General features: G+C 37.0%; 1 long non-coding RNA gene across 3 annotated transcripts; it reads right to left on the bottom strand.

Moving 5' to 3' along the window:
• Positions 1-27164: 27164 nt before the first annotated feature.
• LOC148003869 (uncharacterized) lies at positions 27165-101640 on the bottom strand. Of its 3 annotated transcripts, XR_015629269.1 has the most exons (5): positions 101532-101638; positions 94282-94352; positions 84879-84977; positions 45543-45637; positions 27165-28378 (listed from the first exon to the last, which is right to left on the bottom strand). It is a non-coding gene; the product is annotated as an uncharacterized LOC148003869 (long non-coding RNA). The 3 variants fall into 3 exon arrangements; XR_015629270.1 differs by lacking the exons at positions 27165-28378; positions 45543-45637 and adding an exon at positions 83060-83141; XR_015629268.1 differs by lacking the exons at positions 27165-28378; positions 45543-45637 and having other exon boundaries at positions 84846-84977; positions 101532-101640.
• Positions 101641-144179: the final 42539 nt, after the last annotated feature.

Here is a 144179-nt window from a genome sequence, read left to right as displayed (position 1 = left end):
CTAATTTCAGTGAATTAAAACACACAGGTTTAAAACAGTCTTACACACCTACCACAGTACAGTTGCCACATACAGTGGGCTGCCAGCATGGCTTTCTATCTGTGATGGAGTATCACCTTCGCGCATGCGTGCTAGCATGGCTTCCCTACAGGTACAGACTGTATCTTCTCAGCACATCCCTGCTCCTCTGTCTTCCCCACTGTGGCATATTGTGTGTCCTCGGCACATTAGCCTAAAAATACATTTCCTTATCTGACTTGCTTATTTTAAGTATTGGCCACAGTGATGAGACAATAAACCTATTGGGGAAATGTGTGCTGTGTTGCTGAGGTCACAGCGATGATAAATCTGGCTGTGTTGCTCATATATTTGTTTGAATTTTCATTACAGGAATGTGGAAGGATTTCACAACATGGGATTGAGGATCTACAGAATGTTATAAACAGAAGGTCAAGGCTATTCTAGGGGCTTTCGGAAGTGAAGATTCCTAAAAAGAATGTGGACTATAGATTCAAGCTGTACGATGTAACTGAACTTGAACTTTATTGCAAATTATAATTGAGGTTTTCATATTATTCTTTGGCAAATAATCTACCTTTAGCCCACCTCCTAAAACCTTGAATGAAGCACAGTTTTAAATAATGAATGAATTTACGTGACAGACTAGATTTCAGGACAGAACAGCACTCAGGCGAGGGCATGATTATTACTCGTTGCTTTCAGCTGAATTCTCAGAGGGAAAGTACAGAATGGAGGGAAGCAAGGTGTAAAATTTGTACAGCTTGATGAAAAAGTGAATGGCGATTTTGAAATCTCAGATGATGTGGCCGTGTTAGTTTTGGTATTGCAGTGATAAGATACTCTGATATAAAAAGGAAAAAAATATCAGCATAGCAGAAAAAAGTTCAAATTGGCTCACTGTTCAAGGATACGATTTATTATGTTGGAAGAGTCCTCTTGGCATGATTGAGGCAGCTGCTCATGGTACATCCACAGTACGAAGCAGCACCCATGAAAGTTTGTGCTCAGCTCACTTTCCCAAGTTTATGTAACCAAGATCAATTCCAGGGAATGAAGCCACAAGCAAGGAATGTTTCTTTTTTTCAGGAATTAACGTCATTGTGGTAACTGCACCTCACATGGCTAGAGAGCCTCATCAATGAATCTAGATCTTATCAAGTAGACATTGAGATTAATAATCAAAATATTTCAGGGAAAAAAGCAAATCAATTCTAACCAAACCAAAACCCCCAAGATGACAAGAGAGTAATGAATTAAAATGAAGAATTTTAAACTGATAAGAACAGTTACTTCACTGTATTTTAATTTTCGGAGTGATTCCACATCAGCATAAATTATACCATATAAAATATCTAGGTATGGATTACGAGGATAATTACTAAACAGACACATTTGTTTTAAGATGCTTGTCAAACATGCTCACTTTTTAAAGTAAAAAAAAAAGAATCTTAATTCTGATCTGTGACACAAACAATATTTTGAGTGTAAGATTTGACCTGTCAAGGATCCAGAGAGGGAAAATGTAAATTGTTTTGAAAGGAGAATTAGGGAGAATTAGGTAACAGAGAGCTCTGTCACCTGCATTCCTTTCTCAAAACCTACATTCTCTGGAAATATTTTCCAAGGTTAGTTGGTCAAGCACTCACATGCTGCTGAAGTTGAGATAAATGGTGAACAGAGCTCAATTCAAGCTGATAACAGGATGTGATGTAGACTTCACTGTGGTGCAGGGGCTGCACTCATGCAAGAGCTACCATATGCTAAAGACTTGCATGTAAATTCCATGGATTCCTTCAGTGCAGACAGTGTGTAGCAGCGTTAGATTACTGACAAAGAGGCCCAGAGAGACCATTGCAAAAAGCTGCAAGGTTACAGCGATGACCCTGGGATTATGGAGGCGTCAGAAACAAGAGCTATTGGCTAATGAAAACTGGAGGTGTCAAGCGGAGCCAGCACAACAGAGAGGGCGCATGCTCCGGTGACAACTGAGCACAGAAGAGAGAGATTCCCAAAGGCAGATGACGCACTCGCCATCTCAGAGTTCAGAACATGGAACTCAGCAGTTTGATGAATTCCCTTATGGATTTGTATTGTTGCTTTGATCCAATATTTTCTTGATATCTCTATTACCTTGTTTTGTGGAGTAATTTGTTATTATGTTTCAAAAACATTACTTAAAAAGAATTAGGGGTGGGGGTTCATCGTGAAAGTTCCTCGTGAGCTGCTGGAGAGACTTTGACTTTTGAACGTTGTTGGAACTGATAGCCCCTGAAGGCTTTGGGAGGTGGAGTAATTGTATTGTGCGGGAGGCTGCAACGTGGAGGATGCAATGTAATATATGCTACAGTTTGAAAATACAACACCTTCAGCAGCTCATCTAATCAAACACACTCTCTCTCTGCTGGAGGAGCTGCTTGGCGTTTTGTCAGAATTTGGAGGCAGTGTCTACTGGGAGGCAAGGGGGCACAAGCAACAGAGCAACGGGCCTGCTCTGCCTCAGTTCAGCAGTCTTGTTCGGCATTGTGCTACTGGGAAAGACTCAGTCTGCCAGTGTTTAACCTTAAAAATATAGATTTTATTATTTTTTTCTTTTATTAAAATAGTTTTTTTCTCACATATCTAAATTATGATTTCTTTTTCCTTTAACCCCCTGCCCTGATCATCTACACCTCTCTTCCTACTTGAATCTACACCCTTTCTGTCTCTCCTGAGAAAACAAACAGGTTTCTAAGTGCTAATAAAAAAATAAAATAAACAGAATAAGATAAAATCAAATTGGAATTGGACAAAAAAAAAAAAAGAAAAGAAAAGAAAAGAAAAGAAAGAACCCAACAGAAGGTACAAGAAATAAAACCCCACTCATCCACAGGACTTCCATAAAAATTACTAAACTGGAAGTCATAATATGTACATAAAAGAACAAAAGAGCTATAGAGTAAAATCGGGGATGAAAGAAAGAACAGACGTAAATAAGTCAAAATGTAAAATAATAAAGATTTTAAAAGAAAGAAAAGAAGAAAGAGGAGAGAGAGAGAGAGAGAGAGAGAGAGAGAGAGAGAGAGAGAGAGAGAGAGAGAAAGAGAACTTCCTGACATGACATTGTGAGACAAGTAAACTATTTGTACCACTGAGTTGATTTTTTGTTGGTCATTTATAGCTGGGCATATAATCTACCCTTAAGGGTAGATTTTTGTCAGTAAGGCTACCTTGGAAGAAATTAACTTTTCATTTGTAAGGGATTATCAAATAGGAATTGCTTCCGGAGTTAGTGATGGGTTCATGTGTCTAATTTTCCTTTCAGTTCTAGGGAGCCATCTGGTAGACCCATGTAAGCCCTGTGCACAGATCCTGTTGGTTTAGAAGGCCTTGGTTCTTACGTCCTTCATCTTCTCTGGCTCCTACAGTCTTGTGCCTCCTCTTCCTTAGTGCTCTTTTAGACCAGAGTGGATGGGATTTCATGGAGGCATCTGATTTAAGGCTGAATGTTCTAAGGTCTCTCACTCTGTGTATAATATCAGCGTGTCTCTATATTTGTTTCCATCTGCTGCAGGAAGAAGCTGATTTGAATTTGACAGAATGCCAAATGTCATGAAGAGTATTTTCTTACCGCTCTTACTTGTTTTAAAATAAAGTAATATTTATTTCCCCTAGGTCCCTGGGTTATTTAGACTTAAGTTCTTAATCACCCAAGGTTCTATTCTCTGGATTGAGCCTTAAATCACAACACAAATTGGTTGGTTACAACCATGAGCTTTGCTCCACCATAGATCCAGCAAGCATATCTATGAAGTAGGACACCATAGTGGGTCAAAGGGTTGTGCTTAATTTTTTTTTTTCTGTTTTCATTAGTACCATGTAGAGTACTCGAAAAACAGTTTCTTTTTTTATTGGATTTTTTTAAAATTTACATTTCAAATGTTATTCCCTTTCCCAGTTCCCCAGCCATAAACCCCTATCCAATTCCCCTCCCCTTCTTCTATGAAGGTGTTCTCTCTCCCCATCCACCACACCCCTTCCCATCCCCCTGACCTTCCCCTGCACTGGGGAGTCCAGCTTTGGCAGACCAAGGGCTTCTCCTCCCATTGGTGCCCAACAAGGCCATCCTCTGCTACACATGCACTGGAGCCATGGGTCTGTCCATGTGTTTGGTTGGTGGTTTACTCCTTGGGAGATCTGCTTGGTTGGTATTGTTGTTCTTCGGTGGTTGAAAACCCCTTCAGCTCCTTCAATCCTTTCTCTAACTCTTCCAGTGGGGACCCCTTCAGTCTCTGCTCCAAACTTTGTATTTCTTCCCATGAATCACAATTTCTTAACCCAGAAACAAAATAAACCCTTTGCCTTTCAATTATTTGAAGATTGTCTTAGTTTGAATTTCTGTTCTTTGATAACATTCCAAAAACATTTTGGGAATGAAATGGCTTATTTTACTATCAGAGTAAAGTCTACCATTGAAGGGAGGAGTTTCATGAATTTAAGGCAAAAGGTAGACTACACTGTAGTAACTAGAGGCAGGAACTGAAGCAAAAACTGTGGCTTAATACTAGTCTTCCTTTTCCCATTCGGCTAGACAACCCAAGGGGGACATTTTCTCAGTTGAGATTCCTCCTTGGAGATAACTCTACCTCTTGTCAGGTTCACACAAACAAACAAACAAACAAACAAACACATAATATGAAACCACCAGGCTCTGAAATTATAAGTATCCGGGATCCACTTTCTGAATGACTGTCACTTCAGTCACCTATATTCAAAACTAGCTAGTTTTTTTTTTTAAATTAAGCTTCATGTTACATTGTACACCATCTGTAGAATTTTATGCAACCAAAAATATTTAAAGATTTATGCCTTAATGTCCTGACAACACTTATTCTTTGTCATTTCATACTTGCATAATATGGTAGAAGTTGTTCCCGGTATCAGTTCCTAGAACAACTACTTCTAAGTTTATTGTTGATGTTTATCAAATTCTGAAAACAACAGTTGCTAAGTGCTTTAGTATATGATAATTTAATAATTGAAGAAACATAATTGCGGAAAAATGTAAATAGAACTTCAATACATCATTTTCCTTGACAATCTAAAACACTCTACAGGATTTTTCTACTAATTTGAGTTTCACTTTGTTAATTTCCTATTCTTATGACATTTAGTTATATGAATAACACATTAAGATGGAATACTATCCCTATAGGGATTTATATAGATGCTTTATCTATGTCTTGAATTTGATGGAGTACTGCACTATGAATTGTGGGCTATTATTGTCTTAACACACAAATAACTCAATCCTAAGCAGACCCTTCCTTAGCTTTTAAGATTAGTCAAATTAATGCCTTCTTGAAGCAAGGTTATTGGTATTTTTAAGAAAATAAAATAACAATTTAACTTTTTATTTGAACTATACTAGTGATTCTGCAGAAATATCTTAGATTTGTTCAGCGTTTTTAGCAAAACAGCAGTGTATAGATCAAATTAGAAAAAAATAGTAGCTTTCAGATTATACTGATATGCTGAGGAGGAAATCAAGAAAACATATCCTGTCTTTCTCCACAGAAGGAAATACTTAGAAATAAGCTTAAGAAAGGTGACAAAAGAACTTTAACTAAAAAAAAAAAAGAAATTAAAGAACAAATTTCTTAGACTCGAAGACAGGAGGATGAATATTTTGAAAATGATTACATTACCAAAGTTATCTAGAGATTTGGATCAATGTCCATCAAAATCCCAGTGATATTATTAGAAAGAAAACCAACCAACCAAACAAACACAACTAGAAAAAGAAAATTTCAAAGTCAAATGGAAGCATAGACTACACTAAAAGGCCAAAGAAGTTCTAGGAAGTAAGCACAATGCAGGAGATATCAAAGTATTTAATTTCAAATCACAGTGCAGAAATATCGCAGGAAGAAACAGTTCTGGTAGAAACACAGGCATGTAGGCCAGTGGAGTAGGACAGAGGTCTAGGTATTAACTCCTGCTGCCATAGCAGGCCAAGCTTTAATAAAGCCTTCAATTCTGGAGCTTTTGAAATGACAGTCTCTTCAACAAAAGCTAAAGGGAAAACTGGAAGCGTACATTCAGAAGACTGATTAGCTAGCTCCCTGTCTCAACTTTGTATAAAAGTTCAAAGTACATTAAATACCTAATATAAATTCTGTAGCTTTAAGACCGCCCGATGACAATATTGAGAAATACTTCTAGATGTAAGCACATGAAATGCCCTACAGTGGAAAGAGGGAACTTGTAGATCCCACCTCCAACAGAAAGACAGGGCATCAAGTGAGGAATGGGGTTTCCACCCCACAGTCAAAAATTCTGACGCAGAATTCTTCCTGTCTGAAAGAATTACTGGGACAAAAATGGAGAAGGGCCTAAGGAAAAGGAGGTTCAGCAATAGGCCCAAATTGGGCTCCAGCTCAAGGGGAGGCCCCGAGGCCTGACCCTATTACTGAGGCTATGATGTGCTCACAAAAGAGGCCTATTGCATCTTGACCTTGGGTTGTAAGGATAGAAGTTATGTACTGTTTAATAGAATTCTCCATCAGGGAGATCAAATTCTAGTTAAACCTGAAATGGCCTGAAAAATCAAGAATACAAGATGGAGGGACCGTTGCACTGCCTTGCTCTGGCATATTCCCCATAAAAAAGGGGGTGGGGCTATTATGACTGCCCTCCAAAAGACCCGACAAGCAACTGAGTCAAATGCACATATTTATACCCAACCAATGGACAGAAAATGCTGACCCCTGTGGTTGAATTGGGGAAAAGCTGGAAGAAGCTGAGGAGGAGGGCCACCCTGCAGGAGGACCAGCAGTCTCAACTAACCTGGACCCTCGAGATCTCTCAGACACTGGGCCACAAACAAGGCAGCATCCACCAGCTGAGATGAGTTCCCCAACACATATACAGCAGAGGACTGCTGGGTCTGGAATCAGTCAGAGAAGATTCCCCAGCCCTTATGAGTCTTGGGGCCCCAAGGAGTGTAGATGTCCTTGTGGAGGCCGGGATGGAGTATGGGATATGCACCAGTCAGAGGGTAGACTGGGAGGAGGATAAAAACTGGACTGTAAAAAAAAAAGATTAAATAAAATTAAAAAAGAGCAGCGCAGGGAGAGAAAGGGGTGTGTGTGTGTATGTGTGTGAGTGTGTGTGTGTGAGTGTGTGTGCGTGTGTGAGTGTGTGTGAGTGTGTGTGCGTGTGTGAGTGTGTGAGTGTGTGTGCGTGTGTGTGCGTGTGAGTGTGTGTGTGTGTGAGTGTGAGTGTGTGTGAGTGTGTGTGTGAGTGTGTGCGTGTGTGAGTGTGTGTGTGAGTGTGTGTGTGAGTGTGTGTGAGTGTGTGCGTGTGTGAGTGTGAGTGTGTGTGAGTGTGTGTGTGAGTGTGTGCGTGTGTGAGTGTGAGGGTGTGTGTGTGAGTGTGTGTGTGTGCGTGTGTGAGTGTGTGTGTGTGTGTGTGTGTGTGTGTATGACATGCAAGCTTCAACTGGACAGTTTTACAGACAGTTTTACAAAGACATGTTGCACAGAAAACAAACTAGACAGAGGTAAAGACAGACAAGCCAAAAATGAGCTTGATATTAAAACATAACACCAGAGATAGTATGAGGCCATGCATAGCAATTCAGGGAGAAACAGAAATAAGCCTGATTGAATGAATTATCTTGGAAGATTAGATTGTACAGAGGCTAGAAGCTTCTAAGCCTACACCTAGGGATAGTTATAACTGGGAAAGAAATGCTCTGGGCTCAGTCCAACTTGTATATGCACACCACTTGGGTGTGGCTCTCATCTCATCCTATCATCTGAGAAAAGAAAGTGTCCAACCTTTACAGAAAAACAAAACAAATCAAAATCACCACCATCCCCTATAAAACTAATTCCATCAATAATCTGTTTTAAATGTTCATATCCATTTACAAACAACCTCAAACAGCCTGTTAATGGTCGCTCAGAATGTCATCAAGGCAGGGCTTTCTAAAGACACATTCAGGAGTGTGTTAAATGTCCAAGTAAAGGGGGAAAGGGCAGTATACAATTTAAGAACAGATCTTACATAGTCTTACCTTTCAATTTTTTTCTTTGAAAGATAATTCTGTACAGAGAGGTTAAATGCTTTATAGGAAAGAAAAATAATCCACTAGCACCAACTTATTCATCGTCTTCACCCTTTTCTCTTTCTTGCTCTTTTTAGCCTCTCCTTCCCCCAAACTGCTTTTGCTGAACTGTATTTTTCCTTTGCTCTGTAGGCAGCAAGATCTTTTGTGTATTTTTCCTTCCGTTTAGCAGCCTACTATTCATAGTGCTTCTTGTCATCTGCAGCTGCATCCGTGTTTTCTACATATCATCTTGTGTCTTCACATTACCAGTGGACTGACCATGATGGTATTCATACTCAGAACAGATCAAGAAGAAGGTCTAAGAAGGACTCTTGGGTGAATTGGGATCCTTGAACTTCTTGGTCTCCCTTTTTGGGAGGATGTAAGCTTTCATTGCCCTTTCTTAGCAAGCCTTGTCAGACTTTGCTAGGACTTCGAATTTCCCCTTTTCTTTACTAGGCATGGTCTTCCACCTCTCCGAGCTCTTCTTAGAGAAACTTGAGAAGCTAATAGAACTATCCCCATGCTTCTTCTTGTGTGCTCCTCCTAGGAAGTTTGTACAAAGATACCGATGAAGACATTTTGCCTCTTGTCTTCAAATCTCCTTTGCCCCTGTACAGATGATATTCTTCCACGTGACTCAGAGTTGCCAAGTGACCATCCAACTATCACTTGTTGTGACACTGGCTCTTTTCAGTTCAATGTACTGCAGATAATAGTAATTCTTAGGTGATGTGAATCTAACCAGTTTTGTTTACAAATTCATATCCACAGATGCTGGATGTAATAATTTATTTTTATATCTCCATATTCCCCAAATCTATTCTTTTATTATTTATACAATTTAAAACAGTAAAATAATCAGAAATATGATTCTGTCAATAAATAATTTTCAAATATCCATTCATTGTTCTACTATGCTGAAATAAATATGTATAAATCATCTTCCAAAAGTCACATCGGTAAGGTTGAGATCTCCCAATCTCTTCGCATTTACAGATATTGTGAGAATGACTCTTTTTTAACCTTATATTCTTTCCGTAGAGTAGCACCATCAGGGGTGCATTTTTAAATTATTATGGTAAAAAAATCTATTTCACCTTGATTTAAGAATTATTTAAAATTTTGCTTTCAGATTTTGCACTCTATGAACGTTTACAGCTAAAGTAATGCTAGCTAGTCAAATCCCTCAAACTACCTTTATTTCTGAATATGTCTTTGGGAACTTCTAGTCATCCAGCCTAGTAACAGTATTGTAATGATTAGTCACAGACATGGAGTGATTATAAGTTGAAATGTGCTTAAGGGGATTTACTTGTAAGCAGATTACTGAAGATACAGTTTAGACTACGGCAGGGTGTTTGCCTTGGCTCTTGGGTTACCATTGCTGTTGAACTTGTATTCTCACTTTCAGTCCAAAATAAGGAAATGCCGGCTGCATCTGCTGTTAATTTACAGTGGTTCAGGGAGTCATGCCTATGATCGAGTCTTTAGCTCTTACTTTGTGTAGAGTGTTCTAAAATGTGTGGTGTACTCCTCAGTGGGCAATTAGAACTGAACCTCAACATTTCCCAGATGGTATAAATTGCTTACCTCTTACTACTGAGAGCTATTTCCATGCTGGGACCTGTCTGTACTTTTATATTTAAATGAGAGAATTTTTAGAGATTTTTTTTTAACTTGGGGTACTGTAGGACCATAGTAAAGTAACTCCATTTTTTAAAATTGTTTTCTTAGAAATATTTCTTTACTTACATTTCAAATGTTATTCCCCTTCCCGGTTTCCTGTCCATAAGCCCCCATCCCCTCCCATATAAGGGTATTCCCTCATACATCCTCCTTACTGCCCCCCCCCATATTCCCCTGCACTGGGGATCCAACCTTGGCAGGACCAAGGGCTTCCCCTTCCACTGGTGCCCCAACAAGGCTATTCTCTGCTACATATGCAGTTGGAGCCCTGGGTCAGTCCATGTATAGTCTTTCATTAGTGGTTTAGTCCCTGGAAGCTCTGGTTGGTTGGCATTGTTCCATTTAACTCTTGTTGTAGATCTGAACATGTATATGGATTTCTTTTTTAATATTTCCTTTGCTTTTTGAGAATTACTTCATTTCCTCTTCCCTTTCCTGCCTCCAAGTCTTCCTATATGGGAAAGAGAAGTCCTTGTTTTTTTTTTTTTCAAGTCCATAGTCTCTTTTTTCATAAAATGTTTTTACATAGAGACACACACATTACACACACACACACACACACACACACACACACACACACACACACACATTCCTAAGTTCATGAATATAATCTGCTCGATCTATATACTATTACTTGTATATGTTTTAGGGCTGACCTTTTGATGTCGGACAACCAATTGGTGTGCTCTCTGGGGAAGACTATTTTTCCTGCTCTCAGCATTTCTTGGTTGTCTGAGGTACTGTGCTGTAGGGTTGATGCCTCTTGTTCCCTCCCATTCATTAGCATATTTATTGTACTTCTTCAACACAATCAGGTAAGTGGGACTTTGTGGACCTTGTTTCTGACATTCCTAGAACACACAATCTCATAGCAAATACTCTGTACCTCTACATCACAATCTTTCTACAATGATCCCTCTTTCTGCAATGATTCCTGAGCCTTAGGTGCAGCACTTGTTTGGGACTGGTAGTCACAACTCTGTATTTGATTGGCTGTGGGTTTCTATAATGGTCTCTAACTATTACAAAGAGAAGTTTCCTTGATGAAGGATAAGAACTACACATAACTTTTGGTATAAAAACAAATATTTAGAATGTAGTTAGGGATTATGGCAGTTTAGTAAAATGGTGGTTGTAGGTTCTTCTCCAAGATACCATGACTTCACTAACCCTGAGTAGTTGGCTGGGGTTCTAGTGTCAGACACAATTTTCCACCTGTTGAGTAGGGTTAAGTCCAATCAGAGAGCTATTGGTTACCATAATGTATATGTGTCTATACTCTTAGGGTTATTTGTGATGCTGGTCTTTGATGTGGTTGTGTGGGACTGTTGGTAGATTTCTATATGTTTGGTGTATATGCTCACTTTAGACAGCAGCCTTCCATGTGACCCTTTCAAAAGGATTATAGTGTTATTTATCCATCCCTGTAGTCCCTTTGTAACACTGCTGTCTCAATTCCATCCCTAATTCAAGCATTCTCATTCCATTACTCTCCTTTCATAAAGGGGAGATTGAACGCAGTGGTGAAATGGACTGAAACGAAAATGTATTAATTGAATTTCAATGTACTACAATGTTTTATATACTAAAACACTGCTTGGGGGTTGGAGATCTAGCTCAGTGGTAGCGTGCTTGCCTAGCAAGCACAAGGCCCTGGGTTTGGTCCTCAAGTCCAGATAAAAAAAAATAGACAAAACACTGTTTGATCAGTAGTTTGCTATCTTTCCCATTTGTTAAAAGCATGTCTAGTACAAAAGAATATACACATTAAGTTGCATTAATTGTTATTATTCTAATACCTCTGTTAGTTATCTAAAATTAATATTTTATATTTATTTATCATAGGATTCATCTTTTAAAATGTATGTAAGTCTACTTTTATTTATTAATTTATTCAGCTATATGCCACAAATTAAACATATAGATGATACTAAAATGTCTTCTTCTTTAATTTATAATTCCTGACACCAAAATTCCATATGTTCATTTTGCAGGCAGTTTTCGTTTTAAAATTCTGTCATCAGATTCTATTTTCCTATTGATTTTATAACTATCACATGGCATTCAATCTCCTGTCAATATGTCTGGCACACTGAAATACTTTAATTTATGCATACAACAAACATGTTTTGATGGGTTAGGAATGTCAGTTTGAGAGTATATAAAACCATGGAGAAGTTTATCCTATAGGCAAGGCTGTAGGAGAGTCTATAAATTAAGTTAGCCTCTGGAGTTGTCTCAGAGAGATTACTCAGTTCATGCTGAATTAGAAAGACTTATCTTAGTTACGAGTGGTCTTTGCCATGGGCTTGATTCCCAGCATGGATAAAGTGTAAGACACAAGCTGGGCATCAGCACACATCCCTCTTGGCTCAATGACTGCAGGTGTCAATGACCAGGCCTCAAGATTTGCCATGCCACCTGCCCCACAAAGATATACTGTACCTTTTAATGATGAGCCAGCATTGATCTTTCCTCACTTAAAGCTCCTTTTTTGGACACTTTATTATATCAATAAGACAACTAAGTAACATAGAAAATTAATACAGAGAATACTGACCATCAAGATAAATTTGAGCAGGTAGTACTTAGGGCTGTGAAACAGTGTGTAGTATGAGTTAGAATCTTTAGGCCAGAAAAGCCATGAGAAGCTGTAAGCGGTGTTTAATGGGAGATTCCCAAGGCAATTTGAGAGAGATTGCAATCGTTATAAAGATAAGGCCTATTAAAGGGAAACGTGATACAAGGTCCTACAAAAATAGGAAGTCTGGCCCTGAGGGCACAACCCCACTCACCAAAGATATCACCTTATAAAAAATGAGAATCTTTTGAAAAGACAAATACTGAATTGAGAATACAGTTCAAGGAGTTTTCTTCTCAAAAACAACTTCCAAGGGACTTAGTTTTGCAGACTTAGCCACTCACCCACAGAGAAGCCACCACAGCTGTGGTCTAAGGGAGCCTGTGGTAGCATCCCATAAGTGTTTTAGATAAAATGATGTTTCTGCACCACGCAAGAATCAAGATTAAAGGGGTCAGACATACTCCCTCTACTGAAGCAGAGAACTCCAGATGCCATACAATGTGAGAAGGCTTCCTTCATTGTCCCTGGAAGACCTGAAATACCTCTTGAAACTTTTAAAGTGAAACATAGGTTTAAAGGGACACCACAGGATGTTAGAGAAGTCCAATCCATTCGAAATCTGCTGAGGAAATTGATAAGTATAGAGTAGAACCACTCCAAGGGAGAGTCCACCTTTGGTGTTGGGAAAACTTTTATGTCAGGGATGCCTAACCTCTTAGAGCCCAAAAATTTTATCACAAGCTCTAGACACCAGACATGGGAAGGCAGAGTTCCTGCTGATATGGCTTTCTCACAGTAGATAGTTTGCTGAGATGCTTCATTAGACATATCCAATGATATTTAATTAATAGTGTCATAGTATTTAAATAGAATAAACTAATTATAAGTCAAACCTGATTTCTTAAACAACTCTAGTTACATTCATACATTTTGTATGATAATTATATATTCTCTGATAGGGAGTACAGTGTTTTGTCACAGTGATAACATAATCTTGCAAAATATCACATTCCTATGAAGCATAGAAATAAAATGAAAGTTACAATTAATGTATTAACAGCATGTTTAGGCAATCATTACATATTGTTTGATAGTGAGCAAAATTATTCTTTACATAAAAGCTGATTTATTTATTTATTTCAAAAGTAAACTAATGTGCTATTTAGAATTTTTAATTATTTTTCCATTGGGACCATAAAATAAATGATTTTTATGCCAGAAAATATTTTACATATTATTAATTAATTTGGTGCTTTTTATTTCAAGCATGAATGAGACTTTGAAAAATATTGCTTACATTATTGTTTAAATTATTGTTGCTTTATATTTTAGCTTTGGATGATATATTTTTCCATAGTTTATCCTAATATCATGAAAGAAAAAAATCATATCACAAACTTAAATGAAATACATAAAATTATATCATTCAAATTAAAAACATACTTTATAGAATATAACTTAGTATTTTGTCAATTTACTTTAATATACTGTAAATAAACACAAACCAAGATTAGTGTCTGCACGATCTAAGCACCATGGGTTATTCACATATCAACTGGGAAGAAGAGTCTCGCTGCAGGAGCTTCTGCTGTTCTCTGTTCTGCTCCAGATATGCACGGAGCCAGACTTATTCTTGCACTCAGTAAAAACACTGAGGATTATTTTATCATTTATTTAGTCTTTTATTTATTGATCATCCCATTCGTTTACATCTCAAATGATATCCCACTTTCCTGTTACCCCTCCACAAATCCCCTCATCTCACATTTGCCTTCTCTTCCCTCCCCTTTGCTTCTATGAGGGTGCTCCCTCTCCACCCTCTCTTACCACACTGCTCCAGCATTCCCCTACACTGGAACATCAAACCTCACAGGACCAAGGGCTTTTCCTTACCACTGATATCAGGCATGGCATTCTCTGCTACCTATGTATCTAAAGCTATTCTTCCCTCCCTGTTCACACCTTAGTTGGTGGTTAGTCCCTGGGAGCACTGGGTGGTTGGACAACTGTTGACACATGGTCCTATTTTCATCAATGTCTTCACTAAAACGAAAAGAAAGAACTAAGAAGATTATGACATGGAAATGTTCTATGTTATTATATTATTATTTCCATATTTTATAGAATATGCATGCAACAAAATCAACCAGTTCTATTGTCTTTAAGAGGTATTTATTGGCCACTTTAAAAAAATTTTAGAAATAAAGCATATTGGCCATTAGAAACATTCAAATTTATAGGGTTTTCATACAAAAATATATAGAAAATAATACAGAGAAACTTGTACTTGTCATATAAGTTATACCATATCTAATCTTTATATATCTGCCATCTATCATCTACCTATCAATATATCTATTATCTACTATCTATCTATCTATCTATCTATCTATCTATCCATCCATCCACCCACCCATCTCTCTCTCTCTTATCTATCATATACCTCTATCTATCTATCTATCTATCTATCTATCTATCTATCTATCTATCTATCTATGTATCTATCTATCTACCTATCTGTCTATCGATCTAGTGGATGTGCTGGAATTTTAGGTATATTGCTATCGCCCAAGATTTGTCACCAAGAAAATAAATAAACTATAAATGTTGAACAATCAATTCTAATTTTATTGCTCAGGTAATCTAAAAAGAATATGTTCAGCTTGAGATGCCTGTTTCCAAGATCAAACTTAATATTTAATGCACCAGATAATAAATACAATTTATAACTGATCTTTAGTGTCTATTTCCTAGATCAAGGTGGTGATAAAACAAGCTATGCGATCCAGTGAAATGAGTAACAATAACTTCCAACGTGACAATAAATACCATGGTTCTCCAATTGAAACTTCCACAGTTTACATGTCATTTCTTAGGTCACAAAGTTCAGTTATAGCTTCCCGCTTTTGTCTCTGTTGCACATATAAAGCACCTCTAATGAAGTTTACTTGATTGTAGGATTGTTGTGCCAGGAGGCATTTGTGAACCCCTCAAAAGAACTACCAAGGAGCTGATTCAGATGTAATCACATTAAGGCCTCTTTATTCAAGCTTGAGCTTGGCTCATGCCACTATCTCTGAAGCAAAAGAGTGGGAGGGAACCCCAAGCCAAGTTTCATGCAAGAATTTATAGAGGCAAGAAGGGGTTATCTAACCTCGTCCATATCTGTTTGTGGGGCTATAATGACCTTTAACATAATTGGCCGGTGCTGAACACGAAAACATAAACTTCTGCTTTCCTCCTGATAGGTGGTTGTTAGGAAGTGAAGTGGCAGGGGCAGGCTTGTACCCTGGAGGTGCACATTTGTTGGGGGATTAGCCTAGAAAGTGGTGCTAGGTCTTGTTGTGGGGTAACCTGGAATCTGGTGCCAGATCCTGGCCTATTAGTTAAGTGTTTAACCTTAGGTCAGGTCCCCGAAGATGGAGTCTGAACCCAAAAGTTTTGGTCTCTCGGAGACATATGTGAGCCTAAACTGATGGTATTTTATTTCAATTCTATATATCAGGACTTCTTTGCAAGGATCCTGGATAGCCACAGACTCTACGACATCTGTTCATATTCCAGAAATACGCAAGACTACAAACGAGTGGAGAGTCTGCAATGGTAGCGAAAGTGCTTGAGACAAATTTTCGCTACTGTAAATATAAATGAAATATATATGTGAAATTATTCTCCCACCCTGACTTCAATCACGCCTATCAGGAAACATTGGAAAAAGTTGTAACGCCCTTCCTAATATTTGTCATTACTTCTTTTGTTTGTTTCCTTTGTACAATTTCCTAAAAATGTACTTTCTTCGTATTGGTAATTACTATTACAAGAGAAAGGCTCCAAGAATACAGTATACAAATTAAAACAGAGGAATGGGAGACAAAATTACATTGAATATAAGTACTGTATTTTTCCACTTTTATCAGTGGTCTGCAATTCAGTACATAGCGTAAGATGGTCCTCTGCTTAATATTCCCTCACATTAGCCTCCAGAGTGTAGTATTTTTAGGTATATAACATTATCTTTGGCTTAAATTATCAGTAAAAATGGCCATCCTACCAAAAACAATCTACAGATTCAACACAATCCCCATCAAAATCTCAACAAAATTCTTCCAACATGTGGAAAAGGCAATTATTAAATTCATTTGGAAAAACAAAACAAAACAAACAACAACAAAAAAAACCCCAGAATAGCAAAAGCGATTCTTAGCAATAAAAGAACTTCTGGAGGAATCATCATCCCCAACCTCAAGCTATACTACAGAGCAATAATAATAAAAACTGCATGGTATTGGTAGAGAGACAGACTGTTCAACCAATAGAATAGACACTGTCACTGACACTGTTACTGATGCTATGGTGTGCTTGCAGACAAGAGCCTACCATGGCTGCCCTCCCAGAGGCCCAACGAGCGGCTGAAAGAGTCAGATGTGCATACTAGCACCAATGGGCGGGAACTGGAAACCCTTCTGGTTGAATTGGGGGAAAAGCTGGAAGAAGCTGAGGAAGATGGCAGTCCTATGAAAAGACCAGCATTCTCAACTGACCTGGACCCCTGAGCCCTCTCAGACCCTGAACTACCAACCAGGCAGCACACACCAGCTGATATGAGACCCCCAACACATGTACAGCAGGGGACTGCCTTGTCTGGCCTCAGTGAGAGAAGATGCTCCTACTCTTGATAGACGTGAGGCCCCAGGGAGTGGGGAGGTCTGGTGAGGTGGAGGAGGGGTTGGGACGTCCTCTTGGAGACAGTGGGGATGGCAGGAAGTATGGTATGGGAAGCTGTCTAAGAGGCAGACATTTAAAACTAGTATATTCACTAAAATCTTATAAAATCTCAGTGTTTACATTAGTATCTCAGTTATATCAGATTATTCAAATGTGTTTGAAACTAAATTTAAGACACATTATTTATGAATTTTTATTGGACTCTCGTTTGCATAAAATTCTGGAGAATCAGCTTGACCTTACAATGTCTCATGTGTTAGAAAATGAATAACAAATTTGTTATATCATTATCTTGTTCTTTAACTTAAATGTACCTTTGTTTTTAAGATTGCCATTTATATATAATATACTTTTGAAACATTCTACAATTTTCATCTAAATCAATCTGATAGCACTCCCCTAAAGTGTAGTATTTTAATTTTTATAGTACTACAGGATAATTGGGATTTCAATGAAAAGCATAAAAAATAGTGAGCTACTAGGACTGGAAATTTAGATCTTTGTGAAACAGACACAAACAAGTTGGCAGTAGGTTTCCTGTGTATTTCCTTTCCCTAGAATTGTATATGATTTACAATTCATAAAAAAGGTTTCAAGGAAAAATAAGAATGCCTAGGATGTGATCTCCATCTCTCTCGATGATGGTTACAGGAGTAAGTTGCATTTTATTTACTAGGGTTGTGCAGCAAAAGGGTACTTAGAAATCTCATCTCTCCTTGAAGTGAAGGAATAGTGTATGCACATAAAACAATATTTACTACAGATCTTGGAGGTATATAAATAATGCAGCAAGGATGCGTGATTAGGTTGTCTCTACACTTTTTGTGGCTTTATGTATTTGTCTTTTATTATTTTTCCCCTTCCTCTCTTCAGCTTTTGGCCACCACCACACAAATAACTCATTTTACCATTGCTCTTCAAAAAGGTTACCTTAGGGCTATGAATGTGTTAATAGGATTACATCTATGATTAAATTGCTTCCAGAAAATAACTTTTGCTTTGGAAAAACTAAACCCAACCTTGGTGATGTTAGAATCCAAGGTACAGATAAAGTTTTGAACTCTTGAAGAGTAATGAGCAATGCAATGTGACCTTGAGAAAAATGAACAAGATTTCCCAACTCCACGTTCCCTACACAGCATCCTATTACTCTGGTTCGAAATGACACTATTATAGAACTCATTCCCCATGAATGAAAGAATTATCCCCTATTAAAATGTAAATGCCCGGAAAAGACAGAACAGGAATCAATCTATCATTTATACCTTAATGAGAAGAAGTCACTCAAACCCTCCTAACATGATAGCTCTTTGAAATTGAACATTGATGGCATGTAGATGAGGCATAGTAACTTTGGGAACAAGGGTGGTGAGAAGCAGAAAGGAAAGGAATTTGAGAGTTCTGAGAATAAACAATAACAATGTAATGAGAATAATTAACAATGTTACAGGGAAATTCATTGATAGAGAACAACTATTGGATGCACTTGTAGGATCCCAGAGACTGGTGTGAAAAACAAAACCTCTAAAGGATTATACTTGCATATGTGAAAAATAGTTTATTCCTATTTTCTGTGTAATATTTACTAATGGGTATACCATTCATACTAAAAACTGCTAATGTATTTGCCATTGCATACAGAGAGATCTGAGGTTCTCATTCAGCTTGTGTTGGCTCTAACAATATTAAGGACAAACATAAGTACGTGTTTGGACTTGTTATCATAATTAACAAAAATTGTAATAAGCACCTTAATTTTAATTGTCTGGTTCATGGTCTAGAATGGGCTTTCTATAGGTAAATATAAAATGTTAAGTGTTTTGTAATGTTTTCAGTGTTTCAATGTTTTGTTTTGGAACAAAATCTCTTTGAAGGTCAAGCAAGCTTCAACATTTTCATTTATGTTGTTTTTATGTAACCTAAATGGCTAACGGGTAGGTGGGTTATTCAGTGGATAAGTCTGCTCATTGCTGAGAGAGAGGACTCATGTTCAGTTTATAAATGCCACATAGAAAGGCTACAAGTGCTTGTACCTCTAGGTCCTGAGGAACAAATGTCCCCTTCTGTATCTCAAGAGCAGTACCCCCATATACATATGCACAGGAAAAATTACAAACACACAGACATACACACATATGCACATATACACACATATATGTGTGGCACTGAACAAATAGCACTAATCAGAATGATTGGGTTTTAAAAATACATGAGCACACAAATTTTAGTGGGTGTGAAATTGGCAGTGTGAGACTTGAGAGCAGGTTCTGATGAGAGGCAGACGGGACAAATATGATCAAAATCAAGTGTAGGAAAATGTCAAATTAGTAGTGAAACCACACATTAAAATGGCTAATGGATTTAATTTGAGAATATTTAATTTTTTCTTTCAGACGCAATTATAATTTTTAAGTTTTATGACTAACATGACGAGTATTTGGCTTTATAGTTGATGGGTGCAGTAAATTCAAGTTGTGCCTCTTTGCTGTAGTATATTAAAGCACTCAAACACATTTTAATTGCGAGATGTTTGGCATCTCTCATTATTTGTCAGATATCCTTATGTGACTTGGTCCTGATCTGGCATTTACTAAAGTCCTAATAAAGTTCAACTTCTTTGCATCTCCATTGCCTGATCAATTTGTCGTATTTTTAATTGTAGGTTATAGGCCTTATTATAAAAGTATTATGTAAGATTGCTGGTTTCAAGAATAAATTAAGGTTTATCTTTTGGGAAAATTTCAATTGTAATGTTTTTGTTATTTTTGGTAAAATGTGTCAGTTAAAACCTTTAGTAGGTAATGAAATGCCAGATGAAATTTTTTTAACAAATAAATAGTGTGTTATTCTTTCTTAATATTTTTAATGTTCACATATTTGTTTATTCACTTGAGTCTTGGGCATGGAAGCAATATCAGAAACATTTCCTTCTATTAAGTTGATGTTTTATTCAACTCTAAATCTGAATATTCCACTCTTAAAAATTTCTTACCGTTTTAATTGATATAATTTTGATCTTTACTTTCTGTACGTATTGCATTTACTTCAGAAAAGAGTAAACATCAAGAGCTGACCTGAAAAAACAAATTACAACTAAACTAGTTTGTCAGAATGGTTCACTGTTTAACAGTTTGCATCCAAACCATATAATTAATTGCCTTTGGATACTTTGGTAACATGTGTCAGCCATCTTTCTTATCACTGAGCAAGCCACATTTGAACTGGACAGATCAGTATCGCACTGAGCTATGTGGGTGTTGATTGAACACAGGTGTAATGGTTGATATACTGTCACACAGTCTGACGTTAACCTAAGATCTTTGTTGAAATAGTTATTACTGATGGCACGGAATGTAATTGCTAATTTTCTGCCTGAGTGGTTACATATTTTCTCTAAATCTTAAGAGTTATTCATCCTTTTTCCACTGGCCATTTCTCAGAGTTTCAGGCAGATGTGTCAGTGGTCTATGGACCAGTAATTGAACCTGTCACTTGCAATCTACCAACTTCATTCTTCAGAAATGTGACTACTGCTTTACTGCCTCTCTTGCTTATTTCTCTGGGTATCAAATATCTTTGTTGAACCTAAGCTAAGCACTACTCATTGTTTACCTTGAAGGCATCTCCTGGTTGCAGAAGAAAGCAACTGGTTGTGATTCCAATTTGACGTTCTTAAATATTTACCAGAGATTTCCAGTTTTCAAGTGAATTGAGTTTTCTACAAATGTTCTTATAATAATTCATTCCACTATTCTGTCCTTGTAGGAAATCTTGTGACTTCAGTTAGGGAGCAGAAAAATCGCTCTTCTACATGAACGGCCACCTTAGAATGATTTAACATGACTCAGGTTGCTGCATTTCCTGAACCCCACTGAGAAACGCTGTGGCTGTTGCTTACTATCCAATGGCCTGGTAGTATTTCATCACTTTGACAAATATTACATTGTATTTTGTTACCATGCAGTAAATTCAGCTGCTCTATATCTGACACACTTGTCGTATCACTACTGAAACAAACAGTTCAGATAAGAATCGCCAGGCCAACATGAGCCGAATTCAGAAGATATCAAGAAAATTCTTGCAATTATTTAATTTGGTGACATTTTCAAAATTAAGTCATTATGTTAAAAAATACAGTTTTAAACTCCAACCCTACTAATTTCATTTTCAAGTGCTTGGAAAATTCCCCTTACAAATATATCTGATTAATTGAAAGAAATATAAAATTAAGACTGAGTTTTAAAAGGAACAAATCAATAATTATGAAACAGCATACACTTAAGTTATGACATTTTAAGTGAAAAATGATAATCTTTTATGAAAAAGAGTAGCTGAGATTTAAAACACTATTTCTACCCATACATTATCTATAAGACACTGCATTTCAGTGTCTTTACATTTAGATGAGTTGTAGCCATTCCCACTCTGCTGATGCCAGCATTAGGAACTGTCCAAGGCTCACCTTGGATGCCACTTGGTACATGCCACTCCAAGATGCATGGCCGTGATTTGAAATCCCAGTGATTCTAAGGCAGGTTTGTGATGATAGTTTAGCAACCATATCAGGTTCTAGCAACCATCCTAGTTAGAACTGCCCAAAGTGTAATAACTGATTCACAAAAGCATGCTACTGCAAAATGAACTTATGATTTGGTGTTATGACAATGTCTTAAGTTATTCTGCTTTTTTATCTTCTTTTATTGATTGATTTTTTTTTTACTTACTCACTTTATATCCTGTAGGTGCAGGGCCCTCTTGTTATCTCCCCACCCTAGTACTTCAAGTCCCTGCAAGGCTGGGTGCTTCCTCTCCCATTGAGGCCAGACAAGGCAGTACTGCTAGAAGAGCATGTCCCACATAGAGACAACTTTTGGGATAGCACCCACTCCAGTTGTTTGGGACCCGCATGAAGACCAAACTGCACATCTGCTCTATAGTATAGAAAGGCCTAGGTCCAGCCCATATACATTCTTTGGTTGGTGGATCAAATTCTGAGAGCCCTAAGGGTAGTTCACTCTGTGGGTCTTCCTGTGGCATTCCCATCTGCTTTGGACTGTCATCTTTCCTCCTATTCTTACATAATGGTTCCCGAGCTCTATCCACTGTTTGACTGTGGGTATCTGTATATGTCTGAGTCAGGTGCTGGGTGGAGCCTTTCCAAGGACAACATGCTCCTGTCTGCAAGCATGATAGATTATCATTAACACTGTCAGGTCACTGTTGATGCTTTCCCGTGGGTTGGGCCTCAGTTGGGCTGGTTATTGGTTGGCCATTCCCTCAGTCTCTGCCCCACCCTCCATTCCTGCATTTCTTAGAGACAGGATAAATTTTGGGTTGAAAGTTTTGTGGGTTGGTTGGTGTCTCTATTGCTCCACTGGGGTTCCTGCCTCACTATACGCGTAGTCTCTTCAGCTTCCATATTCCCAGGGGTAGTGAGTCACAACTAAGGTCACCCCAATTGTTTCTTGGGCACCTCCCTTATCCCATGTCTGTGTCTCATCCTGGAGATGCCTCCTACCTCTTTGTAGCACATTAGTTGCAGGTTTCCTCTACTATAATTCCCTTCTACCTTAGAGTACATCGTGAGAAAACACAGAATGTCAAAGAAGAGATAAAACAAGATATTCTTAAAATTTCCTAAATTTTAAGGGTATTAAACATTTCTTTCAATCAATGAGAATAACATGTATAGGACAAAGTTTGTCAATGGGTTGCTACAAACAACAGGTTATATGGCCACTGCTCTGAGTAGGGAAAAACAATGTGTTTATGGTAAAGTTGGCTACTCAGTGGAAAGATGCTTGTATACAAGATAGAAAAGCATGTGGAATGTGATTTCGATTTCACAGGAGATAGAAAAACAGAGTAAAAGTTAGATTTGTGTAAAAGGAGGGGAAACTGGGAAGGGGATACCATTTGAAATGTAAATAAATAAAATACCCATTAAACAAATAAACAAACAAAAAACCCTTCCTGGTATCCAAAATTAGGAAACAACAGAAACTGAGACATTTAAGAGACAGAAATAACATCAAAGTAGCAATAATAATAATAAAAAGAAAGATAGAAAACTCAGTTTTTGGTTCTGGCTTCATAGGCCAAATTCAATTTGATTTTTTTTCCAAGAGCTGAGAAGGAGGTCAATTTATCAGTGACTTCCAGACTGGGCTGGAACTTTAGTGGCAGGACAAGATAATTGTATGTCACTAGTGGCTTTGACAGATATAAATGACTTAGAGCAGCCTGTGAACCACATTTACAAGGTAGTATATGAAACTCAAGAAGAATGAAGACCAACGTGTGGATGCTTGAGTCCTTCTTAGAAGGGGGAACAAAATACTCACGGGAGGAAATATGGAGACAACCTGTGAAGCAGCAACTGAAGGAAAGGCCATCTTGAGACTGCCCCATCTGGGGATCCATCCCACATACAGTCACCAAACCCAGACACTATTGAGGATACCAAGAAGTACATGCTGACAGGATATAGCTGTCACCTGAGGGTCTCCGCTAGAGCATGACAAATACAGAGGTGAATACTTGCAGCCAACCATTGAACCAAGAACAGGGTCCCCATTGGAGGAGTTGGAGAAAGGATTGAAGAAGCTGAAGGGGCTTTCAACCCCATAAGAACAACAATGCCAACCAACCAGAGCTCCCAGGGACTAAACCACCATTCAAAGAGTACACAGAGGTTATGGCCTTGTTGGGCATCAATGGGAGAAGAGACCCTTGGTCCTGTGAAGGTTTGGTACTCCAGTGTAGGTGAATGCCAGGGCAGAGAGGCAGGGGGGAGTGGGTAGGTGGGTGGGTAGGGGAGCACCCTCATAGAAGCAGGGGGAGGGAGGATGGCACAGCCAGCTTCTGGAGGGGACACCAGGAAATGGGATACCATTTGAAATGTAAATAAAGAAAATATCCAATAAAAGAAAAGAAAAAAAAGGAAAAAAAATAAAATAAAACAACAACAACAACAAAAAGAAAAAGAGCTAGTACAACACATAACAAAGAGATTTTTAAAAGAGAATGCCAAAGAAATGGACCTCTTTTTGTTTGTTTGTTTCATTGGTTGGTTGGTTAGTTTAATTCACTTTAATCATGACTTTTGTGCTATTCTAGTTACCACAAATATTTTTTTATTTAAAATAGTTTTTCCTTTTTTAAAAATTATTTTTGTATTTTACAGTCCAGTCATTACCTCCTCCTGGTCCCCTCCCCCTCAGTTCCTCATCCCATCCCCCACCCCTCCATGAGAATGTCCCCTACCCACTCCCTACCCCTACCCCCATGCCTGGCCTCCCACTCCCTGGGGCCTCAAGTCTCTGGAGGTTTAGTGATGTTTTCTCATCTTCTGTCACTGAGGCTAGACCAGGCAGTCCTCTGCTGTATTTATGTCCAGGGCCTCAGAGCAGCTAGTGTATGTTGCCTGGTTGGTTGCTCAGTATCTGTAAAATCTCAGGGATCTGGGTTAGTTGAGACTGCTGGTCTTCCTATGGAGATTCTTTCCTTCTCAAACTTCTAGCCTTTCCCTAATTCAACTATATGGTCTCTGACTTCAGTCCAGTTTGTTGGGTGTTTGTATCTGCTTCTCTTTCAGTCACCTGCTTATTGGACCTCTCAGAGGACCTCTGCATGCAACTTGGAGATGAATGTGAGTAGATGTACAATCTACAATCCATAAAACAAAACCAGGGACTGAAGATCAAATGCAGTGTCAGGTCAAGCCTTTGGAAGGCATAGAAGCCTGTTTAGCAGTTCAATACAGTAGTAAGAAAAAAAAATAAAATATATAGAAACACTAGTTATTTCTACTCCACTGATACACTATGCTGTAGAAAAAGGAGATCTGGGGGAGAAATCCTCTCCAGGCATTTCCCTAACAAAATAGTTAAGATAACCAACAGATGCAAACCATGCATTGTACCTGAAAGCCCCCTATTAAGTTATAGTTTTATTGCTCATTTATTAATGTTTGACTCAGGCATGCATGGATGCTAGTTCCCAGTGGCCCTCAGGATTATCAGAAGCACTAAGAATAGATTAGTAATAATAAGAATAAAACAATACAGATTAAAGAGATTAAGTATGATCAAGTGATCTTCCTTCTGTGAATAAACTATGTTCATTGCTCTTTTGGATGTAAAGGTTATCCACCCATGTAAAACGAAAAGTCCAGAAATAGCCAAGGGCGTGGATGTAGACAAAGCCAAGGTGATGGCTGAGAATTCTGCTACCCATCCTTGGCTAGAGCAATCATCTAGAGCTGATTCAACAGGGTTGATAAATGAGTGACTGTTTCCTAAGAATGTCCCAGGATAAGACTGTCAGATAATTAATATAAACAGAATCTTTTCATGCCTTATTAAACTATGCTAATGTTTTGCTTTAGTTTTTTTTCCTTAGCTGTGAACTCCTGGGATCACATAATATTCTCTCTTAATGGTTAACAATGAGATTTGGAGTGTTTTTCCAAGGTTATATCCACAGTGCTGGTTTCATTGTGAGATAGAACTTTGTGACTTTAAATTGTGAGTTGCCAGTCTTAGGTAAAATATATTACATTATACATTGATAAGAAATACTAACCCTTAAGTGTTTTTAAGTTTTAAATCTATTTGGAAGACATCAAGTATACCCAGAAGAGTAAAGACAAAATCATGCCCCACAAAGAGTAAACGAATGTATCTTGGAAGATCAAAACCAGACAACTTCAAATCCATAGTGTTATAGAAAATAACAGGGCTAGGTTATCTCCCCAGGAATTGTTAGTCAGTGAGTACCTAGAGCCATCTAAAACAGTGAGAGTCATTGTCAATGCTGCTGGTGGCATCCCAGAACTGTTTGATAAGACCATGTTGCTGAAGAACCCAAATGTTTCAAGTATAGGGCTTGGAGATGCAATGCTGGGATTGAACTGGGAGTGTCTCTTCCCTATGGTCTACTCCTTGGTGCCAGGAAATGCTACTAAGTTTCTGGAGAACATTATGGCCTCAAGTTCTAGGGATATACAGATCTTATGTTTCAGGACGACAGTGGCTGTCAAGATTTGCAATAGCAATAACCATACAAGGAGCAGTGGATAGTACTGTCTATTTTATTGGGCTCACAGTCCAATCCACAGGAGGCTATTTGCCGCTGGGATTTGGAACATGCCCAGAACCTGTAGCTGTAGAGGGGGCTGTAGTCATAAGTTCAAGCAGGAAACAGCTGCTATTGCTTTGGTAAATAAATTCAACATACTGACTAAAGTACTTCCCAAGACTATGGAAGTCACTGTTTTTTTTTTTTAAAAATAGATTCCTGTTTCTCATTTTATACTTTGTAGTTTCTTGTTCATAGCAATTAGTATAAAAATAGCTCAAAGAAGTAGATAAACACTGCCACTAAAACTCATCATCTGCATGCTGTAGAAATGAATAAATAAAATCACACAGAAATTTGATAACCTACTAGATTTAGAGGGCCATGGTTAAATATCTATGTCATTCTCTATTGTGTTCTGAGACAACTGGGGGTCTTCCTTTTATAAGGAAATATAATATCAGAAGAGAGGAATGGGTTACTCTGTGGTAATTTTTTTTCTGTGATTAAAGGTAGCCGAAAATGGGGATGGAACATTCTATTATGAAGGTCACTCTAAAAACCAGCTGTCCAAATACTTCATCCTATCAGGAATCCCATTAAGGTAAGGAAGTAAGCAACTCAGTGGCTTCTGGAATTTTCTGAAACTGACCAGATATAGTAGGTTCATTTCAGCACCAAAATATAGAAGCAGTAAAACATGCTTGGAGTCATTCTCATAAGCTGTTAAAGGCAGGCTCAAAAAGAATGGGTCAAGTATAAGATGATTAAAGTAAGAGTGACTCACAATATTATCAATACTTCATATTGGGTACATGAATTAATAAAATAAGAATGGGTTTAAAATATATATCCTCAAAGCAACATTTCCCTATGAATACACACTACTCACTATTTCTGTTTCTTCAAATAAACAGCATTATTATAGATTATAAAAATTATAACAAAGACTATAAGAAACTAAGAGATGTAAAAGACAGAAGGGAAAGTCTTTTCATTATAAATTTCATTTTGAAAATTAATAACCCACATGTATGTAGCAATTGTGTAGCTTAGTCTTTTTGTTGGACTCCTGACAGTGGAAGCAGGAGTTGCCTTTGACTGTGGAGCACATTTGGGACCCTTGCTCCGACTGCATGTCCCGTCTAGCCTTACCAGGACAGAAGGTGACTAGTCTTACTGAAACCTGTTACTAGTCAGAGGAGGCTTGCCATTTTCTGAAGAAGAAAGAGGCAGAGTAGATGGGGGGGGGGTGTTGAGAGGTGAAGTGAATGAGGGTCTTGGAGGAGAGGAGGAGAGGGAGGAGCAACTACAGTTCAGTTGTGAAAGAAATTAATTAATTAATGGGAAAAAAATGCTACATACACAGTAACTTCTTGCCCAGGTCTGTTGAGAGAAATACAACTTCCTTGAAACTAAGAGGACAAGGTTTAAGTATAGAAAACTTGAACTTCATTGTCATGATGCGATTATGCATTTCAGGTAAGGAGCCAGAATGGGTGGTTAAATAATGAGTTAAACGTTGAGATAATAAAAATACCTTCAGATAGAGTCACTTAGACTTAGGGAGGAAATCCTATACTTCAGTCATAATGTTTCCTGTTCAGTTTTCTTTTCTTTCTTTCTTTCTTTTCCCTTTTTCTTTTTGAATTCCATAAGCACTGTGAGTCCTAGGACAGCAGCATCCATTAGTGCATCCATTTGGTTGGAACAAATTAGTACGCCGTGACTTGTTTAGTTTTGCTTACAAATTGCTGGGTACAGATTAAGAGCAAAATGGCAGGTGAGGATCCCTCCATTTCCATATCCTTATCATGAAACGAAGTTGAGCAGTTATTGGTGTCTTAGACTTCCTTCCCAAGGGATGTAAAAGACAGATGAAAAATTACAGTCTGTGGTTTTGATATAATACCTAAGCCAATGGAACAATAAGATGGGAATACGTAAATATTCGTCCATTTGACCCTTCTTGAAGTTTTATACAGCACACCAAGGACAGAGGTTACTTCTTTTAGAACATGGGAAGAAATTTTAGCAGTCCATTTTCAGTCCTGGCATGCTGTGATGCAGGGTGGAGCATGGAGTTTGGTAGACACTTGGTAAGTGTTTGTAGGCAGACAGCTGGTGGTCTGTATCTACCATTCCAAAGAATCCAGGCAGCATACTGAGTGGCAAGACTTCAGTGACTAGGAAAGAGATATATTAATTTAAAAAATGTGGGAGTGAGAATTCAACTGGGCCTATTGGGGGAGCACGGAGAGACCTACAAATAAAGCTGTCCTTCACAAAGGTTGCGGAACCTCATTGGACAAAGACTAGGTTTCATTGCACATAGCCACAAGTCAGTTAGGAAGTGATACTCCCACTAAGGTCTCCATCGGCTCATCTACCTGTGAGACTCCAGTGTTACTGAACATTGCTTACTTATGTGGGCATAAATAGATTGTATTTGACTCTTTCACAATATCAACTAACTGGACCACCAGAGCTCTCAGGGACTAAACCACCAATCAAAGAGTACATATGGACAGAGCAATGGCTCCAGCCACAGATGTAGCAGAGGAATGCCTTATCTCACATCAATGAGAGGGGAGGCCTTTGGTCCTGTGGATACCCAGCACAGGGGGATGCTAGGGCAGTGAGGTGGGAGAGGGGGTTGATGGGGGAGAGGGGAGCATCCTCATAGAGTCATGGGGAGGGGTAATGGGTTAGAGGGCTTGCAGAGCACAAACCAGGAAGGGGAACAACATTTGAAATGTAAACAACAACAACAAAATAACCAATAAATAAAGTAAAAGAAAAGGAAAGGAAAAATAAGAAACCAACATTGGACATATTAGTGCCTCAGTTCTGAGAAACTGCATGTAATCAGAATGGTCTATTAATCATATGCCAACAATTAATGTCATGAAAAATTAACACTATTAGAGAAAACAATTAATAAATAAATTATTTTGTTACAGGAAGGTAATATAGAAAGATATCCCAGAATAGAATATCAGAAAATTTAAATATTTCATACATGGTAGCACATGTCAAGAATTTTAGTTCTCTGGAGACTAAAGTGTAGTGATTCTGGGTTCAATGCCAGACTTAGCTCTTTATCAGCACATTATTTCAAAACAAAACTACAACAAAAAAATCAAAGAACAAAAAATAAAATTCACAATCTGGAGAGAAGTGGAATGAAATCAGAGTGACCTTTTAAAGAAACAGATTAATTTATTTGAATGATTAACAGTTGAATACACGGCCTTGTGCTTTATAGAAATCTACAGTGTGCTACATTCCAAGACCCAGTGTTGTTCTATTTGTTTGCTCATTTTGTTTTTTTCATATATTTATAACATCATTTTTCTTTTCCTGTATAGTGACTTTTAATAATAAAAAGTTATAATCTTTTAAAAATATAAACTACAAAGCAAATATGTGTCATATACCAACCTAACTTAATAAGCAGGAAAACTAATCATTAGAAAAACACACTTGATTATTAATGAGGATTGTAAGAAAAAAGAACATATTATAAGAATAAAAAAACAATTTAGAAATGTTTGTATTCTGTATCTTAAAATCTTAATAAAAACCTTGACTGTAAATGGATCAAAACCTCTGATATAAAGATCACCAAGAGTTTATTATTCCAACAATGATGAAAATATATTTAATTTTGTTACTTGGAACTTTATTTTAACAATTGGAATGGCAGGAAATGAAGGGACTTTAATTATAGTCTATTCAATTATCTTCCAAAGAAATCAATATTACACATACTCATGGGAAATAAAATATACTTTATTTTAAATAGTAACATGGAATAAGGACTGTCCTTTAATTATGAAGGAAATAGAAATTCTAGACATATATTTTAAACTTCACATAAATGCATTAAACACATATTACTTGACCCAAAGTAGAGGTAGATTTAATTAAAATAATACTTGAGGGTATTAGAAATTAACTTTGACTATGAACGGAATTTTGAAGAAGTGAATAAAAATATCAAAAAATTTAGACCTATTAGATATGAATATTTTCAGAACATCCAACAGAACGTTGCAGATTATATTTCTTTCTCAAATATATTTATGCTCATTATCTCAGGCAAATCTTAAAATATACCACAAATAATTCTCAAGAGTAATTAAAAACTGAATCATACCATGTGTATTTTTTAACTACAATGCTTTGAAACTATAATCCAATGAGACATCTTTTGACGGATGTAAAATTATGGAGTGATGACTAGGATCATAACTTAATTTCACAGGACTTACTTAATGCTCAGATTCACTCTCTAGTCCTACTAAGTAAATGAATAGATAGATACATGGATAGATGATAGATAGATAGATAGATAGATAGATAATAGATAGAGAGATAATTGATAGACAACAGTTAATACTGAAATTACTTATTTTTGCAATAGCATGTGATAGTTTGAGGATACAAAGGGGAAATTAAGAAACTTCTTGAAACAAGAGAAACCAGGATAGTAAATATTAAAATTTTCTATGGAATCTGGCAAAATTAGTATTAAGAACATTTTACAACAATCAATGACTATGTTTCCGAAGCAGGAATATATACTAATCTGTCACTGTACCTAAAAGAAAGAAAAAATAATAACTTAATAAAATGAAATTAATAATTAAGACATGGCAGAAACACATGGAGTATGAAAAGATAAAATATCAATAAGACAGAGTTGGTTCACTAATGAAGAAATTTTTTGTTAAATTCATTAGAGACAAGAAAGGAATAAAAAATTAAATATTTTTCTGAGCCTGTATGAGTTAGTTTTAACTAACAACTAAGAAATGCAAAGAATCACAACATACCATTACAATGATTCAACAAATTTGCCAACAACTAGACAATTGTCAAATTACTACATATTAATCTCTTACAAGGCCTGAATCATAGAATAGAAAACCTGAACCAGCAACTTATGACAAAAGATATTCAACCAGCAATGGAATCTCCTGTTATATGGAACCAGATGTCTTCACTGTTGAATTCTATCAGATGCCTATGAAATCAGTAGCACTGCTTCTTAGGTTACTATAATATTGAAGAAAAATTAATTACTCCAAACACATTTTAAGAAGCTAATATTTCTGGGACTTGACACCCAGCTGGTAATACAGTGAAAAAGAAAGATAAAACTCCATGTATTTGATTATTAAATTTTCATTAAGTAAACAATTGACCAACAAAATTCACTAGCAGCTTATAAAGATGATAAAGATTATGGTATAATTTGGTAATAGGTACACTTAGATGGTTAAAGACTAAAAGCAACACAATTATCTCATAAATGCTGCTTAATAATTTTTAACATCACTTTGTTTTAAGGTTTTGATCAAATTAAAGAAGGAACATACCACAATGTGATAATATTCATATTTATAATCAAAGAGAGAAGATTATTTTGAAAAAGCCAAAGGGTATCTTCCTTAGTTCTGGAATGACATGAAATCCCCAATTTTTTCACAGGTTAACAGCAAACTGAAGGCCCTAGAGAGGAACCAGTAAGAGATGGAGTAGAGGGTGTGCAAGTGGAAAATAAAGGACTCAGGAAGTTACTGTTGAGGATGGCTTTATTCTATATGGAGAAAACTTCATTACACAAAATAATACCAATAAATGAATTCACTGAAATTCCAGGATATGAATGAATTAAATATAAAAAGTAATACAATCATATAAGCCAATAACTAATTATCAGAAAATATTAGAGAGCACTGTCACTCCCAGTAGCAATAAAAAGTGAACCCAGGGAAAAAACTTAATCAAAAGATGACAGTTCTATGCAATGCAATGACATCAACAAATCCTCAGAAAGAAATGCAAAGACTTCCACAATATACACTTAAAAAGAGTTAATAGAAATATAATGTAATTAATGTTAAATTAGGGCACCACATATTGCTAAATCAGAAGGAACCATATTAAAAATAAACACACTGCTCCCAGCCCATGCTTAATCCAATGCAGTTCTAACAACCACCTAAATATAACGTTCCAGAAATAAACACATAAATGATAAGAAGCATTCACACAACAATACACACACACACACACACACACACACACACACACACACAGAGGCACACAGGCACACACCAGCGTGCTTACACACTGCCCAATAGAAACAGACATAATGAAGAAAAACAGAACAAAACAACAATGAAGGCAACATTACACCATTTGAATGAAAACACAACAAAAGCTAATAATGAAGATGGCTTGCGTTGACATTATCCTGGTTGGCATGAATTTAGAGAAATCAAGGACCACAAGAGAGTGTAAAGGAGGTCTGGTGGCGTAGGGACATCTTTGTGGAGACGGAGGTGGGGCGGGGTGGGGTGAGGTACTGGGATGTGGAAAAGTCAGAAGGTAGACTGGGAGGGGAATGAAATCTGGAGTGTAAAAATTAATCAATTAATTAATTAATTAATTACAATAAAAAAGAGAAACTTAAGACAATTCCACTAAAATCAGGGTCAAAGCAAGACTGTCCACTCCATAGTTCTTCAATGTAATATGTGAAATTCTATTTAAAGCCATAGGACAACTAAAAGAGATCATGACACATGCCATTTCTCCGAATGTGAAGGTTTTTATTCTTAACTTGTTATTTTTAAACTCAAATGAATAACAAAATACCTTAATGAAGTGATTTGATAAGATTCAATCAATGGTTATTTCAATGTTGTATCTTTTGAGGTCTGCTTTGCGATCATATAGTTAATTTTGAAGATGTTTCTGTGAGTTGCTGAAAGGAAAGTATATTCTTTTGTGTTCAGTTGAGATGTTCCGTAGATATCTATTAAGTCCATTTGAGGTTATCTCTGTTAGTTCTTATTATTTCTCTGTATAGTTTCTATTTTGGTGACTTGTCCATTAGTGATAGTGGATTGAAGAAGTCTCCCGCTATTATGTGTGAGGTTCAATATGCGATTTAATTTTTAGTAATGTTTCTTTAATGACTGTGAATTCTTTTGCATTTAGGGCATAGGTGTTCAGAATTAAGACATCATCTTGTTGAATTTTTCCCTTGATGAGTATAAGGTGTCCTTCTGCATCTCTTTTGATAGCTTTGAGTCAAAAGACTATTTTATTAGATATTTGAGTGTCTACTCCAGCTTGTTTCTTCTATCTCTTTGCTTGGACAACCTTTTTTTTTCTAGCCATTTACTGAGAGGTATTAGCAGAGGATACAACGTCCTTCTCAAACCCTGCAGTATTACCCTCTCCACCCCTGCCTGAAGCAATCATTCCTGGATTGATTTCAAACCTTCATCACCAAAAAAGATGAGTGACAGCTCAAACCTGGTGACCTTCAGCATTCCTTGCTTCTAAATCTGTAACCCGACTCAAAGCTAAATAGTCCACATAGTGAGATAGAAAGTGTGAGTCAAGAAGAGGTAGACAACATCACTGGAGAATATAATGAGCTTGAGGATTCATTGAGTCAGAAGTCTGGGAAATAGTTTTGGGAGAGAGAAATAAAGGTATGAATCAATGGTGGAAAGAAACCCTGGAGTTAATATAGAAGCTTACACAGTTTTTTTTTTAAAGATGCTTAGAGCTTGTTAAATTGGTGGTATGTACAATTAGTCAAAAGAGAGTAATTAATAAAAAGTAAGAGATACCTGATAGCACTTGGCTTTTTAATGATGAAGGAGGTGTTTAGGTCCAGAGAAACTGCAATGGTTGAACGGTTTCACTACTGTAAAACTGATCCTAGAAAACGCAAGGTCCCAGAAGACATGCCTTTACTAATGTCATAAGATGAAGACGGTTATATGCCTGTGCTTATATTATTAGTGTTTTCTAAGAACTTGTTCCTTGAAATAATGTGTGAATATTACTTGAAAGAACAAGGCAGTTGGTAATCAAACTTGAAGTATATTAAGATATAAAGTTCATCCTGGCTCCAGTATAAATTATAATTAGAATTTTGTCATAATAAATGATAACAGTCAACCAATTAATTAGCAACAGCAGGATGAAGTACAGATTTATAAGAGAAGTATTGAATGTGAGCTTCTTATGCATATCAGACTGATGATAGACCATAGCGCATTCAATACTTCAGGAGATGTTAGTAGAGGAAACACTGATGCGATGGAAAGTAGTGCAAAGTGTTACTCATAAGCAGCCTCATGATATTTACGAATATTAAAAATGAAAAGAATGTATTGAATAGCAAGGGGCTGAAGGACATTTAGACAATTGAATAGTCAATAAGATACATGAGGTCAAACAATCACAGAGGTAAGCTTTCCACAAATCACTAAATCAGTGTATAATGATGGCAGATGTAAGCTATCAAGGCAATCAAGAGAGTGGGCTCAGACAGTTACTTGCACTTTAACCTAAACTTAGGATTGTGAAAGAATCAAAACAGACATAGGTACACAAAGTCAGAAAGAAACATGTAAGCTGACAAATACGTGTAGAATAATTCTAGTTTACTTAATTCTCATCCATAACATTTCAATATACATCTATTACCAGTGTGTCATAAGCTTTCAAAAGATAAAACTATTACCTTGAAGTGAGCACTTCACAGAAGTGAATTCGTTCCCACCCATGATAGGTATTATCTTGTTTTTTTTCCCCCAAATCAACAAATCAATTACTGGTGAGGCTTTCATTGCTTACAGAAAATAACCCGTCCTTAGAACACCTAGATTCATGCACAATACAATTACACCATTAACTGTGATGACTTGAGGCACATGTCTGTGTATCTTCTGCAATTTCCCACTATTTCCCGATAGATCAGTGACTAAGAAGATGAAAAAATTAGAGCAGAGTCAAAAAAAGAATCACACCAAAATACTTTCTTACTTTATCTTTAGTGAAAACACATGGATCCATTTCAATAAAAAAGAACAAGAAATCTTTTGTCCATAGATCCTTGACAGTTTCTAAAACTTCTAGAGTCACCAGTAAAAAAAGTGTTACAGGATCACCTGGAAAATGGATTGTGAAGCACGATTTTCACACCCTCTTAAGAAAATGAAACTGTATGAATTAAGAATGTGAAGATTTGTCTTCACACAGCTGTGTCTTGAATATTGCTTTTTGGGAAATGTAAAAATGTCCTCCAAGATTGGTTCATCTTTACTTTATGATATGTACTTTGTAATTTCCTCAGAGCTTAAAGTCATTGTTATTATAATACTCCATATGTGATGAACTAGAAGGACATGAACTAGAGCAGCATGTCCTAGGCTGTGTACACCAACACCAGGACCATACAAATAAAAATAAATTAACTCTGACAGGAAACATGGTAAACAGGATAGCTAATGAAGGAAAGGCGTCTCATTTTTCTTAGTTTGCTTACTGAGGTGCTCATCAAGAACTTAATAATAACAACCTCAGTAGAAAAGGATCATTTCATCTTATAAGTATAGGTAATAGTTCATGATCGAGGAAAGGAGCTGAAGATAATAACCCAGAAACAGAACTAAGCCAGAGAGGAGGGAGGAATGCTTCTCACAGACTTGCTTTCCAGGGTCCTCCTAAGAGTTCCTACCTTGGGTTTCATAGACAATGACTATTTCCTGAAAGTTTAAGATGAAATAAATTCTTCCTTCCACAAGTTCATTTTGGTTTTATCACTATAACAGACAGCAAACTAGGATGTAAATTAGTTCCAAAGAGTGATTGTTGCTGTGATTCTCAAGACTATTTTATTTTGTAGGAGAAACGTGGATATTAGTGCCACCTAGAAATTTGAGTGCTAATAGCATAATGGTTGTCTGCTGGAGCATAGAAAATAAGAAAGATAAAAGAAATTCAGACAAAGGAGGCCAGACTTAGCAAGTTTCAAAGGAAAGCCAAGACTCTACTGGCTATTGCAATGATATTTTTAATTAAGAATCTGTGGAACTGAAACATTTTCTTCAGTGAAACCATAGAATAGATGCTGGTCTGATGAAACCAAGTAATCTGTTAGTTAATACATGGCGATCATTATTAAAGTAAGGTCTTCTGGGAAGTATTTCAACTGGTCATCACACAAAAGCTGCAGTCTAGAAGGAGAAAAGTCTAAATAAAAATCTAACAGCCAAATGTCCATAGAATGCTAGTTTTAAGGTATAAAGGGTCAGGAAGTGCAGCTGAAGCTTAGCCGTGTATGACAAGGTGGTAGTTTTTTAAGAAAGGCATAGCCTCAACTGTAGTGGAAACCTCAGTCTCCTTAATGGAGTAACAGACATCAGCTGAAGTGGTTTGGGGTTGGAGTCTCTATATAAGAGCTAGGAGACTATTATTTGAACTGTAGACTCAGTTTCAATGGAGACTCCAGTATAACAGAGAGACCTAGAGTACAGAGTGTTCACAATAGAATGGAGCTAGCCTGATCTTAGGAGACAAAGTATGTATGTGTTGTGGGGGTAGAGCTGAAGAAATAGAACTTCCTAAGCTACTTGTCTGAGAGAATCCCAGATTCCAGACGTTGTGCTACAAGATTAGGAGTTACCCTTTAGTTTTACTTAAGTGTGGTTGATTTCACGCATTGGCTTGTCACTTTGAAGAAAGTATTGAACGTGATTTAATTAATTAAATTTTTACAGGAACACACAGTTAAGAGACTAGGAGTGTTTTAAAGAGACATTCAATGATGCCACAGAGAAGACAATGCTAGTTTTTTGAGCAAAGCAAGATATTTAAGCCATGTAGAACTACTCTTCTTAAGTCAATGTGAAAGCCCGAAATGATAGTTTTTATAAGGAAGTAGCAATGACACTAACAAAGTAAATAAACTTGGTGGCAATAGGGAAGACTGGACTTTTAATTTTTTTTTCTGTTTTTATTGGATACTTTATGCATTTACATTTCAAATACTATCCCCTTTTCTCCCCTCTCCCACTCCCAGTCCCCTATTCCCAAACTTCTATGAAGATGCTTCTACTCCCAACCACCCACTCCTACCTCAACACACTGGCATTCCCCTATACTGAGGAAACAAGCCTTCACAAGACCAAGGGCTTCTCCTCCTATCAATATCAGACATTGCCATCCTCTGATACATATGCAGATGAAGCCATGGGTCCCTCCATGTGTACTCTTTGGTTGGTGGTTTAGTCCCTGGGATCTCTAGAGGGTGTGGTTGGTTGATATTGTTGTTCTTCCTATGGGGTTGCAAACCCCTTCAGCTCCTTCAGTCCTTTCAATAACTCCTCCATTGGGGTCCTTGTGCACAGTCCAATGGTTACCTGCAAGCACCCTCATCTGTATCAGTATGTCTCTGGTAAAGCCTTTCAGGAATTACCTATATGAGGGTTCTGTCAGCAAGCACTTCTTGACATCAGCAAGAGTGACTGGGTAAGATGGCTTCATATGGGTTGGATCCCAAAGTGTGGCAGTCTCTGGGTGGCCTGTCCTTCAGTCCCGGCTCCACACTTTGTCTCCTTATTTCCTCCTGTGAGTATTTTGTTCCCCCTTCTAAGGACTGAAGCATCCACACCTTGGTCTTTCTTCTTGAGCTTCATGTTGTCTGTAATTTGTATTTTGGGTATTTCGAGGCTTTGTGCTAATATCCACTTATGAGTGAGTGCATACTATGTGTGTTCTTTTGTGATTGGGTTACCTCACTCAGAATGATATTTTCCAGTTCCATCCATTTGCCTAAGAATGTCACGTAGTCATTGTTTTTAATAGCTGAGCAGTATTCCATTGTGTACCACATTTGCTGTATCCATTCCTCTGTTGAAGGACACCTGGGCTCTTTCCAGCTTCTGCCTGTTATAAAGAAAGCTGCTCTGAAGAGAGTGGAGCATGTGTCTTTGTTGTATGTTAGAGCATCTTTTGGGTATATGCCCAGGCGTGGTATAGCTGGGTCCTCAGGAATACCAATTTTCTGAGGAACTGATTTCCAGAGTGGTTGTACCAGCTTGCAATCCCACCAACAATGGAGGAGTGTTCTTATTTCTCCACATCCTCACCAGTATCTGTTGTTACCTGAGTTTTTGATCTTAGCCATTCTGAGTGGTGGGAGGTGGAATCTCAGAGTTGTTTTGATTTGCATTTCCCTGATGGCTAAGGATGTTGAACATTTCTTTAGGTGCCTTCAATATTCCTCAGATGAGAATTTTTTAACTCTACCCAATTTTTTAGTAGAGCTATTTCTTTCTCTGGCGTCTACCTTCTTGAGTTCTTTGTATATATTGCATGTTAGCCCTCCACTGCATGTGGAATTGGTAAAGATTTTTTTCCAGTATGTTGGTTGCAGTTTTGTTAATTGACAGTGTCCTTTGCCTTACAGAAGCTTTGTAATTTTATGAAATCCCACTTGTCAATACGTGATCTTAGAGTATAAACTATTGGTGTTCTGTTCGGGGAAAATCTCCCCAGTGCCTATGTATTCAAGGTTCTTCCTCACTTACACTTCTGTTAGAGTGTATTTGGATTTATATAGAGGTCTTTGATCTACTTGGACTTGTGTAATAATGGGTCAATCAGCATTCTTCTACATGCTGACCGCCAGTTTAACCAGCACCATTTGTTGAAAATGCTGTCTTTTTTTCCATTGGATGGTTTTAACTCCTTTGTTAAAGTGACCATAGGTGTATGGGTTCATTTCTGGTTCTTCAATTCTATTCCATTGATCTACCTTCCTCTCTCTGTACCAATGCCATTCAGTTATATCATGATTGCTCTGTAATACAGCTTGAGGTAAGGGATGGTGATTCTCCCAGAATTTCTTTTATTGTTGAGAATAATTTTCCCTATCCTGGGGTTTGTTATTCCAAATAAATTTGCAAATTGCTCTTCCTCACTCTATAAAGAATTTAGTTGGATTTTGATGGGGACTGCAGTGAATCTGTAGATTATTTTCAGAAAGATGGCCATTTTTACTATATTAATCTTGCCAATCCATGAGCATGGGAGGTCTTTCTATCTTCTGAGATCTTCGATTTCTTTGTTCAGAGACTTGAAGTTCTTGTCATACAGATCTTTCACTTGCGTGGTTAGAATCACACCATTATATTTTATATTATTTGTGACTATTTTGAAGGGTGTCATTTCCCTAATTTCTTTCTCAGCCTGTTTATCCTTTGAATAGAGGAAGGCTACTGATTGAGTAAATTTTATACCCAGCCACTTTGCTGAAGTTGTTTATCAGATTTAGGAGTTCTCTGGTAGAACTTCTGGGGTCATTGAGCACACTTTCATATCATCTGCAAATGGTGATATTTTGATTTCTTCCTTCTTAATTTGTATTTATTTGGCATCCTTTTGTTGTCTAATTGCTCTGGCTAGGATTTCAAATACTATATTGAATAGGTAGGGCGAGAGTGGGCAGCCTTGTTTAGTCCCTGATTTTAGTGAGATTGCTTCTTTTTCTCTCCATTTAGTTTGATGCTGGCTACTGGTTTGCTGTATGTTGCTTTTACTATGTTTAGGTATGGGCCTTGAACTCCTAATCTTTCTAAGACTCGTATCATGAAGGGGTGTTGAATTTTGACAAGTGCTTTCTCAGCAGAAGGAAAATTAAATAAGCAAAATAGAGTAAACCCCCTCTTTCTCTCTCTTACTTGTTCTTTAGGAATGTTGTACAATATGTTTGATCATATTCACCCTCCCACTCTTTGCTGGTCCTTCCTGATCCTTCATTGTCTTTTCTGCCCAGCATTATTTCTTTTTTTTCCTATTTTCCCTAATTGATGCCAATTTGTGTTGCCCAATATGGTCTTCCTTTGGTATATGATTGACTTATGAGGGGCTATAATTTGAAGACAAATTGACACTTCTTCTAGGAGCTCAGAAATGCTAACCGATTCCTGAATAATCATTCAAGACTCAGACTTGTTTTAGCAATGGCAGTTAAAGTTACACATTCATTAGAAAAGGAAGATAAAGAGCTGAAAAATGTGAGAGTTTTTGAACTCTTCAAGGCCTCACGGGAACCACATATGTCTGAGTGTAAAGGAGGAGTGACAGAGACACCCGCAATCTCCTATATTAGGCTAACACCGGATGAACTCGGAAAGACAGAAAATGTGGTTTGTGCAACATGTCTTGTCACTGACTGTGCCCAACTTTACTTTTAGTGCTGGGATTCAGGGTGACATAGGCTCGGACAGGCATACGAATGATGTTCATCTATGAGTTCCTGTGTGAAGCTTCCCTGCTCTAACCAGGACATAATGTGTCCGTCTACTCAGCTGCTTATCATAATCTAATATGAAGCTCGTGCTGCTTTGCGTCATATTCTTTGACTCAATTATGAGACATCTACAGCAGTAGCATCTTATTGTTAACTGCAGTCTGGAAAAAAATGTGCAATTATAGAGTAAACTCAATCTTGACTCTTTTGGTGTGTGGCTAAAGGCATTATTTAGGACACTTCTACAGTAGTAGGTTTCTACATGATTTTCACTCTCTCATTTTTCTACAGCTATACCAGAAGAATGCTGTCCAGAGTCAAGGTGAATCATTCCACACCAATTAAGGCAATCAGGACAATTCTTCAGCCGAGGCTTCCTGTTAAGAATGTTCTATTTTATGGCACATTGACTTTAAAAGCAACTCTAATTACGTTTATCCATAATATTTGGATAAAGAATATATACATAAAACCACTCTTAAATTACAAGTGGGTAAATTATACCTGAAAGTGAAGAGGTATTTTATATGTAAGAGGTCTATATATGATGAAAGAGAATTGAATCAACTTTGCATTGAGATTCAGTAAACACCACTAATCAAGAGAATAAGGTTTTCTTTAATGTAGTTTTAAAAAAATCAGAAGTTAATATGACATATTTAGTTTATGGATTGTGAATTTAAAAGACCTACCTTATAAGGTAAACACATGAGGAATAGTTGATACATTGTTGAGTTTATCAGGTCAAATATTGTCTTTGTTTCTTGAAGCACTATTCATAGTTTATAGGTGAAAATATAGCATAATGAATTATTATGCCTATTATAACCTCTGTTTTAGAAGACAGTACGAGTAAGTAAGTAAGTAAGTAATACATCATATTAGACTCATTGTTTTCTCATTCCACCCAAAGTATAGGCTAAAAACTCATACAAAATGTTTTCTTTTTTCAATTTTAAAATTTACTGAATTCTTTTTATTTCCATCAAAATTTTTACCAAAATTATAGTACTGAATAACTGTACAAACAAAAGATGCTCTACAAAACGTGCAATAGAGTATTATATTAACATCCATAAATTAATGTCACATAATATGAAAATACAGTTCTTTAAATCATGCCTGCCTCCTTCCTTAATACCAAGATAAAGTTTCTTTCTCTTTACAGCTTTTATTTCCCAACTAGTTTTTATCTAGCTTCAACTGATCAAAATATCAATCAATATTTTACCAAACTGAGTATTATTATTTCTCATATAAATGTTTTAATCTTAAGATCTTCAAGATTTTCTTTCTTTTTAATGACTAACATAATAATTAATCATAGTCACTTACATATCTTTTTTAAAATATGGTATATAAATATCTCATCTTGCTCAATATTTCCTTTATTATATGGTTTTGGGTTCAGCACACATTACTATATATTGCATAATTAAAATATTTATGACACTGTTGGGCAACAATGAAGGAAAAATAAACATATTTTTCCATTGGTTGTGAGATGTAATGATGAGCATATATTATTAAAATAAATAACAGAATACAACCTTTTAATCCATATATAGATTAAATTATATAATATATAATACACATATATGTGTATTTTTTTTTCGGAGCTGGGGACCAAACCCAGCGCCTTGTGCTTGCTAAGCAAGCGCTCTACCACTGAGCTAAATCCCCAAACCCACATGTTTTTGTATTAAATATGTATGTGTATGTATGTGTATATACTTGTGACCTGATTCATGCTCTCACATTCCATAACAGTTTACAGAATTGCCATTTGCACTTCCTGTGTACATTTATTTTACTGGTAAACTTTATCATATACATTTAACACACATGCCCAGGGCCTAGTGTTCCAACAAGTTTTAATAAGAAAATATAAATACTTGATGCTAACTAATAGAAAAAGAGGATTGAACAGTGCTCAGAAATAACCTTTTCCTCAACTAGCAATTTAATTTTAATGTTAAGACAATGGAAGAAAAAGATAAAAATAATTTTTGCTAAAAGGAGTATTAAGAAAAAATAGGGGTTGATTCTTTAAATCCAATGTAAAACAAATTTGCTGGTAGCCATTTGGTTATTAAGTGCAATGCTGGATAGATGGCCTCCCAGCTGGATAAAGGATTTATCATCATGCATATAAAGTAGACAATTTAGTTTAGAACTGAAGATTTAGTCATATATGAAAATAAAATAAGTAAAACTTGTAAGAGAGGCCAAGATAGCATGGCTGCTTTGGTAGGAGCAAAAAATATATTGAGTTTTTCCTAATTAATAATGTTAATAGAGGAAGGTGAGAATATACATAGGTATCATCTCAAAGGAAATGTGTACATGTTATAAATAAGGTATTAGCTTTGAATTATTATCTGTATTTATGGTTATGAAGACTAAAACGTCTATATATAAATCCATTTAGTACTGAGAAAAACCTGTCTTATGCTTGGATATGCTAAAATACTTTCTTCTGAAGCCTGTGTGGGATTGAATGGGTTAGGTTTTGTAAGGGTAAAAGTTGTAATATACTGACAGGACCTTAATCCCTCTAAGTTGTGTCAAAGCTTTCATGAGCTAAGACCAGTGTCTCACATAATTTCTAGGAGCTTGAAGTCAAGGTCTTCATTAATTTAATTGTAGGAAAGGTAAGGATAGTAATCAAAATGATGAGACAGTTACCAGGTAGAAGTTTGTGAATATCAAAAGTAACGACTTTTTATCAGATATATCCAAATAAATATCATTGACTTCTGGTAAATTCATTATATTGTTTTTAAATATTTATATAAATTTTCAAATTCTTATTCTTCAGTATTTCCTTTCTAACATAAATCAAACAAATTTCATTACTTATTGACCTATATTCAGCTTATAATCAAAAACTAATAATTTAGTAATTATTTAATACATAATTTGGTACATAAATTATTGGACTGAAAATATAATAATCTGTGAATTACACAAGTGGTCTTTTACATTATCGAAATACAATTACATTTTGTTCTTGTGCTTAAGTGGTAATTTTATAGCTTGATCTCTCATATAAGTATAAAAACTAAATTTGATTATTAAAACTCTATCCATTCTCTGCAAATTGTTTTGCTTATACAGTGTTAGAAAAGCACTATTCTTAGAGTTAGGTGGCCAAAGTTGTTAATGCCTTTTAATACTGCACACTGTTATGGACCTCAATTTCCATCTAGTATGTTGGGGCTCAATGTGTACTGAGATCGTGAATTTTGTTGCTTAGAAGTATGACTGGTCTACGTTTAATCTTTTTCATTCCTTTTCCACTCAAAGTACTGATCAATGGAAGTGTCCAAAGCAATTTGTAATTTTCCATGCCATTTTCAATGTATACATTGAAGGTGGGATAAAGCTAGGGAAGAAGAAACAAAGTAAGTAAACAGGGAATTTATGGAACCTGGAAAAATCAAGAATGGTAATACTATTCTTGTGATGCCACTGTAGGTGAACATAGAGGCTTTCGTGTAACAATGCATAATTAAAAATACTTCCTTTAGTTACCTTTAGATCATCATGGGATGGCTAAGGACAGTGCTGTGATCAGTAACATTGGAACTTGGAGAGAAAACATGTTCATCATTGATAAAAAATTCAAAAGAAATAGTTTGTTTACTTCTTTGTCAATTCCATGTGGTATATTTTGGACATGCTTGTCCTCCTCAACCCTGACATTGACCACTACTTAATCTCCCTAGTCCTTCAAATACAACGTTGAGGTTGCATTGTATTTTTCCTTTTCTCTCCGATTCCAGTTTGCGTTGCCCAGAGAGTCTTAGGATTGACAGTTATTGGCAGTTGATCTGATGTGCCCCCTCATAAAAAACAAATAAACAAAATGAAGATTACTCCACCTCTCCCCACATCTATCAAATCTTAACAGCACAGCTAGTGGTGGTGTTACTTAACCACACTTCAACCTCCACTGTGGGGTCACATCACAGCAAATCCTGTGCATGCTGGCACGATCAGTGTGAGTTCATTTCTACATTTACCCTGTGTCAAAAACAAACAAACAAAAACCAAAAACAAATAAACACAAAAAAACCTTCCTTGAAGACCTCTACCTTCTTTGGCTCTTAAAATCTTTGCAGCCCTTCATCTGTAACAATTCTTAATCCTTGGAGTGAGATATAAATTTACTTTTGATTTAAGGCTGAGCACAACATTATTGAAAAGAGACTGGGCATCAAAAATAGCACCTCATGCATATGAGTGAGGCCAAGGTTGCACTATGGGTGTACATCTCTTCACGGGACTTCCATGTATGTTAATTTTATTCATCAAAATATTTCACAAATGAAAATTCTTACCCTGATCCTTGACATATCTTGAAAGAATTTAATAAAATTTTCTGTGGTTTAACATTTAGACCTTAGATGAGCAATACACTATTAGCGTGCAATTCTTAAAGGGGTTAGTGTTTTAATGCGTTATCAAGCCACTTCTAGAATTTAAAAAAAAATAGAATTTAGTATGATGAATTGAATTCTGTGATTTAAAGCAAAAGCTGGATGAAATTTTATAAGAACTATAATTGTATTAGTAGTATTTACCGGCAAAACTATAAAACAGCAGCAAAGTGTTCAATGGTTCAACCTTCTACTAGCAATATATAACATTCTGGAATTCATTTGTGACATTTAGTAGACATTCTAATATTCTGTTATTGAATTGTGTTAATAGCATCACAGCCTGTGTGCTATTACTGACTTTCATGAACAGCATGAGACAATTGGGTTTGGGTAATGCAGTCGTATATCAAAAGGGTTTATCATACAAATGACTATCCATAGGAGTAGATAAGTCTGACGCAGTTTACTTCATTTATTTTTAGGAAATAAAAAGGTATCGCTGATTTCACAAAGCATAATTAAAATACTAATTGAAAACACAGAGCTGCCTGTGCTCTGACTTTCTCCACTTCCTAGAGTTCAGAGAGACTTTTCGACATACCTAGTCCGATACGCAAATGCTAGAAAATACATTTGTGACCCTCAGGTCCAGAGTTGCAATTGAGTATCTGGCAATTTCTCCCCTTGCCAGAAATAATTGATGATAAATTGATGTGCAATTCGTCTATCATAAAATCGATAAAGGCATTAGCAAATAATTGAGAAAGACATCAACGTACATAATTAAATATCTGCACATGAGTTTATAAGCAGAGTGAACTCTACCTGATAGTGAAGTTTCCTTTTGTATTCACAAAGTGGCATTCTTGCAGGAGTGATGTGAGTTCTTGAGTGTCTTGGCAAATGTGGCTTCACATAAGCTGAAGATGAACATAATGAAATAATCACTTTCCTAATATTCATCATTAAAATTTAAATTGCTTTCAGAAGTACAATAAACAATAAATATAAGTCTTGTTTATATTTAAGGAAATTGTAACCACTCATAATTAGTAAATGTTAAAACATAACAACATTTTAGCTAGCATGCTCCTGCAGTTCCCTTCTACAGCTACATTCAAAGAATGCCACTCTGCATTTCTACCTATTATAATAAAGCAGGATCGTAATTTTACATTGGTGTCATAAATCAAAGCGAAACGGTCCCCCATACAGCTCCACAAGAAGAAGAGATTTGTTGTGACAAGTTAAATCATCTCTTCAATTCGCTATCAACTAAATATGTGCTATTTTATTAGAAATGTCATCAAATTAATAGGAACAGAAAGTAACTACTCCAATAAAAAAAAAAGAAAGTGCTTTATCTTTATTTAAAATCACTGTGTTCCTCAGATGTTATACAAGGCACAATGCACACTCAATTTTCAAGTATAAGACGAAAAGGGGGCAACATTTGCATAGTACAATGGTTATCAAAGCAGACACTGCACAAAATGGGCCCTTGCTGTCATGTTTCCCACCAAGTTCTTAGTTACTTACTTCGTTTTGTTTTATAGAAAATTGCGATATTGATATGACTGTATTTACTAAGATTTATCTTTTAATCAATCCAACTTAAAATGTTTAATACTTTTTTAATTTACTCATCCCATAGTGGGATTATAGTGTTCAGTATAATTCTGTGAATATGAGTTTTCCTTGGTGCTTTTAATTAAAAATATAAACATATTATACAAGTGGAGAAATGTTCACATAACATTAATTACCTTATCTCGTATCCATATTTTACTAGTATGATATTCTGCTGCAATAGAGAGTGTAGCCACTAAACTTTATTCCTCATACATAAATTAATGTACTGATGTTTTTCCTAAAAGCGAATGTTAAATTTCACTAAAAGGAACTAAGCAATTGCTGTGATTGCCATACCAGAAGTACATGAGACTAGGTCAGTCAAAAGTCAGATACAGATCGGGCTTTCGAGGCCCAATTTCTTCCCACTGAACTATAAGCCACTAATAAGGGAGAAAGGAGAACCTTGTCTTCAACTAAAATAATCTAATTTTTTTCCTATGGAATGTAAGGGATGGTTTTATGATATTTTTTCAAAAAAATAGAACTTTTCTTACTCTGTTAATATGTGTTGGGCAACAGACAGAGCAATTATATATGTATCAGAATGTAGACTATGAACTAGAGATCAATATATTTTAAGTTTGCTTTCATTGTAGAAGGATATACTTTTATAATAAAAATGGAAGAGTGAAAGAGAAAGAATGATATAATAATAGAAATAACTTTAGCATTGTTCTAATTAAGAAAACTTTACTTCTACCAATATATTTAAGTGCCAGAGAGTTATCTCATAGTTTATATAATCTAAGAGGTGGAAAGATGTGAAAGCCCATGCTTGTATAAATGTATTTGGGCTCTGCATTTTGGTCCATTTATGTCATTTTAAAGCAAGGAGTTAAGGGGTAGAGGAAAAACAGAAAGAACACAAGGAATAAAAGGGGTGAGAAATGTTTGATGGGCAGGTAAGTGGATGGGCTTCATGTGTGGCTGTACATGAAGGAGTGGATAAACAAACATATGAGAACTATGGCACTTGTTACATGACTTGGGAGTTTCCCAAAGCATGACTTACAGTTAATCCAAAATAATAACGTTTCCATCATTCTGGAATCCATTCCATCATCAATCCTAAATAATACCCTTTCCATTTTGTCTAAATATCTATTTCTTGTTGAAAATCATTTAAAATATTTAAAGATCAAGTCTACAAGCCATTACCACACAGAATCTCTTATGAACTATTAAAACTTTGACCTGTCATATTTCAACAATTAGAATGTCTTATGAACTTGTTCCATCAGATCACATCTCGCTTGCAAGAGGATGTGTCTGTCATAAAGAAAAAGAAATTAATCTCTCTGAACAGTTTTGTTCTTCTTAAATTTGACATAACGATCATTACTGAAGCTAGAAGAACATTTCATTATCAACATTGTCAAGTATACTTGGGATGGGTGCACATGAGATTCTGAAGATGTTCATCAAAATGTTTTCAATGCTAAATGTGTGTGTGTGCAAGTACATGTGCATGTGCATGTGTGTGTATGCATGCACATGTGTGTATGCACATGTGTGCATATGTGTATGTGTGTATGCATGCATGTATGTGTGTATGTGTGTATGCGCACGTGTGTAAGTATGCATGCATGTATGTGTGTATGTGTGTGTATGCGCACATGTGTATGCATGCATGTATGTGTGTATGTGTGTGTATGCATGCATGTATGTGTGTATGTGTGTGTGTATGCGCACGTGTGTGTGTATGCATGCATGTATGTGTGTATGTGTGTGTGTATGTGTGTGTGTGTGTGTGTGTGTGTGTGTGTGTGTGCATTTTCTGCTGATAATAATTTTAAAATTTATTTGGGAGCTCAAAGAGCCGTAGTATCCTTTGACAGATTCATATGTTGTCCAATGCAAATGTAATACAAAAAAGGCCATGCTGATAAAATAAATTGACACAAGCTATTTGGCAGCATGTAGACCATGAAAGTTAATGACAGTAAGGGACAGAAATTTAGGTTTTGTTGGAAGAATTATCCACATGCTTCCTATCATTATAGCATCTGAAAAGATACTTAACATTTTCCATTATGATATGCAGGCAGACATGTTTTAATGAAAATAAAGCTATATACTTTAAGTATACAATTTAAAATGTATTACTCAAATTTCTTCTGATATATGAAAAGCGAGAGGCATTCTTGGTATCTTGACCGTGAGTCCATGTGATATACACAGATGCAATGTTTGTATAGAAGACTCATTTTGGCTTCAACACATTCTATGCCCCATTAATGATTGTCAAATTATGCCTCTATAGATCTGACTTTCATCCTGCTTTAGTGTAGACAATGGCCTCATAACACTTACATATTTTAAGTAAGGGTGGAGGTTAAAAGTCATGACATTACAAGCTTAAGCTGTCCACCATGTGCAGAAGGGTTGTTGTGAGTCTTGATTATATAGTGTTTATGTATAACATGTATCAAGTATATAATTTAGAGCAGATTATACTAAGGATTCATTAAGTCACAAATGTTTATAATTTTAATAAAAATTTGCCATATTTCCAAATATGTTCTTATATATGCTTCAGCCTTCATTCTTTGTGTCTAACTTGAACTCTAATATAAACTGTATATTACATTCTTCTTCCATAGTTATTATTTTTTACTCAGAGCATTATTTTCCTAGAGCCCTGTTTATTTAAATCCTAAAGGTGGTACATAATTTTTTGGGGATTACTGTTCTGATGGTATGTAAGATTGCTGATCTTTTTCCTTATGGTCTTATCTGTTATTGCATCTTATAATTTTAAATTTATATTGCAACAAATTTTGTCATATTCATTTTCATTTCCAGAAGTTCTCTTTAGGTTTTAAGTCATTGTCATAATTCTTTTTTTCCCTTTTTTGAATATTTTCTTTATCTACATTTCAAATGTTATCCTCTCTCCTGGTTTCCCCTCCTGCAACCCCTATCCCATCTCCCCTTTCCCTGCTTCTATGAGTGTGCTCCCCCATAATACTTAAGACTTTAGATTTTCTTCAGCAAACCACGTGGCTCTGTTTGCACCTTCTCTGTTTTCCTCAGCACTCACGCAAATTTTTCAGTCTCTTCACTGATTTTACGGAACCTTCGCTGCCTCCTTCTTCAAGCCTGCAGAATTTATCATTAGATTTTAAAGATGTAACCTGTTACAGACTTAGACCTTTAACAAAGGTTTAAAAACATTTTAAGTGTGTGAGTGTGTGTGTGTGTGTGTGTGTCTGTCTGTCTGTCTGTGTCTGTCTCTGTGTGTGTGTCTGTCTGTGTGTGTATGTGTGTCCGTGTGTGTGTGTGTGTGTGTGTGTGTGTGTTTGTGTCTGTGTGTGTGTGTGTGTGTGTGCGCGCGCGCGCGCTCGTGGGTATGCGCACGCGTGCCTGTGCAGGAATATAGTTGCCTTTAATTTTAGCACAAATTGAGCTGCACTGCTGAGCTGTATCCTGTCTTGTTTTAGTGATGTCCTCATTATTTGTGAGCATCTCTCTACTCTAGATAGTGAGAACAAGAATGATTTTCAGCTCTATGTGAGGTCTGGGAATTGTTATTCTTTCAGTCAGTGGGTAATTGTTTCCTATTCATTCAGAGTTTTCTACATTCTACTGTTGGCTAACTTTTCTCTGTGCTTGCTAAGAGACTTATTTTCAGCCAAAGAAATAATAGGACTCCTATATAGATTTCTAGAATGCTTGCTTTATATTGCTTTCGAAACCTGGCTGTTCTGTTGCATCAAATTTGCACATTTTTTAATCCTTGAGTTTCACTTTCTATATTGTTTATTAAGAGCAATAATAAAAATATAACATTTTATACTATTATAGTATTTTATAGTATTTTCCACTCTATTTCCAAAATGCCCATATAATAAAAATAGTTATATAACTTGTTTTAATTTTGTACGAATCCTAATAATCTTGTTGTCTACTGTCTATGTTGGTTCTGGCGTTGATACATTAAACAAGTAAGTAAACAAACAAACAACATCAATAACAAAATCTTGTTACTCTAGAGGTGTGAACTTTTGCATTGCACTGCAGTCAAGCTAATCCAGTGCCTTGAGATCACATAACACTATCATTTAAATTTATTTCTTACTTAGATTTATTCTTTAGTCACAAGAGCACACTGTTCATCCCTTTTCTTTATGCTCACTTCCACCATGTGAGGAGAGAGACTTCTGATTTGCCTGGTAAGAGACATGACCATCGACAGACATAGAAAGATTGATCTCACACTTTTCAATACCTAAGTGTTAGCACTAAATTAATGCCTGCTGGTAGTTGCTGTATCTAAAGCATTCATAAAACCAACTAAAACAGACTGAGAGAAAATTCAGTCCCTTAGCCTCTTTAGGGAAAAATATACAGTAAAACAAACACATATGTATTTAAATATTATTAAAATATATTTTAAATATTATTAAAAATTGCAAAGATTAATTTTCCAAGTGCTCACATTCTTTGATAGTTTCTTTTTTCTTTTTCTTTAAAATTTTTTTAAATTACTTAATTTACGTTTCAAATGTTATCCCCTTTCCCAGTTTCCCTTCCATAAACTCCCTATCCCATCCCCCTCCCCCTGCTTCAATGATGGTGTTCCCCCACCCAACCCTTTCCAGCTCCCCACTCTGACATTCCCCTACACTGGGGCATCAAGCCTTGGTAGGATCAAGGTCTTCTCCTCCCACTGATGTCCAATATGGAGCTGGAGCCATGGGTCGGTCCGTGTGTACTCTTTGGATGATGGTTTAGTTCCTAGGAGCTCTGTTTGGTTGGTATTGTTCTTATAAGGTTGCAAACCCTTTCAGCTCCTTCAGCCCTTTCTCTAACTTCTCATTGGGGACCATATGATCAGTCCAATGGTTGACTGCGATCATCTGACCATCCACCTCTGTATTTGCAGTCTCTGTATTTGTCATGCCCTGGCAGAGCCTCTTAGGAGACAACTATATCAGGCTCCTGTCAGCCTGCACTTAGCATCAGCAATGTTGTCTGGGTTTGGTGACTTTATGCAAACGTGCTGGATCCCCAGGTGGGGCAGTCTCTGGATGGCTTTCTTACAGTCTCTTCTCCAAACATTTTCTCCATATCTCCTACTATGAATACTTTTGTTCCTCCTTCTAAGAACAACTGAAGCATCCACACTTTGATTGTCCTTCTTCTTAAATTTCATGTGGTGTGTAATTTGTTTCTTGGGTAATCAGAGGTTTGGGGCTAGTATCAATTTATCAGTGAGTGCATACCATGTGTGGGTATTTTTGTGATTGGGTTACTTCACTCAGAATGATATTTTCTAGTTCCATCCATTTGCCTAAGAATTTCATAAAGTCATTGTTTTTAATAGCTGAGTAGTACTCCATTGCATAAATGTACCACATTTTCTGTATCCATGCCTCTGTAGAAGGGCATCTGGGTTCTTTCCAGTTTCTGGCTATTATACATAAGGCTGCTATGAACATAGTAGAGCATGTGTCTTTGCTGTATTTTGGAGCATCTTTTTGGTACATGTCCAGGAGTGGTATATCTGAAGCCTCAGGTAGTCCTTGGTCCAATTTTTGAGGAACCTCCAGACTGATTTCTGGAGTGGTTGTACCAGTTTGTGATTCCACCAAAAATGGACGAGTCTTCCTCTTTCTCCACATCCTTGCTAGCATCTGTTGTCACCTGGGTTTTTGATCTTTGTCATTCTGACTGGGGTGAAGTGTAATCTCAGGGTTGTTTTGATTTGCATTTCCGTGATATCTAAGGATGTTGAACATTTCTTTAGGTACTTCTCAGTCATTTGATATTCCAAAGTTGAAAACTCTTTGTTTAGCTTTGTACCTCATTTTTGATAGGGTTATTTAATACTCTGAAGTCTAACTTCTTAAGTTCATTGTATATATTTATATTAGCCCTCTATTGGATGTAGGATTAGTAAAGATCTTTTCTGAATTTTTTGGTTGCCGCCTTGTCCTAATGACAGTGCCTTTGCCTTACAGAAGCTTTGCAATTTTATGAAGTCCCATTTGTAGATTCTTGATCTTACAGCATACATAACCCATTGGTGTTCTTTTTAGGAAAATTTCCTGTGTGCCCATGTGTTCGAGACCCTTCCCTATTTTTTCTTTTATTAGTTTGAGTGTATCTGTTTTTATGTGGAGATCTTTGATCCACTTGGATTTGTGTAAGAATGGGCCGATTTGCATTCTTTTACATGGTGATCTCCAGTTTGTTGAAAACCAGCACCATTTGTTGAAAATGCTGTTTTTCCTCCATTGGATGGTTTTAGTTCCTTTGCCAATGATCAAGTGACCATAAGTGTGTGGGTTCATTTCTGGGTCTTCAATTCTATCCCTCCCTGTCTCTGTACCAATACTATAAAGTTTTTACCACTATTGCTCTGTATTACAGATTGAGGTCAGGGATGACCATTTCTCCAGAAGATTTTTATTGTTGAGGATAGTTTTTGCTATCTTTTTTTTTTGTTATTCCAAATGAATTTGCCAATTGCTTTTTCTAACTCTATAAAGGATTGAGTTGGAATTTTGATGGGGATTGCATTGAATATGTAGATTGCTTTTGACAAGATGGCCATTTTTACAATAGTATTCCTGCCAACCCATGAGCATGAAAGATCTTTTCATTTTGTGAAATCTTCTTCAATTTTTTTCTTCAGAGACTTGAAGTTCTTGTTATACAGATCTTTCACTTGCTTGGTGTGATGGTTTGCATAGGATTGGCCCAGGAAGTGGCACTATTAGAAGATGGGGCCTTGTTGGAGGAAGTGTGTCACTGTGGGGGTGTGCTTGGAGACCCTCCTCCTAGCTGTCTGAGGATGCTCAGTCTGTTCCTGGCTCCCTTCGGGTGAAGATGTAGAACTCAGCTCCTCCTGCACCATGCCTGCCTGGACACTGCCATGCTCCTGCCTTGACGATAATGAACTGAACCTTGGAACCTGTAAGTCAACCCCAATTAAATGTTGTCCTTTATAAAATTTACATTGTTCATGGTGTCTATTCACAGCAATAAGACCTTAACTAAGACACTTGGTTAGAGTCACATCTAGGTATTTTATATTATTTGTGATTATTGTGAAGGGTGTCATTTCCCTAATTTCTTTCTCTTCCTTTGAGTAAAGGAAGGCTATGGATTTAATAGGAGAAGGCTACTGATTTTGATATATTCTTATTAGAATTATAATTCCTTAATTATCAATTCAGTTTTACATAAAGAAATGTAGCCATACTTTTTTGAATGTTGTTTAATAATGAAATGTTGTTTAATAATGAATGTTGTTTAGCTCTATTCATAAGTATTTCAATATTTCTAAACTTATGCAAAAAGGATCTTCTTAGATTTCAAAACTTTAATCGGCAATTGTTCCTTGTTATAACTCACCATCCAATTGAATATGAGCTTACTTTTATAGGTGTCAATTCAAATTTTTTTTTTAGTATGGTATGTATCATGTCAAGATACCAATGTCAGGTTAGTCCATTGGAATGTTGGAGAAATTTTCAGACTTGCATTCTTAAATAGTTCAAGATATAACTACTAAGAAGAATCTTGCCCCGGTTGAAAACCATTTTATCCTTCCTGAAATATAAAAATATTTAAAGGGAGTTCTTAAATGTGTTTATATAAAGTGAAAGAGAATTTAGCCACTAAACTCATAACGCTGGAAACAGGCAGAGAATGGACTTCATCTGTAATTGGTCCACAAAATTACAGTGCAACTGGATCATCCCTGTGCACCTACGATAATGGAGCAGCTGTGTCTGTTCAGCGGCAGGCTTTCCTCACACACTCGTGGTAACGTTAATATATGCATGTCTGTTTCACAGTCGGTCATATTTAAAAAGTGCACACAGAAGTGAACAGAGTGAAATGTAGAATACATGCTGATATCTAATGACAGGGCTACAGTAAATATATTAATTATATTGTACTTTTCCTAGTATTTTAGCATGAATAATCTGTATTTCTAAAATTTACTAAGAAAGATATTCTAAATATACTACTGTCTGTCTTACAAAGTCTGTATCTCTTTCATGTTGCCAAGGTGACATCAAGTAATATCAAGTAATAAACTATATTATATATAGATTTTTAAGAAGACTACTTTATGATGTGCACAAAAGATATCTTCTAAAACCTCTTTCTAATATTCCTATCATGATGTCACAAAGATGGTACTTTAAGCACACTCTTTCTGTCCTCATTTTAAAACAGTAAAAATCAAACCCATTATTTATCAATAAAAGAGAGATTTTAGTAAAGCTTCATATGTTAGAATAATTATATTTTCTTCCTTTCATTTTTTTGAATGTGGTTTTTTGTTTGTTTGGTTGGTTGCTTGGTTTTGTTTTGTTTTTGTTTTTTGGGCTTTTTTTTGTTTTTTTGTTTATTTGGTTTTGGTTTGGATTGCTTGGTCTGTGTTTCTGTTTGTTTGTGTGTAGACAGGGTTTCTCTGTGCAAGTGTGGCTGTCCTGGAACTCACTCTGTACACCAGGCTGACCTCAACTGGGAGATCTGCTGCCTCTGCTTCCCAAGTGCTGTGATTAGATGTATGGGCCACCACCACCCTGAAATGTTCTTGATTTCCTCTCTAATAATTATTTGATGGAATTCTATACCCCAGACCCCTGTTCTTCAGATCGTATTGTACCTTGTTGAAGTCTGATATTGGTCCCTGCTTGAGATGTGTGTTAAATGGGAGTCTTAAGGGGGTCAAACTCTGTTGTCAATTTGAATTTAGGAAATGTTTAGACTAAGTTTAAGGTTTTTAAACCCCACCTAGCGTTTACCTAAGAAACTATAAACCCATGATGTGGACAAATCATCCGTATTATGAAATTCATCGCCTTGCTCACAGAACAACTTACAGATATAAACATGATACCTGTCATAGTTAGCTTTCTATTGCTCTGATAAACACCATGACCAAAAGTCACTCTGAAAGGAAAGGGTTGATTTGACCTTATGCTTCCAAGTAACATTGTATTACTGAGAGAAGTCAGGATAGAAACTCAGTCCAGGAACATGGTAGTAAGAAGTGAGGAAGAGGTCGTAGAAGAATGCTGCTACTTAACGGATTGTCCCCTGTGGCTTGCTCTGCCTCCTTATATCACCAATAACCACTATCCACATGCTAGCCCCATGCTTCGTAAAGTGGGCGTTACCATAGTAACCACCACTCAAGCTAGCAGGCTTTCCTATAGGAAATCTGATGGAGTTATTTTTCAGTTGAGACATCTCTTCCTACATAATTATAGCTTGCATCAAACTGAACAAAAACAAAAGGAGAAAAGAAAAAAAAAAGAAAAGAAATGGAAAACAAACCAAAGAAAAATCAAATATAACAGAATAAACCCATAACTATTCAAAAAATGAATAAATATAAAGATAATACAGTACATGTTGGAAATATTTTTTCAAAATCTAGTTACTCAGTGATTCAGAATCATATTTTGGAGAGAAAATTTAAAGGTTATTTTTTTCCCTTATCAATTTTTAGTCCAGGATGTGCTTCCGTAGCATGTCCTGTCCCCTCATGTAAATTTTCATATAGTCATATATCTAGAATAATGTACAAAAATTCATATGTAAGGATTAAGTTATCTGTGAGAAATGTGGGGCATATACCAACCACTGTAAGTTAGTCTATAACAGTATAAAAACAAGAACTTTATAAATTTACCCCAGCTCACTGCTGAGATCTCTGTTTAAGTTTATAATTGGGTTTCAAATATTTCATTTTTATTTTAGGTGTTGCTGCTCCCCTTGAATATTTATTAACCTCAAGAAACTTGAGCCAGTGAGGAAGAAACATTTAGAGCATGGTGCAGAAATGAATGCTCTCTAAGCATTTAAGTATACTGGCCCTCAGTTTATTTACACATGCATCTGAATTACTGTTTTTTGTTTGCTGGAAGTGTAATAAAATTATCAGTGAACAGATTTCTCTAAATTTCTTATTTTTCACACAGGGGGTTAATTAATTAATTAATGGTACTTTAACCAGTACCAGTCTAAAGTAAGAAAGTAAACAAAATGTGTCTTGAAACATAAATACATGAGAAAATGAAAAAGGCATGGAATTATACCTCCAAACAATTTGCTGAAGCCCTTACAATGTTACATCTATTAGCAAGCCTGTCAACCTCCTGTCAATAGTTTTAATACATACTCACTGACATGCCAAGCTAAAACTATGCTGTAGTCGTCATAGAAAGTATGATTTCCATTTCTCTTTTAAAATATTTTTACACCTTAGATGTATGTGCTTATAGGTTCATCATGATACTTAACAATAAGAAGTACTATGTATAATTTCTGGGAAATAGCAATTGTAACTACAAGAAGCATGGCTAGTCTTTGTTCACCCTTCTACAAGCTTCTCATGATTTTTCCTTTTCAACGGGGAGACATCATGATTGCCGAACTTCACTGTTAATGTTTTGCAAGTTGGCATGGCAACTAAAGATTCTCTCTCCTTTTCTCTCCAGAATTTTTCTGATTAAAACACATCTCAGTTTAAAAAAAAAACTCAGCTTCCAACTGGTACAAATGTGACATACTAATAATGTCAATGCATTTCAAGGTAGAAAAGAACGTCTAAAATGTAGACAATTATTACAGTAAGTTGCTATCCTGTAAAAAGATAGACAACACCCAAGGATCAGTTAATGAATAACCTAGTATCTTTGTCTTCTTTATGTGGCCAATAGATAAAGATATTTTTGTTTTAAGTCTTGTATTTTTTAAAAAGCATTAGAAGATACTAATTTAGAAGATTATAGAACTTCTATTATAAAATTACTTGGTTATAGATGTCACGTATGTGTTACCTTTAGTTCCCCATAGCTTTTTCTACAATAGGGTATTTTCAGCTTGAGGTGTTTAGTAGAAATAAACATCACAATTTACTTTCATTTATACAATGATATTACAAGTGAATGAAATTTGGAAAATTCTCAGGTACAATAGGAATTCCCACATCTCTAATTATATCTTAGGAGCTACTAGAATCCTGACTAAATTCACCTTTCTAAATCCCTAAAATTTTATTTTCTTTTTGAGGAAAGAACAGACTATGTATTCAATACCAAATGAATTATGAAAACATGTGTATGAGGAAAGTTAACACACACACACACACACACACACATACACACACACACACAGGTATCTATCTATCTATCTATCTATCTATCTATCTATCTATCTATCTATATATCTATATGTTTCTATGTATCATATATCTATCTTTCTATATCTCTATATCTATCTATTCATCTTTTTATATCTAATCTAATCTTTATCTATATCTGTCTATACACTTGTCAATTGATCAATCAATGGATCTATTTACATCTATGTATTTATAATATGATATAAATAGATAGATGGATAGGTATATGTATATATATATATACATATATATATTGATAGACATAGATAAGATATGCTGGTTGATCTGGACAACTCTATATATAGGTAGGTAGATGATAGATAAGATAGATGGATAGATAGATAGCTGTGGATATGGTGTTTAAATTTGATGATTCCATATAGAATAATCCAAATAGATCCATATTTATCATCTTGTGCAAAACTTAACTCCAAATCAAAGACATCAGCATACAACCAAACATACTGAACACAATAGAAGAGAAAGTGTATAATAACCTTGAACTCATTGTGACAAGAAAAATGCTTTCTGAATAGAACATCTAAAGTACAGACACTAAGATAGACAATTAATAGATGATGCATGATGAAACTGAACATTATTTGTGAAAGGCAAAGTACACTGTCACTCAACAAAGAAAATGGAGTCTGCATCTAAACAGAATTCTCAAAAGAGGAAACTCAAATATCAGAGAAACATTTAAATAGAATATGCTTATTCATCATGGAAATTCAAATCAAAACTACTTGGAGATTTTTTCTTTCTTTTTCTTTGTTTAATAATCATCTCAAATGATATCCCACTTCCCGTTTAACCCTCCACCCATTCCTCCATTCCACATATGCCCTGCCTTCTCCTCCTTGCCTGTATGAGGGTGCTCCCCCACCCACCCACACTCTCCTGCCCCACCTCTCCAGCATGCCCCTACTCTGGGGTATGAAACTGCCTTGGGACCAAGGGCCTCCCCTCCCACTACTGTATTTATAGCCATGGATTCCTGCAGGCCCACTCCTTAGTTAGAAGTCTCTACTCTGGGAGAACTGGGTGGTCAGGCCAGCCTCTATTGTTCTTTCAACAGGGTTGAAATCCCCCTCTGTTCCTCCAGTTCTTCTGCCAGCTCCCCCACCAGGTTCCCTGAGTTCAGTCTGATGGTTGGCTCCAAGCATCCCCATCTGCATAGGTCAGTTGCTGTCCTGACCTCCCAAGGAACAGTGTGCTAGGTTCCTGTCAGCTGGCACCTCTTGACCCCAACAACAGTATTTGGTTTGGTGTCTGAAGACAAAATGTATCATCAGGTGGGGCCATCCCTGTTTGGCCTTTCTTTCAATCCCTGTTCCGTTTTTGTCCCTGTTCTTCCTTTGGACAGGAATATTTTTGGGTTAAAAAAATTTTGAGATGGGTAGGTGGCCCCGTCCCTCAACCAGAGAGTGGCTAAAATCAATAAAAGAAATCACTGTTCATACTGGTGAGGATGTGGAGTAAGAGGAAGAGTTATCCATTGTTTGTGGTACAGCCAAAATACAGACACTGTACAAATTGGTATGGCTGCTTCTCAGGAAGATGAGGATCTATGATGCTGAGAAGTATCTATAATGTTCTTGGATGTGTGCTCAAGGGACCCTTCATCCAAATGCTGAGGCACTTTCTCAACTATCGCCCCTCTATTCATATTGACCAGAAATTGGAAACGACCCAGATTTCCCTCAGCAGATGAATGGATAAAGAAAATGGGTTTTAAAAGTTACTTATTTACATCCCAAATGTTGCCCTCCACTACCCCCTCAGAAAGTCCTTCCCCCATTGCCCTTCCCCTTCACATATGAGAGGGTATCCCACCACAGTCATCCCCCTTCCCTGGGGCATAAACCCTTTATAGATTAGGCCTATCCTCTTGCACTGAGGTCAGACAAGGAAGTCCTTTGCAACATATGTGCCCAGAACCTTGGACCAGCCCCTGTATGGTCTTTGGTTGATGACTTAGGCTCTGAAAGTTCCCAGACATCCAGATTAATTAATCTTCCGATGAGGTTGCAATTTCCTTTAATTCCTTCAATCCTTCCCCTAATTCATCCATAGGTGTCCCCAACCTCAGTCCAATACTTGCTTATGAGTATCTGTATCTGTCTCAGTCAGCTGCTGGTAGAGCCCTTCAGAGGACAGCCATGCTAGGCTACCATCTGCAAGCACAATAGTATCAAGAATAGTGTCAGAGCTTAGTGCAGGCTCATGGGATGGATCCCAACCTGGGCATGACAATTGTCAACCATTCATTCAATCTCTGCACCATTTTTGTCCCTGCATTTCTTTTAGGCAAGAACAACTTGGAGTCTAAAAGTTAGAAGGTGGATTGATGTACCCATCCCCCCACTGTGAGCATTGTCTAACTACTAGAGGTGGTATCTTCAGGTTCTATATACCCGCTATTGGTCATTTCACCTAAGGTCTCCCACACTGAGTCCTGGGAGCCTCCTCTTTCCAGATCTCTGGGACTTTCTAGAGGTTTCCCCCTACCCCTACCACCACCACTACCCTCATCCTGCCCAACTACAGCCATTTCTCCTGGCCCTTTGGGCTGCTGTCCAGTCTCCACCCATATATGTTTCTATCCCCTTTGTCCTCCCTCTCCCTTCTCCCATTGATGTCCCTTTCTCTCTCTGCCTCCCATGATTATTTCATTCCCCCTTCTAAGTGGAATTGAAGCATCTTAACTTGGTTTTTGTTGAACTTCTTAGCTTTATTGGGTGGAGTGTATCATGAGGATTCTGTGATATTTGGATAATATCAATGAATACATACCATTCATGTCCTTATAGTTTTGGGTTAACTCACTCAGGATGATAGTTTCTCATTCCATCCATTTGTCTACAAAATTCATGATGTCTTTGTTTCTATTAGCCAAATTCCATTGTATTCCATTGTGTAAATGAACCACATTTTCTCTATGTCTTCTTCTGTTGAGGGACATATGGGTTATTTCCAGCTTCTGGCTATTACAAATAAGGCTGCTATGAACATAGGGGAGCAGGTGTCCTTGTGGTATGGTGGGGCATCTTTTGGGTATATGTACGTGAGCAGTATAACCGGGTCCTCTGATCTATTTCCAATTTTCTAAGGAAGCTCCAGATTGATTTCCAGAGTGATTGTACCAGTTTGCAATACTGATAACAATGAAGAAGTGTTTCCCTTTCTAAATCCTTTACAGCATGTATTGTTCTTAAATTTTTGATCTTAGCCACTCTGACAGGAGGGAGGTGAAATCTCAGGGTCAATTTTATTTGCATTTTCCTGATGGTTAATGATGTTGAACATTTAAGTGCTTCTTAACAATTTGAGATACTTCTGTTGAGAATTCTCCTTTTAGTTCTGTAACCCAATTTATAATTTTGTTATTTGGTTTTATGTAGACTACCTTCTTCAGTTCTTTATATATTCTGGATAGTAACCCTCTATTGGATGTAGGGAGAGTGAAAACTCACTGAATAACTTGGTCAGGGACAAAATAAAGAAAAAAGAAATTAAATACGTCCTCAAATTCAATGAAATAACATATCCAAACTAATGGGACAACAGGAAGGTAGTGATAGGAGGAAATTTTCTAGCACTGAGTGTTGTCTGCTGGTTCCTCAGAAAATGAGACATAGCACAATCTGAGGACCAAGATATACCACTCCTGGGCATATATCCAAAAGATGTTCCACCATATAACAAGGACATGTGCTTTATTATGTTCATTACAGCTTTATTTATAATAGCCAGAAGCTGGAAAGAACCCAGATGTCCTTCAACAGAGGAATGGAAACAGAAAATGTGGTACATCTACACAATGGAGGATTACTCAGCTATTAAAGACAATGACTTCATGAAATTCTTGGTCAAATAGATAGATCTAGAAAATATCATTCTGATTGAGGTAACCCAATCACAAAAGAACACACATGGTATGCACTCAGTGATAAGTGGATATTAGCCCAAAACCTCTGTTTACCCAAGATACAAATTACAGACCACATGAAGCTCAAGAAGGAAGACCAAAATGTGGATGCTTCAGTCCTTCTTGGAAGGGGAAACAAAATATTCGCAGGAGGAAATACGGAGAAAGGGTGTAGAGCAGAAACTGAAAGAAGGCCATTCAGAGACTGTCCCACCTAGGAATCCAGCCCATATACAGTCACCAAACTCAGACACTACTGCAGATGCCAAGAAGTACCTGCTGACAGGAGCCTGATATAGCTGTCTCCTGAGAGGCCTGCCAGAGCTTGACAAATACAGAGGCAGAGTCTCTACAAATGCTAGCAGCCAACCACTGGACTGAGAACGAAGTCACAAATGAAGGAGTTAGAGAAAGGACTGAAGGAGCCGAATAGGTTTGCAACCCGATAGGAAGAATAACAATATCAACCAACCAGACCAAAGAGTACACATGGAACGACCCATGGCTCCAGCTACATATGTAGCAGAGGATGGCCTTGTTGGGCATCAGTGGGAGGAGAGGCCCTGGGTCCTGTGAAGGCTTGATGCCCAAGTGTAGGGGAATGCAGAGGTTGGGGAGGGAGTTGGTGGGTACGTGGTGGAGAACCCAAATAAAAGCTGGGAGACAGGGGATGGGATAAGGGGTTGCTGGAGGGGAAACCTGGAAGTAAATAACATTTGTAATATAAATAAAGAAAATATTCAATTAAAAAAAATAGAAATTGGAGAGATCCTATACCAGCAAAGGACACCTGAAGTCTCTAGAACTCAAAGAAGGAAGCATACCCAAGAGGACCAGATGACAGGAAATAGTCAAACTCAGGGATGAAATGAGCCAGTTTGAAAAATAAAGAACAATACAAATAATCAACATAACAAAGAACTGGTTCTTTGAAAAAACCCACAGGATATGTAAATCTTCTGCCAAAGTAACTAAAGGCACAGAGACAGTATCCAAATTAACAAAATCAGAAATCAAAAAGAAACATAACAACAAAAACTGAGGAAATTTTTTAAAAATAGCAAGTTGTACTACAAAAGCCTCTACTGGACAAAACTGGAATATCTAGAAGAAATAGATGATATTCTAGACACATACCATGTAACAAAGTTAAAACGAATCAGGTAAACTATCTAAACAACCAACTCCATAGTCATTACAGTCATTAAACACCTCCCAACAAAAAAAAAAACAAAAACAATTAAACAAAAACAATCAACAAACAAACAAAACCAGCCCCAAGATTATTTTAGTGTAGAAATGAAGAGCTATACCAACACTCCTCAAGCTATTCCACAAAACATCAACAGAAGAAACAAACCCAATTCATTCTATAAGGTCACAGTTACTCTGATACCTAAACTACACACACACACACACACACACACACACACACACACACAAACACGAAAACATCAGATGAATTTCCCTTATGAACATCACCCAAAATTACTCAATAAAATTCTGGCAAAGAGCATCCAAGATCACACCAGGGCTCACCAGGATCAAGGAGGCTTCATCTCAGAGATTCAGGGATGGTTCAATATATGAAAATCTATCAATATAATCAATCATATAAACATGCTGAAAGAAAAAAAAAACCAAATGATTATTTCATTACACATTGAAAAAGCCTCCAACAAAATCCAACCTCCCTTCATGTTAGTGGTCTTGGAGAGATCAGTATTTCAAAGCCAATACCTAAACATAATAAAAGCAAAATACAGGAAAGCAATAGCCAATATCAAATTAAATAAAGAGTGACTTAAAGCAATTCCACTAAAACCAGAGAGGCCCACTCTACCCATATCACTACTTTAAGTTCTAGGCAGACAAGACAACATCAAGGGGATACAAATCAGAAAAGAAGTTGTACGGTTAGTTTGTTTATCAACTTGACACAAGCTGGAGTTATCACAGAGAAAGGAGCTTCAGTTGCGGAAATGCCTTCATGAGACCCAACTGTAAGGCATTTTCTCAACTAGTAGTCAAGGTGGGAGGACCCAGCCCATTGTGGGTGGTGCAGGCCCTGGTCTGGTGGTCTTGGGTTCTATAAGGAAGCAAGCTGAGCAAGCCAGTAAGTAACATCCTTCCATGGCCTCTGCATCAGCTCCTGCTTCCTGACCTGCTTGAGTTCCAGTCCTGACTTCCTTTGGTGATGAACAGCGATGTGGAAGTGTAAGCTGAGTAAACCATTTCCTCCCAAACTTGCTTCTTTGTCATGATGTTTGTGCAGGAATAGAAACCTTGACTAAGACAAAAGTATTTGTGGATGATATGATAGTAAACATAAGTGTCCTTGAACCCCCAAAATTCTATCACAGAATTCTTACAGCTAATAAATAGCTTAAGCAAAGTGGTTGGATTAAAATTAATGCAAATAAATCAGTAGCACTTCATTATACAAATGATAAACTAGCTGAAAAAAGAAATTAGGGAAAGAACACCCTTTACAATAGCCACTAACAATATAAATTATCTTGGTGTAACTCTAACCAAGCAAGTGAAATACCTGAATGACATGAGCTCCAAGTCCCTGAAGAAAGAAACTGAAGAAGATATCAGAAGCTTTCAAATCTCCCATTTTTGTGGATAGGCAGGATTAACACAGTGAAAATGACAATCATATCAAAAGCAATTTACTGATTTAGTGCATTGTCCATTCTAAAATGCCAGCGCAATTATTTTACAGCCCTTTAAAAAGCACCTCTCAACTTCATACAGAAAAGAAAATAAAACAAAAACCAAAAAAATCATCATCATCATCATCATCAACAACAACAACAACAACCCAGGATAACCAAAACTATCCTGAATAAAAGAACATTGGGAATAAATATCCGTCTCTGACATCAAGCTGCTCTAGAGAATAATAGGGAGAAAACCTTCATGGTATTGCTACATAATCAGACATGCTGATCAATAGAATAGATCAAAGACCCAGAAAGAAACCCACATACCTGTGAACAGTTGGTTTTTGACAAGATATATACTGGAAAAATCATACACTGGAAAAATAAAAAGCATCTTCAACAAATGATGCTGGTCTAACCACAGTGTTCTGCATGTAAAGTAACACAAATATATCCATAGTTATCACCCTGCACAAAGCTCAAGTCAAATGGATCAAGGGCCTCAATATTAAACCAGATACACCGAATCTACTAGAAGAGAAACTGGAGAATAGCTCTAAAGGCATTGGCACAGGGAAAAATATCCTGGCACTGGACACCAATGGCTCAGGCTCTAAGATCAACAATTGATAAATGAGAACTCTTGAAACTAAAAAGCTTCTGTAAGGCAACAGACACTGTCAGTAGGACAAGATGACAACCTACAGGTTGGAAAATGTACTTTTATACAATAGAATTGTATGAAACAGTATTATTCAGTTGGTGAAAAAGGAAATCATGAAAGTCTCGGGTAAATGAATAAATATACATAAGAATCTTGAGAGAGGTAACAAGTAAAAGTGACTTTTATTCATCTTATGCAAATGTCATCTTGGAGGCTTCCTGCTGAATAAACTCACCTTTTCCAGTTGCTTTTCTAAATTGTATGCTGTTCTCATGAAAGTTGAGCATATCCTTTCTCCTACTCATTCTGTCAAATCTTTCTTTGACTCCACACTTTGTACCTGAAATGGAAGTCACTTTCAAACATGGCTGTTTCCATCTACAGACTAACTTTAACTTCATTGCTTTTGTTTTCTGAATTAAAGGTGTGTGCTAAGGTCACGTCTGTATTTCAGCAAGATCGAACTATAGATCAGGGTTTGACTGCATTCCAGGTACATGATATAGATATGTGATCCCTTGAGAGAGCAGACATCTCCCTAGGTTAAAATTCCTGTCCCCCAAAATATTAGAATTCGTCTCCTTTAAAATATAATTTTATTTTGGCCCACCCCATGAGGTATAACCCACACCTGAAACATTTTGGGTGACCTGGAACACGAGACTAGATACCTAGGGATATAAGGGTAAACTAAATGTTACTGTTCTATTAAAGTAAGATAACAATAAAATTACTCCTGAAGACATTTTTCTATACTCACTGATCGGCACCTAGTTAGAAGAGGTCCCTCATGCATCAGATAGGAACAAATACAGATCCTAAAAGTGAAGTCTTCATCAAACGTCTCCTCCTATGTCTCAGAAAAATAGGACAGGAATGGCAGACCCAAAAAAGATGGAGGACTCCAAGATTAGAGCCTCTCTGTCAACAGGAAAAAATTCACTTAGAAGCACAGACAGAGAGAGCATTTACAGGGCCTGCATGGACATGATGGGGCTTTAGAGTTGAGAGGAGAACTGGACACATTCCCCTATCCTCACCTCAGAATCAATCTCCAATTTGAACCACTTGAAATTGAAAGGTGTTTCACTATGGAAACAAATTATTCCTAAGGGCAGATCCAGCAGTAAGAGAAGATGAACCACACACATCTTTTCACATCTTTTTTTTTAAATATTCCATTGCTCCATTTCTCATATGCTGTATCTCTCTCTCTCTCTCTCTCTCTCTCTCTCTCTCTCTCTCTTTCCCCCCCTCTCTCTAATTCTATCTTTTTTTTTTTTACAAAACATGGCAGACGTATTTAATGGCCATGGATTGTGCACTTATGAATGATTAAAATAATAAATGCTGAGCTATATTGTTTTAAACCACAGTTATATGTATTTGTTTATTTGCTGAGACAGCCCCAAGCTGGCTTGGAACTCATGTTGAGCTCCTACCTCATTCTGAGTGCTGGAATTTCGGACATGCGCCATTAGTCCTAGTATTTTACTACAACTTTTTATTTGTTGGTTTTGAGGTTTTTGTTTTGGTTGGTTGGCTTTTGTTTGTTTGAGACAGGATCTCTCTGTGTAGCCCTCGTTGACAGGAAGCTCACTCTGTAGAGTAGGCTGCCCTTAGATAGATCCACCTGCCTCTGCCTCTGGAGTGCAGTCTTGATACTGTGCTTTTGAGGCAGAGGGCGGGCAGGGAGAGGGAGAGCTAAATGTGCGGCTACAACTGTCAGGAGTTGCCAAAAAAGAAAGTTGCCATTTTTAACAGCATTGAGTGCTTAGTATGGGTAGACTCTGAATGGCTGTCTGTTCATTTGATGTTCTTTAATTTCTTTTAACAGCATTTCCGTTTCCATCAGTATAGCGATCTTGTAATTATCATTGTTGTTGTTGTTTTTGTTGTTGTTGTTTTTGTTGTTGTTGTTGTTATTATTATTATTATTATTATTATTATTATTATTATTATTGGTTTTTTGGGACAATATTTCTCTATGAAGTCCTGACCTGGTCTGGGAAATCTATCTTTTTTTTTTTCAGTTACTACTGTACTTTATTGTGTTCAACCAAATCACCATGTTACAAAAATAGCAAGCTGCCATAATAAAAAATAAGGCTCCTCTATCCAGCACCAGATAGCATCATTTTACTTTCAAGCCTAGAAATTGCACACTTGTATATAAACCAATCGAAGATGAGGATTGAGAGTTCATCTTGGTGGATTTTTCCTTTGATGAATATGAAGTGTCCTTCCTTATCTTTTTTGATGACTTTTAATTGAAAATTGATTTTATTTGATATTAGAATGGCTACTCCAGCTTGCTTCTTCTGACCATTTGCTTGGAAAGTTGTTTTCCAGCCTTTCACTCTGAGGTGGTGTCTGTCTTTGTCTCTGAGGTGTGTTTCCTGTAGGCAGCAGAATGCAGAGTCCTCATTGCGTATCCAGTTTGTTAATCTATGTCTTTTTATTGGGGAGTTGAGACCATTGATATTGAGAGATATTAAGGAATAGTGATTATTGCTTCCTGTTATATTCATATTTGGATGTGAGGTTATGTTTGTGTGCTTTCATTCTCTTTGTTTTGTTGCCAAGACGATTAGTTTCTTGCTTCTTCTAGGGTATAGCTTGCCTCCTTATGTTGGGCTTTACCCTTTATTATCCTTTGTAGTGCTGGATTTGTAGAAAGATATTGTGCAAATTTGGTTTTGTCATGGAATATCTTGGTTTCTCCATCTATGTTAATTGAGAGTTTTGCAGGATACAGTAACCTGGGCTGGCATTTGTGTTCTCTTAGGGTCTGTATGACATCTGTCCAGGATCTTCTGGCTTTCATAGTTTCTGGCGAAAAGTCTGGTGTGATTCTGATAGGTCTGCCTTTATATGTTACTTGACCTTTTTCCCTTACTGCTTTTAATATTCTTTCTTTATTTTGTGCGTTTGGTGTTTTGACAATTATGTGATGGGAGGTGTTTCTTTTCTGGTCCAATCTATTTGGAGTTCTGTAGGCTTCTTGTATGCCTATGGGTATCTCTTTTTTTAGGTTAGGGAAGTTTTCTTCTATGATTTTGTTGAAGATATTTACTGGTCCTTTGAGCTGGGAGTCTTCACTCTCTTCTATACCTATTATCCTTAGGTTTGATCTTCTCATTGAGTCCTGGATTTCCTGTATGTTTTGGACCAGTAGCTTTTTCCGCTTTACATTATCTTTGACAGTTGAGTCAATGATTTCTATGGAATCTTCTGCTCCCGAGATTCTCTCTTCCATCTCTTGTATTCTGTTGGTGAAGCTTGTATCTACAGCTCCTTGTCTTTTCTTTTGATTTTCTATGTCCAGGGTTGTTTCCATGTGTTCTTTCTTGATTGCTTCTATTTCCATTTTTAATTCCTTCAACTGTTTGATTGTGTTTTCCTGGAATTCTTTCAGGGATTTTTGCGATTCCTTTCTGTAGGCTTCTACTTGTTCTCTAAGGGAGTTCTTTATGTCTTTCTTGAAGTCCTCCAGCATCATGATCAAATATGATTTTGAAACTAGATCTTGCTTTTCTGGTGTGTTTGGATATTCCGTGTTTGCTTTGGTGGGAGAATTGGGCTCCGATGATGCCATGTAGTCTTGGTTTCTGTTGCTTGGGTTCCTGCACTTGCCTCTCGCCATCAGATTATCTCTAGTGTTACTTTGTTCTGCTATTTCTGACCGTGGCTAGACTGTCCTATAAGCCTGTGTGTCAGGAGTGCTGTAGACCTGTTTTCCTCTTTTTCAGTCAGTTATGGGGACAGAGTGCTCTGCTTTTGGGCGTGTAGTTTTTCCTCTTTACAGGTCTTCAGCTGTTCCTGTGGGCCTGTGTCTTGAGTTCACCAGGCAGGTTTCTTGCAGGGGAAAAGTTGGTCCTACCTGTGGTTCCAAGGCTCAAGTTTGCTCGTGGGGTACTGCCTAAGTCCTCTCCGCGGCGGCAGCAACCGGGAAGATCTGTGCCGCTCCGTGCACCAGGGTTCCAGATGACGTTTGGTGTTTTCCTCTGGCGTCTGGATGTGCACAGAGTGCAGTCTCTTCTGGTTTCCCAGGCGTGTCCGTCTCTCTGAAGGTTTAGCTCTCCCTCCCACGGGATTTGGGTGCAGAGAACTGTTTATCCGGTCTGTTTCCTTCAGGTTCCGGCGGTGTCTCGGGCGCAGGGGTCCTGCCGCTCCTGGGCCCTCCCCTATGGGAATCCAGAGGCCTTATACAGTTGCCTCTTGGGCCAGGGATGTGGGCAGGGGTGGGCAGTGTTGGTGGTCTCCTCCACTCTGCAGCCTCAGGAGTGCCCACCTGATCAGGCGGTGAGGTCTCTCTCCCACGGGGTTTGGGAGCAGAGAGCTCTAATTCTATCTTTTACAAACTATTTTTCTTCCATGGTTTCTTCCTTTTTAAACTCAGGTCCTTTCCATATACATCATGGCTTAAATATTTGTAGCTTTATGGGATTCATGAGCATGTGACCAAATGGGTTGGTCTTTGTAGAGCTCTTTCTGTGCCTTGCCTTGGCATATTTTTCCTTATGTTTATTGTGTCCTAGTTTGATGTGTTAGCTGTTTCTCTCTTTTTTTATTTTGCTTTAACTATTATCCTTTAGATGTCTAGTTTCTAATAGGAAACTGAAAATGAAGAGACAGGGTGGGGGGGTAGTAAACAGATATATTGTTGAAAGAATCAATTCCTAGTAAAATAATAAAATATCAACAAACGCAAAATAAATAAAGACTAAAATAGAAAATATAACAAATAGCCTTCTTCCTGATTTTTCTATTCTATTGGTTTAGGATATACAGCCTTGCCTTAGTTATATCCTGGTGCTTGATGCTGCCTCCTTATCTGATTGTGAGTCTCCCCTTCAACAGGAGACTGCTTATACATATTCAAGTCCTTGATGTCCAGGAGCAGCCAGTGGGTGCCAGGCTCTTGCCCTAGCTAACAGAAAACAGAGCTTAGGGCCTCCTGTTTGTCTGAGATGTGTTGGGGATCATTAAGAGCTACTCACAGTGAAAACATACATTATTGATTAATTTCTTACAATTCTCCTCTCTTTTTCTTTCACTTTTATCTATATAGTTTTTAGGATTTTTTTTATGCTTTAAGTTTGTTTAACACTGTTTAACTCTGTCACGGAATCAATGACCTGATCTTGTTTTTAAGACAACAGGTTATGTTGCAGTGTTATGGACATGAGCTTGTTAATTTGTTTTTAATGAGACTTTCAGTAAATTGCTTATACAAAGAAAAAATGCAGTGTCCTACTTCAGCTGAAAGTGCCACAATTGTGAGGGAGTCAGGATTGAAGCCATCACCACTTTCCAATTCCCAATCTTTTTACAGTCTATAAATTAATCATACTTTGAGAAATTTTGCTAATTAATTGGCAAGAGTTTCTGAAAGTCCATGATAACTGTTCTATTAGAAGCTATAATATTTGGAATAAAAGCATAATATCAAGTATATTCAAGCATAAAACAGATGCTCCTTTCTCTGTGAGCATCGGATCAAGTGTGACCTTATTCTTCTAAGCTGTTTAGTTGATGGCATCATTTAGGAACATCCATTGGTATAATTTATTTAGTTAATCAAATTTATATTCCTATTTACTGTTGAACAATGTACTTGGTTCAAACCCTTGCACTTATTTAGTTTCTGTTCTTAAACTAATTTGCAATGCTCCTGGGACTTCTATAGAGTCAAGGTACAAATGGAAGAACCCAGATGCTACCCTTCTTAACCTGGGTTTCAGTTTCATTTAAAGGAGAATTGAAGGCCTGTGTAGATGGTCTGTCATACTATGTAAGACACGTGGTAGAGCTGAGTAAAGGCTCCTCTGTGCAATACCTTTTACAGAGGTTGAAAGACATGGAGCACAATGGAATAGGTATTTTCTCTTAACACAAATTTAGAATGTGTGAACATTTCAAGATCCCAAGATCTCCAAGATACCTGACTGAATGAGAGAATCCATGCCCTGTGATGTTTGCCTTGGGAAAGAATTCACTCTCATTACTGACAAAGAAGAAGGTATAGAAGGGCCCTTGTGGGCTGTAGGGAACAAGAAAGACAGATTCGAAGGAGTCTTATTTGTGTATACATCTTTATCTTGACATTAGGCTAGTGTGCAATTTATTTACTTTGAATCTGTATCCCAATCATGAAGAAAGTTCTCTGCCGGAAGATATTCTGTCACAATAGCACAACTAAACCAAGTCCTTACTGAGTGCCTGGACTTTTTTTTTTTATTTTAGTTAGAAAAAGAAACAACAGACACATATCTACCTTCTTGTAAAAGTACCTTTTATTTGCCAGATGCAATTGCTGTTTCAGAGGCTTACAGCTGAATAAACACACACATGTTAGAGCTCTTTGTGAATTCTAGCTGGATAATTCAAACTATCTGTTCTGGTTTAAACTCTTCTCAAAGCTGACTGATCTAAGCTGGCTTCTCTCAGCTTCTTACTGAATTGTTGGTTTTGGCCTCAAACTAACTTTAACAATCTTTTCTAGTCTTCTGGCACCTTCTCATTCTCTGACTCTTCTGTTTTCACCTGTCCCAGAGTAACTGCTTAGTCCCACGTCCACTCTCTGAAATGCTTTCTTAAGTCTTTCTTTCCTGTCCTGATCTCTTGAGAGTTAGGTATATGCTATCTCTGACTCATTTTGCCAAATCTTTCTCTGATTCATCACTTGGTTTGCCTCTCAAGTAGACACCAATTTCACACATGGTTGCTTCCTTCTACAAATTAACTTCACCTTCATTTTATGTGATTGAAGGTGTATACTCATGGCATGCCTGTATTCTAATTAGAGGGATTAAAGGTGTGTCATTCCAGCCAGATCAAACAGAGAAGGTCTTTGGATGTAATCACTTGCCAGAGGAGTCACGCTGTTGGATTGAAATCCTCCTATAGCTTTTCTGACCTGAGTGGTCCTTTGTATACCATTATTGTATTTTTAATTTTTGAATAGTGTTATCATTACTATCATGTATTAGCACAGTTCTTGAGTAGTATTTTAAGTTTAGTAAATGGAGGCTTTAACTCTGCAATAGAAAAAGTCTGTTTACATCTGTTTCTCATTATTCAAACAATATCTTGTTGTAAGTAGCTCCTTACTCAACAGTTTGGAAAGGTGTTTTAATTATTGAACACATCTCAGTCCATAGGTTTTCGTTCTGATATAAATGTTTTATGACTTTAAGAGAATGAAATTATATTAATTTGATCAGACATGAGAATGTAGCCTTTCTTCTATGAACCTTTTCTGTGTTCATTGTTTGACACATTTGGGATCCCACTATCATCCGACTCCTAATAATACACAATTTACTGAATCACGCTTCTCTGTCTCACTACCTGGCCTAATTCAAACCTTTTAAAAAAAATGCATCTGCTTCCCACACATTGATGATTCTGAAAACAACAAGAAAATTTTAGTATTTCTGATAGTATCAACTATGTCACTCAATGAAATCATAACATTTCTAACTCTTGATGTGAATTATATTTTCTGATCTAAAGATTAGAGCACACCTTGAAAGACGTACCATCTTACTACCAGTGGATTTTGTACTTTTTATATTTGTACTTATATTTTTTTTCACTTAGGTATGAGTATGTATGTGAATTGACGTCTTTGCTCATGTGTACATATCTCCTTAGAGGCCAGAGGGAGTTGGATTTTTGGAGAAGGAATCACAGGTTAAGGTCAGAGCCATCTCTAAAGTCTCAAACTGCCATAGCAAGCAAACATACTGAGTCATCTGTTTGATAAATTAACTCATATACAAAGTAGATAAATAGGTTGACAGATGATGTATGGATATATAAACTGATAATCCATCAATGAGAGATGAAAAATGAGACTATTGGTGGAAGTCAGATGTAAATACACCTGAACTAGTGTTCAAATATCAATACCCTTTCAAACAGTAATATTTAATACTACACAATAAAAAGATCCCAAGCTTAAAATTGTATATTAATTTCTTCTGATCCTCAAGAGGAATAGAGACACAAAGTAAAAAGTATAGGCAAAAACCATGGCTGTCTCAAATCTAGATATAGAATCCACAGTGACAGCTAAAAGCTAAATTGCTGGTAAATAAATGGAAACTGAAATGTTGCAAATGAAAAGGAAGGTAATATCCAGTCTCACTGCTTGAACCCAGCATCTAATCTGCATCTAAATCAATGGGTGAAAAACAGTAATTGATTTTCTTTTAATTGAACGTTTTAACATCTGAGGTAATTGCATATTCACATGTGGTCCCCAGAAGTATTGCAGACATTGATGCATGATTTACTCAGGTTGTTTTATCAACATTTTCCAAAACTGTAAGGTAAATATCATAATCAGGATGCTAACTTCCATGCATCAAAATAGAAGAAAATGGTTTTGCTACCTCGTGGTTCCTTCATGTATCTCTTTTTAGTCAGAGATGAATAGTCACTTATCTATTCTCTGTTGCTATATATTATGCCAATTCGAAAGTGTTATAATTTTTAATTTTTCATGCATTTGGTTAACCATATCCTTTGGTTCCACATCCACAGCTTTAATACACCAGATGTTCCAAATTCACAGGAGATAAATTATATTTATTCTAAGCATAGAGTACAGATTTATTTTTGTTATTATGCTTTACATGAAAGAAATTCATAGAATTAGCCTCTCATTCTATAAGTAATCTAAAGATGATCTAATTTATACGTAAGTTATATACAAATATTCTGCCAGTTGTATATGGGACATTTACATGTACTTGGTGAGGCATTTTCTAAGGTCATAAAAACAAAGCCTATAGAGGAATTCTAATCAAGCAACATGGTTGTGGTTACAAATAGTCATATCCAAAGAACTTCTAGGTCAGTAAAAGGTAACTTTTATTCATGAGAAGTAATGACCTCCTGGAGGCTTACTGATGAATAAGCTCACCTTTTCTATTTCTTTCTGAATTCTGGCTGGCTGATTTAAGTCAGCTGCTCTGGCATAAATACCTTTCCAATCTGCCTAAACGAATGTGGCTTCTCTCAGCTTCTTAACTGATCTGCTTGACCTCAAACTAACTTTGGACAATTGTTCTAATCATCTGGCTCCTTATTTTATGGTTTCAACTGCCTCTGCTGACCGTCACTAAAGTGCATAAACTCAATAACCATCTCCACTCCACTGTACTGAATTCACTGCACTGACTCCCTAGTGACTCAACTACCTGAACAGAACTCAATTGAACTCTATACTCACTGCACTGCCCTCTGAGCAGATTTCACTTTTAAACGCCACTGCTCCCTTTGATAAACTAACTTTATGTTCATTGTTTGGTATTAAAACTGTATACTAATGATGTGTATTATTCTAGCCAGATCGTACTATAATCCAGCATATATCTTCCCTCCAGCCAGATCACATAGATCTTTGGGATTGATAACCTGCCAGAGAATCCATATTGCTTAGTTAAAATTCCTATATAAAGGTTTGTTTGATCCATCTGGAATGACATACCTTCATTTCATATGGCTTGCATACAGACATGCCCTTAGTACACACTTTTAATCTCGAACAATACAGGTAAAGGTGATTTGTAGAAGGAAGCACTCATGTTTAAAAGTGGCATCAAATTGAGGGGCAGACAGTAATCAGAGAAAAATTTGACAGAGTGAATCAGAGGCAGGATATACACAACTATAGTAACAACAAGACAGGAATGATAAATGATTTAATAGAACAATGCAGAGAGAGAGAGGTAGAGAGGGCAGGGGAGAAAGAAGCAGGGAGGAGAGGGAGAGGGACAGAGCAGAGGGAGGGGAAGTGGAAGAAGGAGGAGGAGGAGGCAGTTTTTTTTTCCTGGAACTGTTTCACAAAGACAAGTTGCAGGTGAAGGCAGAATGAGCCTGAGAATGAGAAGCAGTAAAAGATTCGAACAGATTGCCAGAATAAGTTTGAGTCCAAGCAGAGCAATTCAGTCAGAAGCCAAGAGGAGCTAATTTGAATCAGTCAGTTCAGAGATTCGGTTGGACTAGAATTGGTGATTGGGAGCAGCTAGCCAGAGTTCAGAAAAATCTGGAAAGGAAGAGGTTATTCGGAAGTCAGCCTCCCAGATGACAACGATATTCATCCTACAAAAATATATATTTAAAATATCTAGTGGATATCAAAGGTGAATAATTACTGGTGACTTTACTTCTAATGCAGCATATTTCACTGGTGATTCATACAGGTTGTCTGACTTAAAAATCATCATTCCAAAGCTATCTTAACAAATCATTTCTTTTTTAGTACACACTGTACAATATATTATTGATAAAAATATATTTATGCTACAAGTGCAATAAAACTTTATTAGTCATATACAGTAAACCGTCACTTTGAATTAGCTTCTCATTTTTAATATTTCAAGCAGTACTTCGTCAAAAACCACATACTTTCTGGGTTAAAAACCAATTCTACAGTAATTAAAAAAATCAACATATGAAATGCAGCAATTGGCGCAGGAAGTATTTCTTAGTTTTCTTCTGACCTAAGTCTGGATGCTGGCACTCTTACACTATAGATGTAAGTTTAGTTTTTTGAGATCTGTCTCTGTTGGAATGATTTACCTTCCCATAAACTCTGCTATGATTTTGGTTTTTTCCATATCCCTATAAGCATTTGGTCTTTCAGGTCTGTTTTTGATAGTTTATGAGTTTATGTCCTTCTAATAAATGTTGTTATATATGAAATCATTCCTTAAGAGTTTTATTTATATATTTACGGATGTATGGATCTGTATATTTTTTTCAAGATAGTTTCCAAATTTGACGCTGAGCTTAAACTCTCCTGTCAGTGGATTATGTATCAAGGATAAACCATGGATCTATGAGTGATGGCAGACGAAGTGATGGCTGAAGAAGGCATCGGGGAGAGATGTAAGGAAACTGAGACTGCTACATTCAAATTTTCTCTAATATTAAACAGTATATTTTACAAGACTATTCAGGACGATGTATGATCTGACAAGACTAAGGACTTCATTTTCTGGAAAGTAGTCTTAGCAGCCTTATTTATAATAGCCAGAAGCTGGGAAGAACCAAGATGTCCTTCAACAGAGGAATGGATACAGAAAATGTGGTACATCTACACAATGGAGTACTACTCAGCTATTAAAAACAATGACTTCATAACATTCATAGGCAAATGGATGGAACTAGAAAATATCATCCTGAGTGAGGTAACCCAATCAAAAAAAAATAAATGGTATGTGCTCACTGATAATTGGATATTAGCTCAAAAGCTCAGATTACCCAAAATACAATTCATGGACCACATGAAGAGTAAGAAGGATGACCAAAATGTAGATGCATCAGTCCTTCTTAAAAGGGGGAACAAAAATATTCACAGGAGGAAATATGAAGACAAGTTTTGGAGCAGAGACTGTGGGAAAGGCCATACAGTGACTGCCTCACCTGTGGATCCAGCCCATACACATACAGCCACCAAACCCAGACAATATTGCTGATGCCAAGAAGTGCATGCTGACAGGAGCCTGATATAGCTGTCTCCTGGGAGGCTTTGCCAGAGCATGACAAATAAAAAGACAGATGCTTGCAGCCAACCATTGAACTGAGAATGGGGCCTCGAATGGAGGAGTTAGAGAAAGAATTGAAGGAGCTGAAAGGGTTTGCAACCCAATAAGAACAACAATACCAACAAACCAGAGCTCCCTGGGACTACACCACTACCCAAAGAATACACTTGGACAGATCCCTGGCTTCAGCTGCATGTTTAGCAGAGGATGGCCTTGTTGGGCACCAATGGGAAGAGAAGCCCTGGTCCTGCCAAGACTCGATGCCCCAGGTTGGGGAATATCAGGGCAGGGAGGCAGGATGGGGTTGAAGGGTGTGGGCAATGTTAATAAAATTATCTAACAAAGAAAAGGGGGAAAGGATGAATCACAATTATAATACATATATTTTGTACCAACTTCTAACTAAAGCAAAATTGAAGTAAATTATATAACTTTCTAGGTGCCAGGTTAAAATGTTATGTTTGTACATAGAACATTTAAATGTTACTATAAAAGAACTAGAATAATCATCAGGCAAAAACCCAAGAATCACTAAATTCAGACTATGTTAAAGAGAGTGTTTTAGAAAAAGAAGATATCAAATATGTTCTCATTGGTTATTTATATTCTTAATGACTAATAAAATATCCTTAATAGTAGATGCAAATATTTACACTGTTTTTTATATTTACTAGGTTTATTTAATTTTTATAATTCTAAAGAACAATATGAACAATTTGAACAAAATATTGATGTGACTTGATTTACTTGTTCAGGCTGCTTTTGTTACCACACCTCTTTGTCTTTGACTTATGTGTACACTTTAGAATGGATGACCTCAGACAAAGATGGTCACTCAGCAGTGTCCAATCAGGACACTGTACACCCTATTTTCTAACAACCAGTAATTATTATGCCATATAGAACCTACAGTAAAAGTAATATCCATTTGATGGTCTATTAAATTGCTCATTTCTTGCAAATCATTTATTTTGAATTGACAGAAGGTGTGTATATAACATTCTTTTCAAAAATATTTGCATTTAGCATTTTGATATTGATTATGATGGACATCGGGAAGTTTATATTACTATTTTAGTTTATATTTTGGTAAAATAATTTTCTGGTAGTTTGTTTATAATTAGTTACACAAACATTATAAACCAAAGCAATTTTCAATAATGCTTATATTTAGTACCCTCACAAAAATATTTCATTCTTACTGATATAGACTGCATAAAAGATTATTCATACATACCAGTTTTATGTAATTTATGGTTTTCTCATATTCTTTTTTTTATATTCTTGAGTCTTAATCTTCTACCTGACCATAATACTTTAGATTACAATACTCTATTAATTCACATAAATCAGTTCTTACTCGATTCTCCTTATGGGTTTGTAAATCTACCCTTCTGATTTGATTCGATATTATGTAAAAAAAAACTGGCAACTTCAAGGAAAATATAGCAGGGAATTATCTATGCTGTCTTCTTGCTTTCAGTTTGACGTGTTATTGGTCTGGAACTTTCTCATTTGAGCTCTAATTTAATTGTGTGATCAAGATAGAAGAGTAGTTTATAAATCTCACACTAGATTTATTTCTAATTAAAAGATCTCAAATGCTTGTACAACTACCTTTTACATTTTTTAAATGATTGTCTTCTGTGCATAGTGTGATTTACCTGAATATGTATAAAATATATAATCTATATAGAAGAAATCATTGCAATTGTTTTTATGTATTTATACAACTCTTCTTTGGTGCCCTAAACTGAAGCAAATTTCCAATATTTTTAACCTATTAATCATACTAAGGGGTAGTTCTTGCCTTTCTGATTAAGGAAACAAAGAATAGCGATTATAAGCTATTAATAATCTGGATAGTAAACACAGTAATGAAACAGTAAAATTTCAATTCACACACATAGCATTTTAGTGCAGTTTTAAGAATATTTAATGTCATCAATAGCTATTTTTTTGTTTCATAGTACACAGATGTCTCTGACGAATAACTGCCAATAAAACTAGAAAAATTAAGTCTTGAAAATTCAAACCACAATTTAATTTTATTTTAAAAATAAAAATGTTAAAAGGACATGCTTTGCTTCTGGAGTATAAATATAATATACCAGAATCTACTGTCAGAATTATTTACATATTTCATGTTTGTTCATTTAGGTTAATAAAATACATTTGTTATAGTTGGAATGGTTTTAATGTTGAACAATTTGAATATTCAGTTGATGCTATCAATTAGTAAAGAACCATAACCTCTTATTGCATGCTTCTGATAGTTGTTATATGAAGCAGATCAAGTCATGGTGGGGCTTCTGTAGATGTGGGATTGGTGCATCATGCTCATGATCAAAAATAGTAATCTTTTTTTAAATATGCAAACTTAAGAAACTGTTAAAATAAAATAAAAATAATTTTAAAGTCATTATTATTATTATTAGTAGTAGTAGTAGTATCATTATATTTTTTCTTCCTTTCTCTTTTTTACACTCCAGATCTTATTCCCATCTTCCTGGTCCACCCTCTGACTGTTGCACATATCATAACTCCTACCCACTTACCCCCCTGTCTCCATGTGGATGTCCCCAACCCACACAGCCCACCAGAGCTCTAAACTCCCTGGGGCCTCCAGTCTCTGAGGGTTCGTTGCATCTTCTTTGACTGATCCCATACCCAGCAGTCCTATGCTGTATATGTGTTGGGGGCTTCATATCAACTGGTATATGCTGTCTAGTTAGTGATGCAGTTTCTGAGAGATCTCAGGGGTCCAGGTTAATTGAGACTTCTGTCCTCCTACAGGGTCACCTAATTCCAACACAGGGGTCAGTAGCTTCTGTTCATTGGTAGTATGAAAATATCTGCATCGGACTCAAGTGCTTGTTGGGTCTTTCGGGGAGCAGGCATGATAGGTCTCTTTTTGTGAACACTTCATAGCATCAGTAATGGTCTCAGGTGTTCAGGTCTGGATCTTACTTCAGCTGGATCCCACTTTGGGCCTATTGCTGGACCTTTTGTTCCTCAGATTTTTCTCCATTTTCGTTCCTGCAGTTCTTTCAGACAGGAACAATTACGGGTCAGAATTTTCACTGTGGGATAGCAAACCCATCCCTCAGTTGGTGCCCTGTTTTCTGCTGGAGTTGGGCTCTAAAAGTTCCCTCTTCCCCCCTGTAGGGCATTTTGTCTAGGGTTCCTTCCTTTGAGTCATGACAGTATCTCATGTCCCAGGTCTCTGGTACATTCTGGAGGGTCTACCCAACCTCCTACCTTCCAAAGTTGCCTGTTTCCATTCTTTCTGCTGGCCCACAAGGTTTCAGTCCTTTTCCCCAACCAATACCCGATCATGTTCCCCTCCCCCATCCCTGTTCCCCTTTTCCTCCCAGGTCCCTCTCTCTTTCCCTCCTCCCTTGTGGTTGATTTTTTCTCCTACCCAAGTGAGAGTGAGGTGTCTTCACTTAGGCCCTTCAGCTTGTGTTCTGTGGACTGTATCTTGGGTATTCTGTCCCTTTTTTTTTTTTTTTGCTAATGTCCATTTATCAGAGAGTACGTGTACATAGCATGCATGTCCTTTTGGGTCTGAGTTACCTCTCTCAGGATCATATTTTCTATTTCCATCCATTTGCCTGGAATACTCAGGATGTCCTTGTGCAGAATAGCTATGTGGTATTCCATTGTGTAAATGAACCATATTTTCTATATCCATTCTTCTGTCCTGGGACATCTGGGTTGTTTCTAGCTTCTGGCTATCACAAATAAGGCTGATATGAGCATAGTGTAACACGTATCTCCTGTGGTGGGACATCTTATGGGTTTATTTCTAAGAGTGGTATTGTTCAGACATTAAGATCTATTTCCAATATTCTAAGGAACTTCCAAATTGATTTCCAGAGTGGTTATATCAAATTGCAATCCCACCAGTAACTTGACCAAATGGATTTAACAGATATTTACAGAACATTTCATCCTAAAACAAAAGAATAAACCTTCTTCTCAGCACCTCATGGTACCTTCACCAAAACTGACTATATAATTGGTCACAAAACAACCTCAAACCAGACAAGAAGACTGAAATAATCCTTTGCATCCTATCAGACCACTGTGGCCTAAGGCTGGTCTTCAATAGCAGCAAAAACAACAGAAAGCCCACATACACATGGAAACTGGAGAACTTTCTCCACAATAATAACTTGGCCAGGGAAGAAATAAAGAAAAATATTAAAGACTTCCATGAATTTAATGAAAGTGTTGACACTTCATACTCAAGCTTATGGAACACAATGAAAGCAGTGCTATGAGGAAAATTCTGGTCAAGAAAATGGAGAGGTCTTACAATAGCAACTTAACAGCACACCAGAGAACTCAAGAACAAAAAGAAGCAAACTCATTCAAGAGGAGTAGAAAGCAGGAAATAGTCAAACTCAGGGCTGAAATCAACCAAATAGAAACATAGAGAACAATATAATGAATCAACAAATACAAAAGCTGGTTCTTTGAGAGAATCAACAAGATAGATAAACTCCTAGTCAAACTAACTAAAGGGCCCAGAAGCAGTATCCAAATTAACAAAATCAGAATTGAAAAGGAAGATATAACAACAGAAACGGAGGAAATTAAAAAAAAATCACCAAATCCTACTACAAAAGCCTATATTCAACAAAATTAAAACATCTAGGTAAAATGGATGGTTTTCTAGATAAATACAACATAGCAAAGTTAAGTCAATAGCAGGTAAACTATCTAACCAGGCCTATATCCCATAAAGAAATAGAAGTCATTAAAAACCTCCCAACTAAAAACTGCCCAGGCCCAGATGGATTTAGTTCAGAATTCTACCAGACCTTAAAAGAAGACCTGATACCAACATTCCTCCACTATTCCATAAAATAGAAACAGAACAAACACTACCTATTTCACTCTATAAAGCCACAATTACCCAACCAAAAAAGAGAACTTCAGACTAATCTCGCTTATGAATACAGATGCAAAAATACTGCATAAAATTATTGCAAACCAAATCCAAGAACACATCAAAACCATCATTCACCATGATCAAGTAGACTACATCCCAGGGATGTAAGGTTGGTTCAGTATACAAAAATCCATTAACATAATCCACTATATAAACAAACTCAAAGAATAAAATCATATGATCATTTCCTTAGACACAGAAAAAGCATTTGACAAAATACAACACCGTTTCATGTTAAAGGTATTGGAGAGATCAGGAATCCAAGGCTCATATCTAAACATAATAAAATCAATTTACAGAAATCAACAGCCAATATCAAATTAAATGGAGAGATAATTGAAGCAATCCCATGAAAATCTGGGATAAGACAAGGATGCTCACTCTTGCCATATCTATTCCAGTAGAAGAAATAAAAATATTACTATTTGCAGATGACAAGGTAGTATGCATAGGAGACCCCAAAATTTCTACCAGAGAACTTCTCCAGCTGACAAACAACTTCTCCAAAGTGGCTGGATAAATAATTAGCTCAAATAAATCAGTAGCCTTTCTTTACTCAAAGGATTAACAGGCTGAGAAAGAAATTAAGGAAACAGCACCCTTCACAAAAGTCATAAATAATATAAAATACCTTGGTATGACTCTAACCAATCAAGTGACATATCTGTATGGCAAGAACTTCAAGTCTCTGAAGAAAGAAATCAAAGATCCCAGAAAATGGAGTAATCTCCCATGCTCATGGATTGGCTGAATTAACAAAGCAAAAATGGCCATCGGACCAACAGCAGTCTACTGATTCAATGCAATCTCTATTAAAATCCCAACACAATTCTTCACATAGATTTAAAAGCCATTCTAAAATAAAGGAAAGTAAAGGAAAAATACCCAAAATAGGAAAACAAACAAACAAACAAACAAAAAAGAAACAAAAACAAATTTTAAAAAACCCAATTCATAGCAATACAATGGAGGAATCACCATTCCTGACATCAAGCTCTACTTCAGAGCAATAGTGATAAAAACTGCATGACACTGGTACAGAGATAGACAGATTGATCAATGGAATAGAATTATAGACCCAGAAATAAAACCACACACTTATGCACACTTGATCATTGACAAAGAAGCCAAAAATATACAATAGGAAACAGAAAGCATCTTCAATGAAAGGTTCTGGTATATCTGGCTGTCTGTATGGAGAAAAATGAAAATAGACCCATATTTGTCACCTTGAACAAAGCTCAAGTCCAAGTGGATCAAGGACCTCAACATAAGACCAGATATACCCAATAGAAGAGAAAGCGAAAAAGCGTCTTGAACTCATTGGTACAAGGGGAAATTTCCTAAACAGAACTCCATTGGCTCACACTCTTAAGATGAACTTGAAAGCTTCTGTAATGCAAAGGACATAGTCAATAAGACAAATCAACATCCTACAAATTGGGAAAAATCTCACTAACCCTACATCTGATAGAGGGCTAATATCATAAATATATAAAGAGCTCAAGAGACTAACCACCAAAAACCACACAACCCAATCAAAAAATGGGGTATAGAACTAAAGAGAATTCACAACTGAGGAATCTCAAATGGCTGAGAAGCACTTAGAGAAGTGTTCAAAGTTCTTAGTGATCAGAGAAATGCAAATCAAAACAACCCTGAGATTCCTCCTTACACCCATCAAAATGGCTAAGATCAAAAAGTCAGGTGGCAGGGGCTGGGGATTTAGCTCAGTGGTAGAGCGCTTACCTAGGAAGCGCAAGGCCCTGGGTTCGGTCCCCAGCTCCGGAAAAAAAAAAAAAAAAAAAAAAAAGTCAGGTGGCAACACATGCTGGCGAGGATGTGGAGAAAGAGAAAAATAATTACTATTATGTAGAATACAATTACATTTCCTGTTTTCAAGTATGATGTGAAGATTTTAATGATCTGAGGCCATTTCAATAGTATTAGCTTCTGTGTGTGTGTGTACCTAGTCATACCTGTGTATATGCATATATATGTATGTACTCAGAATTTATACATATATACATATATATTTGATTTAATGTTAAAAAATTAGATATATGTACAGAGAGAGAATGGGTAGTGTTGTAGATTTATTACAGAAGACAGAAATCCTGTTCTTGTATTATTTTTGCTTGCCACCATTTGTTTCTGTTTATGTCAAACAAAATAATACTATACAACAAGTTTATTTTCCTCTGACTAACTGAAAAAAATTCTCCTGGATGATCTTGTTCTCTGAAGTATAATATGTCAACATCCTGTGCAGGAAACAGCACAGCCCTCAGGGCTTGGTTTGCTCCTCTTCACCATTGTGCCCTAAGTCAGATCTGAGGCTGTTAATGCCAGCTGCTGCCATTTCTTTCTCAGCCATCTAATCCAGCAAGCAGTAAAATATAAACATTTGTTGCATAGACATATGTAAAATTAAATTTTAACAAATGTAAGCCAACTGTATCCAGCCACCACAGTAGACACATATATTGGTCCTGGAGAGCTGTGTATTTATACTGCAAATAAAGTAGTTCGTAAAACAACATAATCCAGGAGAATTTTTTTCACTTAGAGGAAAATATGCTTGTTGTATATCAAGTATTATTTTTAAGGAAATATTTATTAGTTGTGTGTGTGTCTGTGTGTGTGTGTCTGTGTCTGTGTCTGTGTGTCTGTGTGTGTGTCTGTGTGTGTCTGTGCTTGTGTGTCTGTGTCTGTGTGTCTGTGTGTGTGTCTGTGTCTGTGTGTGTGTGTCTGTGTGTGTGTCTGTGTGTGTGTCTGTGTGTGTGTGTCTGTGTGTGTGTGTCTGTGTGTGTGTCTGTGTGTGTGTGTCTGTGTGTGTGTGTCTGTGTGTGTGTGTCTGTGTGTGTGTGTCTGTGTGTGTGTCTGTGTGTGTGTGTCTGTGTGTGTGTGTCTGTGTGTGTGTGTCTGTGTGTGTGTGTCTGTGTGTGTGTCTGTGTGTGTGTGTCTGTGTGTGTGTGTCTATGTGTGTCTGTGTGCGTGTCTGTGTGTGTGTGTCTGTGTGTGTGTCTGTGTGTGTGTCTGTGTGTGTGTGTCTGTGTGTGTGTCTGTGTGTGTGTCTGTGTGTGTGTATCTGTGTGTGTGTGTCTGTGTGTGTGTGTCTGTGTGTGTGTGTGTGTGTAAGTATGAACATTCACTCACATGTCTCAATATGCAGGGTATTATTGTGTCAGATCCATGGACCTCCTGTCACAAGCAATTGTTACCTTCTCAACCTGGTGCCAAGAACGAAACTTAAATCCTGTCTCTAACTCCCATTATTTAGTTGTGTTTTGTTTTTTTTTTAAACAAAACAAAACATGTTTGTAAATACAATATGGGTTAAATATATAATGCTTATTATATATACTTCTATTAACCATGGATAACAATAATATATTTCAATATTTCTTCCTTTTGTAGAAAATGCAGCGTCATGGCAAACTGCTATCTTTTCTCTTCATGTTCCTTCATGAGAGGACAATGAGCTCGGTGACTGTCTTAATTATAAAACACCCATCCCAACCCAGGACCATTATTTCATTTAGGTTTCTTTTAGGCTTTTACTTACAAAGGTATAATAACCATAATCATCATGGTTGGGTTTTCATGTTGCCAACACCAGGTATGTCAGCAGGAATAGCTGATATCTCACATCTTCAACTGCAAACTGGAAGTCAAGAGAAGGAAATTAAATGGCATGAGTCTCTTGGAACTGTAAATCCAGCCAGAGAAACATAACATATTCTGTCTATAAGCCGGGGGCCCCTAAGGCTCCCCAAACAGTCAATAACTGGTGTAAACATGTTCAACTGCTCAAACCATAGAGTACATCGCTTTCAAATCACCACAGGGCATATGAAGCTAAGGATCTCCAAATCACATTTTGTCACTTTAAGACCTGGAATGAAGCACATAAGACCTTAGTAACAGTTCATTTTACACAGCAAAGTCACTCCTGGTATTCCTAAATGACAGTGTTGTAAGATAGCACACAACATGTCAGTAAACTACTAGTATCACACTCGAAGCATCCTCTATAATTATAACTATTTTTCCCAATATTGGTTTTCCTGTAGTCACTCTTAGGTCTATGCCACTGAGTGTTTTAGACAGAAAAGGAAAGCTAGTAATGATGTGGTAAGACTTGGTTTTCTTTCCTTTTGTTTTGTCACAATCTTATTTGCTATGTGTTCAGAACTCTTTGAAAATGGTTTCTTAAGTGAAAATATTGATTTTTCTGTTGTGATAGAAGACCACTATCTTTTTCTTCATGATGCTTCTTATGAAAGAATTTTCACACAAGTGACCTTTTATATTTAGTGCATTTTCAACTTCTTTACTTATGGGATAATTATCTTGTATATTAAATCAATGACTCACTGAAGTCAACATGTTTTACTTCTCACGAGAAATTAGATTATGAAAAAACAAAAAACAAAAAAGCATTTCTCTTATACAGGTTTGAATAACCTAGTGTCTTAAATATATTATTTACTGGCACACCTGATTAACAATTAAAAATGGAAAAATCACTGGTATTTTTGTGGCAATAGTCCTTCTCATTTCTCTCCCCCACTTATTTGCTTGTATGTTTCCCACATTTCTCCCGCAAATTCACATAAACACACACACTTGTACATATGTGAAAACAGATATTAATGAATCCACTGAGAGTTGCTCTTGGGTATACATGTCTAAGCCTGACTACTTGGGGTGAGAACAGCAAGACAAGGCTAGGGGAAAGATTTTCTTTTTGTCTTGGCACCCATTGATTTCCTGTATCACTTCAAATAGCTGAGTCACTGTGAAAAATCTTCATATTTTCCTTGGCATGTTGAGTGCCATGTTTAGGCGGCCACATCACTGAGATACTGGTGCATCAACCCTGTCATGACTAGAAAATACTATTTCACTATAGGTATCTTGGTCCAACGGCTATTACAGTAAAATCTTCTGCCTGTCTCTTCTTACATGTTCCCTGAACCTCATGTGTAGGTATTTCCTCCATAGATAAAATACACTGGGGATGAGTGCCTGCATTCGGTACTTTCCCGTTGCTGTGGTAAACCAACGTGACCAAATTAACATTTAAAAAATGAGTTTATTTTGATTTACAGTTTCAGAAGGATACAAGTCTATGATGCTATGAAGCATTGAAGGAAAGAGCAGCAATGGTGGAAAACAGAATGTTAGGGTTCACATGAGATAAGTGAAAGGATGAGCTAGATATGTTGTAAGGCTTTGAATATTCTATGTGTATGTCCAGTGACATACTTCTTTCCACAAAGCCACATATCTGAAATCTTCCTAAATGGCAACACCATAGGTAAAATAAGTGCTCAAATGTCTGTGGTTATGGAGGAAATGTCTAATTTAAACCACTACCGCATCCCAAATCACTGTGTCTCCATTTTGAAGTTATAGATCTCTGCAATCCTCTCCATTGAGGGGTGAAATCTCTACTTATCTGTAGAGGGCTGATTATCTGTAGAGGGTTACACTTATCTGTGATTATAGGAGTAAGTGTTTATAATACAATTAGAAATTATACTAGTTTAACAAAATGACAATAGTAGTTTCTTCTATAGCCTTCATCAATAGCCAGGGAAGTTAAGCTATACTTACAGTGCCATACATCCCATCCATGCTGGGGGATATCTGCCAGGCTAACCAATATGGTGATCATATTTTGTAGTTTGATAGAATTACTGATTGCTTTTCTTCCTTCGAATCTTGTTGAGTACCTGCCAATATGCTGAGTCTAGTTTGCAAAACAAAGAGGCCTCCAAGTCAGTTCCAGCCTGATTCCTTCTCATGTGCCCAAGGTATGTGATACTTCATTAATATGGTCTTTCCTTCAAATTCTAATATGAAACCAAAGACAATGGCCTTAGCCTATACTGTTTGCAGAGTCTGTTGGAATTATTTTTGACAAGAATGAGAAGGGAAGTGTCCCTTGCCTGGTGCCTGGTAGTGGAGATTTTCCTCAGACATGCTATGGTTCTTGGAAAAAGAATGATCATCCTCTGAGACATAGTTTCATTTAAACTATAAATGCAGGCTAATTAGTTTGTGTGCCTTCTTCAAATGACTTAGTATTATTTATCTTTCACTCCATACTCTCCCTTGGTATTTTGTACCCCCTTAACCCTCTCTAGTTGAATCTCATCCTATTTTCCCGTTCCCTCGTTACTGTCCTGTATCCTTCTATCTCTTTCCACAGAACCCCTTCTCATTGCCACTCTGATGCATTTGTCCTTTTCTGTTTGTGGGATTACAAGCACATTTTTAAAAAAAAATCCCAAATTTGTGCTCTGGCCATGGAGTCAGAAGCAAGACATCCAAGCATCTGCCATGATTCTTACTAGAATGGACAGAGGATGAGACAATGGTGAGATGGGAAAGACAGAGTAAGCAGTGGAGAGGTGGAAGAGAAAGTGAGGCCGAGGGGTACACATACTGAGAAGAAAGGTGGAACTTGGGACTCTCTATGGTAAAGAACAGGCCTTTATGAGGGGACTATGGTAAGGTTCTGGCCAGGGCTGTCCTCATGGGCCACGTTAGGTCCTTTCTCTTGCTGCAATGAGATATGTGCAGATACCTGTGGCCCAAGTTACCACCAAAGGCCAAGAGGATGTTTGTGGATTGGTCTGACCCTGAGGCTCTGGAGACTTCCACTGCCAGTGACCATGTACATGTTATCAACAAACGCTTTGCTGTTGTACCTGGTCTTGCCTATCTTCTGAGCCACTGTGCTGAGCTACCCTTGTCCCTCACCAGACAACATTCTAGGGAGAGCTGGTCATGCCCTACTTGGGAAGTACAATACAGCTGACCCTTGTGGTCTGGATGCAGGTGAACTGGTCCTGCCACTTACCAGCTATGACACTCTGGATAGCAGGCTCTGTACCTCGCCTGGGCAGCACAGTAGAGCTGACTCAGGTGGACCAAGAGGCCATAGGTAATAAAAGGAGACCTGACTCTGCCCCTTCTGACAACAGGATTGCCTAAGCTATTTGGAGATAGTCCTGGAGTGCTCACCCCGGTCATGTGGTAACAGGAGAGTATGGGCTGACCAACTTATCTTCCTTCCAATTGCAGATCCAGGGCTTTGAGTTGATCCATCCCAACATCTATCCCATTTATGATCTGCTGGAGACTGTCGCCTGTCCTACAAATCTAAAGCTGCAGGGTCTCATGACACTGGGCAACAACAGGACATCCAAGAGTGGTCCAGGTAAGGATCAAGTATTGATAGGATTGATAGTATGGCAGAAACCACAGGCCTCGAAACAGACAAATAGCTCATTGCAACGTTTGCAAGTAAAGATGTGTGGACAAAATGTAACCCTGAATGGCACACTGTGATTCACTCCAGCTTCCATGACGAGATGATATTTTTTAAAAATTCTATCTTATTTTACTTTTTCCCCCAGGGAGAAGGATGAGAGGGAGGAGGGGGGATTCGTGGCCTTGGAGTACATAATGTGAAATTCACAGAGAATTGATAAAATTAGGAAAGATTTTAACTAACCAATTATTTTTTCATCTTTTATTGAATTATTTTATTTATTTACATTCCAAATACTTCCCCACTTCTCAGTTCCTCCTCCCAGTCAATATTTTTAAAGAGGAAAAAGAGATATAAACAGTGAAACATTTTTTTAATTAAAAATAATTGGCTAGGATGTAATGAGATTTAAATATACAAAGTTAAATAATTAAAAACACAGAGGAAATGGAAAGGGGGGAAGGATTGTGGGAGGAGGTGACCAGGAGAAGGGCAATGAGTGGGATGTAAAGTGAATAAGTAAAAACAAATAAAATTAAATTAAAAAACAGAACTACAAATGACTACTAAGAATTCATTTGTGCACTAGTTAAATAAGTTAGATATTAAATATTTAATAACAGATACCTTTCTTCAATGGGTAAAGCTTTAGACGAATAGAGATCAATCATAGAATGAGAATGTCATATATGAAACCTATGTGGCACGTGAAATGAATAAACTATTTGGAATAGTCTTGATATCTCTAATATTTTAAATATTTTCATTCAATCATAATTTGGCCAAAAATTTCAAACAAACATAAATTTCTATGTTAAGTACTTTAGCATTTTTCTAAATTAACAGTAGAGCATGCCATGGTCATTTCCTGTTTCGAAATCAGCCTCTGAAGCTTCTGAGGTTCTTTGCATTGAAGTGAGTAAACGTCGTGTGCATTTCTACCTGCATAATCATTACAGTAAGTTATTCCATCTGATGGGAGAAAAGCTAAATTACAGAAGTCAGCTGCTTGTTAAGCTACATTTCATCACGTCTAAGCTTCATTGTTCTCTGTGAATGCTCATTATTCTATACATCTTCAGAAAGATTAATTATGCCAATCAGACTATGACATGTTGTTATCTTACCAAATCAGTCTCGTAGTGATTCTGTATCACAGAGCAATTCAAATGTAGAAAAAAATGATCTTAAAACCACTGACGTTTTCTGCATCAAAGACATTGAACAGGATACTTTTAATTGCATAGAGAATGGAGGATATAGATTCATTACATTTTATTGAAAAGCAATTTCTAGGGATTATTTTACCATGCATATGACATATGTGAAAAATGCAAGGTGACATTCAATGACAGCAGCATTCAGGAACAGTGGCATGATTTCCCCTACTCGCTATTCTCCTCTGTGACCATTCAAATTCCCATCCACCTCATCTCCCTAGGTTTTGGTTCCTGTAGTAGATTTTTTTTCACCAAACCTTGAGAATGCTTTAAGAACTTCTTTAAATAAATTCTTAAAATACAAATATAAGAATAACTTTCATTTTCTTCTTTACATTCTTAGAAATACGATATTTTCCACATAAATGGATCTTTTTTCTATTTTTCATCTATATAAACAGAAGTTTTTCATAAAATCAATATATCATGATCATGATTTCCCTTCCCTCTTCTGGCTGGTTTAGTGGGTCAACTTGACACGAGTTGGAGTTATCCAAGAGAAAGGAGCCTCCTTGAGGAAATGCCTCCATGAGCCCAGCTGAAGGCATTTTCTCAATTAGTGATCAAGGGTGGGAAGGCCCTGCCCATTTTGGGTGGTGCCATCCCTGGGTTAGTGGTTTTGGATTCTATAAGAAAGCAAGCTGAGCAAGCCAGGGGAAGTAAGCCAGTAAGTAACATCCCTCCATGGCCTCTGCATCAGCTCCTGCTTCCTGACCTGCTTGAGTTCCAGTCCTGACTTCCTTTGGTGATGAACAGCAATGTGGAAGTGTAAGCTGAATAAACCCTTTCCTCCCCAACTTGCTTCTTGGTCATGATGTTTTGTGCAGGAATAGGAACTCTGGCTAAGACACTTTCCTCATAGTTTTTTAGATCCTCCTACTTCCCTTTTCATCAAATGGATGGTAATATAATAAAACACGATAGATAGCATAAAAACAAACCAGAATGGGACAAAACCAAAACAGCCAGAAGAAAAATGCTCCCCTTCCCTCAAAAAAATGCATAGCAGAAAAACCACATAAAGAAACAGAGACACATATTCGTGCACACAGGAATGTTACAAACACAAAAGCAGGAGCCACAACATATGTGCAAAGGACCTGCAAGGTAAGAGAAAAGAATTTTAAAAAGTCTGACAAAAAAAATCAGACAAATACCTTCTAAAGATGCTATTGAGTTAGCTTTGTGTCGGACTTCCATGAAGAGTGCTTTTGTGTCCCAGTTAGATTCATTCCATTGGAGAAAACAAATTTTGCATTTCAGACTGCTTATCAATTGTCAGTAGCTTCTGGCTTAAGCAGTGGGCCTGAAGGCCTTGTTCATGCTGCCACAATCTCTGAGTTCATATGAGCTTGGGTCTTTCCATAATTAGAAGACCTTTATTCATCTGGTTCTTACAATCATTCACTCTTCTCTTCCACAGGGCTTTCTGATCCTTGAGGGGAGGAATATGGTGGAGACATCTCATTTTGAGCTGTGTGTATTCTAAGTTCTATCACTCTGCAGAGTACACCTGTATGTCTCTGTGTTTGTTCCACCTACTACATACGGCAGGAAGCTTCTCTGATGATGGCTAAGAGAAACTAAGATGAATATAGAATTATGCCATTGGGAGTCAATCACTATGTTCCCTTAGCATAAGAGCAGTAATTAATATTTACCTAGGTCCCTGCCCTATATGGTCTTGGGTTCTTGGTCTGTGAGCAGTGATACATATGGACTCCATCTTAAGGAGTGGGCTTTAAGTCCAAATAGTTGCTGATTGGCCACTCCCTTTCAAGCAGGTCACTATAGCCAAATGAAGAGTGTGTAGCTGGATTGGTGTTTACTCTTCTCTGTTGGCGGTGTGCAGAGTGCATTTTAGAAACATGAACACTTGTTCATATGGGTGAAGGTTCTAAGTAGGCATTAGCTCAACCTTCCTGGTAGCATTCCTGGGTAAAGGAACTGCAGGGACAAAAATGAAGAGGAGATTCCATTTATCAATGCACAGTCCAGTGACCAGCCCAACTTGGGATCTATCTCATGGTGAGGCACCAACACTTGAGACTATTACTGATGCTATGATGTATTTACAGACAGGAGCCTAGCATGTCTATTGTCCAAGAGACCCTACAAGCAGCTGACTGAGACAGAAGTAGATAGTTACACCCAACCATTGGACTGAAGTCAAGGACCCCAGTGGGGAGACTTAGGGTTAGGACTAAAGAAGTTGAAGTGGAGGGCGAACCCACAGGAAGGAAGACCAGCAGTCTCAACTGAATCCCCAGGAGCTTCCAGACATTGAGCCCCATCAGCTATGCAGCATACATGGGATGGTCTGAGCCCCCATGGCACGTATGTAAAGGAGTACTGCATGGTTTGGCCTCAGTGGGAGAAGATGTGCCTAATTTTTTAAATTTGTGGCCCCAGAGAAGGGGATTAGCCAGCGGGGGCAAAGGGGTGGCGAGGTAGGAGAGAGGGACAATACACTCTCAGAGGTTAGGGTGAGGTGGAATGGAATGACGAATTGTGGGAGACAGGGCTGCCGGGAGTGGGGCAGCACCTGGAATGTAAATAAATAGATAACATTAAAAGGAAAAGAAAAGGAAGGAAAGAAAGGAAGGAAAGAAGGAAGGAACGGAGGGAGGGAGGGAGGAAGGAAGGAAGGAAGGAAGGAAGGAAGGAAGGAAGGAAAGAAAGAAAGAAAAAAGACCACGCAGACAAAAGAGGTCTTTATATAGTCTTCCACTCTAAGATATTGTTAGTCTAACAACATGTTGTACCCTGGATGATATCAATTTTATGACCAAAAGAAAAATACTAAAATACCTTTCTTTATCAATTTGTATATCATCAAGAAAATTCAAGTAACATCAATACTTAAAAGAGAAAACTGCCCACATGTTACCTTTCATAATGGCTCTATAGAAGCAAAATATTAAGGCTTTAATGTGTATTTCCTCCATGGCTCCATTCCAAGATAGAGTGTTTAGGGTACTCTGAGAACTTTACACAAAGTATCACCTTTTTATTTCATTGACTTACTGCCCTTTTGGTATTACTTACAATTTGATCACTGCTTTTAATAACATATTCAATAAATGTTACAGATTACATTTAACTTAAACAAAAATTATCATCCATTGAAAGTATAGTAAAATTAAAATCAAGTAAAATGATATCATACATTTAGTCATAGCCATTGATTATTAAATATGGGACAGACATGGAAGTCTTTGCAAGTGTACTAATGCCTCACTTTAATGTTAAAATTTAATTATAAACATCTTTTGGCATAGGTCTGGTCCTATTTCCCATTTTCATCTTGGGATATCTGGAAAAAGAGTCTTGTTAAAATGAACGTAGTTGCTATTGTACCATACTTTTAAGCATTTGAATACGAATCTTTTATTCTCTATTATAATTTCTGCCATTCTTCCCCTGGAACATCATTTGCTAAATTCATCCCATAGTAGTTTTTATTTTTCTAAAATTATGAAGAGAATATAGGGCTCCTTTGTGTGGATTTTATTATTAATCATAGTTGTTGTAAACTTATTTTAAAGCTATTTTAAGTCAATTTATTTCCAACCTAAATATACTCTTTTTATGATGAAATAATCAGAAGACAATGAGCATCATTAAAATAAATAAGGATGATTCACTGCATGAGTGACTAATGTGAATAATTTCTAAATATAAATCATGCGACAATGTCCAATTCAGGAAGAAAATGTCAATCACATTGTAAAAGATCACCACTCAGCAATAAAAGAATCTGAATTTTGACTGCTCAATAGAGTCACAAATTAGCGCTCTAGAACCAGCTACAAATAACATCTTTTGTAAATAACTAAAATCAGTGACAAATATTTTTGTTTCACAGTCAGTTGTTCTCCATTTTGAAAATCACTTAAATCACTTTAAACATATCCAGCAAAGACAGCATTCAGAAACTCATAGGTGGAAAAGACTTCTGTCAACACCATTACTGCAGTAGCAGAAGAGAAAATGATAACATATCATGAGAAACAACACGCCCAGCCTTAGGAAGCTCTGTAATGCTTCAGCTCTGAGAGTCATCAATAAAGGGCTGGGAAACAAGCAGAGACTAAAATATCAGAACGACCCTGGCAGAGTTTTCCATACTTCTCGTTTTGTCCCCTGTCACACACATAATATGATATTTAATCTAAGATTTGAGGTATAGAACTAATTTTCATAATGGTCAGTGTGTCAATCTCAGTGTAAGACCAGCTAGTAGCAATGCTGTAACACCACAAGACATATTTGCATCGACATCGTTCAATTACAATACCACTGACTCGGTTCTTTATATTACAGAAGGAAAACAGGCCTATGGACATATCCATCTCCCTTAAAAGTATATATTTAATGAATGGGAAAGATGGCTCAGAAGCTAAGAAAGAGCATTACTTGCTTTCCAAGAGGATCCGGGTATGAATTCAAGCACCTACCTGGCAACTCACAGCAAACTGTAACTCCACTTCCAGAAAACCATGTTCCGTTGTCTTGGCGTCCACAGATGCTGGGCAGATAAGCAGTGAATAGAAATGCATGCAAAGAACACATTTGTACAACAATAAAATAAATAAATTGTAAAAATTAAATTACCGACAAAGCACACATTTCAGTAACTCTTTACATTAGAGTACAGTAATAATCACTGTAGACTTTGTTTTTTAATAGAATTGAATCAAGGTAAACCACAGAAGAATAAATGCATACTAACAAATCACATCATTATGAAACCAGTTTAATTTAGAAGGAAAATGAAGATATCAAAGTGCATAACAAATACATTTCTATATATATGCCTCCCCCTCCACACACACATACGTCAAACTACATTGTGATAAAGGTGTTACCATGATAAAAGGATTACAGGGGAAATTGCCTAGGGAAAGTTTTCTACTAAGAGGATAATATAGTTGATAAAGTGTTCCAGAATATAAATACAATAAACATTATAGGGTGATTATAAGATTAAGGGTTATGAGAAGAATGAAATATGATATTGAAATATCTTATACAAACTATATAATATACATTTATCAAAGTGTATGTTATGAGAATGATACAGTACAATAATATAGAAAAAAGGAGAGGGTCAATTATAGAAAGAGTGTAGCATATCACAGAACATTAACAAAAATGAAAATTGATTTTAGCAACCAGTTTCTATTAAGTCAAAAACTTCTAAGAATTAAAGCATATTGGGAAAAAAACCCTGATAGGGGCTTCCATATATGAATTTGGTACAATCAATCTCTCAGATGACATTCTGTTTGAACTTTTAGACCTACTACTTTTTTAACTAATATTCTAATGTTAGATATTAAGTATAGTTGACTTTGTCCAATTTAAGCTTTTGTTTTCTAACGAGCTTTGCTGTGTATCCCAGACTCATTTAGAATTTACAGTGTATCTCAGGCTGCCATAAACACACGTCACCCCTCTTCTGGGAATCCTCTCTATAGCTGTGGCCATAGCTGGTTGTCATATGCCTATTGTGACTTTACTTGAACACAGTAGTTAGAGCAGATCACAGAGGTTGTGATAAGCAGATGCAAATATATTCCAAGACCCACATGAATTCATTTTATGGCAGCCATGGGACAAAAGAGAATGCCATTCTCCAAAATATTATAGACCTTTCTGTTGCTCTCAAATCATCACCCATGATCACCATTTTACAGAATTGGAGATAATGATGCAAGGCCACTGTTTATATCCTCAGACACTGTTGCTGTGTTCTTTCACTAGATTAGTGGCATCCACATGTTTTAAAGGGCAAACGTCCACTTTTTTTTTTCACCTTCAGTTTTGTCTATGTCTGCTTTGCTGGTGCTAATCATGAGAGGCACAGACAAGACTATATACAGGAAAACTGACAGCATCTGTGTATGCCTTAGTAAGTAAGGTCAAGGCTTAGAAGACACCAGAGAATTAAAAACACTGAAATATCAGATATCATATTGCAGAGAGGAAACTATATTTTAACTTAGAGAACATATTTTCAAGCTTCCAAACTATGAGTTATAGTGAAACCATCCCTCTGTCAGAGTCTGACAAACACAGAGGCAGATGTTCTCAACCAACCATTGGAGGTGTTAGAAAGGATTGAAGGAGCTGAAGGGGTTCGACACAACAGGAACAACAACAATATCAACCAACCACATCCCCAGAGCTCCCAGGGACTAAACCACAATCCCAAGAGTACACGTGGAGGGACCCAGGGCTCCAGCTGCAGAGGATGTAGCTCCATGAGCTCCATGTAGCAGAGGATGGCCTTGTTGGGCACCAATGGGAGAAGCCCTCGGTCCTGCCAAGGCTCGACCCCCCAGTGTAGGGGAATGTCAGGGAGGGGAGGTGGGAAGGGCTGGGAGGTTGGGAGGGGAAACACCCTCACAGAAGTGGGAGGAGGAAAGGGATAGGGGGTTTATAGAGGGGAAATGGGGAAAGGGATAACATTTGAAATGTAAATAAATAAAATATTCAAGAAAAAAGAAAAAAAAAAAGGAACCATCTCAGAGCAACAAACAGGGAAACGCGCCTCAAAGGAGATGAATAAGAAATGAAAAACACCTGATGGGTCATTATTAGGAAAATGTTTCCTAACTGCCACGAATTTATTTAAAGAAATAAGAAAGAGGGAAGCATGAAGAAATAAGGTATAAACCCATAAACATCCAGTAAAAGCTCAAATCTGTAATCACAAACAACCACACTAGAAGAAACCCCAGCACTCCGGAAACCGATGCATGCACATCCCTGAGCTCTAGTCAGTGACCTGGTTGAGTCGGTGAGCTGAGAGGCAGTGGAGGGGCGTGGAGTTCATGGAAGTTCAGTTCTGGGAGTTCAGAGACAGTTTTTACAGGGACAGTTTTATAGACGGGTTGCAGATAGGACAAGCTAGGCCCAGGTGAAGACTGAACGAGTCAGAGAACGAGGAAGAACCTGAAGATTAGGAAAGATTGCCAGAGTTAGTTAGAGGGAAGAAGGGCAATTCAGTCAGAAGCTGAGAGGCAAGTTTTAATCAGTCAGCTTAGAGAGGACTTTGAGACAGAACAGCTGAGTTGAACCAGTCACGGAGATTTGAGAAAGAAGTAGAAAGGGTGAGCTTACTTAGTAGTAAGCCTCAGAGACAATTGTATCAGACAATTAGAAGTTACTTTTAAAGAACACCAGTCCTGGGCTGGAGAGATGGCTCAGTGGTTGAGAGCACCGACTGCTCTTCCAGAGGTCATGAGTTCAATTCCCAGCAACCACATGGTGGCTCACAACCATCTGTAATGGGATCGGATACCCTCTTCTGGTGTGTCTGAAGACAGCTACAGTGTACTTATATATAATAGATGAATAAATCTTAAAAAAAAAAAAAAAGAACACCAGTCCTGGAGAGCCTCAAGACAAGATAACATTGTTATGGTTTATGTGTATAATCAGAAATTTTCTGATTAAAATAAAAGGCAGATAACCAAACAAAACATAGGACATTTTGATAAAATTAAAATACAGACCAATATGTTGTTTAATGAGTACTATTGAAAACTTCTCAATAAAAGTGTTCTTTAATTGCAAACACGTTCAATAAATGAAAAATAGCCAATTTTTTTAAAAAAAAGTATTAGGAAACAAGTATGATATCACTTAATTGATGGAGAAAAATTACTTGCCAAAATTGAGCAAACTAACATGATTTAAAACAAATATCACTGAATCAGCTATCATCTGTTTTTTTCAAATCAAATGCATTTTGATCTCATTTTATTTAATATGTTCTATTTATTAAAAATTTTACTTAATATATTTGTTGAACTTTTTCTGAAATATTAATATTCAAAAGTGCTGTAAACTTCAATCCATTTACTGGCTTAAAACCAAATTCTTAACAAATTGTCAGTTAAAATGGCACTTCTATTGCATTCTGAAGGCTTCAATCCACTGTCAAGGAATGACAGCCTCTTTGCTGAGATTGTGACAGTTAATATCTGACTATTTTTGATTTGTTTTTAAAAAGCAGATTTGCTCTGGAAATATTTAGAAGCCTTACTTTATTGTAAGTATGGTGAGTTGCCCCAATGGTAATTATGATAGCTGTAAATTTGTCATGTACAAACTTTATTATGTTGTGGGATCTATCTTCAGTTCTATTAACCCTAGAACTTTAATCACAAAGGCATGCCATCTATGGCATAGCGTGTTGCTGAGTAAATTATTTAAGTTGTCATCTTTTATTTTCGCATACTTCCTTAGGCTCTTCTGGTTTTTAAAGCTTCCGTTAAGAAGTTAGTTAATTTCTTAAGTTAAGTTAACTTTAGTTAGTTAAATTCTTAGTGTAGAATTTTTTCCTTTATGTGTGGCTTCTCAAATAATCAGTTTTATAGAAGACAGAGTATATATATATATAACATTAAGAATTTGCCTAATACTCAGACAATATCACATTTTCATTCTATGTTGTTGTGAAGTAAACACTGCATAATTTAACATCTTAACTATTTGGAGGTCATGGCCCACTTATTTTAATTGCTTCCATAATGTTGTCCAAACACTACAACTATGTAATTTTATAACATTTTTAATCTTCATAACCTGAATAAAACTCATTAAACAACTCCTCCTTCTAAAATCAGATTGATTGTGACAATTTACAAATACCTAACAAAAGTAATATTATAGGTTCCTTTTCATGATTAGGTTGTTCAACGCAGCGAAAATGTCATGTTTAAAAATTACTTTCCACAATCACGCTTGCTTTTTAGTTAAAGACTGTCATATGTCACTGTCCAGAGAGAATACTTTTTACTCATTCCTTCTCTCATTTGTAGCATTGTAATGGACCCTCATTTGAGGCATTGGGAGAGTTTTCCTTTAAAAATGAGAAAATGAGCGTATAAATCGATTTCCGATCCTATTGTCCATTATTTTTGCAGTGGCCCAGAGTCAATCACTCTCTGTCTCCCCTTCTGCCTCCACCTCTGTCTCTCTGTATCTTTCTGTCTGTCTTTCTGCACTTTTCTCTCTGTCTGTCTCTCCCGCCACAGGTTTATTTCTGAACTCAACAACAGGTTATTTTTTCAGTTGTCCTCTTTGTTTTTGATTCTCAGTTTTATTAGCTAAGTCTATGTATTTTGGAAATATTCTATTATACACATCCCCTGCACCAACAACTCCAATGTCTATTCCTCTTCCCTATGCTCTCTTACAGTGTCCTATTTTTTTTTAACCTAAGAATTACAAATGGTGTGTCCCAGAAACTCACTCTTACACTGCAGAGCTAGTCGATGAGGAGCCAAAACAATGTGTCCTGAATTTGGAGTGGCACTGATAGGGAAGAAAGAGGGCTGATACGGAAGTGAGGGTGTAAGAGAGTAATCAGAATATGATTCATTTTTAGAAGAAATTGTTAAAGAAATAAACTTAATTTTAAGTTAGTAAAGACCTTATCCAAAAAGAAATAACAACTTTGATAGGAACTGTAACTTGTTCTGAACACTTAACTATTTTAAAAGAAATAACATTAATACCACTCCATTGATGACATCTATAATATGATTCGATTATTTCAAAATAGTTTTTGATTTAGAATGTGACATTATGATATATAATAATAGCCTGAACCATTTTATTATTTGATAATATAAATTTAAGTGGTTGAGGGTAAATATAAAGTGTTTTCTTTCATATGAAAAATTTCCCTCAGGAGAAGAAAACCCAACTATGTTTACACTTATCAATGGCTTTATGTAGTAATTATGGACACAAAACTTTACATATTTTAGGTACACATTGAATTTGTAAATAACTACAAAGCATAAAGTTATTACTGGTATTGGTATTTTATGGGTGTTTGTGTCTCTGTGTGTATAAGTATGTGTGTGCGCATGTGTGTGCATGTGTGTATGTGTGTGTGCCTGTGTGTATGTGAGCATGTGTGTGTGTGTGTGTGTGTGTGTGTGTGTGTTCGTCCATACACATCAGCGCATGTGCATAATTGTATCTCTATGTAGGTATTTCATTTTGATGTTCTGTCAATGGAAGGCTGAGAATACACTGCAGCGAATTTTACATGCACAATGCATTTGATCAGTCAATGTGTTCACTACCGAACCCGTGAAATTTGTACATATTCCAACTCAAAGTTTGTATATTATAACAATATTCTTCCATTGCATCTTTTCTCATCCCTATTAAATATCCTTATATTTTCTATCTATATGATATTATTTTAAAAAGTACCACATGAGAGACAGTGAAGTGTTTACCTTCTACAAGGGTCTTCTAATTTAACACGAGATTCTCTTGAAGAGTTTACGTTATTACAAATGATTTCTCTTTAAAGGATGTATGAAACTGTGTTTCTATATACATAGAATATTATATATAATATATATAATGCTGTGTTTCTCATTATTCAATTTATGTTGTAAGTCATCATGCAAACAAAAGAGATTTGTCGTGATAATTTATGTATTTGCAGTGTATGTATGCTCATTCATGTCTCCTTAGAAAAGAGTCATACAACTTGTGGATACTGAGGATTTGAACTCATGTCTTTTGTGGTGTAAACACATGATAACTGGTACTATCTCATCAGCCCTAATATTATCTTCTTTTGCCTTAATCAGTATCATGCACCTCTTCTAAATATGCTTGTTTAAAGATTTCTATCCACTGTCTCAATGCTATTTAACTCTGCTTTTTTTTCCTTTCGTTTCTTTCATTCACAATGAATCATTGTACCTGTAAAATGCATTTTTTAATTAGAAGAAACATATCACTCTTCCCCTATCTGTTCCTACTTCCAATCCCTGCCAGGTACTCTCTTTAACCTCTTATATATGCCTTCACTCTCAAATTAATAGTCCCCTTTTCTCCTTTTACTACTGTCACACACACATATAAATATACACACACACTTATCATATCACACATATAGTATATATATATATGTGTATATATATATATATATATATATATATATATATATATATATATATATCCTTAGTCAAAATTTTTTGTTTGTACATATACACTTTCTGGTTTTACTACATTGTATTGGATAACAAAGTCCACACTCAAACTTGGAAAAAATAATCTAGTCTCAGAAGTCATTAGATTCCTCTACTTTTTCTATCTAAGGGTGCAGTCACCATGCTATCTCGTCTCTTCCATTTCAGCACCCCTATTGATGTGGTCATTGTTCCAGTCCAGTTTACATAGCACTTCATAGGAGACTTGTCACAGCAGACTTCCATATATACTGTCTTTTAAGTTCTCTCTTCTTCCTTTTCTATGACGTTGTCTGCCATAAATGCAGGAGCTTTGATATCGATGTAGACAAAGCTGTGAGATAGATGTAGAGTTTAGAGATGGACCCCACATTATTACTTGAATGTGTCCACTCATATTTTCCTGTGATGGTCTCCATTGGCTGTATAAAGAGGCTCCTCATATTAGGGGAGGTATCTCCCTATATCTGTGCTATAAATATAATAGTTAAATTATTGTAAGAAATTTTTCTAGTCTAGCAAGATGGCCATAGTAGATTATTTTCTATGACATATGATATGACCTCACCAGTTTCACGAATTTGACTAGGAATCTAGAACTAGGAATGATTTCCTTTCTGCTAAGTAGATTTTAAGTCCAATGAGAGAGCTGTTGGTTACCACGATTCGCACCTTTGGGAACGTCTTACCATGTTTTATTGTAGGTCATAGATGTCATATCTGCGGAGGACTATTCGTTACTTCTCTAGCTTGGTAGCTTACACAGCATTTTCTGGTACCGACGTAGCTAAGATACAGAGAGAATTCTGAAGGCTGTCAGAATTCAAGGATCCAGCTTATGTAATCTGAGTTCCATGTCTTCAGTGTTCCCTGTCATCAGTAATCAGAACTTCCCGTCACAAAGGCAACCAAGTGCTAAATCATATAAGGTTTTAGGAGTCTTTTGGACTGTGTTGACCAAATTTCTTATGTCAGATACCTGGACATTGTTATTTTATACTGACCGTGGTATATTCGTCATATCAGGTGGTGTAACTTCTCTTTAGATATATATGCTTGTATGCATTACATATGATTTTAAATAAACATTAAAGTAATATGATTCAGTCTTTGTAAAACAGCCATGGTGATTGATTTCCTAATTAGGATTTTTTACTATTTGTACTGTCATGCTGACTCATCTATTACTGATCCACACCTCTGCTGAATATTCTCTATTTGTAGGTTTTCAGTTATTCCATGTAAACTGTGTCAAATATCTGGTTTTCCAAATTTTTATTTATCATTTTATGTGAATACGTTAAACAAGGGGAAAAGTCCTTTATGATTACTATAGAAATAACCAGATGGATTGTGTAGCTAGCTGGTTTTACTTACCACGGTCATATAAGTAGACATGTGCTGTGATTCACTAAACTCTGCATTATAGTATCTGGGAGCTTCTTCTTTGTTTAAGTCTAGCCCCAAATAGTCTAATCAATTCCTTAATAATTCTATGAGTTTGAAGGAGAGTAGGCATTCTGAGAAGTGTCTCAGAATGCAGGGGAATGGAACTCATTCCTTAATGAGATAGATGCATGTGCTCTGAGGATTTCTCTCAGTGAGGGTGGTATGCCGGCTTGGGAAAGAAGCAGGACACATTCCATTTCAATGAGTACTATTGCTTTCAGGTTTACATAGGTGACTTCGACATTTTTCAATTTTAGCTCGAAATGATTGCCTGTGGTCATTTCCTAATCAATCCATCTATGTCTGAGATCAAACCCAGAGGTCCTTTTTGAAAGAAGGTTGCCTTTCAAAAGTGATTATTTTTATTTCCTTTATTAGGTGGTTTTGAGTATTTTATTTCATCCTGTTGAATTTTCTGCAAATTTTATTTCATTCACATTCACTTTCTCATACATATGTACATATTTATATACATACATATATACATACAAGCATACACACAAATATACATGGACACATACACACAAGCATATATAAATACACATATATGGGGATATATATGTATATTTATTAGTTTCATACCTACATATGTATGTTGATGTAAAGTTTTATACATATGTTTATCCTTATATAGATACATATACATATTATTTAAACATATATATGTGTTGTATAATTGCATGAATATTGTTATATACATTTATGTGCATAAATAGTGGTGAATATATATTTGTTTTATATTCAGATTGAAGAAACAAAGCAAACAAGATTTTAGAAGAAATTCAGAAGGATTTGGGGTGGATTTTTTTTTGAAATCTTGAAGCATTTATAACTCAATTTCACATTCATCTGCCTCACCAACCAAATGAATCAAAATAAAAGATCAATTTGCAGGGGGCATAAAGAATAATAAATAAAGAAAAGCAGAATCTGAAAATTGGCATTTTTTCATTTTTTCTTTTCTTTCCTTTTGTTTTTTTTTTTGCTCAAACTACTTGCAGTAAAAATCAGTCTAAACTTATTTTATGTTTTAGTACATACTTGACTTTATGGCTGGATTATCATAAATCTAATGATACAAAAACATTTTGTAAAATACTACTATAGTAAAATAATCTGTCAGTGGTTCTGAGCAGAATTAAAATCTCCTTCTTTCCTTTAAGTTTCCAATCATTTTATTTGATAATCCCCCAAAGCCTTTGCCACAGTGTCTGGTCCAGCACTGTTCAGTGCCCTTTATTTTCCACTCCACGGTCTGTAGGCAGCTTTGCCTGTTCCACTGTGATGAGCATGTCTGTCTCACAATGCATAATATGGACTGTGTCAGGTCAAGGCTAGAGAAGGGCTTCAACCACAGTTAACACTTGGTTTCCTGCTGACAGCTCGATAACAGTTGATTTGTTTTAATGACCGAGACAGATTCAATACAGAGTATCATTCTTGAATAAGTGGGACAAATATTTAGGTAAAGAAAATATTTAATATGATTAATTTATAGATTATCCATTAGAGAAATTAGTGTTCCGTGGTTTGGCAAGATATCCCAATGGGCTCTTATCTCACAACCCCAGGGAACAGCTCAATCCTAGGACCTGTGAAATTTTGGAGGATAGAACTGGCTCTACAGATTGGTCCTCTGGCTTTGACACACATGAAGACATGTGTATCTATGTCTGCACCCACCCCCACACATACATATGCATGCATACACACATGCACATATATACTCACATAAACACATACATTTTTTAAAAGAAAAATATTACAAATGAAATATGATTTGCTTTCAAAATTATTTGAGTGACCTAGCAATTACTCTCTATACTGTTTGCAGGTGGACAGATTGTAAGTTAAATGTAAGCTAACATAGAAATATTAAGTGGACATTCTTGTGTTCATTTTGTGCCTGACAAAGCAAATGTCCAGACATAACCAAGGCTTTGAACCACAATAACTGACAGAGGCAAATCGTGAAGACAACTTGCTCCGAACTCTTGTCTATGGTCCACATGTTCCACAGATCTGAGGTAAATTAAAGAACAATGGAATACCAAAAATGAGACCTCTGTATCAAATAATAATATCTCATTGATCTATATATCTTATATCATTTTAAATATTTTTCTTTCTCATGAAAGAAAATTTCAAAAGATTATAAAAGTATGAAAGAAAATTTCGAAAGATTATAGAAGTATGCATTGTAATGTGTACATGGCTCTCAGTGTTTGCTTGTTTGATTATGCATATGGTCATCCTCAAAAATTGTGTGGAAATTGCTGCTTCAGAAAACATTTTGAAGTATCAGTTAAAATTGTGTTCAGGAGGGCTAGAGAGACAGCTCAGTGGTTAAGAGCACTGACTGCTCTTCCAGAGGTCCTGAGTTCAATTCCCAGCAGCCACATAGTGGTTCACAGCCATCTGTAATGGGATCTGATGCCCTCTTCTGGTGTGCCTGAGGACAGCTACAGTGTACTCATATATAATAAAATAAATAAATCTTTTAAAAAAGTATGTTCAAGAGTCGATAGCACATACATTATATCACATGGACAATTATTTGAATCAAAGTCTTTTACACACACACACACACACACACACAGACACACACACACACACACACACACACACACACACACACACATACACACACACACCATCTTTATTAACAAATGCCAATCTGATAAGATCATTATTGTGAGGGACTGAAGAGATGGGTCAACATCTGTTTTTATATTTATTTATTTATTTATTTATTTATTTATTTATTTATTTTTACACTCCAGATTTTATTCACCTCCCGATCTATGCCGCTCACCCCCCTGAGAGTTCTACATCCCATACGTCCCACCTCACTCCCACATTCCCTTCCCGTCTCCACAAGGATGTCCCCACTGTACCCATCCCACCAGACCTCTAAACTTCCTGGGGCCTCCAGTCCCCTGGGGGGTGGGGGGGATTAGGTGCATCTTCTCTGACTGAACCCAGAGCCGGGAGTCCTCTGCTGTATATGTGATAGAGGCCTTATCTCAGTTGGTATATGCTGCTTGGTTGGTAATCCAGTGTCTAAGAGAGCTCAGGGGTCCAGGTTGGTTGAGACTGCTGATCTTCCTACAGGGTTGCCCTCCTCCTGAACTTCCTCCAGCTTTCCGTAATTCAACCAGAGGGGTCAGCAGCTTCTGTTCTTCGGTTGCATGCACATATCTGCATCTGACTCTTTCAGCTGCTTGTTGGGTGTTTTGGAGAGCAGTCATGGTAGTTCCCTTTGTCTGAGTGCCCCAGAACTTCAGTAATGGTGTCATGTCTTGGAGCCTCTCCTTAAGCTGGAACCCATTTTGGACCTGACACTGGACCTTCTTTTCCTCAGGCTCTTCTCCATTTCTACCCCTGCATTTCTTTCAGACAGGAAGAATTATGGGTTAGAGCTTTGGCTGTGGAATAGCAACCCATCCCTCACTTGATGCTTTATCTTTCTTATGGAGGTAAATTCAATGAGTTCCCTCTCCTACCATAAGGCCTTCATCTTGGATCCTTCCCCTTTGAATCCTGGGAGTCTAACACTTCCTGAGTCTCTGGTACATTCTAGAGGGTCCTCCTTCTTCCCTAGGTTGCCTGTTTCAATTCTTTCTGCTGTCCATCAGGGCTTCAGTCCTTTTCCCCTACCCAGTACCAATTCATGTTCTCTTCTCCCCACAACCCCATACCCTTTCCCTTCCCTGTCCCTCCCTCCCCCCTTTTGGTTGCTTTCTTTTCTTTCTCTAGTGGAAATGAGGTGTCCTCACTTGGGCCCTTCACCTTATTGGCCTTTTTGAGCTTTGTGGACTGTACCTTAGGTATTCTGTACTTTTTTTGGGAGGGGGGGGCTAATATCCACTTACTAGTGAGAACACACCATGCAGGTTGTTTTGGGGATGAGTTAACTCACTGAGGATGACATTTTCTAGTTCCATCCATTTGCCTGCAAAACTAAGGATGTCCTTGTTCTTAATAGCTAAGTAGTATTCCATTGTGTAAATGAACCACATTTTCTGTGTCCATTCTTCTGGCATAGGACATCTGGGTTGTTTCCAGGACCTGGCCATCACAAATAAGGTCTCTATGAACATAGGGGAACATGTGCCCCTATGGCATGGTGTAGCATCTTTGGGGTATGTTCCTAAAAGCGGTATTTCTGGGTCCTTAGATAGGTCTATTTCCAATTTTCTGAAGAACCTCCAAATTGATTTCCAGAGTTGTTGTATTGGTTTGCAGTTCCACCTGTGAAAGTGTGGCTCTTTCTCCACATCCTTGCCAACATGTGCTGTCACCTGAGGTTTTGATCTTAGCCATTCTGACTGGTGTAAAGTCGAATCTCAGGGTCCCTTTGATTTGCATTTCTCTGATCACTAAGGACTTTGAACATTTCTTTAGGTGCTTCTCAGCCATTGGAGATTCCTCAATTGTGAATTCTCAGTTTCATTCTAAGCCCCATTTTTTGATTGGGTTGTTTGTTTGTTTGTTTGATTGTTTGGAAGTTTCTTGAGTTCTTTATATATTTTGGATATTAGTCCTCTATTGGATAAGGGGTTAGTGAAGATTTTTTCCCCATCTGCAAGATGCCAATTTGTCTTATTAACTATGTCCTTTGCCTTACAGAAGCTTTCCAGTTACATGAGGTCTCATTTATCAATTCTTGATCTTAGAGTGTGAGCCATTGGAGTTCTGTTTAGGAAAATTCTGCCTGTGCCAATGAATTCAAGGCTCTGTATCACATTCTCTTCTATTAGATTCTGTGTATCTGGTTTTATTTTGAGGTCCTTGAGATATATAAGGGGAAAAATATGGGTCTATTTTCATTTTTCTCCATATAGACAGACAGCACCATTTTTTTGAAGATGCTTTCTTTTGTCCATTGTATATTTTTGGCTTCTTTGTCAAAGATAAAGTGTTCATAAGTGTGTGGTTTTATTTCTGGGCCTACAATTCTATTCCACTGAGCAACCTTTCTGTCTCTGTACCAATACCAGGTAGATTTTATCACTGTTGCTTCATACTAGAGCTCGAGGGCAGGGATGCTGATTCCCCCAGTCATTCTTTTATTGTTAAGAATTGTTTCTGCTCTTCTTGGTTTTTTGCCTTTCCATATGAATTTGCGATTTCCTATTTCGATGTCTTTGAAGAATTGTGTTGGGATTTTGATGGGAATTGCATTGAATCTGTAGATTGTCTTTGGCTAGATGGCCATTTTTGCTATTTTAATGTTGCCCATCCATAAGCATGGCAGATCTCTCCATTTTCTGAGATCTTTTTTTTTTTTCTTTTTTCTTTTCTTTCAGAGCTGGGGACCAAACCCAGTGCCTTGCTCTGAGATCTTCTTTGATTTCCTTTTTGAGAGGCTTGAAGTTCTTATCATAAAGGTCTTTCACTTGTTTGGTTAGAGTTACCCCAAGATATTTTACATTATCTGTGGCTATTGTGAAGGGAGTTGTTTCCCTAATTTCTTTCTCAGTCTCTTTATGATTTATATAAAAGAAGGCTACTGATTTATTTGAGTCAATCTTATATCCAGCCACTTTGCTGAAGTTACCAGCTGGAGAAGTTCTCTGGTAGAAATTTTGGGGTCACTTATGTATACTATCATATCATCTGCATTCTATCATCTAATTCTTCTTTGCCAATTTGTGTCCCCTTGATCTCTTTTTGTTGTCTTATTGTTCTAGCTAGCACTTTGAGTACTAAATTGAATAGATACGGGGAGAGTGGGCATCCTTATCCTGCCCCAAATTTTCGTCAGATTGCTTTAACTATTTCTCCATTTAATTTGGTATTGGCTGTTGATTTGCAATAGTTGCTTTTATTATATTTAGGTATGGGCCTTGAATTCCTGTTCTTTCCAATACTTTTAACCTGAAGGGTGTTGTATTTGGTCAAATGCTTTTTCTGCATCTAAGGAGGCAGTCATGTGATTTTTTTCTTTGAGTTTGTTTATATGGTGGATTATGTTAATAGATTTTCACATATTGAAACAAAACTTGTATCCCTGCGAAGAAGTCTACTTGATAATGGTGAATGATGCTTTTGATGTGTACTTGGATTCAGTCTGAAAGAATTTTATTGAGTATTTTTGATCGATACTCGTAAAGGAAATTGGTCTGAAGTTCTCTTTTTTGCTTAGGTCCTTGTGTGGTTTAGGTATTAGAGTAATTGTGGCTTCATAGAATGAATTATGTAGTGCTTGTTCTGTTTCTATTTTATGGAATAGTTTGAGGAATATTGGTATCAGGTTTGCTTTGAAGATCTGATAGGATTCTGAACTGAGTCCACCTAGTCCTGGGTTTATTTTATTTGGGAGGTTTTTAATGACTTCTATTTCCTTATGGGATATGGATGGCCCTGCTGATAAAGTTTATTTGCTCTTTATTTAACTTTGCTATGTGGTATCTGTCTAGAAAACCATCCATTTCATCTAGATTGTCCAGTTTTGTTGAGTATAGGCTTTTTAGTAGGATCTGATGGTCTTTTTTGAATTTTCTTTGTTTCTGTTGATATGTCTTCCTTTTCATTTCTGACTTTGTTAATTTGGATAGCGCCCCTGGACACTTTAGTTAGTTTGGAAAGGGGTTTATCTATCTTGTTGATTCTCTCAAAGAACCAGCTTTTAATTTTACTGATTCTTTGTGTTGTTCTCTTTGTTTCTGTTTGGTTTATTTCGGCACTGAGTTTGACTATTTCCTGCCTTCTACTGCTCTTGGGTGAGTTTGTTTCTTTTTGTTCTAGAGCTCTCAGGTGTGCTCTTAAGTTGATAGTGTAAGATCTCTCCAGTTTCTTGACCAGAGTACTTAGTGCTATGAATTTTCCTCCTAGCACTGCTTTCATTGTGTCTCATAGGTTTGGATATGATGTGTCGACATTTTCATTAAGTTCCAGGAAGTCTTTGATTTCTTTCTTTATTTCATCCTTAACCAAATTATCATTGAGTAGAGTGTTGTTCAGATTCCACGTGTTCATGGGTTCTCTGTTGCATTTGCTGTTATTGAAGACCAGCTTTAGGCCATCGTGGTCTGATAGGGTGCATGGGATTATTTGAAAAGATCTTGTTTCATTCTTGACTCCCACATTCCAGCTCATAATTTCCTGTACTCCTATTCTGGGAGATCTATTACGTTTTTCTGGCCTTCTCAGGCACCGGGCACAAACATTTCTTTCCCTGCAGGTTTTAAGCTTCTACATTATGGTTTCTGACCTTGTATTTCTATGAAATTTCTGCATTGTAATTTTATTGTCAGTTAACACTCAAATAGATACTTAGGTAAAGTAATTACTAAAATAACAATATACAATTAAAATTCTACTCAATTATTCTTCTGAATAAAATTGCCTATATTTATATTTAATATGTATATTTGCATACAGCCCTTTGTGCACCATATAAAAATATATATATATACACATATATAATATTTTAAAATTATTTTTCTGAATTCTTCTGAAATTGATGAGCTTCTGTCTCTTTCTCAACACGATTAGTACTAATGTCATATAATCACATAGAAATAATTGCAACATCCTCTCTAATACTTTGAAACATTGGACAAAAATTGCATTTTAATTAAATCTGGGAAGTATTAAAAGCTAGAATATTTATTTCTCGGTATCTGAATGCAGAGTCTAAATATGATAATAAAATTTGAATCCGATATTTGCTAGAAGGGTAGCTGTACTCAATAATAGAAATTCAGATGTCCTCTTTTCAGTAACTGTTCCTCTCATCAGAAACCTTTTACTTTACCACTGCAACCACAACTTGTTTTCTAAGAAAAAGATCACATTACAGAAATCAATTAATTGCATTCCTATAGGAAGGCCATTGGATTTATATAATAGAAGAAACAACAAATAGTTTACAATGAGCTAATAGTGATATTGTGCATGAGTGTTTTTAAATCATCCTCTTCTATAAAGTAGACCCAGGACTTTAGAATAAATGAACTAGTCTATTATCAGTGTCTTCATAAAGATGAACTGAAGTTAAACATTATAGATAAAGTTGTGTTGAGTAAGTGGATGTACCTGATTAAAAGTTCAAAAGCCAAGTATTAAATGTTTCATTATCATATTATGGCAGATAATTCCAAGTATAGAGAGTAATTATAAAAGCTAAAACCTATTGATTTGTTCATGGTAGGAAATATTAAGGCTGTGGAGAAATAAATGCCATCAAGAGACTCATTGCACTGTAAACACTCCAATCCAGTGTATTAATATGCCAGGCAAATTTTCCTCACAGGTACAATAATGGTACAACTGTTATGAGAGTTACCAACCTATTTGTAATTGAATAGGATTCCAACTCCACATGAAGCAGCTCCGTTTGGTAATACTGAAGCAGAAATTTATTGGATGTTTCACGAGATGCAGATCTGCGTGATATTTAGACTTGCATGGAGTTTTGCTGAGGCAAGACCTATTGGAAGACACATGAAGTTTGGAGAGAGTATAAATAAGACTCAAAGGAGTGACAACGTACTTGCACAGCTAGCCTTGCAATGCTTTGTTGGTCTCATGTCTTCATGGTTTTGCACTTCATTGAGTGAGGTCTGGCAGAAAACTTCTCATGTCCCAGATGTTTCTGATTGCTCCTGCTGACTCGTGCTGATTTAGCAAAGGCCTGGATGATTCTGCTGGATCCTGCCACAGCTGCAGCTGATTTGTGTTTGCTCCCTGACACTGCTGAATGGGACTCCTGTATCCTGATAAACGGAGATTGGAATCGCCCCAAAGAACTACGTCTAAATAGTTCCATATCCCCTTGTCCTATTTCTTATCTTTGCTCCCCTACCTTTTAATGGTGGGCTAGAAGGGAGATGAAACATTTGAGAACCTTAAAAGTAGCTTTTTAAAAAATCAAGTTCTACAATCCATAAGTGAGGAGACCTTAAGTCCTAGAGGGAAGTGTACTACTATTTTTCAGTAGAATTGTCGTGTCAACAAGCTGTCTTCTGCATTTGTGTTTATAGCCACAGACAAATATTATTCTCAAATGAATGAGAGAAAGTTCATATTAAAATGATGAGTGATGAGTACAGAGTTGCATAGCTGCTCAAGGTTGATAACAAATAATAGTTGAATTATCAGCCCTAAATCAGACATTAATATCCATCTAAGGGTCAGAATACTCCACAAAAGGGGGCAAAAGATGTAGGGGAGAACCATAAGATGTTATCAGCTAAATACAATACAACCACTGAAATTTTGGTCACGCATGAGACATCCCAACATGGGCCTCTGCAAAACTAGGCTTGTTAAAAATAAGCCTGTGTACAGCATGTCAGAGGGCCCCACCCACCTTGCTTACTTTTTGCTATTGTTAGATGCTAAGGAAGGGGAAATTGTTTTCTTCAGTTACTATATCCAATAATCTATAATGCCATCAGATGTTGTTGGATAACTCTTGGACCATGGTCACACAGATAATTAGCTCAATAAGACAAAAGCATAACAAAACAGAACACACATTAACTAAAGCTGCTTGCTGGAAAGAAGTTACCATCTGTGAGTTCAGAGAGTATATGCAGTGACAGGTATCAGATTGCACTTGGGCTTTATACATAGGATTTGTTAAAAGACAAATTACTTAATAAAACTAGTAAAAGTCATTTCTGATGTTTACGGTATTAAGTTTGTGATTTGAAACTCATAAATTCATAAATAAGAATAACAATTTATAAGCTAAGCCATATTTAGTGTTTACAAATGGAAAATATTAATAAAAACAAATCTCACACCAACATTAAGATTTCAATTTTAAGAATTCAATGAGTACACACTTACGAACAAGCTCATTGTTCTATCCTTAGCTAAAATGAAGTCAGAATATTTAACATTCAAATTTTAATATGAGCAAAAGGAGAATAACGAGGTGTACTTTTAGATTATCTTTTTGTGAAAGTTACAGGATGAAAAGTGGCGCAGTTGCTAAGAGATCAAATTGATAAACAAGAGTTTATAGAAAAACAGTGTAAGTGATATGGGACCCAATTGAATTTACAATACCAGGTTAAAATCAGAATCCTTATACTCAGTGAATACCCATAAAGTCTTTAGTTCACCCCCTTAAGTGAAGCCCCACCTTAAGACCCACCCTATGTAACAGAAACTATAACATACCAGTTCACAGAAAGGTTTTAAATGTATTGAGTTAATACTTATATATATATATATATATATGTTATATATATAACCATATTTAATAGAATGTGATAAGATACTGAATAAAAGAAAAGCCTAAACATATTTAAATTGATCAAGACTAAATATTTAGACTTGAAGCTTTAGGGTTCCAAGCTTCTGTCCCTTGATCTGCCATTGAGAAGCTGAAGCACTTTTTAATGAGTTTGTCCATATGTGAGGTGGAGAAAATGATCTTTTGCCTTTCTTTTGCATAAATGTGGTCAAACAGGGTTTGTAGGTTTGCTTGCTAATTTGCTTGGGGCATCTTCTTTGGAAAAATTAAGAACTAAATGACATCCATCACCAGAGGGAGCAAAGACTTTGAGACCACCTGCTACTTGCTTTGACACATCAATGCCAACCTTTTAGAAAGCGTCTAAGCCACGGGGGGTAATGACCAGGTGTGTGGGCATATTTTGTGACTTCATTTCTGTGTTTGATCAGATGAAAGTACAAGTAGGTTATTTTAGGGATTTTTTAGGGTTTTTTTTTCCAGAACATATTTCTAACATTATGTTTCCTAGGTTATTCTTGTATAAATTTTTAAAGGCATCCCTATGGAAGAGTTTTGAGATATTCTCCTTTTATCTTACCTGCTAAAAGTTTGCACTTAATAGTAACTTCCATTTTCTTTTTTTTATTCTTATCTGTATTATAATATTCACCACACTCGATTTTAGTGTTTCCAATTCTTTGTCATTTTAAAGCCAACTCCTTAAAGATAAAGACCCTGTTGTACTTTATATATGCTCTAGAAAATCAGTGCTATTGCATATAAATTTTATAAAGGAAAAAAAGAAGCAGCTAAATCCAGCAAGAACGCTGAGTTTTCGAGGTTAGATTCTGATACTCTTTTTCTTCATAACATCATTGGGAAGAAGTAAAAATCCAAACCTTGAGACGAGCTGAGGAAGAAGACATTTATTTGACTTATGATTAATTAAAGGATTCAGTTCATCATGGTGAGGAAACATGGTGAGATGAAATGACTAGTCATGCTTCATGCTTAGTCATGATGTACAGTTCGAAGAGGAGGAGGGAAATTTTGCTCTGATCAGTCTATCCTGCCCCTTCCCCCCTCCTTTTAGTAAATCTGACACCCACTGGTTGTCATAGATTATTTTAAAATCCAACATGTTGACAATCAAGATTTGCCCAAAACTTCTTTTCTGTTAAAATGTTCCCCGTATCCATATGGTGTAATAACAGAAATTAAAGGAATTGATATTTAAGTAAAGTGGCCTTGGACTTAAAAACATCAATTTTCTTTGTAACCAAATGATGTAACAAGAATATTTTTTAAGCAAAAGAATATAGTACTTTGTTTTCAGAAAAATATGCATGCGTGTACACACACATGTGTGCACACACATCTGATAAGTATTAGTTTATCTTTTTTTTAAATCTTATTGTGAATGTACAGCTGTGGTTCATCTCTCTTTAAGTAAAACTATGCCGTTTTGTTTTTCCCCAAAACCTTCTACAGGAACCCATTGTTGAAGGAATTTGCTCACACACACAAAACAAAAAACAACATCAACAACAACAACAACAACAAAAAACAACTTTTAAGTTGTTTGAAATTTTAAAATATTGCAGAACTCTCAAAATTGGTTATAATTTTAATTTTTGTTCATTTTATTTAAATAATTTTCAAGCAGTTTGTTTTGATCACATTCTTATCTCTCACACAACTCTTTTGGCTAAGATCAAGTGCAGATTACACTCACTTTTCTTCTGAATCATCCAAATAGAAGTAAAACACACAAATGGAAAAAATAAAGAACTCCTCAAATAGGGCCAAAATCATATTTAAGCATATGAAGAGGTTTTGTGCTGGAGTGGACATATTTTGACTAGAAGACACGTTTTCCATGGAGTAATTTGCCACCTCAGCTTTCTGTCTCCTCCTCTGCAGAGATGGCTGAGTCTTTATTGGAGGAATTGATGAACACAGTCACTTTAGTACTAAGTGCTCCAAAACCTCCCCTCTCACAAGCTGTCTGTCCGGCTGTGGTTCTGTCAGTTAATTACCACCGACTAAGATGACATCTCCTTTGAAGACTGTTGAGCAATGCTCAGCTTCAGCACTGGGACATCTTATTCCTGGGATCCTTTGGTAAATAATAGCAGTGGGTTTCCCCCTAAAGCCCAGGATCTCTCTAGTCTCAATTTCTTGGCCACTTTAACTGTACCAAGAATGATGTCCATCTCATGGATGGACTTTTTGAACCCAGACAAGAGTGAAACAGACTGTCCCAGCTAAGTCGTTATTCTCATGCAGACACACCATCTCCCAGGACGTGAAGATAACTCAAGTTTATATTGCAAATGTTATGAAGCGATCTTGTTAATGGTGCTCCATACTCAATGGCACGCTACTCTGCATAAAATAGCAACTCAAAATTAGCAAGTATAGAAGCCTTATTAGGAAGATTGCATGAACAGTTTTATCTTTTATGAGTAACTTATATATTAATGATAATATATTCATGAGATAAGTACAAAACAAAGTATAAAATAAAAATATAATTGTACAGATTTCATGCAAAAATGTTTTATAACTAAAATTAGTATGAATAACTATTGGACAGAAAGGTGAATATTTAAAAAATATTGAAACAGATAACACAAAATAATAGATTGTAGGACAATTATTAATTATTAACTATTATTAATCAAATAAAGGAATTTATAGTAAATTATGATCATATCATAATGGAAAGAAAAACATGTAGTCATGTACATAATTAAAATTGTTTTTAATTGACAATAATGTTTATCATTAAAAATAAAGTTAAATGATGAAGAATTGAAGCAATTTTACATGAGTTCATAAATTTATCAATAGAGTAAGATTTTAGAAGCTTTAATCTTCTACTTCTAATAACTCAGCTCAAGTGAAATGAACTGCACAACCAAAGATTCATCATTATATCATAATTTAGGTGTCTGGCACTATTTCAAATGTTGTCCACTGCCTATGAAGATAATCTGCATTAAAATTACTTTGTATAATTTTAGGAAAGGCAAACTGGGGTGTGATTGAGATGTAGCAGTTCTCTCATTCAACTCACTGAAGAACTCAATCATAAAATCCCTGTGCACATGTCTTTGTGTCCCTAGTCAAATTACTTTTAATAGTTGAATATTTTCAATCTCATAATTTTCATAAAGGACTCAGCATTTTCACATGCATTTTAAGATATCAAAGCAAAATACCTTGTTCAAACCCAGATATATTGAACAGAGTCACTTAAAAGCAAATTGGTTATTTCTTCAGTGTTTAAAGGTGGAATAAAAATATTCATAGGAGAGGATGTGGAGGCAAAGTTTGGAGCAGAGACTGAAGGAACGGCCATTCAGAGCCTGCCTCACATGTGCTCCATATATATACAGCCACCAAAACTAGATAAGATCGAAGTTAAGAAAGTGCATGCTGACAGAAACAAGATATAGATGTCTCCTGAGAGACACAGCTAGAGCGTGTCAAATAGAGGAGAATGCTAGCAGCACACCATTGAATTGAGAACGGGACCCCCGTTGGAGGAATTAGAGAAAGGATTGAAAGAGTTGAAGGGGGTTGCAACACCATAAGAACAACAATGCCAACCAATCAAAGCGCCCAGGGACTAAACCAGTACCCAAAGATTGACCCATGGCTCCAACTGCATATGTAGCAGACGATGGCTTTGTTGGGCACCAGTGGAAGGAAAAACCCTTGGTCCTGCCAAGGATGGACCCCCAGTGTAGGGGAAGGTCGGGGGGCAGGGGGTTGATGAGGAAGGGAACACCCTTATAGAAGAAGGGTATGGGGATGGGATAGGGGGCTTATGTCCGGGAAACCGGGAAACGGAATGGCATTTAAAATATAAATAAAAAAATATCTAATAAAAGAAAAGAAATAAAAATACAGAAAATACCTGATAAAAAATAAATAAAAAATTAAAAAAGAAAGAAAAAACACAAAATAGTCACTGGAAGACATACATGAAAATCTAAAGAAAGGAAGATCTTATCCTAGGTAATATGGACCAGACAGTTCAAAATCATATCTAGTAAGTAAAGAAACTCATCACTAGAAAACAGATTCCAAAACAAATATTCAGGGAAATTTTCTGTACTTATTTGTCTTGAAAATCAGCCAAACAGATTTTTTCACTTGTTACTATTTGCTTTCTGCTTTGTTTTGTCTTCGAAATTTTATTTTATTATAATATTGAAAAGTATGTTTTTTGAAATAATCACAAGGTTTACATACTGCCTTTCATGTCGTCTTCATATACTCAAACTTTAGCTATTTTCATGGTATGTGCCCGTGTATGTGTCCTTAAATAATATGCATACCTACTCCTTTATTACATTTCTACATTACGTGCTGACTGTCAGCATGATGTGTCTGGATGTAAAAATGGTGTGTTAGATAATATTAATAGTTACTATTATACATACTTAGCTCTTAGATATTTCTTTTTTAAACGTGTATATGGGTGTAACTAGAAAACATCATCCTGAGTGAGGTAACCCATACTCAAAAGGACATGAATGGCATTTACTCAAGGATAAGTGGATATTAGCACTAAAGTAGAGGATATCTATGATGTACCTCATAGAGACAAAGAAGCTACATAAAAAGGAAGCCCAAGTGAGCATGCTTGAGTTTCACCTAGAAGGAGGAAGAAAATAGTCATAGGAGGCAGAAGGTGGGAGGGAACTGGGAGGGAGAGGTGATTTTCCAGGGAATGGGACAGTCAGAATCAGGTATGGGGGAGGGGAGAGGAAAGAGGGCCAGAAGAATGAATAGAAGTCTGCAGCTTCTGGGAGTGGTGGTGGAGAATCTCTAGGAGATCCTAGAGATGTGGGATGGGAAGGCACCCAGGAATCAATGCTGGTGACCTTAGCCAAGAATCATAACAGTGGGGATATGGAACTGAAGAGGTCACCTCCTGTGGCCAGGCAAGAATCCCAAGTGGAAGGAGGACACCAACTCAGCCACAAAACTTTTGATTTGTCCTGTCTAAAAGATGTGCAGAGACAAAGATAGAACAGAGACAGACGAAATAACTAACCAGTAACTGGCCCCAAATGAGACCCTTCCCATAGGCAAGTACTATTAAAGACATTAATACTTTTAATGGCACTCTGTTATGCTTGCATATAGGAGCCTAGCATAATTTTCTTCTGAGAAGCTCTACCCAGCAGCAGACTGAAACAGATGCAGATACTCACAGCCAAACATTTTATGGATGTCAAGGACTCTTATGGAAGAGATGGAGGAAGGATTGAAGACCTCGAAGGAGATAGGAACATCATAGGAAGATCAACAGAGTCAACTAGCCTGGACTCCTTTCTAGACTGTGCTACCAAATAAAGAACATACATGGGGTAGACCAAGGGAAAGGCCTAGGGAGTCTCCATCCTCTCAAGAGAGAAGGGAAGGGGGGATGAAGAGTGACCCAATAAGAAGAGAACAGGGAGAGGCAGTGATTGGGATGTAAAAATCCATATATATATATATATATATATATATATATATATATATATATATGTGTGTGTGTGTGTGTGTGTGTGTGTGTGTGTGTAAAATATATGTATATTATATATGTATGTATGTGCATGTGTTATATATCATATACAATTATATGGAAATATAAATATCATATATATTTATATGGAAATATATACTCAGAAGACTAAAATGATATGCAGAAGTTTCTGAGTAATCTTGGCTCAATCTTTCCTAATATTCACCTCTTTTTTATATTAAAAGTAGAGAAGTAGCCTTGATTGATTATGTGTGTGTAGTTTTACTAGACCTGTTATTCCGTGTGAACTGATTTCTATAATTACCACTTAATTGGTATGTGGAAACATTTCAACCAAAATGAGATCTTTCACAGTCATACTTTCTCCTCTGAACTGACCACCTGGAAACCAATAATTCTTAAAGCATCTCTGTGATGATGTAATTTTCAAAATTTTGTAACAGCAAAACCATTTTGTATATGAGTTTTTGAGTTGTGTTTTTTTCATAGAATAGTGTGGTTGCTGTCCATTTATGTTGCTATAAATAGTTCATCTCTTTTATTTATTGTTGTCGAGGAATAGTCCAAGGAACAGATACATCATCATTAATAAAAGCATTCATCTACTGCAGGATGTGATTTTTGGGAGTTGGAAATAAATACAAAACGTTCTACTATTAGCAATCATTAACAGAATTTGTATCTGTTGTAGCCACTGTGTGCTTTAGAAGTTTTATATCTGATGAATAATATCAACGATCCTTTGTGCAAGAAATCATTTAAATATTTTATGAAACTGTTACCTATACTATTAAACAAACCATCAGTTGATGAAAATTGCAATATATGGGTTATAATTTATATATAATTATTAATATTTGGTATTTTCATAATTTTTCAGATTTATTTCTACTGGATCAATAGTAGTAGGTTACCAGGATTTAATTTGTGTTTGTGGCAACATTGATAATGTGTTCATTTGGTGTGATTGTTTTCATCTACAGTAAACCATGTCTGTATAAATTTTGCACATTTCTCCATCTCCCCTGTCCTTTCTGTTGGAACAGAATGCTAACTAGTCTGCTCCCTGGAAGACACCATATCCTGAGGTAGCCCAGAATATCCCCTGCACTCATAGCAATTGATACCACATCCTGAAGCCTTCCAGGAGATCTACTACACACAGAGCAACTGAGCACCTGGTTGAGAGCTTGTGTGCTTCCCTAAAGACAACACCACTTGAAGGCATCCCAGGAGTTGATCCCAGGAGTACACAAAGCAAGTGGGCAACCTATACCACAAGCTGAAGAACTTCAAGGACTCTGTGGCATGCAGAGCGAGTGACCCAACACACTGAAAGCCTCCCTGGTGTTCTGTAGCACACAGGGAAACAGAAGCCACAGTTTGTAGGCCCCTATGGAGAACAGCTTCACACAGAACAATAGCTTGACTACCCAACAGTCTGAGGGCCTCCCAGGAGATCTATTGCAGCCAGGGAAAAAAATCAGCAGGTTCTCTGCCCCTCTGAAGATCCCCTAGTTGGAAGGCACCACAGGAGGTCTGCTAAGCCAGGGCCACAGACCTACCAGAAGACCTGAAGCAATCCAAGGACAAAAGAGGCAGACTGCAGAGAGAGTCACTCAGACACAGGGATAATCAGATGGGAAGAGGCAAGTTCAAGACCATAAGCAACAGAAGCCAATATATGTAGACATCAGAACCCAGTTCTCCCACCACAACAGGCCCTGAATACACCAACACACCTGATTATCAGGAAGCTGACCTACAATCCTATGAAGATAATAGAGTCCTTTAAGGAGGATATAAATAACTCACTGAAAGAAACACAGGAAAACACGGGTAAAATGGTAAAAGCCCTTAAAGAGGAATCAAATCTCTTTTTTTTTGTTGTTGTTGTTGTTGTTTTTTTTTTTTTTTATTAACTTGAGTATTTCTTATATACATTTCGAGTGTTATTCCCTTTCCCGGTTTCCGGGCAAACATCCCCCTCCCCCCCCCCCTTCCTCATGGGTGTTCCCCTCCCAACCCTCCCCCCATTGCCGCCCTCCCCCCATAGACTAGTTCACTGGGGGTTCAGTCTTAGCAGAACCCAGGGCTTCCCCTTCCACTGGTGCTCTTACTAGGATATTCATTGCTACCTATGGGGTCAGAGTCCAGGGTCAGTCCATGTATAGTCTTTAGGTAGTGGCTTAGTCCCTGGAAGCTCTGATTGCTTGACATTGTTGTACTTTTGGGGTCTCGAGCCCCTTCAAGCTCTTCCAGTTCTTTCTCTGATTCCTTCAATAGGGGACCTATTCTCAGTTCAGTGGTTTGCTGCTGGCATTCGCCTCTGTATTTGCTGTATTCTGGCTGTGTCTCTCAGGAGCGATCTACATCCGGCTCCTGTCGGTCTGCACTTCTTTGCTTCATCCATCTTGTCTAATTGGGTGGCTGTATATGTATGGGCCACATGTGGGGCAGGCTCTGAATGGGTGTTCCTTCAGTCTATGTTTTAATCTTTGCCTCTCCCTTCCCTGCCAAGGGTATTCTTTTTCCTCATTTAAAGAAGGAGTGAAACATTCACATTTGATCATCCGTTTTGAGTTTCGTTTGTTCGAGGGATCTAGGGTAATTCAAGCATTTGGGCTAATAGCCACTTATCAATGAGTGCATACCATGTATGTCTTTCTGTGATTGGGTTAGCTCACTCAGGATGATATTTTCCAGTTCCAACCATTTGCCTACGAATTTCATAAAGCCGTTGTTTTTGATAGCTGAGTAATATTCCATTGTGTAGATGTACCACATTTTCTGTATCCATTCCTCTGTTGAGGGGCATCTGGGTTCTTTCCAGTTTCTGGCTATTATAAATAAGGCTGCGATGAACATAGTGGAGCACGTGTCTCTTTTATATGTTGAGGCATCTTGTGGGTATATGCCCAAGAGAGGTATAGCTGGATCCTCAGGCAGTTCAATGTCCAATTTTCTGAGGAACCTCCAGACTGATTTCCAGAATGGTTTTACCAGTCTGCAATCCCACCAACAATGGAGGAGTGTTCCTCTTTCTCCACATCCTCGCCAGCATCTGCTGTCACCTGAGTTTTTGATCTTAGCCATTCTCACTGGTGTGAGGTGAAATCTCAGGGTTGTTTTGATTTGCATTTCCCTTATGACTAAAGATGTTGAACATTTCTTTAGGTGTTTCTCGGCCATTCGGCATTCCTCAGCTGTGAATTCTTTGTTTAGCTCTGAACCCCATTTTTTAATAGGGTTATTTGTTTCCCTGCGGTCTAACTTCTTGAGTTCTTTGTATATTTTGGATATAAGGCCTCTATCTGTTGTAGGATTGGTAAAGATCTTTTCCCAATCTGTTGGTTGCCGTTTTGTCCTAACCACAGTGTCCTTTGCCTTACAGAAGCTTTGCAGTTTTATGAGATCCCATTTGTCGATTCTTGATCTTAGAGCATAAGCCATTGGTGTTTTGTTCAGGAAATTTTTTCCAGTGCCCATGTGTTCCAGATGCTTCCCTAGTTTTTCTTCTATTAGTTTGAGTGTGTCTGGTTTGATGTGGAGGTCCTTGATCCACTTGGACTTAAGCTTTGTACAGGGTGATAAGCATGGATCGATCTGCATTCTTCTACATGTTGCCCTCCAGTTGAACCAGCACCATTTGCTGAAAATGCTATCTTTTTTCCAATGGATGGTTTTGGCTCCTTTGTCAAAAATCAAGTGACCATAGGTGTGTGGGTTCATTTCTGGGTCTTCAATTCTATTCCATTGGTCTATCTGTCTGTCTCTGTACCAATACCGTGCAGTTTTTATCACCATTGCTCTGTAATACTGCTTGAGTTCAGGGATAGTGATTCCCCCTGAAGTCCTTTTATTGTTGAGGATAGCTTTAGCTATCCTGGGTTTTTTGTTATTCCAGATGAATTTGCAAATTGTTCTGTCTAACTCTTTGAAGAATTGGATTGGTATTTTGATGGGGATTGCATTGAATCTGTAGATTGCTTTTGGTAAAATGGCCATTTTTACTATATTAATCCTGCCAATCCATGAGCATGGGAGATCTTTCCATCTTCTGAGGTCTTCTTCAATTTCTTTCCTCAGTGTCTTGAAGTTCTTATTGTACAGATCTTTTACTTGCTTGGTTAAAGTCACACCGAGGTACTTTATATTATTTGGGTCTATTATGAAGGGTGTCGTTTCCCTAATTTCTTTCTCGGCTTGTTTCTCTTTTGTATAGAGGAAGGCAACTGATTTATTTGAGTTAATTTTATACCCAGCCACTTTGCTGAAGTTGTTTATCAGCTTTAGTACTTCTCTGGTGGAACTTTTGGGATCACTTAAATATACTATCATGTCATCTGCAAATAGTGATATTTTGACCTCTTCTTTTCCGATCTGTATCCCCTTGATCTCCTTTTGTTTTCTGATTGCTCTGGCTAGAACTTCAAGAACTATATTGAATAAGTAGGGAGAGAGTGGGCAGCCTTGTCTAGTCCCTGATTTTAGTGGGATTGCTTCAAGTTTCTCTCCATTTAGTTTAATGTTAGCAACTGGTTTGCTGTATATGGCTTTTACTATGTTTAGGTATGGGCCTTGAATTCCTATTCTTTCCAGGACTTTTATCATGAAGGGGTGTTGAATTTTGTCAAATGCTTTCTCAGCATCTAATGAAATGATCATGTGGTTCTGTTCTTTCAGTTTGTTTATATAATGGATCACGTTGATGGTTTTCCGTATATTAAACCATCCCTGCATGCCTGGGATGAAGCCTACTTGATCATGGTGGATGATTGTTTTGATGTGCTCTTGAATTCGGTTTGCCAGAATTTTATTGAGTATTTTTGCGTCGATATTCATAAGGGAAATTGGTCTGAAGTTCTCTTTCTTTGTTGTGTCTTTGTGTGGTTTAGGTATAAGAGTAATTGTGGCTTCGTAGAAGGAATTCGGTAGGGCTCCATCTGTTTCAATTTTGTGGAATAGTTTGGGTAATATTGGTATGAGGTCTTCTATGAAGGTTTGATAGAATTCTGCACTAAACCCGTCTGGACCTGGGCTCTTTTTGGTTGGGAGACCTTTAATGACTGCTTCTATTTCCTTAGGAGTTATGGGGTTGTTTAACTGGTTTATCTGTTCCTGATTTAACTTCGATACCTGGTATCTGTCTAGGAAATTGTCCATTTCCTGAAGATTTTCAAATTTTGTTGAATATAGGTTTTTATAGTAAGATCTGATGATTTTTTGAATTTCCTCTGAATCTGTAGTTATGTCTCCCTTTTCATTTCTGATTTTGTTAAATTTGGACACACTCTCTGTGTCCTCTCGTTAGTCTGGCTAAGGGTTTATCTATCTTGTTGATTTTCTCAAAGAACCAACTTTTGGTTCTGTTGATTCTTTCTATGGTCCTTTTTGTTTCTACTTGGTTGATTTCAGCTCTGAGTTTGATTATTTCCTGCCTTCTACCCCTCCTGGGTGTATTTGCTTCTTTTTGTTCTAGAGCTTTTAGGTGTGCTGTCAAGCTGCTGACATATGCTCTTTCCTGTTTCTTTCTGCAGGCACTCAGCGCTATGAGTTTTCCTCTTAGCACAGCTTTCATTGTGTCCCATAAGTTTGAGTATGTTGTATCTTCATTTTCATTAAATTCTAAAAAGTTTTTAATTTCTTTCTTTATTTCTTCCTTGACCAGGTTATCATTGAGTAGAGCATTGTTCAATTTCCACGTAAATGTGGGCATTCTTCCCTTATTGTTATTGAAGACCAGTTTTAGGCCGTGGTGGTCCGATAGCACGCATGGGATTATTTCTATCTGTTTGTACCTGTTGAGGCCCGTTTTTTGACCAATTATATGGTCAATTTTGGAGAAAGTACCATGAGGAGCTGAGAAGAAGGTATATCCTTTTGCTTTAGGATAGAATGTTCTATAAATATCCGTTAAGTCCATTTGGCTCATGACTTCTCTTAGTCTGTCGACATCACTGTTTAATTTCTGTTTCCATGATCTGTCCATTGATGAGAGTGGGGTGTTGAAATCTCCCACTATTATTGTGTGAGGTGCAATGTGTGTTTTGATCTTTAGTAAGGTTTCTTTTACGTATGTAGGTGCCCTTGTATTTGGGGAATAGATATTTAGGATTGAGAGTTCATCTTGGTGGATTTTTCCTTTGATGAATATGAAGTGTCCTTCCTTATCTTTTTTGATGACTTTTAGTTGGAAATTGATTTTATTTGATATTAGAATGGCTACTCCAGCTTGCTTCTTCTGACCATTTGCCTGGAAAGTTGTTTTCCAGCCTTTCACTCTGAGGTAGTGTCTGTCTTTGTCTCTGAGGTGTGTTTCCTGTAGGCAGCAGAATGCAGGGTCCTCGTTGCGTATCCAGTTTGTTAATCTATGTCTTTTTATTGGGGAGTTGAGGCCATTGATATTGAGAGATATTAAGGAATAGTGATTATTGTTTCCCTTTATATTCATATTTGGATGTGAGGTTATGTTTGTGTGCTTTCATTCTCTTTGTTTTGTTGCCAAGACGATTAGTTTCTTGCTTCTTCTAGGGTATAGCTTGCCTCCTTATGTTGGGCTTTACCATTTATTATCCTTTGTAGTGCTGGATTTGTAGAAAGATATTGTGTAAATTTGGTTTTGTCATGGAATATCTTGGTTTCTCCATCAATGTTAATTGAGAGTTTTGCTGGATACAGTAACCTGGGCTGGCATTTGTGTTCTCTTAGGGTCTGTATAACATCAGTCCAGGATCTTCTGGCCTTCATAGTTTCTGGCGAGAAGTCTGGTGTGATTCTGATAGGTCTCCCTTTATATGTTACTTGACCTTTTTCCCTTACTGCTTTTAATATTCTTTCTTTATTTTGTGCGTTTGGTGTTTTGACAATTATGTGACGGGAGGTGTTTCTTTTCTGGTCCAATCTATTTGGAGTTCTGTAGGCTTCTTGTATGTCTATGGGTATCTCTTTTTTTAGGTTAGGGAAGTTTTCTTCTATGATTTTGTTGAAGATATTTACTGGTCCTTTGAGCTGGGAGTCTTCACTCTCTTCTATACCTATTATCCTTAGGTTTGATCTTCTCATTGAGTCCTGGATTTCCTGTATGTTTTGGACCAGTAGCTTTTTCCGCTTTACATTATCTTTGACAGTTGAGTCAATGATTTCTATGGAATCTTCTGCTCCTGAGATTCTCTCTTCCATCTCTTGTATTCTGTTGGTGAAGCTTGTATCTACAGCTCCTTGTCTCTTCTTTTGGTTTTCTATATCCAGGGTTGTTTCCATGTGTTCTTTCTTGATTGCTTCTATTTCCATTTTTAATTCCTTCAACTGTTTGTTTGTGTTTTCCTGGAATTCTTTCAGGGATTTTTGCGATTCCTCTCTGTAGGCTTTTACTTGTTTATTAATGTTTTCCTGTGCTTCCCTAAGTGTGTTCATGTCTTTCTTGAAGTCCTCCAGCATCATGATCAAATATGATTTTGAAACTAGATCTTGCTTTTCTGGTGTGTTTGGATATTCCGTGTTTGCTTTGGTGGGAGAATTGGGCTCCGATGATGCCATGTAGTCTTGGTTTCTGTTGCTTGGGTTCTTGCGCTTGCCTCTCGCCATCAGATTATCTCTAGTGTTACTTTGTTCTGCTATTTCTGACAGTGGCTAGACTGTCCTATAAGCCTGTGTGTCAGGAGTGCTGTAGACCTGTTTTCCTCTCTTTCAGTCAGTTATGGGGACAGAGTGTTCTGCTTTCGGGCGTGTAGTTTTTCCTCTCTACAGGTCTTCAGCTGTTCCTGTGGGCCTGTGTCTTGAGTTCACCAGGCAGCTTTCTTGCAGCAGAAAATTTGGTCTTACCTCTGGTCCTGAGGCTCAAGTTCGCTCATGGGGTGCTGCCCACGGGCTATCTGCAGTGGCAGCAATCAGGAAGACCTGTGCCGCCCCTTCCGGGAGCTTCAGTGCACCAGGGTTCCAGATGGTCTTTGGCTTTTTCCTCTGGCGTCCGAGATGTGTGTGCAGGGAGCAGTCTCTTCTGGTTTCCCAGGCTTGTCTGCCTCTCTGAAGGTTTAGCTCTCCCTCCCACGGGATTTGAGTGCAGAGAACTGTTTATCCGGTCTGTTTCTTTCAGGTTCCGGCGGTGTCTCAGGCGCAGGGGTCCTGCCGCTCCTGGGCCCTCCCCCACGGGAGCCCAGAGGCCTTATACAGTTTCCTCTTGGGCCAGGGATGTGGGCAGGGGTGAGCAGTGTTGGTGGTCTCTTCCGCTCTGCAGCCTCAGGAGTGCCCACCTGACCAGGCGGTTGGGTCTCTCTCTCACCCGGTCTGGGAGCAGAGAACTGCTGCGGGCCGGGATCCGCGGGTGTGGGACTTCCGCTCTCAAATCTCTTAAAGAAATACAGGGAAACACAATCAAACAGGTGAAGGAATCGAATAAAACAGTCAAAGAACTAAAAGTGGAAGTAGAAACAATAAAGAAAACACAAATGAAGGCAAACCTGGAAATAGAAAATGTAAGAAAGAGGTCAGGAATTACAGATGTAAGTATCACTAACAGAATACAAGAGATAGAAGAGAGGATTTCAGGTGCAGAGGATACCATAGAAGAGATTGACACAACTGTCAAAGAAAATTTAAAACACGGAAAACCATCAACGTAATCCAATATATAAACAAACTGAAATATAAAAACCACATGATCATTCCATTAGATGCTGAGAAAGCATTTGACAAAATTCAACACCCCTTCATGATAAAAGTCCTGGAAAGAACAGGAATTCAAGGCCCATACCTAAACATAGTAAAAGCCATATACAGCAAACCAGTAGCTAACATTAAACTAAATGGAGAGAAACTTGAAGCAATCCCACTAAAAGCAGGGTCTAGACAATGCTGCCCACTCTCTCCCTACTTATGCAATATAGTTCTCGAAGTCCTAGCCAGAGCAATCAGACAACAAAAGGAGATCAAAGGGATACAGATTGGAAAGGAAGAAGTCAAAATATCACTATTTTCACATGATATGATAGTATATTTAAGTGATCCCAAAAGTTCCATAAGAGAACTACTAAAGCTGATAAACACCTTCAGCAAAGGGCCTGGGTATAAAATTAACTCAAATAAATCAGTAGCCTTCCTCTACACAAAGGAGAAACAAGCTGAGAAAGAAATTAGTGAAATGACACCCTTCAAAATAGTTCCACATAATATAAAATACTTCAGTGTGACTTTAACCAAGAAAGTGAAAGAAATAAGAACTTCAAGACGCTGAAGAAATAAATTGAAGAAGATCTCAGAAGATGGAAAGATCTCCCATGCTCATGGATTGGCAGGATTAATATAGTAAAAATGGCCATTTTACCAAAAGCGATCTACAGATTCAATGCAATCCCCATCAAAATTCCAATCCAATTCTTCAGAGAGTTAGACAGAACAATTTGCAAATTCATCTGGAATAACAAAAAACCCAGGATAGCTAAAACTATCCTCAACAATAAAAGGACTTCTGGGAGGAATCACTATCCCTGAAGTCAGGCAGTATTACAGGGTAATAGTGATAAAAACTGCATGGTATTGGTACAGAGACAGACAGATAGACCAGTGGAATAGAATTGAAGACCCAGAAATGAACCCACACACCTAATGTCACTTGATTTTTGACAAAGGAACCAAAACCATCCAATGAAAAAAAGATAGGATTTTCAGCAAATGGTGCTTGTTCAACTGGAGGTCAATATGTAGAAGAATGCAAATCGATCCATTCTTATCACCATATTCAAAGTGGATCGAGGACCTCCACATCAAACCAGATACACTCAAACTAAGAAGAAAAAGTGGGTAAGCATCTCGAATACATGGACATTGGAGAAAATTTCCTGAACAAAACACCAATGGCTTATGCTCTAAGATCAAGAATCAACCAGTGGGATCTCATAAAACTACAAAGCTTCTGTAAGGCAAAGGACACTGTTGCTAGGGCAAAATGACAACCAACAGATTGGGAAAAGATCTTTACCAATCCTACAACCGATAGAGGGCTCATATCCAAAATATACAAAGAACTCACGAAGTTAGATTGCAGGGAGACAAATAACCCTATTAAAAAATGGGGTTCATAGCTAAACAAAGAATTCACAGCTGAGGAATATTGAATGGCTGAGAAGTACCTAAAGAAATGTACAACATCTTTAGTCACAAGGGAAATGCAAATCAAAACAACCCCGAGATTCCACCACATACAATGGTAACCACATCCATTAAAGAAACTTTACTAAAGTCTAAAACTCACATTGAACCCCATAGGATAATATTGGGAGATTTTTTTTTTGGTTCTTTTTTTTTGGAGCTGGGGACCGAACCCAGGGCCTTGCGCTTCCTAGGTAAGCGCTCTACCACTGAGCTAAATCCCCAGCCCCATATTGGGAGATTTTAACACCCCATGCTCACCCATGGACAGATGTACAGAAACAGAAACTAAACAGAGACACAGTGAAACTAATAGAGGTGAGGAACTAAATGGATTTATCAGGTATTTATAGAACATTTCACCAGAAAACTAAAGAATAAACTTTCTTCTCAGCATCTCATGGTACCCTCTACAAAATCCACCATATAATTGGGTCACAAAATAGGATTTAACAGATACAAGAAGATCAAAATAATTCCATGCATCCTATGAGACCACTACAGACTAACACTGGCCTTCAATAACAACAACAACAGAAAGCCCAAATACACATGGAAACAGAGCAGCAGTCTACTCAATGATAATTTGGTCAGGGAAGAAATAACGAAATTAAAAAAACATCTTGGAATATAATGAAAATGGTGACACATCATACCCAAACTTGTGGGAAACAATGAAAGCAGTGCTAAGAAGAAAATTCATTGCACTAAGTGCCCTGGTCAAGAAAACGGAGAGATCTTACACTAGCAACTTAACAGCACACCTGAGATCTCAAGAGCAAAACAAAACAAACTCATCCAAGAGGAGAGAAGGCAGGAAATAATCAAACCCAGGACCAAAATCAAACAAATATAAATAAATAAAACAGAACAATGAATCAACAAAACCAAAACCTGGTTCTTTGAGAAAATCAACAAAACAGATAAAATCCTAGTCAAACTAACTAAAGGAGCCCAGAAGCGATATCCAAATTTACAAAATCAGAAATGAACAGAATCAAAGGAAATTCAAAAAAATCATTATATCCTACAACAAAAGCCTATCCTCAACAAAACTGAAAAATCTAGATGAAATGGATTTTTTTTCTAGACAGATACCATATTCCAAAGTTAAATCAAAAGCAGGTAAACTTTCTAAACAGGCTTATATCCCATTCATATCTCATAAGGAAATAGAAGAAGTCATTAAAACTTCCCAGCCAAAAAAGCCCAGTGCTAGAAGGATTTACTGCAGAATTCTACAAGAAGAATTCAAAGAAGACCTGATAACAATTTTCCTCAAATTATTCTATATAAAACAAACAGAAGAAACACTAGCTAATTCATTCTATGAAGCCACAATTACACTGATACCTAAACCACACAAGGACTCAAACAAAAAAGAGAACTTCATACAAACCTTGCTTAAGAATATCGATGCAAAAATACTCAACAAAACTCTTGCAAACCAAATCCAAGGACACATCAAATCCATCATTCACCACAATCAAGTAGGCTTCATCCCAGGGATGCAAGGTTAGTTTAATATATGAACATCCATTAACGTAATCATCTATACAAACAAACCCAAAGAAAAAAATTACATAATCATCTCCTTAGATTCAGAAAAAGCATTTTAAAAACACTCCTTAATGGTAAAAGTATTGGAGAGATCAGGAATTCAAGGCCAAAACCTAAACCTAATAAAAGCAATTTACTGTAAACTAACAGCCAATATCAAATTAAATGGAGAGTTTATTTGAAACAATCCCACTAAAATCTGGGACAAGACAAGGATGCTCTCTCTCCCCACATTTATTTAATACAGTACTGGAAGTGCTAGCTAGAACAAGAAGAAAACAAAAAGATATCAAGGGGATACAAATTGCAAAGAAGAAATATAAGTATCACTATTTGCAGATAATAAGAAAATATACATAAGAGACTGCCAATATTCCATAAGGAAATAGAAGAAGTCATTAAAACCAACAACAATAACTGACCTCAATCTTTACTTAAGAGCAATAGTGACAAAACCTGCACGGCATTGGTACAGAGACAGACAGGTTGATCAATGGAATAGAATTGAAGACCCCGAAATAAAACCACACAGTAATGCAGACTGGTCTTTGACAAAGAAGTCAAAAATATACACACAATGGGAAAAAGACAGCATCTTGACTAAGGGCTATCTGTATGTAGAAAAATGAAAATAGACTCATATCTGTCACCTTGCACAAAGCTCAAGTCTAAGTGGATCAAGAACCTCAAAATAAAAACAGATACACTGAATCTAATATAAGGGAAAGTGGGAAAGAGCCTTGAACTCGTTGGCACAGCGGGAAATTTCCTAAACAGAACTCCAATGGCTCATGTTCTAACATCAAGAATTGATAATTGAAACCTCATGAAACTGGAAAGCTTTTGTAAGGCAAATGACATAGTGAAAAAGATAAATCAGCAACGTACAGATTTTGAAAAACAATCTTCACTAACCCCACATCTGATAAAGTGCCAATATCCCAAATATACAAAGAACACAAGAAACAAAATAACCAAAAAGCCAAATAACCCATCGAAAAATGGGGTGCAGAATTAAACTGAGAAGTTACAACACAGGAATCTAGAGTACTTGAGAAACACCTAAAGAAATGTTCAAATTCCTCACTGATCAGAAAAATGCAAATCAGAACAACCCTGAGATTCCACCTCACACCAGTCAGAATGGCTAAGATGCAAACCTCAGGTGACAACAGATGCTGGCGAGGATGTGGAGTAAGAGGAACACTCCTCCATTGTTGGTGGGATTGCAAGCTGGTACAACCATTCTTGAAAATAATCTGGAGGTTCCTCAGAAAATTGGAAAGAGATCTACCTGAAGACCCAGCAATACCATTTTTTGGGAATATACCCAAATTATGCTCCACCGTGCCACAGGGGTACATATCCCACTATGTTCATAGAGGCCTTGTTTGTGATAACCAGAAGCTGATAACAACCCAGATGTTCCACGACAGAAGGACGGACACAGAAAATGTGATTCATTTACATAATCCTACTCAGCAATAAGAACAAGGACATTCTGAGTTTTGCAGGCAAATGGATGGAGCTAGAAAATATCATCCTGAGTGAGGTAACTCAGAACCCAAAGGACATCATGGTATGTACTTACTTATAGGTGGATATTAACCAAAGAAAAATGTACAGCATACCCAAGATACAGTTCACAGAACTCAAAAAACTCAACAAGCTGAAGGGCCCAAGTGGGGACACCTCAGTCCCCATGGGAGGGAGAAGAAAGCAACCACAAGGAAGGAGGTACAGGGGAGAGAAAGGGGATGGGGGTTGGGAGAGAGGAGAACATGATCTGGTATTGGGTGGGGCAAAAGAACTGAGGCCCTTAGGGACAGCAAAATGAATGGAAATAGGCAACCTCAGGAGGTTGGAGTTTGGTGTGGCCCTCCAGAATGTACCAGAGACCATGGTGGTGGGGGGACTTTCAGGACTCAAAGGGAGGGACCTTGGATAAAATGACCTAAGTGGGGCAATGGAACTTGTAAAGCCCACCTCCAGGAGAAAGACAGGACATCAAGTGATGGATGGGCTTTCCATCATCCCACAGTCAAAACTCTGATCCATAATTGTTCCTGTCTGAAAGAACTGCAGGGATGGAAATGGAGAGGAGCCTGAGGAACAGAAGGTGCAGTGACAGCCCCAAAATGGGATCCAGCTCAAGGGGAGGGCCCAAGGCCTGACACCATTACTGAGGTCATGGAATGCTCACACAAAGGAACCTATCATAACTGCCCAATGAAAGATCCGACAAGCAGCTGAAAGAGTCAAATACAGACATTTGCACACAACCAATGGACAGAAGCTGCTGATGATAGGGAAGTGTTAGAAGAAGCTGAAGAGGAAGCCAACCCTATAGGAGGTCCAACCTGGATCCTGGAGATCTTTCAAACACTGAACCACTAACACTTACACTAGCCGATATGAGGACCCCAACACATACACAGCAGAGGACTGCGGGTCTGGGTTCAGTCAGAGAAGATGCACCTAACCCTCAAGAAACTGGAACCCCCAGAGAATTTAGAATTTTGGTGGGAGTTGGAGAGTGAGGACATCCTTAACAAGACAGAGTGACAGAGAGTAGGTATGGACTGGGGAACAGTTGGAGAATGGACCGGGAGGGGAATAAAATCTGCAGTTTAAAAAAAATTAAAAATGGAAAATAAAATTTTCTAATCAGTTTATTTTTGCTACTCAGGTATGAAAATTGTTTATATAATATACATAGGGATCACTTGCTAAAAATTCAATTCACCTATATTTGTTCCCACTCTGATGCTTGTCTTTTACTTAGGTTAAATGAAATATTCCAGATAATTTCATTGTGAGATATCCATTTTGTCCATTGACTGTTACGTAGGTTCATGTATAAGAATCATCCTCTGTGTTACACTTTTCAAACATTTTTCCCTATGAGACCTTTGACTGATTTTTATTTCATACTTAAATACCTTGTTTATTTTGAGTTAGTCTTTGCAGACATTTTGAGGCTGTATTTATGATGATGCATTTTACTATAGATATCCAGTTGTTTCATCATTATAGTTGAAAGAATTCTTGCTTAAATTGTTTTTATGCTTTGTCAAAAAAATTGTTTATTATACTTCTGAGGCTCTGTTTATGTTTCCAATGATTTTTCTAGCAGAGCATGTTTAATCCTCTTCAGAGCAACATTTTTGAGTCTTACTATAATATCTTGTATCTTGAGATCAGGTAAAGTGATCTTTAATATTATTTTCCAACTTGACACAAACTAAAATCATCTGGGCAGAAGAAATGAAGGAAACTCAATTGTGTATTTGGTTATGATATATATCAAAACCCAAGAAATACTTAAGATTAATATAAAATTGAAATGGAGGAATACAACTTCTAAATAAACTAAAATGACTTTGAAAAATAAATCAACCAGTTTGCCCTGTAGATATCTGTGTGGGGTTTTTATTTATTTATGATTGATGTGTCATAGCCCTGCCCACTATGTGCACTGCACACATGAGAAGGTGGCTCATAACTTGAGCATACCGTGGATAGCAAACAAGTCAGTTAGCAGCACTCATTCATGTCTCTCCTTCAGTTCATGCATTCAGATACCTGCCTGAGATGCTACCCTAACATCCTTCAATGATGGATTGTGATATAGAAATGTGATTTAAATTAATCCATTCTTACAAGCTTGGTTTTGGTCAGAATGTTTCGTTACATCAATAGAAGACACATGTGAATTGTCTTAAATCAACATTTGACTATACATTTTATCATTTGTGTATTAATGTTATTAACAGAAATAATTGGCAGAATGTTTATGAAAATCAATAACTGACCTTGAAATTAATAAAATCACACTGACATTATTAATTTTATGGATGAATTGCCATGACTATTACTATTCTATATACTATTGCTTTGGAATGTCAGACATGAATATGATTTTATGATCAAATTCACTTCCCAGTCTTTTTTCTCACATTTCTCACCTACCGTCAACACCGTCATTCCTCAAATATTCGTGTTCCATTTGAATTCATCCCATGAATCTACATAGCACTTCTTATATGTACATGACTGTTGGAACCTCTAATACATCTCTGTGGGAAACCTCTCGAGGATCACATCCCTAAAAAATATTGATCATCCTATCCTAGCATCCATCAATTACCAATATCTCATATTCTAGGTGTGGGGCTTCAATGGACCTTCCCCTGTATGCATTGGGCTCTTCAATGGCTTAAACCTGTTTAGCTTTTGTACATGTAATCATAGATGTTAGAGTTCCTGTGTGTCATGATCCTAGCATATGCATAATCACTGTTTTGATTCAGGTTGTCATCCCCTCTGACTTTTATACTATTCCCAGGATCTACTCGGTGGTCATCCTGAGTCTTTCGAGGAGAGGGTATGATATAATTATTCGGATATACCATTTACAGCCAAACACCCTGTAGTCTCTTATTTGCTTCATGGTGTCAAGTTTTGAGCCTCTGAGTAACTTAAAACCTACTGGAAAAAAGTCTTTAGGAAGAATGATAGGTATATTAATCTTTGAGTATAAAGATAAAAGCATAAGAGGAAGCGTATTACTATGCTCATTGAGAAAGTAACAGATACTATGTTTCCCCCAGGGAAATGTCCTATTGTGACTTTCAATTCAAGCACAAAGTTGTTTACTGTGCCTATAATATTTGGATCAATGTTGAACCACTGGGCATATCTGGTCAATTCAATCATGAACATAGCTCTTATGGTTCACGTCTAGGAAACACAGGCAGGAAGGCTGAATTAAAAATAATAACTAGTACTGTGGGTATGGGGCAGAGGGATACCCTTTCAGTCTTAGTGTGAGTGAAAATGGTATAGCCAGTATGGAGGGCCATCGAGGTTTGTTGGAAAGCTTGAAACAAACCTTCCATAAGAAGGAGCTATAGAGCTCCTGAGTATCTTTCCAAGTAGTGTTGCTACTTCAGACATGCTGCCACTCCCTGTCATTGTGTTTTGTTTCATTTTGTTTTTTTGCAGCAGAAAAGAAATGGAAGTAGCCCAGATGTCCATCAACTGATTAGCATATTGAAAATGATGTACCTATGTATAATACAGTGTTATTGAGTTGTAAAGAATGAAATGATATGCCTTTCAGGTGAAAATATTGAGATGGTTACAGTCATTTTAAGTGAGTTAACTCAAACTCAGAAACACAAATGTTGCATGCTCTCTCACACATGGATTATAGATTTGAACCTTGAGGTGTGTCTATAAATAAGAATTCCTACAAAACATAGGGAGCTAGTGAAGAAGTTATGGATATGGTAATTCAAGGGAAAAGAGGACACAGGTAAAATGAAAGATGAAAGAGTTATAATGACAGAGGAATGACCAATGGGGTGAGGGATAGTAGAGCAAGGTAGAAGCTGAAAATGGGGAAGGACAACTAGCACGGAAATCATTGACTGCTGGATGAAATCTACAACTCACTAAATCTTACCAAAATAAAATATCTATATATGAAAGGAAATTTAACATATTATTTAATATGTATTATTTTATAACAAGGGATAGCATTTTTCAAAATATTATAAATTGTCAAATAAAAAGTTCAGAGAAAGCTGGATTGGAGGATATTTGGGGCAAAAACTTTCCAGAATCTGTGAATGTGGCCCCAATGAGGAGTACTAGTAAGTGGTGATATAGACGCTCAATTGGCCCTTCCTTGTATGCAGGAGACACTTCCCCTGGTGGGTCTAGAATGCATTCAACTGAGTTGTTGGCCAACTGGATTCCATTGAAATACCCACACAATCCAGGCTGTTGGTATAACAAAAGGTTGCTCTCTACATACTGACAGCAGCCCCCATTGCTGAGAACAATACTCATATATCTCATTAAATATGCAGAAGTTTAGCTTGTGCCTACGTGGATCTTTCAACCCTGCATTCTCTTTTAGATAAGAAGGAATCTACAGACTACCAAAAGTGAAATGTGCTTATCAATCCAGCCACAAAACCTTTCATATACAGTGTGTCCTGCCTGCATGATATGCTAAGGCAATGGTGAACCAGAACATGTCAAAGGAGCCAACCAATGACTGATTTGACCTAAGAACCTCTCCATGAGTAGAAAACCACACCCATGCCTTTTTGGGTTACCAAGAACTAGAGAGGAAACAGTCCAGAGACTAGTGTTAAACCAAATACTACTTGTCTAAGAAAAAAAGAAAAGTATCAGTAAAATGACTCCCAGTGATATTCTTCTGTACTTAACAGAAGGTTGCCTTATCCAGTCACCAATAGAGAGGCATCCTCTGGCAGCAGATGGGACCAGGGGCAGAGACCCACAGCCAAACATTAGAGTGGAAAAAGAGTCTAAATGGGGGTTCTCCATCAAATCCGGCCTCTCATGTCTCAGATTCCCATGGACGAGGAGGCAGAAAGATTCTAAGAACCAGAGGGGTTGAAGGACACAGGAGAACAAAGCCTTCAGAATCAAATGAACAAGGCACATATGAGCTCACAGAGACTGAAGCAGCATGTACAGAGATGGCATAAGTCTCACACCAGGTTCTCTGTTTATGTGTTATATCTACTTGCTTATTTTTCTGGACCTTGGGACAGCAACAATCAGTGGGTCCCTGACTCTTGTGGCTGTTGATGGGATACATTTTCTCCTGTTGAGTGATCATTTCCCTTCATTTTATTATAATTTATTTTGTCATGTTTGGTTGTTATCTCTTAGAAGCCTGTTCTTTTCTAATAAGAGACAGAAAGGGGATGGATATGGGGGAATATCAACCAGATACAGCATAACCAGGTATAAGAAGACTAGGTAGGAATCTTCATAGCTTATTGTATCTTGCTATGCCATGTTTGATTTGTATTCCTGGAAGGTCTTCCATGTTTGGAAGGGAAACAGGTGAGGAGGAGATCTGAGTGTGACTGTAACATTTGAGCTTAATTTTTGAGCTTTCATGCTCACAAATGAGTTCCCTGAAATAAGGACCTGAAACTCGTTTAAAGCAATGCTTAGGCCGTAAGCTTGGTACTCTTCCCTGACTAGCTCATAAATTAATTATCCCATTTATCTTTTCTAAGACCTGCCACATGACTGATTATCTGGTCCTGAGTTTCATGTAGTCCTCTTTTTCTATGTCTGGGTGAATCTCCTTATGCCTGACTCAAACTGAGAATTCTTCTCTGTCTAGCAAATGTTCCACCTTCTAATTCTGCCCCAGCTCATTGGCCAATCAACATTTTGTTGATTGGTGAATGCTTTTACACAGTGGACAAGAGACTATCTCTACAGGAGAGGGAAAATGGAATGGAGAATGGGAGGAAAATAAGGAGGTGAAAAGAAACTTCAGTCACGATATGTTGTATAAGGGAAAAAACAAAAAGGAGAAAAGGAAATGAGACTATATGAAACATAAGAAATGCACCTTAGTTCAAAATTACATTAGAAGTGTTATAAGCATGTTTTACTTTTATTTTTTACAGTCCAATCGTTATCCCCCCTCCTCACAGTCCATCTTCTCACACTTACTTGTCTCATTCCTACTATCCCTGTCTCCAAGAGGATGACCCCTGCCAGCTACGCCAGGCCAGACCACTCCCTGGGGCTCTCAAGCATTAGGTGCTTCTTCTCTCACTGAGGCCTCTGCTGTATCCGGGGCCTCAGATCAGCTAGTGTATGATGCCTGGTTAGTGGCTCAGTGTCTGAGAGATCACAGGGGCCCAGGTTAGTTGAGAATAGGTTTGTCCTCGTCTTCAGCTTCTTCTAGCCTTTCCCTAATTCAACCACAGGGGTCCCTGACGTCAGTCCACTGGTTAGGTGTAAGTATCTAATACCAATTTATGCAGCATTACTTTGATATTTTATTGATGCTTTTCAGGTTTTAGCACAATTCTCCCAAGCATGGTTGACTGAATGTACATACTGAATAGTTATGCATTTGGTTGACTTGTACACATCGAAGATTTATTTAATTGCTTACTTGCATAAAATTGTATGTTTATGGATATGTATGAGATGCACTTGTGTGAGACTATGTGCATTCCATGTATGGATGTATGTATGAAAACCAGAGAAGGAATCAGATCCTCTAATCTGATGAACCCAGGCTTTCTGCAAGAGTAGTAGGAGCTGTTAAGCGTTGAAGCATCTCTTTATGCTTAATGTAATGTAATTTTTTTTTTTTTACTGATTGCCTTGCATTTTAGAACTTTGTTCCAAACTCATTTAGTCACATTGTGGAAAATACATTTTAAAAAATCACATTGTAGATGCTGTATTTGTTTGTTTGTTTTTGATTCTTTCCCCATATCAATTAATTATTAATTCTGACATGCACAAATAGGGTGAGATTTGGGTTCCTTTACCAAATATATGCCATTTATATCTTCTTTTTCTCCCTTTTATTTTCGGAATTTATAAGAGCAAACTGAAGAACATCGATGGACGAATTGCCTTTGCCTTTTCTTTATCTTACAGGTAAGGGTTCAGCTTTTGATCAATGACTAATTTCATGACTGTAATTTTTTAACAATTTTAAATCAATCTACAAGTGTTTATATTTAAAAATTTCTGGTTTTTACATTAATGTTGGTGTAATCACGTAATTCTTGTATGAATTATGAATATGATTTTCACTTGAGAAAAAAACAAAAATAGTTTCAAGAATATATTAACGATTACTTCTTTCTTTTATACATATTTACATGTATTATAGGTTTTTAGCTAGATAGTTAATAGTATGGTAACTTGTGACTTTTTCAGATAGTCATAATTCTCTATATACTTAGGTGTGTATAATTACTATATAATATAAAACATACATGTAGATAATATATAATCATAATATGATGATCTGACAAAATATGACATGAGGGAATTATAATTTTGCCCTTCACTTTCTTCCATATCTCTTTCAGAAAGAGCCTCTCTATTAGGGTTCTCTAGAGTCATAGAATTTATGAAAGGAATCTATATATTCATATAGTGAAATTATTAGAATAAATTACAGGGTACAGGCCAACTGTGCCAGCTGTGAACAGAAAGTCCAAGAATCTGATAGCTGCTGCTCAATCTCATGAGGCTGGGTGTTCAGCTGGTCTTCCGTATAAACCAGCATCATGAGGAAGTAGGTTCCAATGATGTGCTGACAAAGTAAGTATAAGCAGGCAAAGAACAAACCAATCCTTCCTTCTTCCACTGTCCTATGTATTCCCCAGCAGATGGAATGGCCCAGATGAATGGTGTGCCTCAAGATCTGGATTAAAGGTGTGTGTCACTTCAGTACTCGCCATGTATGTTTCTTGCTTTGTAGAATGAGCCATATCATTTTTCTGGCTGCATTGAATAAAGAGGCTTTTGGGTTATGGTTTGTTTGGGGTTTTTTATTTGTTTGTTTTACCAAAAAAAAAAAAACCAGAAAAGAACACCCCCCCCCCAAAAAAATAAAAACTATGCTCCCACATTAAATCTGGATCAAAAGCTTATGTCTTCCAGCCTCAAGATCACAATCAAAGACATGATGTCTTCCTGTCATAAGGTCCAGGTCACAGGTGTTCCTCCATTTCTGAACTGGAGTTCCTTCCAAATGTAATCAAGTAGACAACTGAGGAGAGCCATCAGAGAGCCCCCTCTCCTACTCACTCTGTCAGATCATCTGCATCCTGCTATCAGCCTTTCTTTTGGTCCCCAACTCTAGACTCCTTGCTAATTTTGTGCTTTGTGCAATTCCTTCAGGACATATACTGTCATCTGAAGATTTGAAACTAGGAGTCTGCAATTAAATAATACCAGAAAAAGATAGATATTGGTAGATGGAAAAATCGATAAATATCTTTCAAAGAAATAGGACTTATATTTTTGTATAATAAATATAGCATGGTTATTGATATAAATATGAAGTTTTGATTAATCATCTATACCTTAATATTATGTCAGTATTTCTTGTATAACTTGTGAAAGGTTAGACACGTTTTTATTTTTTTGTATTTTTCAGTATTTTTTTTAATGAAATAGAATTATATCACATTACTCCCTCCATTTCTCCTCCATTCCCAGCTTATCTTAACTATCATCACAGTAAACTCTCCAATTCATTCACCCCCACCTACTAATAACTCAAATTGGTAAACTCTTAAGTTTACAGGTTGTTTTTCTTTGATTTTCATAGTTAACCCCACACCCCTCTCTATGTGAATGTGTGTGTGTGTGTGTGTGTGTGTGTATGTGTGTGTGTGTGTGTGTGTGTGTGTGTGTGTATGTGTGTGTGTGCTGTGTTTATGTGTAAGAGATGATTTAACTCTATGGAAACAAATAGTCTCTGAGTTAAAAAAATAAAACAAAACAAGAAAACAAGAAAGTACTTTTGAATACGAGTCAACTTATCTGGAACCCTGTTCGAACTGACACCATATGACTTTTTGTCAGTTAAATTTCGTAAACTGATTTTTATACTTATTTATTTAATATCTATGACTGCCATGTTTGCTGTATTTTTTTGGAGGACAGATGTCAGACAGAGTAGGGATAGGATTTCCTGGAATAGGAGGTAAGAATTCTTGTGAGCTGACATGTGAGTTCTGGGAGAGATCCAGATCCTCTGTAAAATCTGCCAGAAATTTTAATCTCTGGTCTATTCTTCCAGCTCCACAATTTTATATTTTTTAAATATGCTAACTTACATTGTTTTGAGGATCAATGTTCAATTTATAGAAAGCGAACTATGTTGAACTTCCTTTGGTAAGTGTCATGGTCCATAAACTAATGTATAAAAGGAGAATCTAATTGATGCCCTGTGATCTCAGCTCTCCAAGCACAAAATAGTTTTTAGAGTGTGCTTCTGTGCCACTCCCAAGTGTAGTAATAGGGTGAACATCCTTTTCTGTGTGAGCTTGAAATCATGTGAACTTTGCTCATAAGATCATGCTTAATCTTTAGAATACCTTTGCAATATATAATGTCTGATGCCCCGAATAAAGATCGAACCATCAACTAGAGTCATAATAGATAGGGCTGTTGTAATGGCTATTCCTGGTTGTCAACTTGAGTATATCTGGAATGAACCACAATCCAGAATTGGAAGGCTCACCTCTGTTCCAGATCTTGAGCCTGGGAGACACAAATTTCTGACCTGGATCTTGGCATAGAGATCTTGAGGCATAGTGGCTATGAATCTCAGGAGACCAAGGGAATGGAGATCTCTGAGTTCAAGGTCACCTGGGACAAATAAGTCCTAAATCCAGGTGTGGTGGTACACACCTTTAATCTGGGCCACACCTTCTGCTATAGAGACCCATTGGAAGAAGGAAAATTAGCTCTTCTTTGCCTACTTGCCTTTGTGGAACTGAGAAACCACTAGATCTTTGGACTTCTGCTCACAGCTGACCATTGTTGGGGAGATGGGCTACAAACTGTAAGTAATCATAACAAATTCCCTTACTATAAAGAGACTACCCATAAGTTCTGTGACTCTAGTGAAACCTGACTATTACAGATATTTTAAAAGAATAAAAACTAAAACCTCATTTGCTTAAGTATTTCTTGGAATCATTTTTTATCCTGTGAAAGGACCCAGAACTACACACATGCAAGATATGCACAGTACCCTGAGGTCTATCCACACCTCTGTATTTATTTTTATTTTGCAATGATAAATCTATTTTTTTTTTAGATTTTCCTGCACGTTTTCCTTCAGTATTTTGTCCTGTATTGGTATAATTTTTATAATCAACAGATTAAAATGAAATAACGAATTTATTATCTGTTTGCTAGATGAGTATGTTATGGTCTGTATTATTTATTCTGTAAATGTCTAGAAATAAACACTGGGGTTATTTCACAGCAAAAACAAATAGTCTTGATAAAGTGCAATATGTGTATTCCAAGGCTTTCAGAATTACTCTGGGTCTGGCTAGATAGACCCAAGCCACGAAACTCCCTCTTGTTTTTCCTAAGAGGAAGAAACTTAGTTCTGCAGAGTTATATCAGGTAACAAATGAAGAGCCCTCTGTTATCTCCCCAGGGGCATAGTTTATTCTTCTTTTTTCATTGCTAGAGGCAACCAGGTTCCTGCAAGATAGTATATTCATGGAGAAATGGACAAGCACTCAATTTGAAACCCCATTTGTATTCAAGGAGTTCCTTTATTGCACAATTTTCTCTCCTGAGAGGATCTCTATGGAGCTAGAAGTTGAATTAGGAAAAATGCAATCATCTCATTATTATGTGGTTGTTGCTTGCTCCCTCTCAATCCTCCACCCCTCATTTCTATGTGATTGGGTGAATGCCTAATTTATTTCTATGGGATGAATTATATATAGCTCTTAATGACATGTTTGCCATGCCTAAATAGCAGTGACTACTGAAGTTAACAAATAGTGGTATATGAACAGCAATTAATCTTGAAACTTAAAGTATTATTTTCTTTTCCTGCAAGTAAATTTTATCAAGAAAACACAAAATGTCATTTGGTTCAGTTGTTTAATATCCTGAGGGTTTTTTTTTAAGACAAATACTACATTATGTTACATTTATTTTTATATTATATACTGAATATTTTGATGATTCTTCCCCCCCCCCCAGAACTACCAATATCATTCACAATGGGAGCTGTACATCAAGTTGTTAAATATCCTTGAAAAACAGATACAAAATAAAAAAAACCACATGCGAGTAGGCAAGTGTTGGCCTCAGACTTCGCCAAGCTAACTATCAATTAATTAAACATCAGCCTGTAGCTGGCCTGGTTATTTTTGGACTTATTTATTATCTGCACTCTGTGTGAGACTGCAATGTGTATTCTTGTTTGTCTTCGCATATCTTAAAGCAATGCAAGCCAAGACGGTACAGACAGTAGAATTTAAAATGCAATTTAAAGCAAAACAGCAGGTATTTTTATTTCTTCTAGTTTTTAAAATTTTAATATAATTGTGTTATTTCTTTTCTTCCTTTGCCTCCCTCCTAGACTTTGGATTTACTCTTCCTTGCTCTCCTTCATATTCATGACTTATTTTTCATTAATTGCTTTAAATGCATATTTGTATATGTGTACATAAATTCCTAAACTTAGCCTGTTCAGTCTTCCTAATGTTGCTTGTATGTATGCTTGCAGAACCTGACCTTTTGACACTGGAAAACCAGTTGTCCTCTTTCCTGGGAAAGACCAGTTCTTCCACTGTGAGCATTCCTTAGTTGCCTATAGTTGTTTGTGTAAGGTTGTCATGGTCTCCTGACTTTACCCTGTCCACATTAGCCTGCCTATGTGGCCATCCCTGTTCAGCTCATGTTTAGGCAGTCATGTCATGAGACTTTATGAGTGTGCTTTCTAGCTTTCCTAGGAGGCATATCTCATACCAAACTCAGTGTTTCTCTGCTTTTTATATTCTTTCCACTCCCCACTACAGCATTGAAGCATTAGCCGTAGGTGCAGAATTAGTGTGTAAATGTGCCTTTTCTACTGGGATGCACAGCTCACTGTCTGTATTGGTTGTGGATTTCTAAGTTAGGCAAATTTTTGACCTTTTTTATTTATGGGGCTCATGTCTTTCTTTCAGATGTAAACAGTAGCTGGTTTACATAGTCATGCCTCCACTATTCTGAACAGAATATACTATCATTGCAACCATCTTATCATGGCCACAGGTTAAACACAGGTACACTGACCTCATCATACCAAGGGTGAAGTTTCCACATCCAAGTACATTTACCCCAAGAGATTCTGTGACTGGGCAAATCATTTCAATTCTTAATGGTTCACTATAATCTGTTATCTTACATTTCTACACCATTCCTAGAACATAGGAAAGCTAAGTAACAGCCATGTGATATTTCCTGTGTTACTAATGATGGTCTTGCAATATTTATTTATTTATTTATTTATTTATTTATTTATTTATTTATTGCAACTGGATCTCACCATGCTTCTGCAGTTCTTCTCCAGCTAAGAGCTCAGATCATATTTACACCTCAGCCTCCTGAACAAATGGAGCTCTAAGCAGCAGACGTCATAGCCTGCAGTTTTGAAAACATTTCAGTTCAGGAACTGTAATCACACGATCTTTGTAATTATGCACAATCACAATTCCTTTAGTTCCTTCTATTTCTGAAATCTGAACTTTAGGAAAGAGATCAACTGCAAATGAGCAGGGATGGTGGGTTCCTGAAAAAAGCGAACAGAGCAACAACAGCAACAACAACAACAACAACAACAATGAAGGATTATATTTGGTTCATAGATAAATAAACTTGATGTAATGTTGTAAGCTGAAACTGGGGACTTAGTTGTGACAACCAATACAAAAAAGAACACCAAAATCCAGTGTTTAAAGAAAAATTACCTTCACTTTCAATTCAGTTTCAACAGGAGCATACCCACCTTCGTTTGGTCAAGGTAGCTTTTGGAGAATATGTGATACATTATGGGCTGCATTGTACCAATGGCCA

Source organism: Rattus norvegicus, chromosome 9 (genome assembly GCF_021556685.1).
Source record: "Rattus norvegicus strain SHRSP/BbbUtx chromosome 9, alternate assembly SHRSP_T2T, whole genome shotgun sequence".
In the NCBI taxonomy this organism is placed as follows: Eukaryota; Metazoa; Chordata; class Mammalia; order Rodentia; family Muridae; genus Rattus; species Rattus norvegicus.
The sequence above is the reverse complement of the archived record's forward strand: the minus strand, read 5'-3'. Positions and strand labels throughout refer to the sequence as shown.